At 46.8% G+C, this 144,179-nt stretch overlaps 2 protein-coding genes and 2 pseudogenes across 3 annotated transcripts; 2 read left to right on the top strand and 2 right to left on the bottom strand.

Annotated features, from left to right (window-relative positions):
- The first annotated feature begins 32,417 nt into the window (after positions 1 to 32,417).
- DDX1 (DEAD-box helicase 1) lies at positions 32,418 to 100,470 on the top strand. Of its 2 annotated transcripts, none has more exons than XM_063915379.1 (26): positions 32,418 to 32,510; positions 40,472 to 40,523; positions 40,721 to 40,784; positions 40,889 to 40,918; positions 41,068 to 41,164; positions 48,926 to 48,973; positions 49,167 to 49,250; positions 49,407 to 49,490; positions 50,192 to 50,268; positions 50,875 to 50,947; positions 51,030 to 51,106; positions 52,136 to 52,250; positions 52,515 to 52,653; positions 52,755 to 52,815; positions 53,953 to 54,051; positions 54,589 to 54,678; positions 61,869 to 62,057; positions 66,384 to 66,435; positions 66,529 to 66,675; positions 95,251 to 95,342; positions 96,603 to 96,675; positions 96,817 to 96,889; positions 97,627 to 97,669; positions 98,372 to 98,467; positions 98,895 to 99,015; positions 100,043 to 100,470. In XM_063915379.1, the coding sequence occupies exons 1-26, from the start codon at positions 32,495 to 32,497 to the stop codon at positions 100,171 to 100,173; spliced, it is 2,223 nt and encodes a 740-aa protein (XP_063771449.1). In that variant the 5' UTR covers positions 32,418 to 32,494; the 3' UTR covers positions 100,174 to 100,470. The 2 variants fall into 2 exon arrangements, with proteins under 2 accessions (XP_063771449.1, XP_063771448.1); XM_063915378.1 differs by lacking the exon at positions 32,418 to 32,510 and adding an exon at positions 32,758 to 32,887.
- Positions 100,471 to 105,774: 5,304 nt separating this feature from the next.
- Positions 105,775 to 109,261, top strand: LOC134910851 (uncharacterized). Its single transcript, XM_063919235.1, has 2 exons — positions 105,775 to 107,104; positions 107,268 to 109,261. Exons 1-2 carry the CDS (start codon positions 105,937 to 105,939, stop codon positions 109,259 to 109,261), a joined length of 3,162 nt encoding a protein of 1,053 aa, XP_063775305.1. The 5' UTR covers positions 105,775 to 105,936.
- A 2,143-nt stretch (positions 109,262 to 111,404) lies between these two features.
- Positions 111,405 to 115,492, bottom strand: LOC134910850 (egl nine homolog 1-like; annotated as a pseudogene).
- Positions 115,493 to 143,786: 28,294 nt separating this feature from the next.
- On the bottom strand, positions 143,787 to 143,856 carry LOC134913255 (U2 spliceosomal RNA; annotated as a pseudogene).
- Positions 143,857 to 144,179: the final 323 nt, after the last annotated feature.

Here is a 144,179-nt window from a genome sequence, read left to right as displayed (position 1 = left end):
ATTAGATCTGCGCGGGCCTTATAATCTCATCAGGATCCAAAGTGGCGACGAGTGGAAAACCGCCTTCAGTACTCGAGTTGGCCACTAGGAATATCTAGTGATGCCCTTCGGTTTGAGTAATGCCCCGGATGTGTCCCAGAACTTTGTCAACAAAGTGTTTAGAGATCTCCTGTATAAGTGTGTGGTAGTTTACCTCGATGACATCTTGATATTTTCCCGTGACTTGGTTTCCCACCGTCAGCAGGTGAAAGAGGTTCTTCGACATCTTTGACAGAATCATCTGTACGGTAAATTATCAAAGTGCACGTTCAAAGCTTCTTCAATATCTTTTCTAGGATATATTATTTCGGGAACTGACCTTCAAATGGATCCAGCTAAATTAGAAGCTATAGAGAACTGATCTCTCCCAACAACACTCAAGTCAGTTCAGCGTTTCATTGGCTTTGCCAATTATTACAGGAAGTTTATTAAAGGTTTCTCTACATTAATAGCCCCAATTACCTGCCTTACTCGGAAAGGAGGAAACCCTTCCCAATGGTCTGACGAAGCACTGTCTGCCTTTCATAAAATTAAACAGGCTTTTATTTCAGCTCCTGTGTTACAACAGCCAGATGTCAACAAGGCCTTCATTCTGGAAGTGGACGCCTCAACGGTTGGCGTGGGCGCAGTCTTGTCCCAAGTAGGCACTGATGGTAAGACTCACCCTCGTGGGTTTTTCTCTCGTAGATTCTTGCCCGTTGAAATGAACTACGCCATCGGAGACCAGGAGCTGTTAGCAATCAAATTGGCTCTTGAAGAATGGAGGTATTTGTTGAAGGGTGCAATATTTCCTATTACCATCTACACGGACCACAAAAACCTTCTTTACTTAAAGGCAGCGCAGTGTCTTATTCTTCTCTCGATTTGACTCATGGGGTTGCCTTCTGCTCCGAAGTTGGCACAGTTATTTCTTTGTGAAATCTTTAGATTACATGGGCTTCCAACAGAAATAATATCTGACCGAGGAGTACAGTTTGTGGCAAAGTTTTGGAGGACTCTGTGTTCTACGCTGCAAGTTAAACTTAAATTCTCCACGGCCTACCATCCTCAAACAAATGGTCAGACGGAGAGGGTGAATCAAGAGCTTGAGACCTACCTAAGACTTTATATTTCTTCCTCACAAGATGACTGGGTAGGTTTATTGCCTTGGGCGGAGTTTGCCCATAATTTCCGTTATCATACTTCTACAGACACTACTCCTTTTTTCGCAGTTTATGGTCAACATCCTAGAGTGCCAGATTTTCAAGATTTGCCCATTATGGATGTGCCTGCGGCTTCCTCAGTCCTTTAACAGTTTTCTCAGATTTGGAAAAAGATTAATTTATCTCTTAAGAAAGTATCTCATCGGTACAAAGTCTTTGCTGACCGGAAAAGATGAGCAGTTCCTAGCTTAAAACCAGGTGACAAAGTCTGTCTGTCTACCCGAAATCTCCGTCTTAGAGATCCTTCAATGAAATTTGCTCCACGGTTTATTGGGTTATTTCCAGTAGAGTGTGTTATCAATCCAGTGGCTTATAAATTGAAACTGCCTTCTTATTTGAAAGTTCCCAACTCATTCCATATTTCTTTCCTCAGACCATTAATTCTTAATCGTTTCCAGAGAGTTCTTCCGGCGGCTCCAAAGGTGCAGACTCATCGGGGTGTGGAATACGAGGTGGAAAAGATCCTGGACTCCCGGCATCGTTATACAAACAGATAAATAATCAGCGCTAAAAGGTCATAGATGAGATGAGTAGGTCAGTAATCAGAAACATTTAATTCATATTAAAAAACAATAAAACATCCATATGGAATCAATAAAATAAATGAAGAATTAACCCTTAAAAAAGGGAGGAATATGGAATGTTACTCCCGATCACTTTACTCTCAAAATGGAGGATATAATAGGACCTGTTCCTTTGATATAGTCCCCTTCTAGGTTTGTGCGGACCAGATAGATAGCCTGAACTAGGCAATAGTTACCACAAGTTTGTCCAAGGGTTTTTAAGCGGCTCAGCACTCCGCAAGATTGCAGTTCCTTGGTGAGGTGGAAGCAAGGCAATGTCCTCAGTTCAGATGGTATATCTCCAGCACAAGTCCAAGAAAAGCAGTAGTGGGGTCTTGGTTCAGGTCCTCAGGTCTCCAGATGGTGCAAATCCAAGAAGTGATCCAAGGGAGCAGCTTACACCAACGCGTTTCGTTGTGTTCACACAACTTTTTCAAGGTGCTTACTTGGCTGTAGACAAGGGTTTATATACCCAACTAATATGGCTGCTCATTAGCATAAGTGATTGACAGTAACCAACTCATCTCATAATATGACCAAGAAAATGACAGACATAAGTATCAGGGATGAAGCCCATATTTGTAATTATGATATATATATATATATATATATATATATATATATATATAAAATAACTACCAAATATCCAAAACAATCTATTTATTTATATGTATAATGGTCACATGACCATTTATAGAAGCTTAACCTGGGCTGTGATATCTAAAACCCGGAGTGGCATCTGATTCATTTGTCCTCATGGACGCTGGCAGGTCTCCTGGTTAGGAGGGGAAACCCAATCCACTTCTTATGCTAAACAAGAGGGGATCCCCTCCCCCTCGTCAATATTAGTAACATTGGAGGATCAGGTGACGCGATCGGATCTCATCCCGTCGCGTCATCAGTCCACGTCCGGCCACACGTAATCACGTGATCGGGCTAGTTGCGTCGCGTCATTACCGCGCGCCCGGGTGTCAGCGCCTGGAGAGAATTACCTTAGGGTAATTTTTCTTCCTTTTTTTTGCTCCCGGCATCGTTATGGTCGTTTGCAATATCTGATTGGTCCGGATATGGTCCTGAGGAGAGGAGTTGGATCAACGCCACAGATGTTCACGCTCCACGGTTGGTGCAAACTTTCCACAGACTTTTCCCTGCCAAACCTCGAGGGTGTTCGGTGTCCACCCATAAAGGAGGGGGTACTGTCAGGAATCGGCGTTCAGCAGCGTCTCACTTACCAGCGCGCTGGTGTGCAGGCCTGCGGAGGTCATGGCCCCAGTCACGGCTCCATGGATGCGCTGACCGCGAGCGTCATCTTCAGTGTCGCTAAGTACACCTTAGTCAAGTTCCGTTTGTGCCTTGCTCTGTGTCGGCGTCCGGCCTGCACGGGCGCCGCCATGACACCTGCACTCAGCTGTCCCAGGCATCCAATCCAGCGCTATGCTTACCCTCAGAGTTCAGCAACCAATCACCGCAGAGCAAGGGGTATAAGTTCCAGTCCGTGGCTCAGTCACATCGCCTCAGACAATGAGTCACATTGGTGTGTCAAGTTCTCCTGGTTCCTGTGTTCCTGTCTCCAGTGGTTCCCTGTGATTCTTCTCATCGTTTCATTCATCACTCTGCATTTCCTCCGTTTTGCTACAGACTCCAGCCTCAGCCTATCGCAGCTCATCAGCAGTAAGAGACTCTCCTCAGGTGTTTGTTTCATTGCTTAACCTGTGCACCTCGTTAAGAGTATACCAACTTGTGCACGCTTGTTGTATTGGGACTGCCTCCTGCCTGGGCCTTGTGTGGTTATAAGAACTTGAGCTATATAGAGACTGTGTGCTTTTTAAGTAATACCGGAGTTCTGTTTACAAATACATTTGCATCCAGTTACCAAGTTTTTTCACGCTTTGTTATCAGAGACTTTATTTTGCTTTAAACCTTCTGCATTCAGCCATCAAGTTATCTTCAATATATATTTGTGTTGCCAGAGACTTTTGATTATTACCTTGGATTCAGTTACCGTTTATTATTTCATTTCTGCCACTACCGATACTAAGTACCATCTGTTGCTATATCATTGCTCTGTGACCTCTGTGTTTAATAAATATCAGCGCATATGCGCAGGACTTTTATTCAGCCTCCACGTTTTATACATCGTACCAACACTGACCCACTAGTGCCCCCTCCGAGGACAGACAAAATCACAAACCTGACACTATTACTAAGACCCGTTCTTCCCATCACACCCCATCTCCTACATACCTAATATAGCACAGCAGTGATTTTAAGCTTACAAAAAGCATCTTATATAGATTTCCTAATGAAGCTGGAAAGCTTTCGAGAAAGCTCTGTCCCTGCAATACTACTCTGCAGCATTATCGGGGCATTTTTCATAAAAAAAATACCCTGAGTGCTGTATCTGTTGCGCCACCGGAGACGACGATATCGCCACTACCACCGCCAGGTCCCCCCCCCACCCCCATACTGCTCTATAAGTCCATTGATACATTAAAGTAATACTAAAATAATGTGGAAATGGTGTGAAAACACCCTTTTTCACATTATTTTAGTTAAAAAAAAAAGTTCATAAATCTGCTCTTTAGTATTATTGATAGTGAAAAATCTAATAAGGCCCTTGGGTCAGATAGACCTGGAAGCTTTACTAAAGCTCTTTCAAGGGGGTTTATTTACTAAAGTCCCGATTTTGTCCACGTTTTTTTTTTTTTTTTCAAAGTGTCAACACGGGAATTTACTAAGCACAAATCTCGGCAGTGTTCTCTCTGTTTGTAATGGTTTTCACGGCAGAGGGCAGAAATACGAATGAATAGACCGTCGGTCAAACGTGGCTGTTTGTTAGTACAACACAGTGATTTACTATTCGTTCGTATTTTGGTGTTTGTCCCTGAATGTTCAATTGTGGTCGTATTTTTTTGCAAATCGTAAAAAAAAGCAGCTAAAAAATAGACCTGCTTTTTCCTGGCGTGTTTGGAGAGTCATGCACGGATCAGTGAGATCAGTGCATGCTTATCTGTGGGAAAGGGTCTGTTTTCCTTTAAAATCCAAGAAAAAAAATGCGTGGGGTCCCCCCTCCTAAGCATAACCAGCCTCGGGCTCTTTGATCCGGTCCTGGTTGTCAAACTACAGGGGAGAAAATGACTGGGGTCCCCCCATATTTATACAAGCAGCACCGGGCTCTGCATCCGGTCCTGGTTCAAAAAATATGGGGTACAAAAGACGTAGGGGTCCCCCACAGCCGGGGGACACTTTTATATAGGTCCCTGTGGCCGTGGCATTACCCCCCCAACTAGTCACCCCTGGCCGGGGTACCCTGGAAGAGTGGGGTACCCTTAAATCAAGGGGTCCCCCCTTTCCAGCCACCCAAGGACCAGGGGTGATGCCCAAGGCTGCCCCCCCCCCATCCGAGCTGGTACTTGGAGAACCACAACATGTAAACATGGAACCCCTTTAGTTGCGTGGTTCGGGTTTTTCGTTTTTATTTTATTTTAAACAAGTCCCTGGATTACGATGAGAAAGAAGAGGACAGATCTACACCGGATTGTTTGTAAGTATAATTTTATTTTTACAGATAAACTGTGGATTCTACATGGACAAGTGGACGTGAATCGCAGCGTTGGTAAATATGTGAGTGTGTAAGTGTGTGTAATTAAAATGTCTACTGTTTTTTGGGGGTATTTTTTTGTAGTAGAACTACAGGTACCAGCGGGCCTGTTCTTTACCCGCATGCTGGTACTTGTGGTTCTCCAAGTACCAGCTTGCGGGAGAGGCTTGCTGGGACTTGTAGTTCTCCTACAGAAAAAACAATATTCTATTTTTCACACAAAGGCTATCAGCCTCCCATCCACCGCCCACGGATGAAGGGGAAAGGCCTCGGGCTTTACCCCTGGTCCTTGGGAGGCTGGATGGGGAGGACCCCTTGATTTAAGGGGTCCCCACTCCTCCAGGGTACCCCAGCTAGGGGTGACTAGTTGGGGGGTAATGCCACGGCCGCAGGGACCTATATAAAAGTGTTCCCCAGCTGCGGCATTATCTCTCTGGCTAGAGAAGCCCGGTGCTTGTTTAAAAAATACGGGGGACCCCTACGTTTTTTGTCCCCCGTATTTTTTGAACCAGGACCGGACGCAGTAATTTTTCCCCCTGTATTCTGACAACCAGGACCGGATCAAAGAGCCCGAGGCTGGTTATGCTTAGGAGGGGGGACCCCACGCAATTTTTTTATTGGATTTTTAACACTGTACACAATGAAGCCCTGCACGGATCTCACAGATCCGTCCGAGAGTCATTGTGTTATGTCCGGCAGCGTTTTACTAATCACTCCCGTAAAACACTGCCCGACAATATGAATCACATCGACATCGGAAGAAACGAAAATAGAAAACTCGGCAGCTTAGTAAATTACCGTAGATGGATTAAAAAAGTTGCAGTAAAATACGACCGATAAAATTAGAGATCAAACTCCCTAAAAATCGGCACAAACACGATTATTAATAAATATACCCCAAACAATCTATTAAATGAACAACTGTTAAACTAACAACAGTAAAAAAAAATTATTCTCTATTAACAAAAGAAATGCTAGAAGCTAGAACTGTAATAACAACTAAACCAGGTAAAGAAACCAATTTAAGCTCCAATTCTCAACCAATAGACTTGTAAAGTGGTCTGTGTGGAAATCACCACAGGACTCTGGAGAGCTGCAGAAGTGTGTCTTTACCACAGTAGCTGCAGGCATGCTGAATATTGTCACATCCTGTAAAACAAACACTTCTTCTATAAAGTGGATGGCAATGATGCAACACACATCTACAAGCCCCACTTATTAGGGGGAGATGTATCAAAGCTCAGACAGAGATACGGTAGAGAAATTGCCCAAAGCAACCCATCGGCTCCTAGCTATCATTTATCTAGCACAGGCTATAAAATGACAGAAGGTTATTGGTTGCTGTGGGCAACATTTGCACGCCAGAGTCAGTGGCACTGGGTCTCCGTGAGTGATTTTTTTGCACTAATTCTCAATTTTCATGTATATTTGTATATTTTATGTTAAACATTGATGTGCAACCAGTTTTTTAAGTCACTGGTGGTGAGGTGTATCAAACTTTGGAGAGAGATAAAGTGGAGAAGATGCCCAAAGCAACCAAACAGGTTCTAACTGTCATTTCAAAAACTGTGCTTGATAAATGACAAGCTGATTGGCTGTGATGGGCCAGTTCTTAACTTTATCTCTCTCCAAGGCTTGATACATCTCCCACTGGAAGTTCAAATATTTTTCTGACATACCATTAAACTAAATTTAAATGAAAATTAAAACAATAAATATCCATGGGTGCTCAAAGGGTCTGATTCATATTTGTACACAAATCTGATGGTTTGCGTGGACATATGATGTTTGGGGGGTCGGCGCAAATGCAAGACCCGTTCTGCAAATGTGCAGAATGGGTCTTGTGATGTCGCTCGCAGCGCCCTGTCAGACGCAGCATGACTGACATGCTGTAGCGTTTGGAGGCGGAGCAGGGGCAGCACTCGGAACTGTTTTTTTTTATCAGATGCAGACATTATTATTATTATTATTACATTTTATTTATAGGGCTCCACAAGTGTTTCGCAGCGCCGTACAAAGGACAGTACAGGGAGACAAAACTTAGCATAACAGTAAATAAATAACAAAAATGGAGTGCAGGTAACAAAGAGCAACACAGTTCTCAAAACATAATACAGCTTAGATGTAAGTAGCGAAGGAGTAATCATTGTACTACTTGGGGCTGGCGGCCATAGATAGAGATGAGCCTTTACCAGCAGGAGAGAAAGCAGGTAAAGATGGTCGCTGAGTGAAATGTGTCAAGAAGAGGGTTTAGACAAGAGGAAAGAGGGCCCTGCTCTGAAGAGCTAACAATCTAGTGGGGAGGGGCAACAGACAGATGACATGAGGTGCAAGCAAGCAGGTAGAAGCCTGATGGTGGTATGCGAGCAAAGCAGAGATGTCCAAGGCATGGGGCAGGGGGATGGAGGAGCAGCCTAAGGACTAGGTTATGCATTGGAGGGGTACGCTTTGATAAATAGGTGGGTTTTCAATGCCCGTTTGAAGCTTTGCAAGGTCGGGGAGAGTCTAATGGAGCGGGGGAGCGCATTCCACTGAAGGGGTGCAGCACGGGCAGAATCCTGAACTCGTGCATGGGAAGCAGTGACCAAGGCAGAGGAGAGGCGACGGTCATCAGCCGACCGTAGTGGGTGGGAGGGAGTATGAAGGGAGAGGAGGTTGGAGATGTAGGGAGCAGTGGAATTAGAGATGGCCTTGTATGTGAGGGTGAGGAGTTTGAAGAGGATTCTGTAGGGGAATGGGAGCCAGTGTAGATTTTGTTGAAGGGGAGTGGCAGAAGTGGAGCGGCGGGAGAGGAAGATGAGCCTAGCTGCAGAGTTGAGGACAGATTGGAGGGGAGCGATGTGGGAGCAAGTGAGGCCAGTGAGGAGCACATTGCAGTAGTCAAGTCGTGAGATGACCAGTGAGTGGATGATAAGTTTAGTTGCACTCTGGGAGAGAAATGGCCTGATGCGAGCAATGTTGCGTAGCTGGAACCGACAAGATTGCGCCAGAGCTTGGATGTAGGGTGCAAAGGAGAGGGAGGAGTCAAGAGTGACGCCCAGGCAGCGGAGTTGGGGAACGGGGGAGATGATAGTGTTGTCAACAGTGATAGAGATATTTGTAGGGGGTGTTGCTCTGGCTGGAGGAAAGATAATAAGTTCAGTTTTATCCATGTTGAGCTTCAGAGAGCGCTCAGACATCCAGGAGAAGATGGCAGAGAGGCAGCTGGAGACCTGAGAGAGGACAGATCAGGAGAGGAGAGGTAGAGTTGTGTGTCATCAGCATAGAGGTGGTATTGAAGGCCAAATGAGTTAATGAGCGCACCCAGGGAAGAGGTGTAGAGGGAGAACAGAAGGGGGCCTAGGACAGAACCCTGAGGGACACCAACAGGAAGGATGGAAGGGTGTGAGATGGTTCCGGAGGCAGACACAGAGAAGGAGCGGTTAGTGAGGTATGATGTAAACCAGTCAAGACATCCTGGTTCCTGGTGATTCTGAATCCTGTGTCCAGCCTGAGTAAGCTTCAGCTTATGGAGGCTAACCAGTGACAGTAACCGTCCTGAAACGCAGCACTCGGATCCTGGATAATGCTAATTCTCGCTAATGCTTCCTTGCGGCTGCACAATTTCATACAAACATGTATCAGGCCCAAAGTCGGGAAGTTAAGTGGTAAATCATTATACATATGTGTCCTCATACACCTAATATCAATACATCAAACAACGTGGGACGCCTTAAGCAAATAGATACACAAAACACGAATGTGCATCTCAATCCCAATATGATGGAACAAAATCACTTTGCGAGACTGCACTGATTAATTTGACACTTGCATAGGTGTTTCTATAATGGGTACAGAGTGTACGGTGCACGCGGGACCCTAGGTCCGGAGGGGGCCCACACCGCACACACAGCACCCATGAAGTATACTTCCCCCTCCAGAGTCCCACGGCGGCAGCCCTGTAGTGCGGGCACAAATCACTAGGAAAATGGCTGCAGAGGCCATTTTCAAGTGATTTGCGCATACGCACTGGAGATGTCCCCGGAAACAAGGCGCGTGCACCATGTTCCCAGAGACCTGCGCATGCGCAGTAGACTGTAGCATTATGCCAGTGTCTACCAGCTGCCAGGGAGGAGGGGGCCCACAATGTAGGCTGCACACAGGTCCCCTCCTCTCTTAAAATGCTCCTGGACACTTCTATATTTGTGTGTGTCTGCATACGAAACACAAAAGAATGTTGCATGAAAAAAGCCACGACCGTTGCATTGCAGCACTTTGTATACAGATTCAGACTCAGTCGCACACAGATATACAAGTGTCACGTATAAAATGAATCAGCACACTCTCATGAAGTGGCTCTAAATCATCCATGCGTAAAAAGAAACTGGGTGCTAATGGAGTCGCATGGACCAGGCGCGCCGAGAAAAGATACCACAATACAAAAATTATATACAAAAATGCGCTTAAACACTAAATTAAATGAATATAGAGTTAAAAACCAGTTTGTTTTCAGAAAACCTCAAAGTCTCTGACAAATGTCTCGTGGATTTTTCTCCGATCCAAAGGCACATAGAGGAAGGAAACAGAAAGAGATTTCCAATGTGTAGTAGTTCTTTAAGCCACAACCGGAGTTATACAGCGGGAATATAGGCTATAAAATCTCCCCTCCTCCGTGTCTTTGTATGATATTCTGGGACCACCCGGAAAGTGTATCAGTCAGAAATAACCAAATGCTCACTTTCTTGCTTACTTCAACAAACGTATGCCGACTCCTATAAAGGTATCTTTCAAACTTCTAAAGGGAGCTTCACTCTCAAGGACTCCTGGTTTATGTGATTATTCTCCGAGATACGGAACATGAGAAAGAAAGCACATAAAAAACAAATCCAATGTGTAGTAATTCTCATCAACCTTATGTTTGGGGTATGATAGATGAGGGAATGAAAATAAGTCCCTTTTGCTCTGTGTCTTTATATCACTTTAGGGGACCACCCGAAAACAGTGATAGGTCACAAGCACAAGATGCTCACTTTTAGGCTTACATATAGATGGATGAATGGACACACATAAAGGTATCTTTCAAACTCTAAACGAATGAAGTTGTTCAAATAACTCTTGATATAACACGCTTACACGTGAGCTTACTTGAGGGGTGCGATGTATGTTCACGTAGCGGTTTCTTTCAAAAATATATCTGTAGTAATTCTCCACCAATAGCCGTACTCATAATCAACAAACGGATTTTATTATTACAGGGGGGCTGCGGGGGTACAGGACGGAGGCTTGGCGGCAGCACGGAGGAGGAGCGCCGAGAAAAGATGTTTGGTGCGACTGCACAATAATGTATGAGAACACATCTGTAATTGGATTAAAAAAAATGTTGAACTATCAATGACATATGTAACAAGAGAGAATGCTCAGTAGTCAGTAGCGCCAAAGCCACAAGTCATCTCTCCGCAGAACGAATAGCCGCATTGTAAACTAATCAGCAATCACTACGTAATGTAAATGAGGCTGTAGTAATATGCCTAGAAATAAAATATTTATGAAGTGTATATTTAGCTACAGTACACAGCAGTGAGAATATAAAGAAAACAAAGTGTTCTCCTAAATTATAATCAATGGACAGAAACGAAAAACTGCGCTGGCAGAAGTAATGCGTTCTACCCTAAGCCAATTTGAGTTACACAATGATAAATGTTCTCTATATAATTTATTTTGTGTCAGGGAATGTATTTCCAGGCATGATACATTTCTTCCCTAATACCTTCTATTCATCACAGCAGTACTTTTTTCTATTGTTGCTTATTTAAGGGATTTGTCCGCTCTTCATAAATGGGCCCCTGGCACTTTATAATCATCAGTGCAATAAAATAATGTAGGATAATAAAACCATTTTTTCGTGCTCCCCTGCAGGCTGACGCTCCCTTGGTACGGCTTGATGCTATTAAAGCTTGTGTTTTATTTATTGGTCTTTTTGCCTGAAACCTTTGGGTATAGCATAAAACAGGAGAAAATCTCCTTATACAAATTATAGGTATATATAATGATTAGAGCCAGAACTGGTCACAATGTAACAAGTGCACTGGGGCCCCAAAAATGAAAGGAACCTTACATACATTGGTACAGTTTATTTTACGTTCATTAGTGTTTCTGTGTTAGCTGTTTTTATCCCTTAAAATATTGTTACAGATTAAAGTGGGTTTAATACATGCATCATACCTCCCAATATTGTCTTCTAGGTAATGCTGAAAACCAGAGTGTGCACATACAATACAGGACAAGGTGGCACCATGTTAAGGGTGTGCCTAGCACTTCCACAGTGCAAGGCTGCCTCAGGCTTCTCCCCATTTACCATGGTGATAGACCTCCTAACTTTCCAGGGCTTGGAAAAAACATAGCCCTCTTAAATACGTGAATTGAGGTGGGGTCCCCACACTGGAACCCTATTCTCTGTGCCAGGGGCGTAACTAGAACCTTGAAGGCCCCATAGCAAAATCTTAAAAGGGCCCCCTCCCCATACCCAAATGACCCCCCCTCCCCAGCATTGTCACTACAATGCCCCTTAGGGGAGCAGGAGAGAGAGAGTGAGAGGAGTGACAGAGAAACAACAAATGTGTTTGGGGGAGAGAGAGAGAAAGAGAGAGAGGAGCAAGAAAGAGAGGTAGAGAGAGGGGTAAGGGAGAGAGAGAGAGAGAGAGAGAGAGAGAGAGAGAGAGAGAGAGAGAGAGAGAGGGTTTAATGGAAATAGAGGGAATAACAGAAAGAGAGAAAGGAGAAAGTGAGGGTGTCAGAGAGAAAAAGGGGTGACAGGGGAAGAGAGAGAGTGTGTGTCAGAGGGAGAGAGAGTGTCAGGGAGGGAGGGAGAGCAAAAGAGAGAGTAAGAGTGTCAGGGAGAGACAGAAGGAGAGGGAGAACAAGAGAGAGAGAGACAGACACACACTATCAGGTAGGGGGAGACAGTGCCAGGGAGAGAGACAGTGTCAGGCAGAGAGAGAGGGAGTGAGAGACAGTGCCAGGGAGAGAGACAGTATCAGAGAGATAGAGAGAGAGAGAGAGAGAGTTCAGTAAGGAGAAAGAGACAGTACCAGGGAAAGAGAGAGTGTCAGGGAGGGACAGAGAGACTGTGTCAGGGAGAGAGAGAGAGGGGGTAGACAGACAGTGTCAGCGGGAGAGGGAGAGAGAGTGCCAGAGAGAGAGAGAGAAAGGGAGGGATGGACTAAAATTATTTCATCCTATTTGCGCTATCTTCGCAGTCCGGTGTCCCTGCTAACTTCGCCAGTATAAACCAAGATTTGCCTGGCCTCTGGAGCCGACATTGAGTCCACACCCTTGGAGTTGCAGAGTACAGACATCCTCCAACCCCCCGCTCCCCCCCCCCCCCCCCCCCCCCCGGGGTTGGTGAGCTGAAGTGCGCAATATGTGACCTGTTTGGGCAACGAAACAGCATTTTTCGCGATCACGCCCAGCACGTTGGTCGGGTTTAGCTGGTTTACCTTTAACCACTTGCCTGGCATGGTCGCATCAGGTGCGACCATGCCTGCAAGTGCTCTATCTGACCTGGTCGCACAGGATGCGACCAGTCAGATAGAGAGTGCTAGCAGCAGCGGGGAAGGGAAACTTCCCTCCGCTGCTGCTGTCAGAGACCTGCTCTCTCCCCTACTGATTGCCGTGCTGCCGGTCACTGCTGCAGACAATGGCAACCGATGGGGAGTGTAAATTAACCCTCTCAAGCCACCACCAGACCCCCCCCCCCCCCCCCCCCCTGAATACTTTGAGGCTGTCCCGGCTTTCAAAATGCCCGGTGCTGTTGTGGTGCATACGCATGTGCAGTTAAGATCTGATCGCCCGCTGTCCGCACAGCAGAGATCAGGTCTGAATCAGCTTCTGTGTATACCTTTACACCTGCTCAGGGACTAAGGTTGAAAAAAGACAATTGTCCATCGAGTTCAACCTATTTGTGGTCTCCTATGCAGTCTTATTATAGGACTAGATATTTTTATGTTAGGACTAGTTATATTAACTATAATGCGTGCCTATGCATCATAACCCTGGATATCTTTATCCAATAGGAATTTATCTAACCCATTCTTAAAGGTGTTGATTGAGTCCGCAGTTACTACTCTCTTAGGCAGGGAATTCCAAACACGTATTGTCCTTACTGTGAAAAAAACTTTTCGCCTTAATGTGCGGAAACTCCTCTCCTCTAACCTAAGCGACTGACCACGTGTCCTCTGTGCTGATCTTATAGAAAACAGGTCCCTCCCAAGCTTTGTGTATTGACCCCTTACATATTTGTAGATGTTGATCATGTCCCCTCTTAGTATCCTCTTTTCCAGTGTAAACATGCCTAGCCTTGCAAGCCTTTCCTCGTATTCCAGCGTCTCCATGCCCTTGATTAGTTTGGTCGCCCACCTCTGAACCTTTTCTAGCTCCAGGATATCCTTTTTGTAATATGGTGCCCAAAATTGCACACAGTATTCAAGATGAGGCCTCACTAGTGATTTATACACTGCTCAAAAAAATAAAGGGAACACTTAAACAACACATCCTAGATCTGAATGAATGAATAATTATTATTAAATACTTTGTTCTTTACATAGTTGAATGTGCTGACAACAAAATCACACAAAAATTATCAATGGAAATCAAATTTATTAACCCATGGAGGTCTGGATTTGGAGTCACACTCAAAATTAAAGTGGAAAAACACACTACAGGCTGATCCAACTTTGATGTAATGTCCTTAAAACAAGTCAAAATGAGGCTCAGTAGTGTGTGTGGCCTCCACGTGCCTGTATGACCTCACTACAACGCCTGGGCATGCTCCTGATGAGGTGGCATATGGTCTCCTGAGGTATCTCCTCCTAGACCTGGACTAAAGCATCCGCCAACTCCTGGACAGTCTGTGGTGCATCGTGGCGTTGGTGGATGGAGCGAGACATGATGTCCCAGATGTGGTCAATTGGATTCAGGTCTGGGGAACGGGCGGGCCAGTCCATAGCATCAATGCCTTCGTCTTGCAGGAACTGCTGACACACTCCAGCCACATGAGGTCTAGCATTGTCTTGCATTAGGAGGAACCCAGGGCCAACCGCACCAGCATATGGTCTCACAAGGGGTCTGAGGATCTCATCTCAGTACCTAATGGCAGTCAGGCTACCTCTGGCGAGCACATGGAGGGCTGTGCGGCCCCCCAAAGAAATGCCACCCCACACCATTACTGACCCACTGCCAAACCGGTCATGCTGGAGGATGTTGCAGGCAGCAGAACGTTCTCCTTGGCGTCTCCAGACTCTGTCACGTCTGTCACATGTGCTCAGTGAGAACCTGCTTTCATCTGTGAAGAGCACAGGGTGCCAGTGGCGAATTTGCCAATCTTGGTGTTCTCTGGCAAATGCCAAACGTCCTGCACGGTGTTGGGCTGTAAGCACAACCCCCACCTGTGGACATCGAGCCCTCATACCACCCTCATGGAGTCTGTTTCTGATCGTTTGAGTAGACACATGCACATTTGTGGCTTGCTGGAGGTCATTTTTCTGGCAGTGCTCCTCCTGTTCCTCCTTGCACAAAGGCGGAGGTAGCGGTCCTGCTGCTGGGTTGTTGCCCTCCTACGGCCTCCTCCATGTCTCCTGATGTACTGGCCTGTCTCCTGGTAGCGCCTCCATGCTCTGGACACTACACTGACAGACACAGCAAACCTTCTTGCCACAGCTCGCATTGATGTGCCATCCTGGATGAGCTGCACTAGCTGAGCCACTTGTGTGGGTTGTAGACTCCGTCTCATGCTACCACTAGAGTGAAAGCACCACCAGCTTTCAAAAGTGACCAAAACATCAGCCAGAAAGCATAGGAGCTGAGAAGTGGTCTGTGGTCACCACCTGCAGAACAACTCCTTTATTGGGGGTGTCTTGCTAATTGCCTATAATTTCCACCTGTTGTCTATTCCATTTGCACAACAGCATGTGAAATTGATTGTCAATCAGTGTTGCTTCCTAAGTGGACAGTTTGATTTCACAGAAGTATGATTGACTTGGAGTTACATTGTGTTGTTTAAGGGTTCCCTCTATTTTTTTGAGCAGTGTATAATGGGAGTATTATACTCTCGTCCCGTTCATCAATTCCCCCGTTTTATGCATGCTAATATCTTATTAGCCTTCTTTGCTGCACTCCTACTTTGGGTACTGCTGCTTAATTTGTTATCTATGTGAACCCCTAAGTTTTTTCCAGTACAGAATCCACTAATATTACCCCATTTAGTATGTAGGTGTTATTTTTGGTCTTGCCCCAACAGTGCATTACCTTACACTTGTCTGTGTTGAATCTCATTCTCCATTTTGCTGCCCATGTTTCCAGTTTAGTTAAGTCGTTCTGAAGAGATTCAGCATCCCCCTCAGTATTTATAACCTTACACAATTTGGTATCGTCTGCGAAAATTGACACCATGCTCTCTAGACCTACTGTTAGGTCGTTGATGAAAATGTTGAACAAAAGTGGTCCAAGTACAGACCCTTGTGGCACACCACTTGGTACTTTAGTCCAATTTGAAAATGATCCATTGACCACAACGCGCTGCTCCCTATTATCTAACCAATTACTGACCCAAGTGCATATTGTGCTCCCAACGTAGTCCAACAGAAGACTAGAGACTATTCCAACACACTTCAAATTTCAAGCAATAGAGATGTTTTTATTTTGTTCCAGAAAACATGAATAGCATAGAAATAGCAGCCAAATACTTTAAGATACAGTTTTAGGATATGGAACGAACAGAGTTCTACTACAGATGGCTCTACCAAGTAACTGAGCAGCCTGCGTAAAAAACATTAGACTTTAATCAGCTTCTGCTAGAAAGTCCAATAAATGGGGCGTTGGGTGTGATAATATGGGCTACATCTGTAATGCTGTTTATTATTTATTACTCGTTACACTCTCCGCATCCCATATTTTCAGAAATGAACATGAATATTTCAGCATCTAGGCCAATCCTACATCATGTTAAGAGAATGCTTATTCTCACAGTGGATAGCAATCTGGTATCGGGACATGTATTATGGAAGAAATATAATTATAGTGGAAAAGAAAACAACATGTAAAGCAACAGGCGTCTCATCGATCACACCCACAGTATAGCGGATAGCAGGGAAGGCCTCTGTTAATCATGATTCATGATAGTTCATAAAAGCAGCTCTCTGCTGGAGCATGTTTTCCACCGTGGCTTAGGGCATGGCTAATTACATGGATAATATCCCGTGCTTCTAAAGCATGCACTGTGATTTTTTTGTGTGTGTCTATCTTGCTTTACTGAATGTTATGCCGAATTAATTCCCATAAAGTTATCAGGCATCATGATTAATATCCTACAGGGTTGTATTTCCCCACTAGGATTGTCTTATAACTGCTCAGAAATGTAAGAAATGATTCCTGCTCCTAAAAAGTGTCGACATTGGGCCTGATCTAGATGTGGATGGAGGTACGGCACATAGTGCAAGGTACCAATGTTCGGTACTTTGCTTATGCGCTGGACCTATACTGGTCCTGTGTTGTTGGATGCACTACGTCTGCAGACTGTCAGTGAGTGACAGTCTGCTGCTGTTTGGAAGGAAGGGGCGGTGAGGTATGCTGTCTTTGGGGAATGCCGAGGCATGATCTCTGTCAGAAGATGGAGATTTCACGGCTTCTTGGGCCTAATTGAGACTTGAACGTTGATGTGCAAACAAGCCGCACATCTACGATCAACATCTCTGACATGCGAGGGGATGCCCAGCACAGGGCAAGTCTGCTCCTTATGCCGGGTCCTGCCCCCCCATAGACACTCCTGTGTTTTGGGAAACGGAGGCCATCTCTGCCCCCTCCCTGCCCCCAAATGGCTGAGTACTATCAATCTCTCGACATCTACAGCTGCAGTGTGCCCAATGATGCAAGACCCGTAATGCACATGTGCAGTACGGGTCCTGTGCGCACAACTACTGCAGCCCAGCATTTTCAATAGCAAAACACATTAGGGATATTAATTTCTTACACATCTTAGGGATAGGCACCTGTCCCTGCATGTGAATAAGGATGCCTGCAGGCGACCCTTCGTTTTGTATTGCCACGTTCAGTACCGAAAAAAAAAGTCATTATTGGGACAAATTTTGTTAAATGATAACTATGCCCTTAAGCCCTGAGGGGTAAAAAATGATAAAGCAGTGTTAAGTACAAGGTGATAGTGCACCAGCCAATCAGCTCCTAACTGTTAATTTACATATGGGAGCTGATTGGCTGGTGTGTTTATCACCTTGCATTTATCACTGGTTTATCACTTCCTTATGCCTTCTCCAGGTTAATACATCTGCCCCACAATCAGAGGTGGCCGCAGTGCAGATGGCGCATGCAAACGGACAATGTTTTCAGTCTGCTCATGCCACAGCCATAACTAGGGTGGTGTGGCCAGTGCCGCCCGCACAATGCGCAGATGCCCTGTGAGTGGAACCGGCTGTCTCCCCTCGCAATTGCGATCACTGACCAGCGCCCACTACAATGCACTGATATAATAGTGGCGGTGCGCCAGGTTCTTTCTCTGCCGGGCGCACCGCTACCAATGTATATTACAGCGGGCAGTGTTGCAGCCTTGCCTTGTGTGCTCTGCCCATCCCCCGTCTCCCACAGTGTCTGTGGGCGCAGGGAGTGATGCTATGACATTTCTCCCCAATCCAGTCCCACAGTGCCCTGCGCCGAGGAGCTGTTTCATGTCATGAGAAGAAAAGGCAGCAATGGCAGCACTGTGATGGAGAGAGAGAGTCTGACAGCCTAAAGTCTGGAGAGACAGCTGTGCAGCATTGTACCATAACATGCCCACTCTCCTGGTTCCTGCGGGAGACACACAATTATTTTGGGTAGTCCCCTGCAGCCCCAGAAGAATGGACATCCCTCCTGCATTCAGCCCACTTCCTACGTTCCTAGTGAAGTGTGCAGAATGCGGAGATAAATACAGGGAATCTGTGGCCCCTGCAGAGGTGGTGGGACCTAATGGCGCAATTCTATGCCAATCGTATCATTTTTGCCTTGCAAAAATTCAAAGTAGGTTCGTATGAGTGTATACCCCTGCCTTGCCCTCAGTCACATATTGGTGGTGAATGCTGCAGCAGCCTGTATATGTTATTAATGAAAAAAAGAGAGAGAGAGAGAGAGAGAGAGAGAGAGAGGGGCATACAAATGGGTTTGTGAGGGAGTTTGGGGTTTATTAATGAGCAGGTAAGGGTTTACTGTGTGTGCGTACTGTTTAAGGGGCACTACTACTGTGTGACAATGTGTAAGGGGCACTATTACTGTGTGACAATGTGTAAGGGGCACTACTACTGTGTGACAATGTGTAAGGGGCACTATTACTGTGTGACAATGTGTAAGGGGCACTACTACTGTGTGACAATGTGTAAGGGGCACTATTACTGTGTGACAATGTGTAAGGGGCACTACTACTGTGTGACAATGTGTAAGGGGCACTATTACTGTGTGACAATGTTTAAGGGGCACTACTACTGAGGGCATATTGTGTAAGGGGCACTACTACTTTGTGGCATAATGTGTATAAGGGGTACTACTGTGTGGCATAATGTGTATAAGGGGTACTACTGTGTGGCATAATGTGTATAAGGGGTACTACTGTGTGGTGTAATGTGTATAAGGGGTACTACTGTGTTGCGTGATGTGTATAAGGGGAACTACTGTGTGGTGTAATGTGTATAAGGGGTACTACTGTGTTGCGTGATGTGTATAAGGGGGCACTACTCTATGACGTTATGTGTATAAGGGGTACTACTGTCGTCGAAGTTGAAAAATATTGCAGTACACACATCACGTACAAACTACACACAGATGGCCTCCGTGCGCGTACTTGTTCTGCCGTGCGTGCGCATATTCACAATTTGCATATGGTCGCTCCCGCGGTCCTGCGTATTAGCGCGTGGTATGAATATTTACGGTAGTATTTGTAATCGCATGGAAAAGCCATAAAAACACATTACATATTTAATCCAAATAGTGCACAATGTACACATAGTCTCCCTGCACCACACCAGCAAATTACACTAGTTTAAATGGTATCAGAACAAAGGGATTCACCTTTACAGGATAGGAGGGGACAGAACTAGGTTATAAGGTGGTGTTTGGTATCCAGCTGTAGGGTATATTAAGGGCAATATTCCGGTGTTGGTTTGCAGAAGAACGCACGCTCCTGCGAATAGTTATGTACAGGAGCAGAATATAAATATTAACTGTATTTACTGTACACTTGGTATGCGGCGGGAACCCAGAGGAGACCATCTGCAAGTGCACCTGGAACAGACATCGCCCACCTATTCAAACCGACCTATGACCTCTCCTGTACTGTAAATGACCATCCCTGTGTCCAATGGACAAAGAGATTACAGTTTCCATTGTGTTAGGTTTTGGACTATTGTATAAAAAGCCAGCTGCATGCCCGGTCCCACACAGACTCTGAAGGTCATCTACCTTGATGACTGAGAACCGGGCCGTGAAGCGCAGGCAAAACCAAAATGTATGTACCATTGACTGTAGCCATTTTTCTATAGTATTGTATTGTTGTTTATTGTAACCCCCTTTCAGCAATTATATGTTGGTGTGTCGGAACCCAGCATCTTAAATACAATCTGGTGTTGTGTTCTTTTCCCTGCTAAGGTTATAAGTGTATTTCAGTCACACGTGTAGCTGCAGAGTGGTCACGGCGGGGTATATTTACTAAGCTCCCGATTTTGACCGAGATGCCGTTTTTTCTTCAAAGTGTCATGTCGGGAATTTACTAAGCAAAAATCTCGGCAGTGATGAGGGCATTCGTAATATTTTGGAAGTCCTAGGAAAAAATCACGAATCAATACACCATCGGTCAAATACGCCTGCAATTTGGTAGAAATCGGTAATTTACTAAAAAGTGCAAATCACAAACACTGCCGACAATAGCCAAACACTGCCGTGCAGAAATACAATTCGTGAAAAAGTGCTAAAAAAAACCAGACCTGCTTTTTTATCCCGTGTTTGGATAGGCATGCACGGATCCATGAGATCCGTGCATGTTTATCAGTGGGAAGGGGATGGGAAAGTGTTTTTTTTTTTTTTTTTTTTTTTAAATGCGTGGGGTCCCCCCTCCTAAGCAAAACCAGCCTCGGGCTCTTTGAGCCGGTCCTGGTTGAAAAAATATGGGGAAAAAAATTATAGAGGTTCCCCCATATTTAAACAACCAGCACCGGGCTCTGCGCCTGGTCCTGGTTCCAAAAATACGGGGGACAAAAAGCGTAGGGGTCCCCCGTATTTCTGAAACCAGCACCGGGCTCCACTAGCCAGATACATAATGCCACAGCCGGGGGACACTTTTATATAGGTCCTGGCGGCCCTGGCATTACATAACCAACTAGTCACCCCTGGCCGGGGTACCCTGGAGGAGTGGGGACCCCTTCAATCAAGGGGTCCCCCCCTCCAGCCACCCAAGGACCAGGGGTGAAGCCCGAGGCTGTCCCCCCCATCCAAAGGCTGCGGATGGGAGGCTGATAGCCGTTGTGTAAAAAAATGAATATTGTTTTTAGTAGCAGTACTACAAGTCCCAGCAAGCCTCCCCCGCAAGCTGGTACTTGGAGTTCCACAAGTACCAGCATGCGGAGGAAAACCGGGCCCGCTGGTACCTGTAGTACTACTACTAAAAAAATACCCCAATAAAAACATAAGACACACACCTTGAAAGTATAACTTTAATACATACATCCACACCTCCATATACACATACTTACCTTATGTTCGAGGGTCTATGCGCTCCATTGTAACCAATGGTGGGAACTTTGTGGTCAGCGGTGAGGTTACTTTCGGTCACCCGCTGACCACAAAGTTCCCACCATTGGTTACAATGGAGCGCATAGGCGCTACATTGTAACACTGCCGTGTGCCGCCTGTCATACAGTACAGGAGCACACAGCCGATCAGGAGGATGCCACAACGAGGCGTTCCCTGATTGGCTGATGGAACCCTCTTAGACATAAGTCAGAGGGGGTTTCTGGCATTCGGGGAAAGGGGTCCCATGTGAAAACATGGGGCCCCTTTCAGTGCGAGGTCGGGTGTCCGTTTTTTTATTTTGACAAGTACCTGGATTACAAATGGATTACAAGAAGAAGAGCCTTCTACACTGGATTTTGTGAGTATAATTTTTTCCACAGGTACACCATGGATTCTACATGGAGAAGAGGACCGACCCTCGTGTGAACATAAGGTAAGTATGTGTATATGGAGGTGTGGATGTATGTATTAAAGTTATACTTTCAAGGTGTGTGTCTTATGTTTTTATTGGGGTATTTTTTTAGTAGTAGTACTACAGGTACCAGCGGGCCTGGTTTTCCTCCGCATGCTGGTACTTGTGCTTCTCCAAGTACCAGCTTGCGGGGGAGGCTTGCTGGGACTTGTAGTACTGCTACTAAAAACAATATTCATTTTTTTACACAACGGCTATCAGCCTCCCATCCGCAGCCTTTGGATGGGGGGGGGGGGACAGCCTCGGGCTTCACCCCTGGTCCTTGGGTGGCTGGAGGGGGGGGACCCCTTGATTGAAGGGGTTCCCACTCCTCCAGGGTACCCCGGCCAGGGGTGACTAGTTGGTTATGTAATGCCAGGGCCGCCGGGACCTATATAAAAGTGTCCCCCGGCTGTGGCATTATGTATCTGGCTAGTGGAGCCCGGTGCTGGTTTCAGAAATACGGGGGACCCCTACGCTTTTTGTCCCCCGTATTTTTGGAACCAGGACCAGGCGCAGAGCCCGGTGCTGGTTGTTTAAATATGGGGGAACCTCTATCATTTTTCCCCCCATATTTTTGCAACCAGGATCGGCTCAAAGAGCCCGAGGCTGGTTTGGCTTAGGAGGGGGGACCCCACGCAATTTTTATTTTTATTTTAACACTGTTTTTTTTTTTAACAAGGTGCACAATGAAGCCCAGCACGGATCTCTCAGATCCGGCCGAGATTCATTGTATTAAAGTCGGCAGTGTTTTACAAGTCACTCACGTAAAACACTGCCTAAAAAAACGAATGACATCGACATCGGTAAAACCGAAAATGCAGAATACGGCAGCTTAGTAAATTAGTCGTACTAAATTCAAAAAGTTGCATATTTACACTTTCGATGTCATTCGTGATTGAACTTTGACCTCAAACGGGAAAATACGATTTTTAGTAAATATACCCCGGCGTGTCTTTGGGTGTACGCACTGCGTGTACTTTGTACGGCCAGCGTGGCGTTTGTACGCAAAGTACGTACACGGTACGGGGATTTGTACGCTAACGGTGTAAAAAGTACGTAGGCTAAGGCTTGATCACAAGCGGCCACAGCGGCTCCATTTTAAAGTGTATTTAATGTATTTTTAAAGTGTTGCTTTTAGTCCTGTATGTAAATCGACATTTACACTGTGTTGTGTAATGTGTATAAGGGGTACTACTGTGTGGCGTAATTTGTATAAGGGGTACTACTGTGTGGTGTAATATGTATAAGCGGTACTACTGTGTTGCGTAATGTGTATAAGGGGGCACTACTATGTTGCGTATATGTGTATAAGGCAGGGGATGCCAATTATTTCAGCTGGGGGGCCGCTTAACACTTCCAGTGAATAGTCGCGGGCCACACACAAAATATCTTGTAAATCTGGTCTGAACTGCGCATGCACCGCAGTCCCTACCCCCTTCCCCTGAACCTATATAGCAGTCCCTACCTACCCCCCTTCCCCCCTCCCCTGAACCTATATAGCAGTGCCTACCCCCTTCCCTGAACCTATATAGCAGTCCCTACCCCTCCCCCCCAAATCTATATAGCAGTCCCTACCCCCCTTACCCCCTCCCCAGAACCTATATAGCAGTCCCTACCCGCCTTCCCTGAACCTATAAAGCAGTCCCTACTCCTCTCTCCCCTTTTTTTCACAGTGGAAGATGATCCTCTGCCTGATCCCCGCTGCCCATGCTTCACGGAGTCGCTACTGCTGCCCGCTGCCCGAAGTCACTGCTGCTGTCCGCTCCCCGGAGTCATTGCTGTTGCTCGCCGCTCCTGCTGTGGCTTCGCCCCCAGTGCCACCCAGCGCATGACATCACAGAGGAAATCCCGGTCAGCAGACCCTGTGACGTGACCGGGATTTCCTCAGCGGCGCCGCGTCTGGCAGCAGTGTAGCGCAATGACAATCGGCTCAGCCAGTCGGGTCGCTTGTCATTGCACACTGATGGGAGACAGCGGGCCAGGCAGGATCAGTTCGCAGGCCACATCCGGCCCGCGGGCCGCATGATGCCCACCCCTGGTATAAGGGGTACTACTGTGTTGTGTAATGTGTATAAGGGGTACTATTGTGTTGTGTAATGTGTATAAGGGGTACTACTATGTGGTGTAATGTGTTTAAGGGGGCACTACTGTATGGCACAATGTGTATAAGGGGTACTACTGTGTTGTGTAAAGTGTATAAGGGGTACTACTGTGTGGTGTAATGTGAATAAGAGGTGGCTACTGTGTTGTGTAATGTGTATAAGGTGCACTACTGTGTGGTTTAATGTGTATAAGGGGTACTACAAAGTGGTGTAACATATATAAGTGGTAAGACTGTGGTGTAGCGTGTAAAAGGTGTACTACTTTGTGGCGTAACATATATAAAATGTACTACTGTGTGTGGCATAATGTGTATAAGGGACAATACTGTGTGATGCAATGTGAATAAGAGACACTACTCTGTGGCGTAACGTGTATAAGGTGTAATGTGAATGAGGGACACCAGGTGCATGCAACTCTGCATTAGCCCTTTAATGACCAAACCCTGGGCCTAATTCAGATCTGATCGCAGCAGCAAATTTGTTAGCTAATGGGCAAAACCATGTGCACTGCAGGGGGGGGCAGATATAACATGTGCAGAGATAGGGACGTGCGGTGAGCTAAATACCTCAGGAGGCACTGCCTAGCACCATATATGATCCAAAGCATACATCTGGGCATTATACACAGGTGCAGCAGTATAAACTCCTGGAAATTCAGTGCTTTTTGATCAGAGATGTGCGGAAAAGTTAGCCAGGTAAGGTACTGCCTCACCTGCCATAGACTTTTTATTCCAGAGTTTTGGCTATAAAAATGATTAGAATAATGCAAAGAAGATATTTCAAACTGATTATTTGTATTTCTCTAACGTCCTAGTGGATGCTGGGGACTCCGTAAGGACCATGGGGAATAGAAGGGCTCCGCAGGAGACTGGGCACTCTAAGAAAGATTTAGTACTACTGGTGTGCACTGGCTCCTCCCTCTATGCCCCTCCTCCAGACCCCAGTTAGAATCTGTGCCCGGCCAGAGCTGGGTGCTTTTAGTGGGCTCTCCTGAGCTTGCTAATAAGAAAGTATTTTAGTTAGGTTTTTTATTTTCAGAGAGCTTCTGCTGGCAACAGACTCTCTGCTACGAGGGAATGAGGGGAGAGAAGCAAACCTACTAACTGCGGCTAGGTTGCGCTTCTTAGGCTACTGGACACAATTAGCTCCAGAGGGTTCGAACACAGGATCTTAACCTTGGTCGTCCGTTCACGGAGCCGCGCCGCCGTCCCCCTCGCAGAGCCAGAAGACAGAAGCCGGCAGAAGCAAGAAGACATCGAAATCGGCGGCAGAAGACTCCTGTCTTCACATGAGGTAGCGCACAGCACTGCAGCTGTGCGCCATTGCTCCCGCATTGCACCCACACACTCCGGTCACTGTAGGGTGCAGGGCGCAGGGGGGGGGGCGCCCTGGGCAGCAATTAAGTACCTCCTGGCAAAAGCAGCATATATACAGTTGGACACTGTTATATGCATGAGCCCCCGCCATTAATTTTACACAAAATCGCGGGAGAAGCACGCCGCTGAGGGGGCGGGGCCTTCTTCCTCAGCACTCACCAGCGCCATTTTCTCTCCACAGATCCGCTGAGAGGAAGCTCCCCAGGCTCTCCCCTGCACGATAGAGAGGGTGAAAAAGAGAGGGGGGGGCACATAAATTTGGCGTAAAAACAATATATACAGCAGCTACTGGGTTAACACAAAGTTACTGTGTGATTCCTGATATAGCGCTGGGGTGTGTGCTGGCATACTCTCTCTCTGTCTCTCCAAAGGGCCTTGTGGGGGAACTGTCTTCAAATAGAGCATCCCCTGTGTGTGTGGTGTGTCAGTACGTGTGTGTCGACATGTCTGAGGTAAAAGGCTCCCCTAAGGAGGAGATAGAGCAAATATGTGTGTGAGAGGGTGTCTCCGTCGACAACGCAGACACCTGTTTGGATATGTGTAAGAGCTGAGGTGAATTTATTGCACAAAAGATTAGAGAACAGACAGGGAATCTACCCATGTCTGTCCCTATGTCACAGAGACCTTCAAAGTCTCACAATGCTCACTATCCAAAATAATAAACACTGATATCGACACGGAGTTTGACTCCAGTGTCGACTACGATAATGCAAAGTTACAGCCAAGATGGCTGAAAGGTATTCAATATATGATTATTGTAATAAAAGATGATTTGCATATCACTGATGACTCATTTGTCCCTGACACAAGGGTACACATGTTAAGGGGAAGAAAGCTGAGGTAAATTTCCCTCCTCTCATGAGGAAAAAGAGCGGGAATCTCCAGACAAGAGACTGCAGCTTCCCACAAATAATTCTCAGGCAGTATCCTTTCCCCACTAGGGCCAGGATGTGTTGGGAATCTTCCCCTAGGGTGTCCCGTTTGCACAGAAGGTAGCACTAGCTATTCTCAGGGATCCTGCAGATAGCGTGCACATTCTAGTATACTACTCAGACCGGCGATTGTGTCGGCATGGGTTTATAGAGCTGTGGCAGCGTGGACAGGTACCTTATCAGCAGAGATTGAGACCCTAGTATGCATATATATATATATATATATATATATATAGAGATATATATATTAAACATGCCCAAAGAGACATGAGTATACTGGGTCCTAGAGTCAAAGCTATGTCGATTTCTGCTTGACGTGTCCTGTAGAATATGCAATGGACAGATGATGCCGACTTAAGAGGCATGTGGAAGGCTGAGGATTGTGTGGAGAAGGGTTCTCGGACCTGGTCTCCACAGCTATAGCTGGTAATTCTGATATTTTGCCTTATATTCCTGCACAGCCTAGGAAAGCACGACATTATCAAATGCAGCCTTTCGAATAAAGAAACAAGAAAGTCCGAGGTGCGTCCTTTCTTGCCAGAGGCGGGGGCAGAGGAAAGAAGCTGCACAACACAGCTAGTTCCCAGGAACAGAAGTCCTCCCCGGCCTCTACAAAAATCCACCGCATGTCGCAGGGGCTCCACATGCGGAGCTAGGCCCGGTGGGGGCACGCCTTCGTAAGTTCAGCCACAAGTGGGTTCACTCCCTGTTAGATCCCTGGGCAATAGATATTGTGTCTCAGGGATACAAGCTGGACTTTGAGAAGATGACCCCTCACCGACGGCCCTGCCGGCTTCCCCCCACGAGAGGGAAACAGTGTTAACTGCAATTCATAAATTGTATCTTCAACAGGTGGTGGTCAAGGTTCCCCTCCTTCAACAAGGAGGGGGTTATTATTCGACCATGTTGTAGTCCCGAAACCAGACGGTTCGGTCGGACCCATATTGAATTTAAAATCCCTGAACATATACCTGAAAGGGTTTAAGTTCAAGATGGAATCGCTAAGAGCGCTTATTGCAAGCCTGAAAGGGGGAGATTTTATGGTGACTCGGGACATAAAGGATGCATTCCTTCATGTCCCCATTTATCCACCTCATCAGGCGTACCTCAGAATTGCGGTACGGGATGGTCATTATCAATTTCAAACGTTGCCGTTTGGTCTCTCCACGGCATTGAGAATATTCACCAAGGTAATGGCGGAAATGATGGTGCTCCTGCGGAAGCAAGGTGTCACTATTATCACGTACTTGGACGATCTCATAAAAGCGAGATCAAGAGAGCAGTTGCTGAACAGCGTATCGCTTTCTCCGGAAGTAAAACGGCAACACGGCTGGATTCTATATATTCCAAAGTCGCAGTTGGTTCTTACAGCTCATCTGCCTCTCCTAGGCATGATCCTAGACACAGACCAGAAAAAGGTTTATCTCCCGATAGAAAGAGCTCAGGAGCTCGTGACACTGGTCAGGAATCTATTAAAACAGGTGTCAGTGCATCACTGCACTCGAGTCCTGGGAAGGAGGGTGGCATCATACGAGGCCATTCCCTTCGGCAGGTTCCATACCTTCCAATGGGACTTACTGGACAAGTGGTCCGGATCACATCTTCGGATGCATCGGTTAATCACCCTATCCCCCAGAGCAAGGGTGTCTCTCCTGTGGTGACTGCAGAGTGCTCACCTTCTCGAAGGTCGCAGATTCGGCATTCAGGACTGGGTCCTGGTGACCACGGATGCAAGCCTCCGAGGGTGGGGTGCAGTCACACAGGGAAGAAATTTCTAAGGGCTGTGGTCAAGGCAGGAGACTTGCCTTCACATCAATATCCTGGAACTAAGGGCCATATACAATGCCCTAAGTCAAGCGGAGACCCTGCTTCGCGACCAACCGGGTCTGATCCAGTCAGACAATATCCCCGCAGTGGCTCATGTAAACCGCCAAGGCGGCACAAGGAGCAGGGTGGCGATGGTAGAAGCCACCAGAATTCTTCGCTGGGCAGAGAATCACGTAAGCACACTGTCGGCAGTGTTCATTCTGGGAGTGGACAACTGGGAAGCAGACTTCCTCAGCAGGCACGACCTCCACCCGGGAGAGTGGGGACTTCACCAAGAAGTCTTCACGCAGATTGCAAATCGACGGGAACTGCCACATGTGGACATGATGGCGTCCTGCCTCAACAAAAAGCTAAAAAGGTATTGCGCCAGGTCAAGGGACCCTCAGGCGATAGCTGTGGACGCACTAGTAACACCGTGGGTGTTCCAGTCGGTCTATGTGTTTCCTCCTCTTCCTCTCATACCAAAGGTGCTGAGAATTGTAAGAAAAAGAGGAGTGAGAACAATACTCATTGTTCCGGATTGGCCAGGAAGGACTTGGTACCCGGAACTGCAAGAAATGCTCACAGAGGACCCATTGCCTCTGCCTCTCAGACAGGACCTGTTGCAACAAGGGCCCTGTCTGTTCCAAGACTTACCGCGGCTGCGTTTGACGGCATGGCGGTTGAACGCCGGATCCGAGCGGAAAAAGGCATTCCGGATGAAGTTATTCCTACGCTGATAAAGGCTAGGAAGGACGTGACAGCAAAGCATTATCACCGTATATGGCGAAAATATGTTGCTTGGTGTGAGGCCAGGAAGGCCCTACAGAAGAATTCCAGATGGGTCGATTCCCGCACTTCCTACAGTCAGGAGTGACTATGGGCCTAAAATTAGGGTCCATAAAGGTCCAGATTTCGGCCCTATCCATTTTCTTTCAAAAAGAACTGGCTTCACTGCCTGAGGTTCAGACGTTTGTTAAGGGAGTGCTGCATATTCAGCCCCCTTTTGTGCCACCAGTGGCACCTTGGGATCTTAACGTGGTGTTGGGTTTCCTGAAATCCCACTGGTTTGAGCCACTTAAGACTGTGGAGCTAAAGTATCTCACGTGGAAAGTGGTCATGCTGTTGGCCTTAGCTTCGGCTAGGCGTGTGTCAGAATTGGCGGCTTTGTCATGTAAAAGCCCCTATCTGGTTTTCCAGATGGACAGGGCAGAATTGCGGACTCGTCCGCAATTTCTGCCAAAGGTGGTGTCATCTTTTCATTTGAACCAACCTATTGTGGTGCCTGCGGCTACTTGTGACTTGGAGGATTCCAAGTTGCTTGACGTAGTCCGGGCTTTGAAGATTTATGTAACCAGAACGGCTGGAGTCAGGAAGACAGATTCGCTGTTTATCCTGTATGCATCCAACAAACTGGGTGCTCCTGCTTCAAAGCAAACTATTGCTCGCTGGATCTGTAACACGATTCAGCAGGCTCATTCTGCGGCTGGATTGCCGCATCCAAAATCAGTGAAAGCCCATTCCACAAGGAAGGTGGGCTCTTCTTGGGCGGCTGCCCGAGGGGTCTCGGCATTACAGCTTTGCCGAGCTGCTACTTGGTCGGGTTCAAACACATTTGCAAAATTCTACAAGTTTGATACCCTGGCTGAGGAGGACCTTGTGTTTGCCCATTCGGTGCTGCAGAGTCATCCGCACTCTCCCGCCCGTTTGGGAGCTTTGGTATAATCCCCATGGTCCTTACGGAGTCCCCAGCATCCACTAGGACGTTAGAGAAAATAAGATTTTACTCACCGGTAAATCTATTTCTCGTAGTTCGTAGTGGATGCTGGGTGCCCGTCCCAAGTGCGGACTTTCTGCAATACGTGTATATAGTTATTGTTTAATAAAGGGTTATGTTATGTTGGCATCCATTGGTTGATGCTCTGTTGTTTGTTCATACTGTTAACTGTGTAAGTTTATCACAAGTTATACGGTGTGATTGGTGTGGCTGGTATGAGTCTTACCCTGGATTCCAAAATCCTTTCCTTGTAATGTCAGCTCTTCCGGGCACAGTTTCCTTAACTGAGGTCTGGAGGAGGGGCATAGAGGGAGGAGCCAGTGCACACCAGTAGTACTAAACCTTTCTTAGAGTGCCCAGTATCCTGCGGAGCCCTTCTATTCCCCATGGTCCTTACGGAGTCCTCAGCATCCACTACGGACTACGAGAAATAGATTTACCGGTGAGTAAAATCTTATTTTTTTATATACTTTATGCAGTAAAAACTCTGGCACAAACGTTAGTATGAGAGGAAAGGCTCTGCCTCACCCCACCGCACGTCACTGGCAGAGGGAGTTAGATTTCAGTGTGGTGTGTTCAAACTGAAATCTAAATTGCAGTGTAAAAATAAAGCAGCCAGTATTTACCCTGCACAGAAACAAAATAAACCACTCGAATCTAACTCTCTCTGCACGTTATATCTGCACCACCTGCAGTGCACATGGGGGGTCATTCCGAGTTGATCGCTCGCTAGCAGTTTTTAGCATCCGTGCAAAAGCATAGTCGCCGCCCACGGGGGACTGTATTTTCGCTTTGCAGGAGTGCGAGCTCCTGTGCAGCAGAGCGCCTGCAAACACATTTTGTGCAGAACAAGACTAACCCTGTAGTTACTTATCCTGTGTGATGATTGCTGCGACGAGTGACACGGTAATGACGTCAGATACCTGCCCAGCAAATGCCTGGCCATGCCTGCGTTTTTCCAAACACTCCCAGAAAACGGTCAGTTGACACCCAGAAACTCCCACTTCCTGTCAATCTCCTTGCGTTCGGCTGTGCGATTGGAATCGTTGCTAGAACCAGTGCAAAACCACAAAGGACTTCGTACCCGTATGACGCGTGTGCGCATCGCAGTGCATACACATGCACAGATTAGCCATTTTTTTCACTGATCGCTACGCAGCGAACAACGGCAGCTAGCGATCAACTCGGAATGACCCCCATGGTTTTGCCCAACTGCTAACAAATTTGCTGCTGCGATCAGATCTGAATTAGGCCCTCTCTTGTCTATAACCTGTTCGTACAACAGGATGTAACTATAAATCCTGCTGTATGCTGCTTTCATACCCCAGGCACAACATTTATGTCATGTTGAATTTCTGCCACATACTGTAAAGCCACTGGGCCACGTGTAAACGCCAGGAACATCAAATTATTGCATACCCTCCAACAATTTACACATAAAAATCGGTACAAATTCGAAAAGGGGGTGTGGCCACAGGTAAAGTGGCGTGGCCACGCCTCTTTTCCTATACTTTCAATGGAAAAAAAGGTACAGTTGGAGGGTATGTTATTGGTCACTAGACCGCTCCTGCATAGTGTTTAATATGATCAGCAGTGCACTGGGGGATCCAATATCCCGCACTGGGAGTAACGTCTCCCCTTATTAGTTGTAGAATAAATGTAGGAATCAATATTAAACGCTAGTAAAATGAAGGGAGGCAATCAATTTGCTGGCTGTCGGGATCCCGGCGGACAGGATACCGACGCCGGAATTCCGCCAGCTGGCAATGCCGCTAGCTGGAATACCGTCTCACAGGGCCTTTTCCCACTCGTGGGTGTCCACGACACCCATAGCGTGGGAATAGATCCTGTGGCGAGCGCAGCGAGCCTCCGTGTCTGCAGCGTGGCGAGTGCAGTGACCCCACCTGCCCGCAAGGGGCCTTGTAGCGCTCGCCCCTCTGCCGACATTCTGTCAGGCGGGATGCCGCTGTTGGGATACTGACAGCCGGCAACCCGTCCGCCAGGAATACATATGTACAGTATTCAAAAATGAAAGTATCCTAAATTAGGGCCCTCTGGTCCTGCAGTTCTAAGGCTCACAATGAAAAGAAATTGAAACAGGTCGAGGATGTAGGGATACTTTATTTTAATAGACCTGTATTTGTGGGGGACATTAACTGTGCAAAATAAGGGTTGAAAAGATGTTTAAGTGCATTTTGATTTTTATATCGTAAAAATGACTTCAGTAAACGCCAAAATAAATACTTATTGCTGGAGTAAGCGACCTGCAGATAAAATGTAATTTTTGGTCAGGTCATATGGTAAACACATGGAACACTGAAGAGGGCATCCTATATCAGAACTCTATCAATTTGTCTCCTAAAATATTTTTATGTTTAGTTTTATATGAATTCACTTTTCTTTTTTAATATACTGTACAATAGGATTTTTTAAGGTAATTAAAAACATGCTTCCAGTGTCTTCCCAAATCAGAACCACAGAGCAGTGCTACTGCTCACTACAGTACTGCTAGACTACTATGGTAATAATAAAATATAATTACTATGGCAGAATGTATATATTACTATTAACAGGCATGTACAGCCTTAAAACACTAGAGAAAAAACGGTACTGCCAAAGGATGCTGCTAAATGACTCCTATTCACAACGCTGATTCTATTGCACCGGCCATTTCTTTAAAGACCACAGCCGTTGATCACTGAGGTTTTTGGCTCCAGAAAAATGTCTGCACAACGGAGACAAAAAAAAAAAATCTCCGTTTTCTAAACTCGTTGGTGTGACGTTTCCGGAACAGTGAGCGTTTCCTGTTGTCCCGTGTGCTGTCTGCGCTGGCAACCGGTAGACATGGCGGCCTTCTCAGGTGGGGAATCTAAGCTGTAGACCACTGTATGATATCCTATAACTACATGCGCATATTGTAGTGCATTGGTCTAATGCTTGGCTTAGTGCTCAAGCGGTCATGTGTAATTTGTCACTGTGCACCAGCTGCTGTGGAACTACAAGTACCAGATTTCCAGGTTGTGTTAGATCCGGAGAGTTACCGTAAATGGGGTGCTGATGGATCCAGCTGTACCCTAGTGCCTATGCATTCTTATATAACACTGCGGTGTTCTGTCTCAGGGATGGACATCACCATTGTGCTGGTGCCAGAGCACCTAATGCAGAATGTAATCGTGCTCTCCAAATTCTGTCAGAGGGCTCAGCATACGTGGTGCTTGGGGTATAAGAATGTCTGTGGTATGTGTAAGTTACATTAAGCACCTACCTAAGCTTGCGTCTGATAATGAATTGCAGATGGACAACTAAGAAAAATGACTATTTCTCTATCGTCCTAGTGGATGCTGGGGTTCCTGAAAGGACCATGGGGGAATAGCGGCTCCGCAGGAGACAGGGCACAAAAAGTAAAGCTTTAGGATCAGGTGGTGTGCACTGGCTCCTCCCCCCATGACCCTCCTCCAAGCCTCAGTTAGATTTTTGTGCCCGGCCGAGAAGGGTGCAATCTAGGTGGCTCTCCTGAGCTGCTTAGAATAAAAGTTTAGTTAGGTTTTTTTATTTTCAGTGAGTCCTGCTGGCAACAGGCTCACTGCATCGTGGGACTAAGGGGAGAAGAAACGGACTCACCTGAGTGCAGAGTGGATCGGGTTTCTTAGGCTACTGGACACTAGCTCCAGAGGGACGATCACAGGTTCAGCCTGGATGGGTCACCGGAGCCGCGCCGCCGTCCCCCTTACAGAGCCAGAAGAGACGAAGAGGTCCGGTGAAATCGGCGGCAGAAGACATCCTGTCTTCAGACTAAGGTAGCGCACAGCACCGCAGCTGTGCGCCATTGCTCTCAGCACACTTCACACTCCGGTCACTGAGGGTGCAGGGCGCTGGGGGGGGAGCGCCCTGAGACGCAATATAACGGAATACCTTAGGTGGCAAAACAGAATACATCACATATAGCTCCTGGGCTATATGGATGTATTTTAATCCCCTGCCATTTTACACAGAAAAGCGGGAGATAAGGACGTCGTGAAGGGGCGGAGCCTATCTCCTCAGCACACAAGCGCCATTTTCCCTCACAGCTCCGCTGGAAGGACGGCTCCCTGACTCTCCCCTGCAGTCCTGCTTCAGAATCAGGGTAAAAAAGAGAAGGGGGGGCATTTTTGGCAGCAAATAACGATAATAACAGCAGCTATAAGGGAATAACACTTATATAAGGTTATCCCTGTATATATATATATAGCGCTGGGTGTGTGCTGGCAGACTCTCCCTCTGTCTCTCCAAAGGGCTAAGTGGGGTCCTGTCCTCTATCAGAGCATTCCCGGTGTGTGTGCTGTGTGTCGGTACGCGTGTGTCGACATGTATGAGGAGGAAAATTATGTGGAGGCGGAGCAGTTGCCTGTGTTGGTGATGTCACCCCCTAGGGAGTCGACACCTGACTGGATGATTGTATTTAAACAATTAAGTGATAATGTCAGCAATTTGCAGAAAACTGTTGACGACATGAGACAGCCGGCAAATCAATTAGTGCCTGTCCAGGCGTCTCGGACACCGTCAGGGGCGCTAAAACGCCCGTTACCTCAGTGGGTCGACACAGACCCTGACACAGATACTGAGTCTAGTGTCGACGGTGACGAGACAAACGTAATGTCCAGTAGGGCCACACGTTACATGATCACGGCAATGAAGGGTATTATGTGGGGAGAGAAAAAACTACCAATATTTTTTCCTGAGTCAGAGGAAATAAATGAGGTGTGTGAAAAAGCGTGGGTTTCCCCCGATAAAAAACAGCTAATTTCTAAAAAATTATTAGCATTATATCCTTTCCCGCCAGAGGTTAGGGCGCGTTGGGAAACACCCCCTAGGGTAGATAAGGCGCTCACACGTTTATCAAAACAAGTAGCGTTACCGTCTCCTGATACGGCTACCCTCAAAGAACCAGCTGATAGAAGGCTGGAAAATATCCTAAAAAGTATATACACACATACTGGTGTTATACTGCGACCAGCAATCGCCTCAGCCTGGATGTGCAGTGCTGGAGTCGCATGGTCGGATTCCCTGACCGAGAATATTGATACCCTGGATAGGGACAATATTTTGTTAACTATAGAACATTTAAAGGATGCACTACTATATATGCGTGATGCACAGAGGGATATTTGCACCCTGGCATCAAGAATAAGTGCTATGTCCATCTCTGCCAGAAGAGCGTTATGGACGCGACAGTGGTCAGGGGATGCGGATTCCAAACGGCACATGGAAGTATTGCCGTATAAAGGGGAGGAGTTATTTGGGGCTGGTCTATCGGACCTGGTGGCCACGGCAACGGCTGGAAAATCCACCTTTTTACCCCAGGTCACTCCACATCAGCAGAAAAAGACACCGTCTTTTCAAACTCAGTCCTTTCGTTCCCATAAGTACAAGCGAGCAAAAGGCCACTCTTTTCTGCCCCGGGGCAGAGGAAGAGGAAAAAGACTGCACCATGCAGCCGCTTCACAGGAGCAGAAGCCCTCCCCTGCTTCTGCCAAGTCTTCAGCATGACGCTGGGGCTTTACAAGCAGACTCAGATATGGTGGGGGCCCGTCTCAAGAATTTCAACGCGCAGTGGGCTCACTCGCAAGTGGATCCCTGGATTCTACAGGTAGTATCGCAGGGGTACAAACTGGAATTCGAGGCGTTTCCCCCTCGTCGTTTCCTGAAGTCTGCTTTACCAAAGTCTCCCTCCGACAGGGAGGCAGTTTTGGCAGCCATTCACAAGCTGTATTCCCAGCAGGTGATAATCAAGGTACCCCTCCTGCAACAAGGAAAGGGGTATTATTCCACGCTGTTTGTGGTACCGAAGCCGGACGGCTCGGTGAGACCAATTTTAAATCTGAAATCCTTGAACACTTACATAAAAAGGTTCAAATTCAAGATGGAGTCACTCAGAGCAGTGATAGCAAACCTGGAAGAAGGGGACTATATGATGTCTCTGGACATCAAGGATGCTTATCTCCACGTCCCGATATACCCTTCTCACCAAGGGTACCTCAGGTTTGTAGTACAAAACTGTCATTATCAGTTTCAGACGCTGCCGTTTGGATTGTCCACGGCACCTCGGGTCTTTACCAAGGTAATGGCCGAAATGATGATTCTTCTAAGAAGAAAAGACATTTTAATTATCCCTTACTTGGACGATCTCCTGATAAGGGCAAGATCCAGGGAACAGTTAGAAGTCGGAGTAGCACTATCTCAGGTAGTGTTACGTCAGCACGGGTGGATTCTAAATATTCCAAAATCGCAGCTGATTCCAACGACACGTCTACTGTTCCTAGGAATGATTCTGGACACAGTCCAGAAGAAGGTGTTTCTCCCGGAGGAGAAGGCCAGGGAGTTATCCGAGCTAGTCAGGAACCTCCTAAAACCAGGACAGGTCTCAGTGCATCAGTGCACGAGGGTCCTGGGAAAAATGGTGGCTTCTTACGAAGCGATTCCATTCGGAAGATTCCATGCAAGAACATTTCAGTGGGATCTACTGGACAAATGGTCCGGATCGCATCTGCAGATGCATCAGCGGATAACCCTGTCGCCAAGGACAAGGGTGTCTCTCCTGTGGTGGCTGCAGAGTGCTCATCTACTAGAGGGCCGCAGATTTGGCATTCAGGATTGGATCCTGGTAACCACGGATGCCAGCCTGAGAGGCTGGGGAGCAGTCACACAGGGAAGGAATTTCCAGGGCCTGTGGTCAAGCCTGGAAACGTCTCTTCATATAAACATTCTGGAACTAAGGGCCATTTACAATGCCCTAAGTCAAGCAAAACCTCTGCTTCAGGGTCAGGCGGTGTTGATCCAATCGGACAACATCACGTCAGTCGCCCACGTAAACAGACAGGGCGGCACGAGAAGCAGGAGGGCAATGGCAGAAGCTGCAAGGATTCTTCGCTGGGCGGAAAATCATGTGATAGCACTGTCAGCAGTATTCATTCCGGGAGTGGACAACTGGGAAGCAGACTTCCTCAGCAGACACGACCTTCACCCGGGAGAGTGGGGACTTCACCCAGAAGTCTTCCACCTGATTGTAAACCGTTGGGAAAAACCAAAGGTGGACATGATGGCGTCCCGCCTCAACAAAAAACTGGATAGATATTGCGCCAGGTCAAGGGACCCTCAGGCAATAGCAGTGGACGCTCTGGTAACGCCGTGGGTGTACCAGTCAGTGTATGTGTTCCCTCCTCTGCCTCTCATACCAAAAGTACCGAGAATCATAAGAAGGAGAGGAGTAAGAACTATACTCGTGGTTCCGGATTGGCCAAGACGGACTTGGTACCCGGAACTTCAAGAGATGCTCACGGACGAACCGTGGCCTCTACCTCTAAGAAAGGACCTGCTACTGCAGGAGCCTTGTCTGTTCCAAGACTTACCGCGGCTGCGTTTGACGGCATGGCGGTTGAACGCCGGATCCTGAGGGAAAAAGGCATTCCAGAAGAAGTCATCCCTACTCTGGTCAAAGCCAGGAAGGACGTAACCGCAAAACATTATCACCGCATTTGGCGTAAATATGTTGCGTGGTGTGAGGCCAAGAAGGCCCCTACAGAGGAATTTCAACTGGGTCGTTTCCTTCATTTCCTGCAAACAGGACTGTCTATGGGCCTAAAATTAGGGTCCATTAAGGTTCAAATTTCGGCCCTGTCGATTTTCTTCCAGAAAGAACTGGCTTCAGTACCTGAAGTTCAGACATTTGTAAAAGGGGTCCTGCACATACAGCCTCCTTTTGTGCCTCCAGTGGCACCTTGGGATCTCAATGTGGTGTTGAGTTTTCTAAAGTCACATTGGTTTGAACCACTTTCCACTGTGGACTTAAAATATCTCACATGGAAGGTGTCGATGCTGTTAGCCTTGGCTTCAGCCAGGCGTGTGTCAGAATTGGCGGCTTTATCATATAAAAGCCCTTACTTAATTTTTCATTCTGACAGGGCGGAATTGAGGACTCGTCCTCAATTTCTACCTAAGGTGGTTCCTGCATTTCACATGAACCAACCTATTGTGGTACCTGCGGCTACCAGGGACTTAGAGGACTCTAAGTTGCTTGACGTTGTCAGGGCCTTGAAAATATGTTTCCAGGACGGCTGGAGTCAGAAAATCTGACTCGCTGTTTATCCTGTATGCACCCAACAAGCTGGGTGCTCCTGCTTCTAAGCAGACGATTGCTCGTTGGATTTGTAGTACAATTCAGCTTGCACATTCTGTGGCAGGATTGCCACAGCCAAAATCAGTAAAAGCCCATTCCACAAGGAAAGTGGGCTCATCTTGGGCGGCTGCCCGAGGGGTCTCGGCTTTACAACTTTGCCGAGCAGCTACTTGGTCAGGGGCAAACACGTTTGCTAAATTCTACAAATTTGATACCCTGGCTGAGGAGGACCTGGAGTTCTCTCATTCGGTGCTGCAGAGTCATCCGCACTCTCCCGCCCGTTTGGGAGCTTTGGTATAATCCCCATGGTCCTTTCAGGAACCCCAGCATCCACTAGGACGATAGAGAAAATAAGAATTTACTTACCGATAATTCTATTTCTCGGAGTCCGTAGTGGATGCTGGGCGCCCATCCCAAGTGCGGATTATCTGCAATACTTGTACATAGTTACAAAAATCGGGTTATTATTGTTGTGAGCCATCTTTTCAGAGGCTCCGCTGTTATCATACTGTTAACTGGGTTCAGATCACAGGTTGTACAGTGTGATTGGTGTGGCTGGTATGAGTCTTACCCGGGATTCAAAATCCTTCCTTATTGTGTACGCTCGTCCGGGCACAGTATCCTAACTGAGGCTTGGAGGAGGGTCATGGGGGGAGGAGCCAGTGCACACCACCTGATCCTAAAGCTTTACTTTTTGTGCCCTGTCTCCTGCGGAGCCGCTATTCCCCCATGGTCCTTTCAGGAACCCCAGCATCCACTACGGACTCCGAGAAATAGAATTATCGGTAAGTAAATTCTTATTTTCCTTTCCAAAATCTCTCTGGAGAACAACGAAAAGAGCTGACTGTCACAGTCAAGTCAGTCTGCTACACAGGCTGTCAGCAAGTGGGGTATGTCAGAGGGGCATTCCAAAAGTTTTTTGCTCGCCATCATGTGTCTGTGGTTGCCATGGTAATATCAGTCGTAAACTATTAATAGCAGACTGAATGGACGAGACCATGGACATTGGCTAAAGATATATTGCTTACAGGGCAGGGTTAGATAAATGCTATTTGGTCACACTGTGGTATGTTACCTGCAGTGCGGAGATTGTGTGTCTTGGACACAGGCCGATGGTGATACACACTCATTATTTGGTCTTGTACGCAATATTTTGAGCGGCAATGGGGAAGACTGAGTTCCTGCGGCAGCTGCAAAGTACCTACTTTAATGGACGGAAAAGGCATTTACTAACCAGTGACATAATTTTCCTTCACACTCCATAGCTGTGTTCAGGAATCAGAATCAGCTTTATTGGCCAGGTGTACTCACGTACACTAGGAATTCTTTGTGGTACAATGCATCGCCAAGCAGCAACATGGAGGGAAAAACGTAGCATACATTACAAACATTACACATATGAGTTCATACTGCACATATGCAAGTGTACAGTAGACATATTATACATGTAAGACTAAACACAAAGGCTGCTTGGCAGAGCAGCACCGAGGCAGCCATCCGCGGCGCCAACTAGAACTCACACAATGCACATAATACAGAAGATTTAAGTATTACATCAAAAGATAAACCACACAGACAAAGACACAGAAAGAATGATTGGTGCATGATTGGTGTAGGCATTTTGGGTAATAACCTCCAGGGGTTGTGTATTCCACCATCACAAGGCACCAGGTGCGGCAGCCATCTTAGGCGCACTGCGTAGGATTACCCAGGGTGGAATAGTCCACCCCTAGAAGAGAACACAAAATGGGGAGATTGCAGAGTCCTTAAGTTCAGAGTAGGGTTCCAATAGAAACATCAGGTCCACGCATTTTTCATCCCATCCACAAGCGCACCAGATAAGGCAGCCATGTTGGGCGCACTACACGGTTACACAGTGGGAGATGAGCCATACAGGGGCCAAATGCATGTATGGGAGAACTGACACGTGTGTAGGCGTATGCTATACCCTGCATGGAAAGATCCAAATGAAGCACACCCCGCCCACAGGGGAACCATCCGAGGCAGCCATGTTGGGCGCACTGCATAGGTTACTGCTGGCAGGGTGTGCAACCAATGGAGGTACTCATTACGGGAATAGCACACAGTGGGGGGGAAGTACCGTGTAAGAAGAAAGAGAAGAGAAAGACACATTTGCAGGAAAACTGTACTAACATTATTTTGTGAAAAAGATAAATGTCCTGGTCTCATGAGAGCAGTGCGGATGGGTGTGAGAATGTGGGGTGCAGTGTGGGTGGGTGTAAGAATGTGGGCTGCACACTAATGTCCAATGGATCTGACCCAGCAAAGTCTGGTCCTGATGCGCACGTCCCTCAGTTCCCTGCTGAGCTTGAGGGGTAGTCCCGGGGGCAGTCATGATGTTCTTGGACACAGAAGTAGTAGGCATTGGTCCTGGTGTTCTCATGGCAGAGGTGAGGAGAGGCCACATAATGTTCCAGATTTCTTTCTCAATGTTCAATGTTTCAAAATGATGTTTCAAAATGATCAATGTTTGGCTACTGTAATTATGATCGACACAACTGAGAATTTCTGCCGGTTCTGCATGGCTTACAATAAAAGTGCTTTCTTCTAACACTTTGCTAAACTCCATTTGTTAAAGTTTTCTCTAAGTGTGTTATTATTTACACAACAAATGTTTCTTTCGTTCATGTCCTGCCTTTATGTTGCAGAAATGGGTGTAATGCCGGAGATTGCGCAGGCTGTGGAGGAGATGGATTGGCTGTAAGTGATACATATACACCTTCCCTACATTCTTGCGGTATAATCAAACTATAAACTTAAAACAATATAATAGTCTTCTTTACAGATGATTCTTCTCGGCACTTTAATACATTCTGTTCATAATGTTTCTTGCTGTTAAGGGTATATATTGGTCCAGTGATCATTAATCTATGTACTTGTTATGTCTTATTGCTCAGGCTTCCGACTGACATCCAGGCAGAATCTATACCAATGATCCTGGGTGGCGGGGACGTACTCATGGTAAGTGAGCTGCCGCCATTATTCTTCCAGTACTGTGCTTTGATTGGTGACTCTTAATCTACATAGGATCTGTAACTAGTTTCTATTTATAATTCTGTTTTCAGGCTGCAGAGACAGGAAGTGGGAAGACGGGGGTAAGTATGCTTTGTATGGAGAGACAGTGCTTAAGGTTGTCACTTAAACAGAATAATACATATCCGCGGAACCAGGTGGTTTATTGGACACCTGATTGTTGATTTTGTTGTAGTTATGTAAATCGCATTGTAATTGCTTCTGGCTTTAGGCTTTTAGCATTCCTGTCATCCAAATTGTGTATGAAACCTTGAAGGACCAACAGGAAGGCAAGAAGGGAAAAGCCGCTGTCAAGACCGGTAGCACAGGTATCTGTCCCGCTTACACTGCTCTTATCACTTGCCAATGTGTAGCCGTGTCACAGGTGATGTCACATGTTTTGTTTCTGAGATAGTGATATCACATTTTCTCTATCGTCCTAAGTGGATGCTGGGGTTCCTGAAAGGACCATGGGGAATAGCGGCTCCGCAGGAGACAGGGCACAAAAAAGTAAAGCTTTACTAGGTCAGGTGGTGTGCACTGGCTCCTCCCCCTATGACCCTCCTCCAGACTCCAGTTAGATTTTGTGCCCGAACGAGAAGGGTGCAATCTAGGTGGCTCTCCTAAAGAGCTGCTTAGAGAAAGTTTAGTTTAGGTTTTTTTTCTTTACAGTGAGTCCTGCTGGCAACAGGATCACTGCAACGTGGGACTTAGGGGGAAAGTAGTAAACTCACCTGCATGCAGAGTGGATTTGCTGCTTGGCTACTGGACACCATTAGCTCCAGAGGGATCGAACACAGGCCCAGCCGTGGAGTCCGGTCCCGGAGCCGCGCCGCCGACCCCCTTGCAGATGCTGAAGCGTGAAGAGGTCCGGAAACCGGCGGCTGAAGACTCCTCAGTCTTCATAAGGTAGCGCACAGCACTGCAGCTGTGCGCCATTTTCCTCTCAGCACACTTCACTGGGCAGTCACTGAGGGTGCAGAGCGCTGGGGGGGGGCGCTCTGAGAGGCAAATATAAACCTTATACAAGGCTAAAAATACCTCACATATAGCCCATAGGGGCTATATGGAGATATTTAACCCCTGCCTGACTGGAAAAATAGCGGGAGAAGAACCCGCCGAAAAAGGGGCGGGGCCTATCTCCTCAGCACACGGCGCCATTTTCTGTCACAGCTCCGCTGGTCAGAACGGCTCCCAGGTCTCTCCCCTGCACTGCACTACAGAAACAGGGTAAAACAGAGAGGGGGGGCACATTAATGGCTATATATATATATATTAAAGCAGCTATAAGGGAGCACTTAATATAAGGATATCCCTTGTATATATAGCGCTTTGTGGTGTGTGCTGGCAGACTCTCCCTCTGTCTCCCCAAAAGGGCTAGTGGGTCCTGTCTTCATTAGAGCATTCCCTGTGAGTTTGCGGTGTGTGTCGGTACGTGGTGTCGACATGTATGAGGACGATATTGGTGTGGAGGCGGAGCAATTGCCAAATATGCAGATGTCACCCCCCAGGGGGTCGACACCAGAATGGATGCCTTTATTTGTGGAATTACGTGATGGTTTATCTTCCCTTAAACAGTCAGTTGAGGACATGAGGCGGCCGGACAATCAATTAATGCCTGTCCAGGCGCCTCAAACACCGTCAGGGGCTGTAAAACGCCCTTTGCCTCAGTCGGTCGACACAGACCCAGACACGGGCACTGATTCCAGTGACGACGGTAGAAATTCAAACGTATTTTCCAGTAGGGCCACACGTTATATGATTTTGGCAATGAAGGAGACGTTACATTTAGCTGATACTACAGATACCGTAAAACAGGGTATTATGTATGGTGTGAAAAAACTACAAACAGTTTTTCCTGAATCAGAAGAATTAAATGACGTGTGTGATGAAGCGTGGGTTGCTCCTGATAAAAAGTTGATAATTTCAAAAAAAGTTATTGGCATTATACCCTTTCCCGCCAGAGGTTAGGGCGCGCTGGGAAACACCCCCTACGGTGGACAAGGCGCTCACACGCTTATCCAAACAAGTGGCGTTACCCTCTCCTGAGACGGCCGCACTTAAGGATCCATCAGATAGAAAGATGGAAGTTATTCAAAAGAATATATACACACATGCAGGTGTTATACTACGACCAGCTATAGCAACTGCCTGGATGTGCAGTGCTGGAGTAGTTTGGTCAGAATCCCTGATTGAAAATATTGATACCCTAGATAGGGACAATGTTTTACTGTCGTTAGAACAAATAAAGGATGCATTTATCTATATGCGTGATGCACAGAGGGATATTTGCACACTGGCATCTCGGGTGAGTGCTATGTCCATTTCAGCCAGAAGAGCCTTATGGACACGACAGTGGACAGGCGATGCGGATTCAAAACGTCACATGGAGGTTTTGCCGTATAAAGGGGAGGAGTTATTTGGAGTTGGTCTATCAGACTTGGTGGCCACGGCTACTGCCGGGAAATCCACTTTTTTACCTCAAGTCACTCCCCAACAGAGAAAGGCACCGACCTTTCAACCGCAGCCTTTTCGCTCCTACAAAAATAAGAGAGCAAAGGGCTTGTCGTACCTGCCACGAGGCAGAGGAAGAGGGAAGAGACACCAACAGGCAGCTCCTTCCCAGGAACAGAAGCCCTCCCCGGCTCCTGCAAAAACCTCAGCATGACGCTGGGGCCTCTCAAGCGGACTCGGGGACAGTGGGGGGCCGTCTCAAAAATTACAGCGCGCAGTGGGCTCACTCGCAGGTAGACCCCTGGATCCTGCAGATAATATCTCAGGGGTACAGGTTGGAATTAGAGACGGATCCTCCTCATCGTTTCCTGAAGTCTGCCTTACCAACCGTCTCTTCCGAAAGGGAGAGGGTGTTGGAAGCCATTCACAAGCTGTACGCTCAGCAGGTGATAGTCAAAGTACCCCTATTACAACAAGGAAAGGGGTATTATTCCACTCTATTTGTGGTACCGAAGCCGGATGGCTCGGTAAGGCCTATTCTAAATCTGAAGTCCTTGAACCTCTACATAAAAAAGTTCAAGTTCAAGATGGAGTCACTCAGAGCAGTGATAGCGAACCTGGAAGAAGGGGACTTTATGGTATCCTTGGACATCAAGGATGCGTATCTACACGTTCCGATTTACCCCGCACACCAGGGGTACCTCAGGTTCATTGTTCAAAACTGTCACTATCAGTTTCAGACGCTGCCGTTCGGATTGTCCACGGCGCCTCGGGTCTTTACCAAGGTAATGGCCGAGATGATGATTCTTCTTCGAAGAAAAGGCGTATTAGTTATCCCATACTTGGACGATCTCCTAATAAGGGCAAGGTCCAGAGAACAGCTGGAGACAGCTTTAGCACTATCTCAAGAGGTGCTAAGACAACACGGGTGGATTCTGAATATTCCAAAATCCCATTTAATCCCGACAACTCGTCTGCTGTTCCTAGGAATGATTCTGGACACGGTTCAGAAAAAGGTTTTCCTTCCAGAGGAAAAAGCCAAGGAGTTATCCGATCTGGTCAGGAACCTCCTAAAACCAGGAAAAGTGTCAGTACATCAATGCACAAGAGTCCTGGGAAAAATGGTGGCTTCTTACGAAGCAATTCCATTCGGCAGATTCCATGCAAGAATATTCCAAAGGGATCTGTTGGACAAATGGTCAGGGTCGCATCTGCAGATGCACCTGCGAATAACCCTGTCACCAAAGACAAGGGTGTCACTTCTGTGGTGGTTGCAGAAGGCTCACCTATTAGAAGGCCGCAGATTCGGCATTCAGGATTGGATCCTGGTGACCACGGACGCCAGCCTGAGAGGCTGGGGAGCAGTCACACAAGGAAGAAACTTCCAGGGAGTATGGACGAGTCTGGAAAAGTCTCTTCACATAAACATTCTGGAACTAAGAGCAATCTACAATGCTCTAAGCCAGGCGGAACTTCTCCTGCAAGGAAAGCCGGTGTTGATTCAGTCGGACAACATCACGGCGGTCGCCCATGTAAACAGGCAGGGCGGCACAAGAAGCAGGAGTGCAATGGCAGAAGCTGCCAAGATTCTTCGCTGGGCGGAGAATCACGTGATAGCACTGTCAGCAGTGTTCATCCCGGGCGTGGACAACTGGGAAGCAGACTTCCTCAGCAGACACGATCTTCATCCGGGAGAGTGGGGTCTACATCCAGAAGTCTTCAACATGTTAATAGACCGTTGGGAAAGACCAATTGTAGACATGATGGCGTCTCGCCTCAACAAGAAACTGGACAAATATTGCGCCAGGTCAAGAGATCCACAGGCAATAGCTGTGGACGCACTGGTAACTCCTTGGGTGTACCAGTCAGTGTATGTGTTTCCTCCTCTGCCGCTCATACCAAAGGTATTGAAGATCATACGGCAAAGAAGAGTAAGAACAATACTAGTGGTTCCGGATTGGCCGAGAAGGACTTGGTATCCGGAACTTCAAGAGATGCTCACGGACGAACCGTGGCCTCTACCTCTGAGAAGGGACCTGCTACAGCAGGGTCCCTGTCTTTTTCAAGACTTACCGCGGCTGCGTTTGACGGCATGGCGGTTGAACGCCAGATCCTAAAAGGGAAAGGCATTCCAGAAGAAGTCATTCCTACCTTGATTAAGGCACGGAAGGAAGTCACCGTGAAACATTATCACCGCATTTGGCGAAAATATGTAGCGTGGTGCGAGGATCGGAGGGTTCCGACGGAGGAATTCCAACTGGGTCGTTTCCTACATTTCCTGCAATCAGGATTATCTATGGGTCTCAAATTGGGATCCATTAAGGTTCAAATTTCGGCCCTGTCAATATTCTTCCAAAAAGAATTGGCCTCTGTCCCTGAGGTCCAGACTTTTGTCAAGGGAGTACTGCATATACAGCCTCCTGTGGTGCCTCCGGTGGCACCGTGGGATCTAAATGTAGTTTTAGATTTCCTCAAATCCCATTGGTTTGAACCATTGAAAAAGGTGGATTTGAAATATCTCACATTGAAAGTGACTATGTTACTAGCCCTGGCCTCTGCCAGGAGAGTATCTGAATTGGCGGCTTTATCTTATAAAAGTCCTTATCTAATCTTCCATTCGGATAGGGCAGAACTGCGGACTCGTCCGCATTTTCTCCCTAAAGTGGTATCAGCATTTCATCTGAACCAACCTATTGTGGTGCCTGCGGCCACTAGCGACTTGGAGGACTCCAAGTTGTTGGACGTTGTCAGAGCCTTAAAAATATACATTGCAAGGACGGCTGGAGTCAGAAAATCTGACTCGCTGTTTATATTGTATGCACCCAACAAGTTGGGCGCACCTGCTTCAAAGCAGTCGATTGCTCGTTGGATTTGTAACACAATTCAACTTGCACATTCTGTGGCAGGCCTGCCACAGCCTAAAACTGTAAAAGCCCACTCCACAAGGAAGGTGGGCTCATCTTGGGCGGCTGCCCGAGGGGTCTCGGCATTACAACTCTGCCGAGCAGCTACGTGGTCGGGGGAGAACACGTTTGTAAAATTTTACAAATTTGATACCCTGGCAAAGGAGGACCTGGAGTTCTCTCATTCGGTGCTGCAGAGTCATCCGCACTCTCCCGCCCGTTTGGGAGCTTTGGTATAATCCCCATGGTCCTTTCAGGAACCCCAGCATCCACTTAGGACGATAGAGAAAATAAGAATTTACTTACCGATAATTCTATTTCTCGGAGTCCGTAGTGGATGCTGGGCGCCCATCCCAAGTGCGGATTATCTGCAATACTTGTACATAGTTATTGTTAACTAATTCGGGTTATTGTTAAGGAGCCATCTTTAAGAGGCCCTTTCTGTTGTCATACTGTTAACTGGGTTTAGATCACAAGTTGTACGGTGTGATTGGTGTGGCTGGTATGAGTCTTACCCGGGATTCAAAATGCCTCCCTTATTGTGTATGCTCGTCCGGGCACAGTACCTAACTGGAGTCTGGAGGAGGGTCATAGGGGGAGGAGCCAGTGCACACCACCTGACCTAGTAAAGCTTTACTTTTTTGTGCCCTGTCTCCTGCGGAGCCGCTATTCCCCATGGTCCTTTCAGGAACCCCAGCATCCACTACGGACTCCGAGAAATAGAATTATCGGTAAGTAAATTCTTATTTTACAGCAACTGCAGCCAATCTGATCAGTTGCTGTTGTCCCACCAGAGCTGCGGTTCTCAACTTGGGGTATTCATGACATTCTGGGGTACTGTAATGGCTGGTATGGACATCCAGTGGCTAATTAGGCACATACGGAAGTATTGTCCTTGGGATCTCTTGCCCCATGCATTTACAGTAGGGCCTTGATAAGAAAATGAGTGTTTCCTCCATTAATTGCCCCCACTAGAGGCAGACGAGAGTTTTTTTATCCAGCCTGTCTAATAGTTTTGTTAAAAGTTTATAGCTCCCAAGTAACACTGCCTGATCCAGAGATGTGTGCAGATCATACAGCTGCTGCGTCATCGTGTACCGCCACAGGAGGTGTCTGGTGTAAATAGATGCCTTCTGCCGGCTTCTCTGATCCGCTGCTGCGTCCCACGATGCAGCATGGGATCATCTGTGTGAAGTTTCGGTCACCTGAGTAACCCCCAGGATGGTCGGGAAAATCACGCTGCTGATGCCAGGGAAGCTGCATCCAAGATCGCAGCCACTGTTCAGCACGCCCAGAAACTGGGGCCGACACGCCCCCATGTTCTGCATCACTGTCTGACTCCGCCCCCTAAATGCCAACAGCATGTCAGTCATTCTGCGGTGATTGGGGCACTGCGAGCGCCATAGTAGCTCCAGATCCTGTACATGCGCAGATCCAGAAACATCAGAGATGTGCACATCTTTGAATTAGGCCCGGAGTCCCCAAACTCTGGCGTAGATGTATGAAGCAGTGATAAGAGTGGAGAAGTGTGCCACAGCAACCAATTAGCTGCTACGTACAATGTTATAGACTGCACTTGATAAATGTTACTTCAAAGCCGATTGGTTGGCCTGGCACACTTCTCCACTCTTATCACTGCTTCGTACATCTACCCCTCTGTGTGATAAGTCAAGGGCTATGTGATTGTAATATATTGTTTGTATAGTGCTACCTTGAAGGAAAGACCTGATTTAGGTTCTGTTCGTATGTTGGCATTAATAATGCAGGTGATTGGGGTACTGTGTTTCCTGTGGTTGATCATTTGTCTCATTTTATGTTCATTGGGGCTAATTCAGACCTGACCGCTGCTGTGCGTTTTCGCACAGCATGCGATCAGGTCTGAACTGTGCAGGCGCCGCAGTGCGCCGGCGTATGCCAGAGATGCTATCAGCATCTCAGCCCAGCGATTGCCTCTGCCTGATTGACAGGCAGAGGCGGTCGCTGGGCGGGAGGGGGCCGGCTGCAATAGGCCGCCGTTTTGGGGGCGCAGTCCGGGCAATGCAGTCGTGCTCGGACCATGCAGGGGGCGGGCCGTGGTGGCTGTATGACGTCACACACAGTCGCTGTGACCTGGAGAGCGCTGGTAGGGAGCTACTCTTGAGGTACAAAAGCATCACGGCCATGCAATGCTTTTGTACCTGTGCGGGAAGGGGGGGGGGGGGGGGAGAAGGAGAAGGAGGGAGAGGGAGAGAGAGAGAGGGAGAGAGAGAGAGGGAGAGAGAGAGAGGGAGAGAGAGAGAGGGAGAGAGAGAGAGGGAGAGAGAGAGAGGGAGAGAGAGAGAGAGAGAGAGAGAGAGAGAGAGAGAGAGAGAGAAAAAAAAAAAAAAAAAAGAGAGAGAAAACCAGGGGACCAGACATGCGGGGCGGACTAGCCCTGTGCTGGGCGTCCCCGCGCGAGTCAGGGTGGATGATCGTAGCCATGCAAAATTTTGCACGGCTACGATCAGGTCTGATTTAGGCCCTTTATGACTACAGTGTGCACTGACATAAGTAATAAGTCCCCGTCCTGTGTAGCATCTCTCTGAGCCTCACTCCATACATGGGAGTCTGTGCTGACAGCTGTGACTGATGGACATTATAGGGGAAGGGTGTGCAGCAGAGAATCTAGTCTCACATTCCTTCCTTGTGTGACCTTCCTCCACCTAATAAGTGTATATCTATAACTGTATGTGTTTGTCATTTCTCCTGTTACAGTCCTAAATAAATGGCAGATGAATCCGTATGACAGGGGCTCAGCATTTGGTAAGTGACTGTCATAATTTAGTGTAGTATGACACATTTATTTGTACATTATGTGTAACTGCATCTGTATCAGCTTCACATACATACTGTACATACATAAAATGAGCACTAGACTTTGCCTCACATGATAGTAGGTAACACGTTATACAATGATAGATTATACATCCCTAATTTCCTGTCTCTCCTTTCTCAGCAATTGGATCAGATGGACTTTGTTGCCAAAGCAGAGAGATGAAGGAGTGGCACGGGTGCAGGTCAACTCGTGGCATCACTAAAGGTAAGCGCAGGCAAAGCCCACCGGGACGTACCTGGTGTAACTGCATGGCGTAGCGAAAACGTTTCATTATGTCCTGACAATTGTCAGTCGGAGGCATAAGCCTTTCGTGACCCATACATGTTGATGAGATACCTGATCTCTTCTGTGTGTTACCAGGAAAATACTACTACGAGGTGTCTTGCCACGATCAGGGATTGTGCAGAGTTGGTTGGTCTTCGCTACAAGCCTCATTAGATCTTGGTGAGTGTCTGTATTCTAGAAATCAAGCATGTTCTCAGCACTATGCCATTGGAGCACGTTGAGTATGGGATGCCTGCGGCCGGGATCCCAGCGATCAGCATGCCGACACCGGGATCCCAACCTCTAGAATGACAGGAGGGGTGCGAGCACAACAAAGCCCCTTGCGGGCTGTGTGGCTTACTGCGCTCGCCACAGGTTCTATTCCCACTCTATGGGTGTCGTGGACACCCACGAGTGAAAATATCCTGTTAGGCGGGATTGCGGCATTGTCGGTCGGGATTCCAACGTCCCATTGGAGCCTTATAGTGTGTGTTGCACATCCTAGTCTGTAATTTAGATTGTAAGCTCAGCAGTACATGTCCTTTTAATGTTGTTCTGTGTTTGAACCTTTAGTCCACAGTGGTGCACTTGTCTTTGTCATTGCACCTATAGTCATAGTCTGATAAATGAGTACATACATGCATCTATATATTCTCAGCACATCACACACGGTGTTATTGCTTTGTGTTCTTTAGCTTCCATCTTGAGGGTTACACGCTAATCAAAGACCCACAAATGGAATTTAAAATTGGATGTCTCTTCTTTTTCTGCTGAGCTTTTTCACCCAGCGGCGATACTGTCTTGTTTGTTACACACTTGTCCGTGATCATATGCAGTGATGCGTGTCCCCCAAAATGTTTATAGCTTGTTCTCTTTTCTAGGAACGGACAAGTTTGGCTTTGGGTTTGGTGGAACTGGAAAAAAGTCTCATAACAAGCAGTTTGATAACTATGGGGAGGTAATGTAATTTACTCTCATTATATTACATAACTAATACACACACTATACATTGAGTACTTGCAGAATGTCCATCCTTGTTATGTCTTTGGACTTTTGTTTTTATTTTGTGTGCAAACCGTTTCTGGAAGCGTACTGTGGCCTATTACAGCATTGATAGAGGCAGACTCTGGGGTCTATGTACTAAGCCTTGGATGGAGATAAAGTACCAGCCAATCACTGTCTAACTACCATGTCAGAGGCTGGGTTTGAAAAATGGCAGTTAGGAGATGATTGGCTGGTACTTTATCTTCATGCAAGGCTTAATAAATTGATCCCACAGTCTCCTGTACGCATCATGTCTGTTTTCTTAAAGTCATGATGACTAATCTCAAATCGAGTAACCTATAGGTCATTAAAACTCTCACATCATACAGGTAGTAGAACACTAGGCATAGTTCTGTAAAGCTCTATATTGTATTACTGGTTGTTGGACTTAGGACTGGAGTCACTACATGAGGGGTTTCTTTGTTCATTTACAGTACATACAGAGTTTTAGTGCATATTTGTGTATTGCAGTATGTTTGTCTCCGTTTTGCATTAGATTTATGTTCTTTGTTTGCTATAGGAGTTTACAATGCACGACACAATCGGGTGTTATCTGGACATCGACAATGGTCGGGTTTCATTCTCTAAAAATGGTGAGTGCCGACTTTTCTTATGATCCCCACTTGTCACAGACTGTTTATTTTGTTACTTATGTGTTTAATGTCACATTTTCAGGCAAGGACCTCGGACTTGCGTTTGATATCCCTCCACACATGAAAAACCAGGCGCTGTTTGCATCGTGTGTTCTGAAGGTAAAGTCCTTTTACAGCGACTGTGCTTTCACTTCCAGAACAGAGGGCAGTCCAATGGTTCTCAGAATATCTGTGTAATATTGTAGCTGTATATGGGGAAGTGGGTTTGTCTCTTACACGAACTTGAGGCACCAACTTTATGGGCTTCATACCTCGCTGGTGTCACTAGTTACTAGAGACTTGATAGCTTCACTATGGAGCCTACAATATATCTGGCACTACAGTTTACAACAGTGTTTCCTGAACTCGGGTCCTTAAAGCCCACTTACAGTCCAGGAACAAGGATATGTGTGCTTGATCGCAGGTTGTCAAATCAAAATAGGCAAAGTTCTAGATAAGTCACCTGTGCTCAAGGATGGTATATACTTGGAACCAGGACTGTGAGAACCGTGTTTGGGAAACACTGGATTATAAGACACTGTCATGGTAACTTTCTGTTTTTAAACAGCAGGGGCGGGATGTAATAAAGGGGCAGATGTATTAACCTGGAGAAGGCATTAGGAAGTGATAAAGCAGTGATCAGTACAAGGTGATACACGCACCAGCCAATCAGCTCCAATATGTAAATTGTCAGTTAGGAGCTGACTGGCTGGTGCATTTATTACCTTGCACATATCACTGGTTTATCACTTCCTTATGCCTTCTCCAGGTTATTACATCTGCCCCAAAGTTTGAGTTTGGCTGGCATGCAGGATGCCGGACGAACTTGAAAATTTTATTAAAGGGTCATGGTTTAACCTTGTACATGATTGGCCCTTTAAAAAAAACACCTGAGTTCGGCCGGCATCCTGCACGGCCACCGAACTCTGACTTTATTGTATACCGGCTATGGTATCTTTGATTAGAATCGACATTTGAACTTGAAGTGCGTCTCAATTAATATGAATAATAATTTATTTTATTGGCGTATGTTGAGTAACTTAATGGTTTCCTCAGTTTCTTTTGCCTACATCCATTAGTGGAACATTACTTACAGAATGAATTTACAGTTTAGGTGGAACGTGACTATGTTCATGTTTTTTCCTGTAGAATGCCGAGCTGAAGTTTAACTTTGGAGAGGAAGAATTTAAGTTCCCCCCTAAGGACGGATTTGTCGCTCTTTGCAAAGCATCTGACGGGCATGTGGTGAAATCACAAAATGCTGGTATGCACAGATCCACCTTGTGACCTTTTATACTGCAATATTATGTATAATGCCCAAGTACTACCTCAGTGTCTATTCATATGTTACATATAATTGTATTAAAGTTTATTCATTCTTATGCTGATCACACATGGACAGATCCACTGTAACCTTCCGTATTATGGCTGCTTGATGGCCAGACTGAATGGTTTAATGCGGTCTCTTCTCCGTTCAGTGGTCACTGTTCTTACAAACATGTTTGGTTGTTTTTATTTATCATTTAAGGAAGCGCCCAAGTGACACAAACCAAGAATCTACCAAACGCACCGAAAGCTCTTATTATTGAGCCATCCCGAGAGCTGGCGGAGCAGACTCTGAACAACGTGAAGCAGTTCAAGAAATATGTAGATAACCCAAAACTGAGGTAACCACGGAAGCCATGGTTTCGGTTTTTTTATTATTATTATTAAACTGAATTCAGAGCTCTTATTCCTTCTCAACTTACTATTTATTGTCGTTCTGTAGGGAGCTACTAATCATTGGAGGTGTAGCCGCAAAGGATCAGCTGGCTGTACTGGAGAGCGGCGTAAGTGTTTAAATTAACTTACATAGTTTGTCTTACTTGGCGGTTGTACATTTAATAGTGTAGAGAGGACAACACTATACAGAGAACCTGGTATGGTTTAGGAATACCTAGTAGAACATAGTGTAAGTGCACAAAAAAAAAATAAAGTTAGTTTCTTATGCACAGTAGAGAGCCTAATAAAATAGTGCACTATACACTAATTCTGGGGACTCCTGGTGAAGCCTGTTTAATGTAAAGTTCCATAGTACCAAAAGTTTGGTCAAATAATTATGACTAGACCGGGATGCGTTCGGCATCCTGATGATCATGTGACCGACGCTGGAATCCCTACACCACTCAGGAGACTGGCGCCGCAACACAGACAGCCCATATCCCGAAGATTAGTATTGGGACACAAGTTGGTGGGGGGGGGGGGTTAGGCACTAGAGGAGTGGTTACCCATAGCAGCCACCCCATGAGGTTTAGCCGTAGCTGCCATCCCAGGATGGTTAGGATGGGAGAAAGGTAGAGTACCGCTTTTGGTCACGTGACTTCTGGCATAACATACCCGACTGGCCCACAACTATTCTATTTTGCTGTTATTATTCCATTGCACTTTACAATTGATAACATACAGCCTGCACTTTACAATTGATAGCATACAGCCGTGGTTTTATGTGCAAACATTTTTTTTTTTAAATACACCTCTTTAATGTTCCTTAGACTTCATCATCCTACAAGTCTTGGGAAGCTGGTTATGAGATGGGGTTTAGTGTTTTCTCTTCGCAGTGTAATGTAATGTTATTATACCTGTAGAGTGTTTTCACGGACAAGTCTATGGGAGTACACCCACATCTCGCTGCTTCCAACATGAGTTTTAACTTATATTGAGCAGTTTAACTGACCGACTAGTATCTCCTTTTTTTTTCTTTTCTTTTTTTATATTAATGTAATAAACATTTTATTTGAAACCAAAATAACACTACAACTCTAACATGTTGACGTCCTGTTTAAATATATTTTCTATGTATGTATGTATGTACTGTATGTGTGTGTGTGTGTGTGTACAAATACATACACATATATACCAAGTAATTTGTTTACCTGATTTCCACTCAACATTGTAAAACTGCATACAACTCCTCCTGTTCCCTACAGGTAGATATAGTGGTGGGCACACCGGGCAGAGTTGATGATCTTATTTCAACGGGGAAATTAAATCTGTCGCAAGTGCGCTTCTTGGTGCTTGATGAAGCTGTAAGTTGGGATGATCACATCCACTGGTTACTATCAACCTGTTGTTTGAAGATGCGTTCAGTTTCTTATGGTCATTTGCTGTCGTACTGATTCACAGTACTCCCTTATTTTATTTGTATTGTGTTTTATTTTATTTTTAACTTTTTCATACAGCTGCTAGCAATGTGGTGTCATAACTGGCACGGATACCCGATAACCTGCTTATAGTTGGATCTTTTTTAACTGTGACATTAAGTCATATAAGACCCCAAAGAGGATCATTCTATATCATAGAACTTCTTACGTTAAACGTGCTTATGTAATGTGACGTTCCAGACAGGACACAACATAATACGGCTGGCACACAGTAGTACAGATCCACAGCAGCCAGTCGGAAGTTGGCTTTGAATAGTCAAGTAACCATTAGACACGCAAAAGCCCATATCTCGTTGGTCACTATGGGTTTGGGCACCTCTTCTTCACGCACAAGCCCTTGGATACTGCTAATAGTGAGGCAGTGGCAGGTTTGTCTCCTCACTTCCCATGTTGTGTTTGCAGGACGGCCTGCTTTCCCAGGGATATTCCGACTTCATTAATAGAATTCATCAGCAAATCCCGCAGATCACCTCAGATGGCAAAAGGCTGCAGGTAACAAATACATTAATCTTGTGTTTACTCTTTAAAATATCATTGAAAACTGACTTTTATTAACACCTTTTTCTTTATGGGGACACAGACCCGGGGGCAGATGTAATAAGCCTGGAGAAGTGATAAACCAGTGATAAGTGCAAGGTGATAATGCACCAGCCAATCAGCTCCAATATATAAATTGACAATTAGTAGCTGACTGGCTGGTGCGTTATCACCTTGCACTGATCACTTCTCCAGGCTTGATACATCTGTCCCAATGTTTTACGTTACCCCTATGAGGCATGGCAGTTTGTGTGTGGGGTGAGGGCAGCACTGACTCCCCTTCTTCCCAAGTGCTCTGACCTGGAAGTGGCTCTCCTATTGCTCTTTTATGGTTGCGCTTCCTCTCAGAACCTTTGGTATTCAACATTGTGAATGCTATACCAGATATAATTGTCAGGGCTCCCTCTGAATAGACTTTCTATTGCGGACCCCCATTATACAGTCCAGGAGCTTTCCATTATACAGTCCAGGAGCATTTGGACGCAGCAGGAGAAGTGCAGTTGGATCAGATTTTGCAAAAGTGCAGACTGTGCGTGTATTTTTTTCTATATAAAGGCAAAACCAAGCTGGTTATGCAGTAACATTTTAAAAAAATATTTCTTTAATTCCCATGGCAACGTTGCTAAACCACCCCCCACAAATATGTGCATTTTTGCAAAGTCTGCCTCTGCCACATTTCTACCAGCATGTCCTTTGTTTTGGACCAGCAAGGGGAGTCAGGGCCTTAAGCAGGGACTGTTTGTTTCTCTAACGTCCTAAGTGGATGCTGGGGACTCCGTAAGGACCATGGGGAATAGCGGCTCCGCAGGAGACTGGGCACATCTAAAGAAAGCTTTAGGACTATCTGGTGTGCACTGGCTCCTCCCCCTATGACCCTCCTCCAAGCCTCAGTTAGATCTCTGTGCCCGAACGAGAAGGGTGCACACTAGGGGCTCTCCTGAGCTTCTTAGTGAAAGTTTTAGTTTAGGTTTTTTATTTTCAGTGAGACCTGCTGGCAACAGGCTCACTGCATCGAGGGACTAAGGGGAGAAGAAGCGAACTCACCTGCGTGCAGAGTGGATTGGGCTTCTTAGGCTACTGGACATTAGCTCCAGAGGGACGATCACAGGCCCAGCTTGGATGGGTCCCAGAGCCGCGCCGCCGGCCCCCTTACAGAGCCAGAAGAGGTCCGGAAAATCGGCGGCAGAAGACGTCCTGTCTTCAACAAGGTAGCGCACAGCACTGCAGCTGTGCGCCATTGCTCTCAGCACACTTCACACTCCGGTCACTGAGGGTGCAGGGCGCTGGGGGGGGGTGCCCTGAGACGCAATAATAAACACCTTGGATGGCAAAAAATGCATCACATATAGCTCCTGAGCTATATGGATGCATTTAACCCCTGCCAAAATACATAAAAAAACGGGAGATAGGCTCCGCCCCCTTATCGGCGGCCTTATCTCCTCAGCACACTGGCGCCATTTTCTCTCACAGCTCCGTTGGAGGGAAGCTCCCTGGCTCTCCCCTACAGTCACTACACTACAGAAAGGGTTAAAAAAGAGAGGGGGGCACAAATTAGGCGCAGTATTAACTATACAGCAGCTATAAGGGGAAAAACACTTATATAAGGTTATCCCTGTATATATATAGCGCTCTGGTGTGTGCTGGCAAACTCTCCCTCTGTCTCCCCAAAGGGCTAGTGGGGTCCTGTCCTCTATCAGAGCATTCCCTGTGTGTGTGCTGTATGTCGGTACTTTTGTGTCGACATGTATGAGGAGAAAAATGATGTGGAGACGGAGCAGATTGCCTGTAATAGTGATGTCACCCCCTAGGGGGTCGACACCTGAGTGGATGAACTGTTGGAAGAAATTACGTGACAGTGTCAGCTCTGTATAAAAGACAGTGGTTGACATGAGACAGCCGGCTACTCAGCTTGTGCCTGTCCAGACGTCTCATAGGCCGTCAGGGGCTCTAAAGCGCCCGTTACCTCAGATGGCAGATATAGACGCCGACACGGATACTGACTCCAGTGTCGACGGTGAAGAGACAAATGTGACTTCCAGTAGGAATCACGTTACATGATTGAGGCAATGAAAAATGTTTTACACATTTCTGATAATACGAGTACCACCAAAAAGGGGTATTATGTTCGGTGAGGAAAAACTACCTGTAGTTTTCCTGAATCTGAGAAATTAAATGAGGTGTGTGATGATGCGTGGGTTTCCCCCGATAACAACTGATAATTTCTAAAATGTTATTGGCATTATATCCTTTCCCGCCAGAGGTTAGGGTGCGTTGGGAAACACCCCCTAGGGTGGATAAAGCGCTCACACGCTTGTAAGGGCTCTATCCTCTCCTGAGATGGCCGCCCTTAAGGATCCTGCTGATAGAAAGCAGGAGGGTATCCTAAAATGTATTTACACACATACTGGTGTTATACTGCGACCAGCAATCGCCTCAGCCTGGATGTGCAGTGCTGGGTTGGCGTGGTCGGATTCCCTGACTGAAAATATTGATACCCTAGATAGGGACAGTATATTTTTGCCTATAGAGCATTTGAAAGATGCATTTCTATATATGCGTGATGCACAGCGGAATATTTGCCGACTGGCATCAAGTCTAAGTGCGTTGTCCATTTCTACCAGTAGAGGGTTATGGACACGTCAGTGGTCAGGTGATGCGTATTCCAAACGGCATTTGGAAGTATTGCCTTATTAAGGGGAGGAGTTATTTGGGGTCGGTCTTTCAGACCTGGTGGCCACGGCAACAGCTGGGAAATCCACGTTTGTACCCCAGGTCGCCTCTCAACATGAGAAGACGCCGTATTATCAGGCGCAGTCTTTTCGTGGATAAGCGGGCAAAAGGTTCCTCATTTCTGCCCCGTGACAGAGGGAGAGGAAAAAGGCTGCAGAAATCAGCCAGTTCCCAGGAACAGAAACCCTCTCCCGCCTCTGCCAAGCCCTCAGTATACGCTGGGGCTTTACAAGCAGAATCAGGCACGGTGGGGGGCCCGTCTCAATGAATTTCAGCGCGCAGTGGGCTCACTCGCAAGTAGACCCCTGGATCCTTCAGGTGATATCTCAGGGGTACAAATTAGAATTCGAGACGTCTCCCCCTCGCCGTTTCCTAAAGTCAGCTTTACCGATGTCTCCTTCTGACAGGGAGACAGTTTTGGAAGCCATTCACAAGCTGTATTCCCAGCAGGTGATAATCAAGATACCCCTCCTGCAACAGGGAACGGGGTATTATTCCACACTGTTGTGGTACCGAAGCCGGACGGCTCGGTGAGACCGATTCTAAATCTAAAATCTTTGAACACTTACATACAGAGGTTCAAATTCAAGATTGAGTCACTCAGAGCAGTGATTGCGAACCTGGAAGAAGGGGACTACATGATGTCTCGGGACATCAAGGATGCTTACCTTCATGTCAAAATTTACCCTTCTCACCAAGGGTACCTCAGGTTTATGGTACAGAACTGTCACTATCAGTTCAGACGCTGCCGTATGGATGGTCCACGGCACCCCGGGTCTTTACCAAGGTAATGGCCGAAATGATGATATTCCTTCAAAGGAAGGGAATTTTAGTTATCCCTTACTTGGACAATTCCCTGATAAGGGTAAGATCCAGGGAACAGTTGGAGGTCGGTGTAGCACTATCTCAGGTAGTGTTGCTGCAGCACGGTTGGATTCTCAATATTCCAAAATCGCAGCTGGTTCCGACGACTTGTCTTCTGTTCCTAGGGATGATCCTGGACACAGTCCAGAAAAAGGTGTTTCTCCCGGAGGAGAAAGCCAGGGAGTTATCCGAGCTAGTCAGGAACCTCCTAAAACCGAGCCAAGTCTCAGTGCATCAATGCACAAGGGTTCTGGGTAAAATGGTGGCTTCCTACGAAGCAATCCCATTCGGCAGATTCCACGCAAGAACTTTCCAGTGGGACCTGCTGGACAAATGGTCCGGGTCGCATCTTCAGATGCATCAGCGGATAACCCTGTCACCAAGGACAAGGGTGTCCCTCCTGTGGTGGTTGCAGAGTGCTCATCTTCTAGAGGGCCGCAGATTCGGCATTCAGGACTGGGTCCTGGTAACCACGGATGCCAGCCTGCGAGGCTGGGGAGCAGTCACACAGGGAAGGAATATCCAGGACTTATGGTCAAGCCTGGAGACATCACTTCACATAAATATCCTGAAGCTAAGGGACATTTACAATGCTCTAAGCTTAGCAAGACCTCTGCTTCAAGGTCAGCCGGTGTTGATCCAGTCGGACAACATCACAGCAGTCACCCACGTAAACAGACAGGGTGGCACAAGAAGCAGGAGGGCAATGGCAGAAGCTGCAAGGATTCTTCGCTGGGCGGAAAATCATGTGATAGCACTGTCAGCAGTATTCATTCCGGGAGTGGACAACTGGGAAGCAGACTTCCTCAGCACGACCTCCACCCGGGAGAGTGGGGACTTCACCCAGAAGTCTTCCACATGATTATAAACCGTTGGGAAAAACTCGACAGGTATTGCGCCAGGTCCAGGGACCCTCAGGCAATAGCTGTAGACGCTCTGGTAACACCGTGGGTGTACCAGTCAGGGTATGTGTTCCCTCCTCTGCCTCTCATACCCAAGGTACTGAGATTGATAAGATGGAGAGGAGTAAGCACTATATTCGTGGCTCCGGATTGGCCAAGAAGGATTTGGTAACCGGAACTTCAAGAGATGCTCACGGAGGATCCGTGGCCTCTACCTCTAAGAAGGGACCTGCTCCAGCAAGGACCCTGTCTGTTCCAAGACTTACCGCGGCTGCGTTTGACGGCATGGCGGTTGAACGCCGGATCCTGAAGGAAAAAAGGCATTCCGGATGAAGTCATCCCTATCCTGATCAAAGCCAGGAAGGATGTAACCGCAAAAACATTATCACCGCAATTGGCGAAAATATGTTGCGTGGTGCGAGGCCAGTAAGGCCCGACGGTGGAAATTCAACTGGGTCGATTCCTACATTTCCTGCAAACAGGAGTGTCTATGGGCCTGAAATTGGGGTCCATTAAGGTTCAAATTTCGGCCCTGTCAATTTTCTTCCAAAAAGAACTAGCTTCAGTCCCTGAAGTTCAGACGTTTGTAAAAGGGGTACTGCATATACAGCCTCCTTTTGTGCCTCCAGTGGCACTTTGGGATCTCAATGTAGTTTTGGGTTCCAAAAGTCACATTGGTTTGAACCACTTAAATCTGTGGAGTTAAAATATCTCACATGGAAAGTGGTCATGCTGTTGGCCCTGGCCTGGGCCAGGCGCGTGTCAGAATTGGCGGCTTTATCCTGAAAAAGCCCTTATCTGATGTTCCATTCGGACAGGGCGGAATTGAGGACTCGTCCTCAGTTTCTCCCTAAGGTGGTTTCAGCGTTTCACCTGAACCAACCTATTTGTGGTGCCTGCGGCTACTAGGGACTTGGAGGACTCCAAGTTGCTAGACGTTGTCAGGGCCCTGAAAATATGTTTCCAGGAGGGCTGGAGTCAGGAAATCTGACTCGCTGTTTATCCTATATGCACCCAACAAGCTGGGTGCTCCTGCTTCTAAGCAGACTATTGCTCGTTGGATTTGTAGTACAATTCAGCTTGCACATTCTGTGGCAGGCCTGCCACAGCCAAAAATCTGTAAATGCCCACTCCACAAGGAAGGTGGGCTCATCTTGGGCGGCTGCCCGAGGGGTCTCGGCTTTACAACTTTGCCGAGCAGCTACTTGGTCAGGAGCAAATACGTTTGTAAAATTATACAAAATTGATATCCTGGCTGAGGAGGACCTGGAGTTCTCTCATTTGGTGCTGCAGAGTCATCCGCACTCTCCCGCCCGTTTGGGAGCTTTGGTATAATCCCCATGGTCCTTACGGAGTCCCCAGCATCCACTTAGGACGTTAGAGAAAATAAGAATTTACTTACCGATAATTCTATTTCTCATAGTCCGTAGTGGATGCTGGGCGCCCATCCCAAGTGCGGATTGTCTGCAATACTTGTACATAGTTATTGTTACAAAAATCGGGTTATTATTGTTGTGAGCCATCTTTCAGAGGCTCCTCTGTTATCATGCTGTTAACTGGGTTCAGATCACAGGTTATACGGTGTGATTGGTGTGGCTGGTATGAGTCTTACCCGGGATTCAAAATCCTTCCTTATTGTGTACGCTCGTCCGGGCACAGTATCCTAACTGAGGCTTGGAGGAGGGTCATAGGGGGAGGAGCCAGTGCACACCAGATAGTCCTAAAGCTTTCTTTAGATGTGCCCAGTCTCCTGCGGAGCCGCTATTCCCCATGGTCCTTACGGAGTCCCCAGCATCCACTACGGACTATGAGAAATAGAATTATCGGTAAGTAAATTCTTATTTTTATGCAGTTTTTCGTCAAAAATAGTTTGTGGATGGAGACTAAGCAAACAGTAATGCTAGTACTGGACTTGGGTGGTAGGGGTGGGTTTTTCAGGTTAGTAGCAAACCAAAAAGGCACACTCACGGGGCAGATGTAACATGTGCATAGAGATTTGGGTGGGTTATATTGGGTAAATACTGGCTGCTTCATTTGTACACTACAATTTAGATTTCAGTTTGAACACACCCCACCCAAATCTAACTCTCTGCACATGTAAACATGTAACATCTGCCCCACTTGCACTGCACACGGTTTTGCCCATTAGTATGCTTTTTTTTTATTTATTTTTTACTAACAAACCTTTATAAGGCCCTTGGTGCGTGAGTGGTAGTATAAAGCTGCAAAAGGACTTGTCCGTTTTCTCCCCCAGGTCTCCGCCTTCTGGTGGATGGTGCCTAACCCATCATCTACAGTTTTTACTTTAAGCTGTTGAATTGAGCAATCTGTATCCTGACATCCGGTTCCCCTAGTCTGTCCGTGTGCTGTATTCTTTTGTTGGGTGATCGTGCGATTTCTAGTCTAGGAGGTACATTCACTAAAGCTTCTAAAAATGAAAAGTGGTGGTGTCGCTTATTCTGTCTATCATTTTCTAGGATGCAATGGAGAATAGCTTGAATTTATTTGGCTGCTATATGCAACACCAACACTTTTTTCAGTTTTAGAAGTTTCAGTAAATCTACCCCCTGGTCTCGTGTATCTTTGGGTGGGCTGGTTGTGTGCTCCATCGTTTTACATTCCAGTTGCACATGTGTATTGTTCTGTCAGGTGATCGTGTGTTCCGCCACACTACATTCATTTGATGTGAAGAAGCTGTCGGAGAAGATCATGCACTTTCCCACATGGGTGGATCTGAAAGGAGAAGACTCTGTGCCAGAAAGTGTGCATCACGTTGTTGTCCCTGTCAACCCAAAGAAAGATAAGTCGTGGGAGCGAGTTGGCAAAAACCATATAAGGGTAAGAACATGTTTATTGTAGATGTGAGAAATCCGTGAGGTCACAAGGTCCCTGGTTACACTAGTCAGCAATTAACCTATAAATAATAATAAATCCCTACAAAGGTGGGTTCCCCCTGCTCATCACTCACCCCTCTGAAATTGTCATGTAATGGCCCCATACATCAGCAATTAATTGCTGCAATGTCCCAATCCCCGACGGCCGGGTTGTGAAATCTGGAATATTAAACATGTTTGATCCGATTCCCCAATTCCTGCTGTTTTTGGTCGGGATCAGGGAATTGGGCATTTTTAGCATGTGCAGTAGGATTCCCCCGATTCCTTGGCAGAGGGCTAGGCACGGGAGTTGGGCACTAAACTGTTAACTAGAACTAGGCTCAATATTGTGCTTCCCTGGGACAAACTCATGTGTTGATCAACTATCCCATAAGCACAGAACAACAGTATATAGTAAAAACTATGTAGCAAAATACACTACAGCAAGATTGACATGGCATCACAGCTACTGAACGAGCCACTGGGACTGACGTATTAGAGGTGGTATTATATAGTAGCACAGAAGAATTAATAATCTCCTTTCTGAACCCCAGTTCACGCATCCATTTACATCTTTGCAGACACAAAGGGAACATTCCATTTCCCAGTAGCATGCAAGGTTTTCTTGTCATTTTCTAAACATAAATCCTCATGTCTTTAGCCAGAAAATTCCATTGGCGCTACCTGGGTTCTAATACTTCATTCTGTTTCCAAAGTTTCATATCCCTAACCAAGGGCCTGACTTCTGAGGTGGGCGCAGTGCCGATGTTTGTGGAGCTCTGCAATGTTTTTTGTGCTGCACATGAGTCAGTCACACTGTGCACACACAGCGAATGATTAGCGACGGACGCAGTGAAGATTTATTCGGGACATGAGTGACCGATGGCATTGTGGGAGGAAAGGGGGTGTTGTGGCTCAAATGCAGGCATATCGCAGCCTTCTTGGGGCGTGTTTGAACCTGCAACTATATTGTTGTATGCATTCATAATGGCTCTGGCGGCTTAGTTGCAACAAACCTAAGCAACCATAGGTGCGCCCAGTGTGCTACAGAAGGTACGTCTTTGTACACAAGTGGCGGAAGGGCGCTTGTACAAAACCCCATGACTGCTTCATTAGCATATTTCCAAAATTCTGCCGCATGCGCAGTTTCAAATGCAGCTGTTGTCATGCTTGAGACTGTAGCTGGGACCGCAACATGTAACCAGCAGCTTATACAGCAAAACTATCTCCTGAATTACACCTTTGTATTGTATTCGGTTCAAATGTGCACAAACTGTATCGCTTAATACCCTCCCGACAGCCACTCATCACAGATGGGGGAGGGGGAGAAATATTGCGTTTTCTCTTGTAATAAGGATTTTCACAATAATTCCATGTTCACATTGCCGCCCCGGCAAAAATCCCGTGTTGTTAAAACCTTCACAGAATATCTCGGCTCAGGATCACCCCATTCACAGTGCACCAATGACCCGGGAAATTCTGGGGTCGGTACTGTTCACACTGAAACAGTGGTCTGCCCTGGCAAGAAGTGTGAGGAATGAAAAGAACAGCTTTGATTGGCTGGCAAAGATGATGGGCAGCCCCACTCTTTGTGCGGTTATGATCATGCACTTTTGAGTACTGTTTTCTAAGTGCTTTTAACTTGTTTACTACCTGCTGCTGGGATTTCTTAATGCCCCGGGAACTCAGGATTTTAGATAAATTATAATACACTGTGGCATCCTTTACAGTGCCAGTGATCTGCTTTTTGATCTCTTCCTCGCCTCTGATAGCTAGCAGCTCCTGTACGTCCTCATCCCTCCAGTGAGCAGCCATGTTTCCTCTTCTCTCTGCAGCAGTAAAAGGACGTCAGCAGATGTCACATGATCTAATTCCCCAATCAGCTCGTTTTTTCCAAACACGGGTAAAAAAACCCGGGTCGCACCGTTCACACTGGCGGCTATCCGTGTAATACACGGGAATAACCCTACAAAATACACGGATGCACGTCCCGGATCAATAGACCCGGGAAGATGCACATACCCCCGTTTACACTGTCTTGATGACCCGTGTCGGCAGTGCTCGCCCCGGCAGTATCCCGGGATTTTGTGGCAGTGTGAACGTGGTATAAATGGGTCAGATGTATTAAGCCTGGAGAAGTGATAAAGCAGTGATTAGTGCAAGGTGATAACGCACCAGCCAATCAGCTCCTAACTGTAAATTTACATATTTGAGCTGATTGGCTGGTGCGTTATCACCTTGCACATATCACTGGTTTATCACTTCTCCAAGCTTAATACATCTGCCACATTGTTTGCAATAGCTATCCCTCCATATGTACACAGGAAAGAGTTTCTTTTTATAAATTCAACATATAAAGGGGCGTAGGGTACTTCTATTCCAGATGGCATTGTTCATTTTTAAGCTTACTCTATCATTTATTTTTTTTTAGAGATAATTTTGCTTGTACAGTACCTATATAATGTGACGTGATAGAATTTTTTTAGTGTCCTATTCTAAATCCGCACATAAAAGGTAACCGAAAACAACCCTTTGCAGCCATGTCACTGAAACCTCGTTGTCTGGTGATTACTAAATAGTGATACAATCCACACTGAATGTTTACACAATGAGATCATTTGTGTGACACAATCAACACATGTATGCTTACCCCCACATGAGATAACATATATATGTCTGACAAGTAGTATTGGTGGGAACAGAATCATCCTGTATGGAAATTGTCTGTATTTTACTCCAGAATTTATGTGCCTAGAAAAATTGTGTACAGTGCATCCAGAAAGTATTCACAGCGCTTCACTTTTTCCACATTTTGTTATGTTACAGCCTTATTCCAAAATGCAATGAATTCATTTTTTTCCCTCCAAAATTCTACACACAATACCCCATAATGACAACGTGATAAAAGTATTTGAGATTTTTGCAAATTTATTAAAAATAAAAAAACTAAGGAATCACATGTTCATAAGTATTCACTGTACATGTGTTTTTTATTTTGTAATAAATTAGCAAAAATCCCCCAAAAACTTTTTTTTCACTTTGCCATTATGGGGTATTTGTGTGTAGAATTTTGACGGAAAGAATGCATTTATACCATTTTGGAATAAGGCTGTAACATAACAAAATGTGGAAAAAGTGAAGCGCTGTGAGTACTTTCCAGATGTACTGTAAATTTGCCTATATGCTGAGGTGTAGGTATCTTGGGGTGCGGCCATCCCTACTGTGTGCGTATGGTGTGGTCTTAGTCATCATCATCAGTGCGGACCTGCCTCTACGCTATACTATATGCAGTAGTACACTGCCATATTTCCTGCTCGTGTTGAACCCTGTACTGCCTGCAGTTGCATGAAACACCCTGACCGAAATCTGCCTCTGTGAGAACGCCCCCCAGCTCTGTCTGTGTATATGCGATTGAAAGGTATACAACTGTCCATTGCTGTCATTTATGTAGGCCCAGTGTCTGAGCGTGCTCAGTGCGATTATACACTAGATTCGCTCTGCAAACGGGCATTACTGCTTTAGAAATGTTCTGTAACACTTCTGCTACTGTGTATTATCCTGCTAATCTGTGTCTATGACAGGCAGTGGTGTGCAGCAAACATGGCCACCATCTTTAGGACAGAAGTTGAAATAAAAATAGAAAAGTGGAACAGTTGCCTCCACGCTCCTTTCCTCTCCCCTCGCTGATTAGCCTGCCCCAGAGATCATGTATTTAAAGTATGAGAGAGAGGAGGGTGTGCGATAAACAGGGGAGCAGAGAAACCTGGGCAGGGACAGAACGAAGGGGGAAAGAGAAATTGGTTGAAGACATCAGAGAGCAAGTGCCAGGGAAAGAGGGGGAGAGAGAGATAGACAGGGAAAAGGAGGAAGGGGTGACAGAAAGGGGAGCCGAGCAAGAAAAGAGGAAGAGAATATTAATAGGGGAAAAGAGAGTGAGGCAGTGAGAAATTGGAAATAAGGGGGAAAGAGAGACAGAGAAAAAGATGGGAGCGAAGGTGAGAGAAAAGAGACACCCGACGTTAGCAGAGCTGCACAGGACCTGGCGGCTCACTCATGCCAGGCATCTTGCACTGCATGGCATATTTAGGCGAGATGTGTAAGGACACATCTGTATGTTTTCAGATCACACAATGTTAAGTTTGCAACAGATGGGCCTAAATAGTGATAAGTGATAACATTTGTATTTCTTACCCTCCCGAAATTGGTTTGGTGTAGCATGCCATTAGATCCCTTCCCACTTCACATTCAACTTATTTTTCTCCAATCTCTAAAGTGATTGCTTTCTCCCTAGACTGATGGCGTACACGATAAAGATAACACTAGGCCTGGAGGAAGTTCTGCAGGTAATCCTAAAACTCCCATGTGGCGTAATCTAGTCTAGTAGTTTCTATATGTAGTAGTAATGCGTGTGCTTTATTATGGCTTTTATCTTTCAGAAACATTGTCAGAAGCCATTAAGATCCTGAAGGGGGATTACATACTCCGTGCAATCAAAGAGCACAATATGGATCAAGCCATTATCTTCTGCCGCACTAAGGTGGACTGTGACAACTTGGAGCAATACTTTATACAGAACGGAGGAGGTAATGACTGCGACCCCTGCATGAGGGCTGATTGCCGGGATTTCTCTATGCGTTGCTGAGGGACTTAGACGCTTCAGCAGTAACAAATTCTGATCTAAGAGTTTGGACACATTAATGGTGCTTACTCACATGCAGATATAGAGCTGTCTCTTGTGCGTTACCCTGGGGTCACCTGCCTATGAACAGAGCTCAGATAGTAATGGATCACTGAGGACCAGGCTATTAATACTAGCAGTTACACATCGCTGATGCCATGCAGACCAACAATACATATACTGCACTAAACCATAGCAACTAATCAGCTTTCATCTGTCTACAGCAAGTTGAACAATAAAAGCTGATAATTTGCACCTCAGTGCCTTGTTGGTGTATGAGCCATGCTGCCTGCCCTCTTGTGCCATTTATGCTGACCCTCCTCTTGTGCCATTTAGGCTTTATGTTGCAGCGTCAAAACTTTTTGGTGTCAAACCAACAATGTACAGTATATAATTGAAATACCTTGTTAATAAATACAGTAAGCAGGGCTACCTTTCTATTACCATGGTATTACTGCCACTCAGGCTGGGACTAGCTTGTCCATCATCCCTCCTATTGTTTGGTGTACGGTGGAGCTAGGGGGTCAGGTGGCTGTCCTTGGCTTTCACAATTGCTCATACGGCTCGATGTGGGTGCAAGTAGTGTGCGCCGAGTGCTGGTGATGTCATCAGTGGGACTAGCCGCCTGCTGTGAGGGGGGATCTCATTGCTCTTTTTATAGAGAAGCTCTGACTGTGTTACGTTGCAAGACATACTGTACTGGACTCAGTGTTATGTGCTCTTTGCTGTGTTCCTTCGTCTTTTTCTCTAACGTCCTAGTGGATGCTGGGACTCCGTCAGGACCATGGGGAATAGCGGGCTCCGCAGGAGACAGGGCACATCTAAAAAAGCTTTTAGGTCACATGGTGCGTACTGGCTCCTCCCCCTATGACCCTCCTCCAAGCCTCAGTTAGGTTTTTGTGCCCGTCCGAGAGGGTGCAATCTAGGTGGCTCTCCTAAAGAGCTGTTTAGAAAAGTTTTTTTTAGGTTTCAATCTCAGTGATTCCTGCTGGCAACAGGATCACTGCATCGAGGGACTTAGGGGAGAGATTTCCAACTCACCTGCGTGCAGGATGGATTGGAGTCTTAGGCTACTGGACACTTAGCTCCAGAGGGAGTCGGAACACAGGTCAGCCTGGGGTTCGTCCCGGAGCCGCGCCGCCGATCCCCCTTACAGACGCTGAAGAGACGGCAGAACGGAGGTCCGGAAAGCAGGCGGCAGAAGACTCCTCAGTCTTCTTGAAGGTAGCGCACAGCACGGCAGCTGTGCGCCATTGTTGTCACACGGCTCACTGACTCAGTCACGGAGGGTGCAGGGCGCTGCTGGGGGCGCCCTGGGCAGCAATATAATTACCTTTAGTGGCAAAATAAATACATCACATATAGCCATTAAGGCTATATGTATGTATTTTAACCCAGGCCAGTTTCTTAAAAACCGGGGAAAAGCCCGCCGAAAAAGGGGCGGAGCTTATTCTCCTCAGCACTCAGCGCCATTTTCCTGCTCAGCTCCGCTGGTGAGGAAGGCTCCCAGGTCTCTCCCCTGCACTGCACTACAGAAACAGGGTAACAAAGAGAAGGGGGGCATAAATTGGCGATATTTATATATTAAGAGCGCATATATAGTAAACAACACCTTCTAGGGTTGTTTATATACATTTATAGCGCTTTTGGTGTGTGCTGGCAAACTCTCCCTCTGTCTCCCCAAAGGGCTAGGGGGTCCTGTCTTCGATTAGAGCATTCCCTGTGTGGCTGCTGTGTGTCGGTACGTGTGTGTCGACATGTATGAGGACGATGTTGGTGTGGAGGCAGAGCAATTGCCGATGATGGTAATGTCACCCCCTAGGGAGTCGACACCGGAATGGATGGCTTTAGTTATGGAATTACGTGATAATGTCAGCACATTACAAAAGTCAGTTGACGAAATAAGACGCCCGGCAAACCAGTTAGTACCGGTTCAGGCGTCTCAGACACCGTCAGGGGCTGTAAAACGTCCTTTACCTCAGTCAGTCGACACGGGTACCGACACAGATGAATCTAGTGTCGACGGTGAAGAAACAAACGTATTTTCCAATAGGGCCACACGTTATATGATCACGGCAATGAAGGAGGCTTTGCAGATCTCTGATACTGCTGGTACCTCAAAAAGGGGTATTATGTGGGGGGTGAAAAAACTACCTGTATTTTTTCCAGAATCAGAGGAATTGAATGACGTGTGTGATGAAGCGTGGGTTAACCCCGATAGAAAACTGCTAATTTCCAAGAAGTTATTGGCATTATACCCTTTCCCACCAGAGGTTAGGGCGCGCTGGGAAACACCCCCTAGGGTGGATAAGGCGCTCACACGTTTATCAAAGCAAGTGGCGTTGCCGTCTCCTGATACGGCCGCCCTCAAGGATCCAGCAGATAGGAGGCTGGAAACTACACTGAAGAGTATATACACACATACTGGTGTTATACTGCGACCGGCAATAGCCTCAGCCTGGATGTGCAGTGCTGGGGTAGTGTGGTTGGATTCTCTGACTGAAAATATTGATACCCTGGATAGGGACAGTATTTTATTGACTCTAGAGCAATTAAAGGATGCTTTCCTTTATATGCGAGATGCTCAGAGGGATGTTTGTACTCTAGCATCAAGAGTAAGCGCGATGTCCATATCTGCCAGAAGAAGTTTATGGACGCGACAGTGGTCAGGTGATGCGGATTCCAAGAGGCATATGGAAGTATTGCCATATAAAGGAGAGGAATTGTTTGGGGTCGGTCTTTCGGACCTGGTGGCCACGGCAACTGCCGGCAAATCCACTTTTTTACCTCAGACCCCCTCCCAACAGAAAAAGACACCGTCTTTTCAGCCGCAGTCCTTTCGCTCCTATAAAAAGCGACCAAAAGGACAGTCTTATCTGCCGCGAGGCAGAGGAAAGGGTAAGAAAGGGCAGCAAGCAGCCCCTGCCCAGGAACAGAAGCCCGCCCCGGCTTCTACAAAGCCATCAGCATGACGCTGGGGCTTTACAAGCGGACTCAGGAACGGTGGGGGGTCGACTCAAGATTTTCAGCAATCAATGGGTTCACTCACAAGTGGACCCGTGGGTCCTGCAGATAGTATCTCAGGGTTACATGCTGGAGTTCGAAAGGTCTCCCCCTCGCCGGTTCCTAAAGTCTGCTTTACCAACGTCTCCCTCAGAAAGGACGTCGGTTTTGGAAGCCATTCACAAGCTGTATTCTCAGCAGGTGATAGTCAAGGTACCCCTCCTACAACAGGGAAAGGGGTATTATTCCACACTATTTGTGGTACCGAAACCGGACGGTTCGGTAAGGCCTATTCTAAATCTGAAATCCTTGAACCTGTACATAAAGAAATTCAAGTTCAAGATGGAGTCACTCAGAGCAGTGATAGCGAATCTGGAAGAAGGAGACTTCATGGTGTCCTTGGACATAAAAGATGCTTATCTACATGTCCCGATTTACCCCTCACACCAAGGGTATCTCAGGTTCGTGATACAAGACTGTCATTATCAGTTTCAAACGCTGCCGTTTGGGTTGTCCACGGCCCCTCGGGTCTTTACCAAGGTAATGACCGAAATGATGGTTCTTCTACGAAGAAAAGGCGTATTAATTATCCCTTACTTGGACGATCTCCTGATAAGGGCAAAGTCCAGAGAACAGCTGGAAGTCGGTGTAGCGCTAACACAAGTAGTGCTTCAGCAACACGGGTGGATTCTAAATCTTCCAAAATCTCAATTGACCCCGACAACACATCCGCTGTTCCTGGGCATGATTCTGGACACGGTTCAGAAAAAGGTATTTCTCCCGGAAGAGAAAGCAAGGGAGTTATCCGAACTTGTCAAGAACCTCCTAAAACCAGGAACTGTGTCAGTACATCAATGCACAAGAGTCCTGGGAAAGATGGTGGCTTCGTACGAAGCGATTCCATTCGGCAGATTCCATGCACGAACATTTCAGTGGGATCTGCTGGACGAATGGTCCGGATCGCATCTGCACATGCATCAGCGGATAACACTGTCACCGAGAACAAGGTTGTCTCTCCTGTGGTGGTTGCAGACTGCCCATCTGTTAGTGGGCCGCAGATTCGGCATACAGGACTGGGTCCTGGTGACTACGGATGCCAGCCTACGAGGTTGGGGAGCAGTCACAAAGGGAAGAAACTTCCAGGGCGTGTGGTCAAACCTGGAGACGTCTCTTCACATAAATATACTGGAGCTAAGAGCGATCTACAATGCTCTAAGCCTGGCAAAATCGCTGCTTCAGGGTCAGCCGGTGTTGATCCAGTCCGACAACATCACGGCAGTCGCCCACGTAAACCGACAAGGCGGCACGAGAAGCAGGAGTGCAATGGCAGAAGCTGCAAGGATTCTGCGCTGGGCGGAGAATCATGTCGTAGCACTGTCAGCAGTGTTCATCCCGGGAGTGGACAACTGGGAAGCAGATTTCCTCAGCAGACACGACCTTCACCCGGGAGAGTGGGGACTTCATCCAGAAGTTTTCCACATGATTGTGAACCGTTGGAAAAAACCAAAGGTGGACATGATGGCGTCTCGCCTCAACAAAAAATTGGACAGGTATTGCGCCAGGTCAAGAGACCCTCAGGCAATAGCTGTGGACGCTCTGGTAACACCGTGGGTGTACCAGTCAGTGTATGTGTTCCCTCCTCTGCCTCTCATACCAAAGGTACTGAGAATTATACGGAAAAGAGGAGTAAGAACAATACTGGTAGCTCCGGACTGGCCAAGAAGAACTTGGTATCCGGAACTTCAAGAGATGCTCACGGAGGATCCGTGGCCTCTACCTCTAAGAAGGGATCTGCTTCAGCAGGGACCTTGTATGTTCCAAGACTTACCGCGGCTGCGTTTGACGGCATGGCGGTTGAACGCCGGATTCTAAAAGAGAAGGGCATTCCTGAGGAAGTTATTCCTACTTTAATTAAAGCCAGGAAAGAAGTGACCGCACAACATTATCACCGCATTTGGAGAAAATATGTTGCGTGGTGTGAGGCCAAGAAGGCTCCAACGGAAGAATTTCAATTGGGTCGATTCTTACATTTCCTGCAAGCAGGATTGTCTATGGGCCTCAAATTGGGGTCCATTAAAGTTCAAATTTCGGCCTTATCAATTTTCTTCCAGAAGGAATTGGCGTCAGTGCCTGAAGTACAAACTTTTGTCAAAGGTGTACTACATATACAACCCCCAATAGTGCCTCCAGTGGCACCGTGGGATTTGAACGTGGTTCTAAATTTTCTCAAATCTCATTGGTTTGAGCCTTTAAAATCGGTAGATTTAAAATACCTTACATGGAAGGTAACCATGCTGTTGGCCCTGGCTTCAGCCAGGAGAGTTTCGGAGTTGGCAGCTTTGTCATACAAAAGCCCATATCTGATATTCCATTCGGACAGGGCAGAATTGAGGACACGTCCTCAATTTCTCCCTAAGGTGGTTTCGGCATTTCACTTGAACCAGCCTATTGTGGTGCCTGCGGCTACTAGCGACTTGGAGGACTCCAAGTTACTGGACGTTGTCAGAGCATTAAAAATATATATTTCAAGGACAGCTGGAGTCAGAAAATCTGACTCGTTGTTTACATTGTATGCACCCAACAAGTTGGGTGCTCCTGCGTCTAAACAGACGATTGCACGTTGGATATGTAGTACAATCCAACTTGCACATTCTGTGGCAGGCCTGCCACAGCCTAAATCTGTAAAGGCCCATTCCACAAGGAAAGTGGGCTCATCCTGGGCGGCTGCCCGAGGAGTCTCGGCATTACAACTTTGCCGAGCAGCTACGTGGTCAGGGGAGAACACGTTTGTAAAATTTTACAAATTTGATACTCTGGCTAAAGAGGACCTGGAGTTCTCTCATTCGGTGCTGCAGAGTCATCCGCACTCTCCCGCCCGTTTGGGAGCTTTGGTATAATCCCCATGGTCCTGACGGAGTCCCAGCATCCACTAGGACGTTAGAGAAAATAAGAATTTACTTACCGATAATTCTATTTCTCATAGTCCGTAGTGGATGCTGGGCGCCCATCCCAAGTGCGGATTGTCTGCAATGCTTGTACATAGTTATTGTTACAAAAATCGGGTTATTACTGTTGTTGTGAGCCATCTGTTCAGAGGCTACTTCGTTTGTGTTATCATACTGTTAACTGGGTTCAGATCACAAGTTGTACGGTGTGATTGGTGTGGCTGGTATGAGTCTTACCCGGGATTCAAGATCCTTCCTTATTGTGTACGCTCGTCCGGGCACAGTACCTAACTGAGGCTTGGAGGAGGGTCATAGGGGGAGGAGCCAGTACGCACCATGTGACCTAAAAGCTTTTTTAGATGTGCCCTGTCTCCTGCGGAGCCCGCTATTCCCCATGGTCCTGACGGAGTCCCAGCATCCACTACGGACTATGAGAAATAGAATTATCGGTAAGTAAATTCTTATTTTTTACCCCCTCTGTCCTACTGTTTGCTGGCCGTCCATGTATTACTCCCCCCTGCCCTGCATTGTACCCTCCACACATGTTTCTCTTTCATCCACTAGGGGACACTGGAGTTCCACTTAGACATTAGGGGTGTGAAGTCTGCAACCGGAGGTGTGGCACAATCTTAAAAATTTGCATTGTCTGCACAGCCGGCTCCTCCCCCTTCACGCCCCTCATGCCTCAGTTTTGAAAATTGTGCTAGAGGTGAAGCACATAGGAGCAGAGACCTCCTGACTAGAATTCAATCCTGAGGAAAAACTTTCTACAACAGGCTGCGTCAACCTAAGAAAAGGGGGACAAAGCTTATGTTTAGCTGAGAGACAAAGATCCCTACTGAAGGGATCTGCATCTCTCTTCAGGAGATCCTCTTCTAACTACTAACAGTGAGTACTGGTTGTAAAAGGGCCAGTAATAGCAGTAACCCCCCAGAAAGCTTATTTTCACACTGGATGGCTGTTTTAAATTAGAAGCACCAGTGGAATGCAGCTTATATAGATCCGCTGACAGAGAGTACCCACATCGCGCTGTTTACAGCGGGTCTCTTATTTGGGGTGCCCGGGTCCCGCGTGCAGATACACAAGGGGGAAAGCTGAGCCGCTTGATGCCCGCGCGGCGGGGAGAGCAGAGTCGCGCGGTTAGATGTTACAGCGCGCCCGGGTCCCGCTTGCGCTACGGGCATTCAGGCGGTAAAAAAAGAGACGAGCCGCTGAGGGAGAAGTCGGGTCACGCTGCTGAGAGACCTGGCTTTTACAGCGCGGCCGAGTCCCGCGTCGCACAGCGCGGGAGTAAACACTACGGCTCTGGTAGACAGGGAGCCGGAGAGATCACAGTGGTTTCAGCGCTAATTTTTTAGATAGAAGGGGGTCAACACATAGCTTTAAGGGCGCAGTCATTATATATATATATATATATATATATATATATATTACATTTTAAAATAGAGCACTGGCGCCATATCTGAGGGACAGGGAACAGCCCTGCCCCTCTTAGGCCTTATCTAAGGAGTTCAGTTAGGCTCCCCCTGCTGGGGAAAATTTTAAATAACATGATTTGAGGATCTCCTGAAAAATAATAACTCCATTATTACTTATATTTTCAAGGGACTTCTAATCAAAGATCCTGAGGAAAATTCTGGGAGTACGTGGACAACCCTATCATCGTAGCTGATTGACAGCTGGGCTTGTGAGGGCTGCTAACCAGCTGGTGCTTTAGATTTTGATAATAATTTTTTTATTTTTTGCATATCTTAAACAAAATTTTTTTTTATTACAGCCGGTTCAAAACACTTCACTCCCGTCATATATATTACAAGCTTTCTGTCCTGAATAAAGGGTGAAAGCATTGTTTAATTGTCAACTAAAGGGCTAATCATGTCTAAGGCAGCAACCAAGACATCAAAAGCCTATTACGTGTGTACGAAATGTAATAAGAAAAGCACGAGGATTGGCAGTTCGGGGGTGTAGACAAGGGCGCACAGCCAGGGAGCAGTGCTCCATCACGGTCATGGGAGGATGTTCTTACAGACAGAATATCCAAATAGATGGCGGAATCACGCAAACAACAATCAGAGTGGGCTGCGGGATTCTCAAAAACAATGGAGGAATTTCTCATCAGATTAACGCCACCCGCACAAGCAGACACAATTGTGCGCAAGGCAGTTAAAAGACCCTTTCCTGTTGTTCAGGTAACGGAGGAAGAGGAGGGTCTCCTTATGGATACGGAGGAAGGTGAGTTAATTGAACCTAACCTGGATGCTGATTCCACAGAAGAGGATTCAGCGATCTCAGGTATTGATTCTTTAATTGAGGCAGTTAAGAAGATACTGGATTTTAAAGGTGAAGAGGTTAAAGAGCCTGAGGAATTCGACTTATTCGAATCTCAGAAACCACGTTCAGCAGTGTTTCCCATTCCTAAGTCCCTCCAAAATCAAATGGAGGAGGCCTGGAAACAACCTGATAAACGCTTCCAATTCCCAAAAAGGTTTCAGGTGACGTATCCTTTACCTAAGGGGGTAATGGATAAATGGGAAAATCCACCGGTAGTGGATGCTTCCCTAGGTTACCTAATGTAACGACTTTAAAGGATGTTTCAGATCGTAAGGTTGACACAGCTTTAAAGTGGATTTTTGTAGCAGCAGGTGCAGCGCAGAGACCTACTCTCATCTGTGCTTGGGTGAACAAGGCCATGGGAGCATGGGCCAGCCGTATTATACAAGCTATTGAAGAGCAAAATAGCTTGGAAGAGATTACTTATCTGGCGGAACACATTCGAGAATCAGCTTCATACTTATGTCAGGCATCTAAGGATGCCAGTAGAATTGCATTGCGCATCTCCGCATCGGCCATATCAGCAAGGAGAATTTTATGGCTTAGAGAATGGCAAGGAGATTCTGACACTAAAAGGCAGTGGAAGCTATTCCCTTTAGGGGTGACACGCTTTTTGGTCCAGAATTGGACAAGTGGATTTCCCAAGCTACTGCTGGGAAGTCCACATTCCTGCCTACTCCTTATACAAGAACCACTCCACAGGTTAAGAGCGGTTATTCGGGACCAACGTTTAATTCTTTCAGATCTCAGTCCTTTCGAGGCTGAGGAAGAGGTTTTGGTGGACCGGCACGTGGGGGCAGAGGTAGAGGCCGCTCACAGGCAACGACCAGAAAGCAGGATAAACCTGCTGAAAAAACCGTGGCATGACTGTCTCCCAGCTCACCTAGGGTCTCCACTGGTGAGCGCACGACTGGAGAGGTTTCAGGACACATGGGACAACACCTCTCCAGAGAATTGGATAAACAATATAATCTCTCAAGGGTACAAGATGGAGTTTCAAGAGAAACCTCACAGTCAATTTTTTACAACAGGGTTACCTCGGTGCCCTATCAAAGCAAAAGCTTTACTTTCAGCAATTCAAAAATTGTTACAGTCAGAGGTCATTGTTCCAGTTCCTACCCCTCAGAGAGGAACGGGATTTTATTCCAGTCTTTTTGTCGTTCCAAAGCCAGACGGAACAGTCAGACCGATTCTAAATTTAAAAGTTTTAAACCAATTTCTAAGAATTTACAGATTCAAGATGGAATCAATACAGTCGGTCATTGCAGGTCTAGAACACAAGGAGTTCATGATATCCATGGACATAAAAGATGCGTACCTGCATATCCCAATTTGGTCCCCACACCAAGCTTACCTACGGTTTGCATTGGTGAAAGATCATTATCAATTCAGAGCTCTACCGTTCAGTCTCTCTTCAGCTCCACGGATCTTCACAAAGATCATGGCGGTAATGGTGGCAGAATTGAGATTAAGGGGAGTCACTATAATACCTTACCTAGACGATCTCCTCATCAAAGCCTCTTCTCAGGAGAAGCTGATAAAGGATGCTCACACATCTCACCAATTTCTGATTCAACACGGATGGATAGTGAACTTCAAGAAATCCAACCTCATTTCAACGCAAAGGATTCAGTTCCTAGGTCTTCATTCAGGACATATACGGAAGTTGGTGACTCAGGTACTAGGGACACCGACGGTGTCTCTCCATCTCTGTGTACAACTTTTAGGAAAGATGGTAGCGTCGTTCGAAGCTCTCCAGTACGGAACACTTCATTCCCGACCCTTTCAGATGAATCTCATTGCTCAAGGAGCAGGTTCGCATTGGCTACTTCATCGGATAATCAGACTTCAACCACAGGTACGTATCTCCCTCACATGGTGGTTGATGCACAAGAATCTCGCAGCAGGAAAGAGATTCGGCATTTGGGACTGGAGGATTCTGACAACGGACGCCAGTCTCAGAGGTTGGGGTGCCGTCCTGGAAGACCATCAATTCCAGGGAAGGTGGACGCCTCAAGAGAGCAGATTACCCATAAACGTTCTGGAACTAAGAACTGTTTACAACGCACTTCTATTGGCCGAAGACCTGGTCATAGGTCAGTATGTACGGATACAGTCGGACAATGTCACGACGACTGCTTACATAAACTGTCAAGGGGGAACGAAGAGCAAGATGGCGTTGAAAGAATCAACAAAGATCCTGTTGTGGGCGGAAAGGCGAAACATCATACTCTCGGCAATATTCATTCCAGGATTAGAAAACTGGGAGGCAGATTATCTCAGTCGACAAGACATGCATCCGGGAGAGTGGTGTCTTCATCCGCGGATTTTCAAGATGGTAGTGAGGAGATGGGGTCTCCCTCAAATCGACCTCATAGCATCGAGGCAGAACCACCAGCTGTCCAGATATGTATCCAGGACAAGGGATGCTGCAGCAGAAGGAGTAGATGCGTTGACACTTCCTTGGGATTACGAAAGGGTATACATCTTTCCACCCTTCCGTCTCATACCAAGGATACTGAAACGGTTAAAACGAGAACGATTGTGGGCGATTCTAATCGCACCAGATTGGCCACGCAGGAGTTGGTACTCGGACCTGCAGGGATTACTGTCAGAAGACCCGTGGAGGTTACCTCAAGGAGAGGACCTACTATCTCAAGGACCGTTTCTTCACCCAGATCTGAACAGATTGCGTTTGACGGCGTGGCTGTTGAAACTCGGATCTTGAGAAACAGAGGAATACCAAGATTGGCTATTCCTACTATGATTGCGGCTAGGAAGCCGGTTACAGTGGGACATTACTACAGAATTTGGAAGTAATATATAGACTGGTGTCAGGAACATGGATGGGACTCGAAATCCTTCCACTTATCCAGACTTTTACTGTTACTTCAAGCAGGCCTGACATTAGGCTTGCGATTGGGATCTCTGAAGGTTCAGGTGTCGGCTCTTTCCATTCTTTTTCAACAACGGTTGGCATCCTTGCCAGAGGTTCAAACTTTTTTGCAAGGGGTGTTAAGGATACAACCCCCTTTTCGTACCCCCACGGCACCTTGGGACCTGAATTTGGTGTTAGATTTTTTAAAATCACCTTTGTTTGAACCGTTACTACGGACAGAACTAAAATATCTTTCTTGGAAGGTAACGTTGTTGCTAGCCTTAGCGTCGGCTAGACGGGTCTCTGAGTTGGGAGCCTTGTCGTGTAAAAGTCCCTTTTTGATTTTTCATGAGGACCGGGCGGAGCTCCGTACAAGAGCAGATTTCCTTCCTAAGGTTGTTTCGGGATTTCATGTAAACCAACCAATTGTGGTCCCATCTTTCCATAGTATAGCAGATGGGGATATGTCATTGGATGTGGTACGAGCTTTAAGGGTGTACGTACAAGTTACATCGTCCTTTCGGAAGTCAGATCATTTGTTCGTACTTTATGATGGGCTAAAGAAGGGTTGGCCGGCTTCGAAGCAGTCCCTGTCTAGATGGATTAGATTTACCATTAGACAAGCGTATATTTCCAGTGGTAAACAGGTTCCATTGCGGACCAGTGCACATACCACTAGATCAGTGGGTGCCTCCTGGGCGGCTGCCAGAGGGGTTTCCACTACTCAACTTTGCAGAGCGGCGACGTGGTCCTCAGCCCACACGTTCGCAAAATTTTATAAGTTCGATACCTTTGCGTCTGAAGATTCTAACTTCGGACGTTTGGTTTTGCAGGCAACGGACTGCACTCCCTCCCTGGGGGATAACTTTGGGATGTCCCCTAATGTCTAAGTGGAACTCCAGTGTCCCCTATTGGATGAAAGAGAAAAGAGGATTTTGGTACTTACCGATAAATCCATTTCTCTGAATCCTCTAGGGGACACTGGACGCCCGCCTCGGTGCTGTCAATACTGCTGTGTTTATAGTTCTTGTTCATACAGTTCGTACAAACAGCGTTGTTTTTCGTTTAAAGATGTTCTTGGATGCTGTTTAGCATGTTGCACGGTTCGGTTCCTCTCCATAGGCTCTCATACGTGTCCTCGTCTCTCAGTCAAATTTTCAAAACTGAGGCATGAGGGGCGTGAAGGGGGAGGAGCCGGCTGTGCAGACAATGCAAATTTTTAAGATTGTGCCACACCTCCGGTTGCAGACTTCACACCCCTAATGTCTAAGTGGAACTCCAGTGTCCCCTAGAGGATTCAGAGAAATGGATTTATCGGTAAGTACCAAAATCCTCTTATTACTCCCCCCTGCCCTGCATTGTACCCTCCACACATGTATTACTCCCCCCTGCCCTGCATTGTACCCTCTACACATGTATTACTCCTCTCTGCCCTGCTGTGTACCCTCCACCCATGTATTACTTCCTTCTGCCCTGCTGCCTGCTCTCCACCCATGTATTACTCCCTTCTGCCCTGCTGCCTGCTCTCCACCCATGTATTACTCCCTTCTGCCCTGCTGCCTGCTCTCCACCCATGTATTACTCCCTTCTGCCCTGCTGCCTGCTCTCCACCCATGTATTACTCCCTTCTGACCTGCTGCCTGCTCTCCACCCATGTATTACTCCCTTCTGACCTGCTGCCTGCTCTCCACCCATGTATTACTCCCTTCTGACCTGCTGCCTGCTCTCCACCCATGTATTACTCCCTTCTGACCTGCTGCCTGCTCTCCACCCATGTATTACTCCCTTCTGACCTGCTGCCTGCTCTCCACCCATGTATTACTCCCTTCTGCCCTGCTGCCTGCTCTCCACCCATGTATTACTCCCTTCTGACCTGCTGCCTGCTCTCCACCCATGTATTACTCCCTTCTGACCTGCTGCCTGCTCTCCACCCATGTATTACTCCCTTCTGCCCTGCTGCCTGCTCTCCACCCATGTATTACTCCCTTCTGACCTGCTGCCTGCTCTCCACCCATGTATTACTCCTCTATGCCCTGCATTGTACTCTCCACCCATGTATTACTCCCCTCTGCCCTGCGTTGTGCCCTCCACCCATGTATTACTCCTCTATGCCCTGCATTGTACTCTCCACCCATGTATTACTCCCCCCTGCCCTGCGTTGTACCCTCCACCCATGTATTACTCCCCTCTGCCCTGCTGCCTGCTCTCCACCCATGTATTACTCCCCTCTGCCCTGCTGTGTGTACCCTCCACACATATATTACTCCCCTCTGCCCTGCTGTGTACCCTCCACACATGTATTACTCCCCTCTGCCCTGCTGTGTACCCTCCACACATGTATTACTCCCCTCTGCCCTGCTGTGTACCCTCCACACATGTATTACTCCCCTCTGCCCTGCTGTGTACCCTCCACACATATTACTCCCCTCTGCCCTGCTGTGTACCCTCTACCCATGTATTACTCCTCTCTGCCCTGCTGTGTACCCTCCACACATGTATTACTCCCCTCTGCCCTGCTGTGTACCCTCCACACATGTATTACTCCCCTCTGCCCTGCTGTGTACCCTCCACACATGTATTACTCCCCTCTGCCCTGCTGTGTACCCTCCACACATGTATTACTCCCCTCTGCCCTGCTGTGTACCCTCCACACATGTATTACTCCCCTCTGCCCTGCTGTGTACCCTCCACACATGTATTACTCCCCTCTGCCCTGCTGTGTACCCTCCACACATGTATTACTCCCCTCTGCCCTGCTGTGTATCCTCTACCCATGTATTACTCCTCTCTGCCCTGCTGTGTACCCTCCACACATGTATTTCTCTGACGTCCTAAGTGGATGCTGGGACTCCGTAAGGACCATGGGGAATAGCGGCTCCGCAGGAGACTGGGCACAACTAAAAGAAAGCTTTTGGTCTATCTGGTGTGCACTGGCTCCTCCCTCTATGACCCTCCTCCAGACCTCAGTTAGAATCTTGTGCCCGGCTGAGCTGGATGCACACTAGGGGCTCTCCTGAGCTCCTAGAAAAGAAAGTATATTTTAGGTTTTTTTATTTTCAGTGAGATCTGCTGGCAACAGACTCACTGCTACGAGGGACTAAGGGGAGAAGAAGCGAACCTACCTGCTTGCAGCTAGCTTGGGCTTCTTAGGCTACTGGACACCATTAGCTCCAGAGGGATCGAACACAGGGCCCGACCTCGATCGTCCGGTCCCGGAGCCGCGCCGCCGTCCCCCTTACAGAGCCAGAAGCAAGAAGATGGTCCTGAAAATCGGCGGCAGAAGACTTCGGTCTTCAACAAGGTAGCGCACAGCACTGCAGCTGTGCGCCATTGCTCCTCAAGCACACCTCACACTCCGGTCACTGATGGGTGCAGGGCGCTGGGGGGGGGCGCCCTGAGCAGCAATATTAACACCTTGGCTGGCAAAAAAATCACAATATATAGTCCTAGAAGCTATATATGTGAAAAATACCCCTGCCAGAGATCCATAAAAAAGCGGGAGAAGCCCGCCGAAAAAGGGGCGGGGCTATCTCCCTCAGCACACTGGCGCCATTTTTCCCTCACAGCTCCGCTGGAAGGATCGCTCCCAGGCTCTCCCCTGCAGTTTCAAGACTACAAAGGGTAAAAAAGAGAGGGGGGGCACTAAATTTAGGCGCAGTAGTATATATATAAGCAGCTATAAGGGAAAATCACTCAGTTATAATGTTCATCCCTGTGTTATATAGCGCTCTGGTGTGTGCTGGCATACTCTCTGTCTCCCCAAAGGGCTTTGTGGGGTCCTGTCCTCTGTCAGAGCATTCCCTGTGTGTGTGCGGTGTGTCGGTACGGCTGTGTCGACATGTTTGATGAGGAGGCTTATGTGGAGGCGGAGCAGATGCCGATAAATGTGATGTCACCCCCTGCGGGGCCGACACCTGAGTGGATGGACTTGTGGAAGGAATTACGTGAAAGTGTCAACTCCTTACATAAAAGGTTTGATGACATACCAAATATGGGACAGCCGGCTTCTCAGCCTGTGCCTGCCCAGGCGTCTCAAAAGCCATCAGGGGCTCTAAAACGCCCGCTACCTCAGATGGCAGACACAGATATCGACACGGATACTGACTCCAGTGTCGACGACGATGAGACTAATGTAACTTCCAATAGGGCCACACGTTACATGATTGAGGCAATGAAAAATGTGTTGCACATTTCTGATGTTACCCAAGGAACCACAAAAAAGGGTATTATGTTTGGAGAGAAAAAACTACCAGTAGTTTCTTTATCATCCACTAGGGGTCACTGGAGTACTCTTGGGATATGGACGGCTTCCACCGGAAGAAGGCACTGAATAAATTAATTTTTGAGACTACTCCTCCCCTCCATATCCTCGAGCACTTCAGTGTTTTTTCTGTGCTCGACACAGTTAGAAGGCATAGTGGAGCTCGTCCACGAAGTATTGGAATTTTTTTTTTTTTAGTTCCTAAGTTTTTCTTCTTTTCAAGGATTTCCACGTCCTTTCCCCCCTTCTAACAGGCGTGGGTCAGGGACAGTGGAAGCGGCTGAGAACAGCCGTGAGTGTCGGACCTCTCTGTAAAGAGCTCCCTCACTCCACCTGCAGGCTGCCTGCAAAAAGCTGGACGGAGCTTGGATGAGAAGCCCCGTCATAGACTTTGGTCACGGTCCAGGTATGTTAGGGGCGGTCAGCTCTTGCTGCCGCTCCACTGTTGGGGATTGTATTGGGTACTCACCGCTGCCCGGAGCGCGTGTGCATGGGCCGCTTCACGGCTCCATGCGGCGCGCTCTCACTCTCCGCTCCCAGCATCTTAAATACCAGACCGCTGCTCCCCGGCGCCGCAGCAGCGCTGCCTGGCTACACAGACACTCCGCAAAATGTGTGTGGCGGGCGGGAGCGCGTGTGCATAGGCCGCTCCAGGGCTCTATGCAGCACGCTCGCTGCTTCCGCTATCCGCCCGCAGCAGCCGAGGAGTTCCCGCTGCCTGGGCCTACAGGTACAGGCCGCTCACACGGCCCTATGCAGACTTCCACAGGCCCCGACCCGGTGCTGTACACGGAGGTCGTGGGAGTGGGGGGGGGAGACATTGGCAGTATTTGGCATGCTTAATATGTTAATGTTCTCCTGTCTGTTCCAGGTTTCCTTTATTACATCTCGGCTAAGAGTGGTACTAGGGAAATTTTGGGGTCAGTTTTCTTATTGCTGGCAGGCACTGCACTTGCCTGATATATACCAGGAACTTTGGTGTTATTACTGAGTCGTGCAGTCTGTCTGTGTGTAGTTTGTATTGTCTGTCTTTTATAATGAGTAAGACACCAGCAAAATCTAAGAAACATTTTTCATGTCATGTCTGTAAGAGTGTGTTGCCTGATGGATCCACCACATGTACAGCATGTGTTGTTAATACAGCCATAAATACGATTTCAGAAGTAAAACCACCATCTCTGGACCCTCCATGGGCTTTACTTGCAGATGTATTAGTTGGTTTACAATCAGAGCTGGCCGCCTCTCGTGAAGAAAGAGAGGCGGCAAGATCTGAGTTTAAAATGAGACCATTTGAGTTACCAGAGTCTCAATCTGGTCAGAGGCCCACCTTGAGTGGAAAAGATAAATTTCCTTTTCCTAATAATTCTCCAGTCTCTGGGATACTAGACCTCACTGAACAGGAGTATGAGGAGGGCGAAATAGGGCAACAGTCAGATAGTGACGATTTTGACAGCCCAGGTATTGACAATCTCATCAGAGCAGTACGTCAGTCGCTGGAGTTTACGGAAACTGAGGAGCCCCTGACGAATGATGAGGTAGTTTTTACTAAACGACAGAGATCTCCGATGTGTTTCCCTATTTCGGAATCTCTTAATAAAATGTTACTGGAATCACGGAAAAATCCGGATAAACGGTTTTCTATTCCTCGTAGATTTAAATCGAGTTACCCGTTTCCAGAGTCCATGACAGCTACTTGGGAGAACCCACCATTGGTGGATTCATCCGTATCCAAACTTACAAGGAAGTTAACCATACCAGTACCAACTGCTACTACGCTTAAAGACCCTGCAGATCGTAAAATAGAGGCTATGCTAAGGTCCATGTATACAGCAGCTGGAGTGCTGCTGAGACCTGGGTTGGTTGGCATTTGGGTTACTAAAGCTTTAATGGTATGGATAAAAGAGCTCAAGTCGGCTCTGCAAGATGACCATCTTATACTTCTCGCGGATCAAATCTGGGAAGCTGCTGAATATCTATGTACAGCTTCTACTGACGTCTGTCAGCTTACTTCTCGCCTGTCCTCATCGCTAGTCATAGTACGACGAGCACTTTGGCTGCGTTCTTGGCAGGCGGAGACGGAGGTTAAAAAAGGTATAGAGGCATTGCCTTATGATGGCGAGAAGCTTTTCGGTCCTGAATTGGACAAATGGATTTCTGAGGCTACTGGAGGAAAGTCTGTGTTTCTTCCATCGCCTACAACTATACCTAAACGGAAATATTCTGGTCCGGCGTTCAAATCCTTTAGAACTCAGCCCTTTCGTGGGCAGGGCACAGGAGCAGTCACGCCTGGTAGAAGAGGTCGGGGACGTAGTGCTCGACAATCCAATGCACGTCGTCAAGACACTAAAACCACTAACAAACCAGTGGCATGACGGGCTCCCAGCCCATCTCGGATCTCCAATTGTGGGAGCACGCCTTCAGAGCTTTCAGGGGGCGTGGCTGCAGACGTCCACAGATGGGTGGATCCGCAAGTTAGTATTAGAGGGTTACAAAATAGAGTTCGATTATCTTCCGACAGGAAGATTTTTCACGACAGGACTGCCTGTGTCGGACGACAAGAAAGCAGTTCTGCAGGTTGCCATTCAGTCTCTGCTGAATGCTGCAGTTGTAATTCCGGTCCCCGTGCAGGAACAGGGGCAGGGTTATTATTCCAGTCTGTTTCTGGTACCAAAACCAGATGGCTCAGTCAGGCCAATATTGAACCTAAAAGGTCTCAATCATTACGTCACTTACCACAGATTCAAGATGGAATCTCTCAGGTCAGTAATTGCAGGGTTAGAGCCGCAGGAATTCATGATTGCACTGGATCTCAAGGATGCGTACTTACACATTCCGATTTGGCCACCTCACCAGAGTTTCTTAAGGTTTGCGATAAGGCGAGACCATTACCAGTTTCAGGCTCTCCCGTTTGGCCTCTCATCAGCGCCTCGGGTATTCACCAAGGTAATGTCCGTGATGATAGCTCATCTCAGGTCCCTAGGGGTAATAATTGTTCCGTATTTGGACGATCTAGTCATAAAGGCTCCGTCTCAACAATTGCTTCTCCAGCATGCTTTGCTAACGTACAATGTACTAGTTCAGCACGGTTGGATAGTCAGTTTAAAGAAATCACATCTAATTCCGTGTCAGCGACTTCAATTCCTAGGGATGATTCTCGATACAGTAAAACAAAAGGTTTACCTGCCACAACAGAAAGTACAGGTCATTCGTCATCTGGTGCAATTAGTGCTCAAGCCACGCACAGTCTCAGTACATTTGTGCATTCGCCTTTTAGGCACAATGGTGGCGGCTTTCGAAGCACTTCAGTTCGGGAGGTTTCACTCACGTCCGTTTCAACTGGAGGTGTTAGCGCAATGGTCGGGATCACATCTGCAGTTGCACCACAGGGTGAGATTGTCGCCACAAGTCAGGGTGTCTCTTCTCTGGTGGTTAAAAATACACAATCTATCTGCAGGGAGACGATTCGGCGTCGTGAATTGGATAATTCTGACAACAGACGCAAGTCTCAGAGGTTGGGGAGCTGTAGTTCAGAGTCATCGGCTCCAGGGCCTCTGGGCAAATCACGAAAGATCGCTATCCATAAATGTTCTGGAACTCAGGGCGATTTACAATGCTCTAAGACAAGCAGTGTACATGTTTCGTTTTCAGACTGTTCAGGTGCAGTCAGACAATGCGACGGCAGTCGCATACATAAACAAACAAGGAGGAACGAGAAGCCGCATGGCAATGCGGGAAGTAGCTCGGATCCTCAGATGGGCCGAATATCACCAGGTGATATTGTCGGCAGTGTTCATTCCGGGAGTGGACAACTGGGAGGCAGATTTTCTCAGTCGTCGGGATTTTCATCCAGGAGAGTGGGCATTAAATCCAGAAGTATTTCAGATGTTGATCCAGAAGTGGGGGTACCCTCAGGTGGATCTGATGGCATCCCGCCACAATCATCAGGTGTCACGATATGTATCCAGAACAAGAGATCCAGGGGCAGTGGCGGTGGATGCTCTCACAGCCACGTGGCCGTACAGCCTTGTGTATCTGTTTCCACCGTTTCCGCTGCTCCCGCTGTTGCTAAAACGGATCAAGAGAGGGTCCGTCACAGTCATACTAATAGCGCCTCATTGGCCTCGGAGGGCTTGGTTCTCGGATCTCCTCGGGTTACTCGCAGACGATCCGTGGCCACTCCCACTACGTCCGGACCTGTTACAACAGGGTCCGTTCCTTTACCCCGATTTAGCGCGGCTGCGTTTGACGGGGTGGCTGTTGAAAAGGCCATCTTAAGAAGAGAGGGCATTCCTGAGTCTGTTATACCAACCATGGTACGAGCTAGGAAGCCGGTTACGGCAGCTCATTATTACAGAATCTGGCGTACTTATATAAGTTGGTGTGAAGCTCGGAAATTTCCGACATCATCTTTTAATTTATCCCGTCTTTTGTTATTTTTACAGATGGGGTTAGATGGAGGACTACGTCTTTCCACACTAAAGGTGCAGGTATCTGCGTTGTCAATTTTCTTTCAAAGGAAATTGGCCTCGTTGCCGTCAATACATACGTTTTTACAGGGTGTAAAGAGGATACAGCCTCCTTTCATTCCACCTACAGCACCATGGGACTTGAATCTGGTTTTAGATTTCTTACAGTCCGATTACTTTGAACCTTTACGACAAGTGGATATTAAATTTCTCACTTGGAAAACGATTTTTCTTTTAGCCTTAGCTTCGGCTAGGCGTGTTTCAGATCTGGGTGCCTTGTCGTGCAAGTCACCGTATTTAGTTTTTCATGATGACAGAGCGGAACTTCGGACGAATCCCGCTTTTCTACCAAAGGTAGTGTCGTCTTTTCACATCAATCAACCAATAGTAGTTCCTGTGTTAACAGGAGATTCTGGAACGTTGGATGTGGTTCGCGCATTGCGCATCTATGTATCCCGAACGTCTACTGTGCGTAAAACGGATACGTTGTTTGTTCTCTATGATGCGGCTAAGAGGGGTTGGCCAGCCTCTAAGCAAACCTTATCCAGATGGATCAAACTGACCATACGTCAGGCTTACCTTTATGCTAGGTTACAGCCACCTACTTCAGTAACAGCTCATTCCACACGTTCTGTGGGAACGTCATGGGCAGCGAGTCGTGGGGCTTCTACGACACAGCTTTGCCGTGCGGCTACTTGGTCTTCAGTGCACACGTTTGTGCGCTTTTACAAGTTTGATACTTTCGCGGCATCAGCATCTAGCTTTGGCCGTTTAGTGTTACAAGTGCCAAACAGCTCTCCCACCACGGAGGAAACTTTGGTACATCCCAAGAGTACTCCAGTGACCCCTAGTGGATGATAAAGAAAATAGGATTTTGGTACTTACCAGGTAAATCCTTTTCTTTGAATCCATAGGGGGCACTGGACGCCCACCCAGAGCAGTTTACCTGTTTTAGGAAGTTCAGTGGTTCTTATGGTAACACACTTTCACGACTGGTTTAAATTTAACAAGGATTAATCAGTTATGGTGTCAACTGTTTAGTTGTCTGTTACGTTTTGTGTCAACTTTATTGTTGTCCGTGAGATTATATGTAATTCTCCTTTGGTCAATCTCTCTATCGATCCTGTTCGGCTCAGTAAAAAACACTGAAGTGCTCGAGGATATGGAGGGGAGGAGTAGTCTCAAAAATTAATTTATTCAGTGCCTTCTTCCGGTGGAAGCCGTCCATATCCCAAGAGTACTCCAGTGCCCCCTATGGATTCAAAGAAAAGGATTTACCTGGTAAGTACCAAAATCCTATTTTTTCCCCCATCTGAGGAATTAAATGAAGTGTGTGAAGAAGCGTGGGCTTCCCCCGATAAGAAACTGGTAATTTCTAAAAGGTTACTAATGACGTACCCTTTCCCGCCAGAGGATAGGTCACGTTGGGAAACATCCCCTAGGGTGGATAAAGCGCTCACACGCTTGTCAAAGAAGGTGGCACTACCGTCTCCGGATACGGCCGCCCTAAAGGAGCCTGCTGATAGGAAGCAGGAGGCTATCCTGAAGTCTGTATATACACACACAGGTATTATACGGAGACCAGCTATTGCTTCAGCATGGATGTGCAGTGCTGCAGCTGCGTGGTCAGATTCCCTGTCGGAAAGTATTGATACCCTAGACAGGGACACTATATTGCTAACCGTAGAGCATATTAAAGACGCAGTCTTATACATGAGAGATGCACAGAGGGATATTTGCCGGCTGGCATCTAAAATAAGTACAATGTCCATTTCTGCCAGGAGAGGGTTATGGACTCGGCAGTGGACAGGTGATGCAGATTCTAAAAGGCACATGGAAGTTTTGCCTTATAAGGGTGAGGAGTTGTTCGGGGATGGTCTCTCGGACCTCGTTTCCACAGCAACAGCTGGGAAGTCAGCATTTTTACCCCATGTTCCCTCACAGCCAAAGAAAGCACCGTATTATCAGGTACAGTCCTTTCGGCCCCATAAGGGCAAGCGGGTTAAAGGCGCGTCGTTTCTGCCCAGAGGCAGAGGTAGAGGGAAAAAGCTGCAGCATACAGCCAGTTCCCAGGAGCAAAAGTCCTCCCCCGCTTCCTCCAAGTCCGCCGCATGACGCTGGGGCTCCACAGGCGGAGCCAGGTACGGTGGGGGCCCGTCTCAAAAACTTCAGCAATCAGTGGGCTCGCTCACGGGTAGATCCCTGGATCCTTCAAGTAGTATCTCGGGTACAAGCTGGAATTCGAGACGTCTCCCCCCCCGCCGTTTCCTCAAATCTGCCTTGCCTACAACTCCCTCAGGCAGGGAGGCAGTGTTAGAGGCAATACACAAGCTGTATTCCCAGCAGGTGATAGTCAAGGTGCCCCTCCTTCAACAAGGACGGGGTTACTATTCCACAATGTTTGTGGTACCGAAACCGGACGGTTCGGTGAGACCCATTTTAAATTTGAAATCCTTGAACACATATATAAAAAATTCAAGTTCAAGATGGAATCGCTCAGGGCGGTTATTGCAAGCCTGGATGAGGGGGATTACATGGTATCACTGGACATCAAGGATGCTTACCTGCATGTCCCCATTTACCATCCTCACCAGGAGTACCTCAGATTTGTGGTACAGGATTGTCATTACCAATTCCAGACGTTGCCGTTTGGTCTGTCCACGGCACCGAGGGTATTTACCAAGGTAATGGCCGAAATGATGATACTCCTTCGAAAAAAGGGAGTTTTAATTATCCCGTACTTGGACGATCTCCTGATAAAGGCGAGGTCCAGGGAGCAGTTGTTGGTCGGGGTAGCACTATCTCGGGTGGTGCTACAACAGCACGGTTGGATTCTAAATATTCCAAAGTCACAGCTGGTCCCTACGACACGTCTACTGTTCCTGGGGATGGTTCTGGACACAGAACAGAAAAAAGTGTTTCTCCCGGAGGAGAAGGCCAGGGAGCTGTCATCTCTAGTCAGAGGCCTCCTAAAACCAAAACAGGTGTCGGTGCATCACTGCACGCGAGTCCTGGGAAAGATGGTAGCTTCATACGAAGCAATTCCATTCGGCAGGTTCCATGCAAGAACTTTTCAGTGGGACCTGTTGGACAAGTGGTCCGGATCGCATCTTCAGATGCATCGGCTGATAACCCTGTCTCCAAGGACCAGGGTGTCTCTGCTGTGGTGGCTGCAAAGTGCTCATCTTCAAGAGGGCCGCAGATTCGGCATACAGGACTGGGTCCTGGTGACCACGGATGCCAGCCTTCGAGGCTGGGGGGCAGTCACACAGGGAAGAAACTTCCAAGGACTATGGTCAAGTCAGGAGCAGAGATGAGCGGATTCGGTTTTACTCGGTTTTACTCGGTTCTCAAAACCGAATCTTATTGGCTATCCAAAACACGTGACACCCGTGAGCCAATAAGATTCGGTTTTGAGAACCGAGTAAAACCGAGTAAAACCGAATCCGCTCATCTCTAGTCAGGAGACTTCCCTACACATAAATATTCTGGAATTGAGGGCCATTTACAATGCCCTAAGTCAGGCAAAACCCCTGCTTCAAAACCAGCCGGTACTGATCCAGTCAGACAACATCACGGCAGTCGCCCATGTAAACCGACAGGGCGGCACAAGAAGCAGGACGGCGATGGCAGAAGCCACAAGGATTCTCCGATGGGCGGAAAATCACCTGTTAGCACTGTCAGCAGTGTTCATTCCGGGAGTGGACAACTGGGAAGCAGACTTCCTCAGCAGGCACGACCTCCACCCCGGAGAGTGGGGACTTCATCCAAAAGTCTTCCAACTGATTGTAAACCGTTGGGAAAGGCCACAGGTGGACATGATGGCGTCCCGCCTAAACAAAAAGCTAGAAAGATATTGCGCCAGGTCAAGAGACCCTCAGGCGATAGCTGTGGACGCTCTAGTGACACCGTGGGTGTACCGGTCGGTTTATGTGTTCCCTCCTCTTCCTCTCATACCCAAGGTACTGAGGATAATAAGGAGAAGAGGAGTAAGAACTATACTCATTGTTCCGGATTGGCCAAGAAGAGCTTGGTACCCGGAACTTCAAGAAATGATCTCAGAGGACCCATGGCCTCTGCCGCTCAGACAGGACCTGCTGCAGCAGGGGCCCTGTCTGTTCCAAGACTTACCGCGGCTGCGTTTGACGGCATCGCGGTTGAACACCGGATCCTGAAGGAAAAGGGCATTCCGGAGGAAGTCATTCCTACGCTGATTAAAGCTAGGAAAGAAGTGACCGCAAACCATTATCACCGCATTTGGCGAAAATATGTTGCGTGGTGTGAGGCCAGGAAGGCCCCAACGGAGGAATTTCAGCTGGGCCGTTTCCTGCACTTCCTACAGTCAGGGGTGACTATGGGCCTAAAATTGGGTTCCATTAAGGTCCAGATTTCGGCTCTATCGATTTTCTTCCAGAGAGAACTGGCTTCACTACATGAAGTTCAGACTTTTGTTAAGGGAGTGCTGCATATTCAGCCCCCTTTTGTGCCTCCAGTGGCACCTTGGGATCTCAACGTGGTGTTGGATTTCCTAAAGTCACATTGGTTTGAGCCACTTAAAACCGTGGAATTAAAATATCTCACGTGAAAAGTGGTCATGCTGTTGGCCTTGGCTTCGGCCAGGCGTGTGTCAGAATTGGCGGCTTTGTCATGTAAAAGCCCTTATCTGATTTTCCATATGGATAGGGCAGAATTAAGGACTCGTCCCCAGTTTCTCCCTAAGGTGGTATCAGCCTTTCATTTGAACCAACCTATCGTGGTGCCTGCGGCTACTAAAGACTTGGAGGCTTCCAAGTTGTTGGACGTAGTCAGGGCCCTGAAAATTTATGTTTCCAGGACAGCTAGTGTCAGGAAAACTGACTCGTTGTTTGTCCTGTACGCACCCAACAAGCTGGGTGCTCCTGCTTCAAAGCAGACTATTGCTCGCTGGATCTGTAGTACGATTCAGCTTGCACATTCTGCGGCTGGACTGCTGCATCCTAAATCAGAGAAAGCCCATTCCACGAGGAAGGTGGGCTCTTCTTGGGCGGCTGCCCGAGGGGTCTCGGCCCTACAACTTTGCCGAGCAGCTACTTGGTCGGGGTCAAACACATTTGCTAAATTCTACAAGTTTGACACCCTGGCTGAGGAGGACCTAGAGTTTGCCCATTCGGTGCTGCAGAGTCATCCGCACTCTCCCGCCTGTTTGGGAGCTTTGGTATAATCCCCATGGTCCTTACGGAGTCCCAGCATCCACTTAGGACGTCAGAGAAAATAAGATTTTACTCACCGGTAAATCTATTTCTCGTAGTCCGTAGTGGATGCTGGGCGCCCATCCCAAGTGCGGAATTCTGCAATACTTGTATATAGTTATTGTTTAACTAAAGGGTTATTGTTGAGCCATCTGTTGAGAGGCTCAGTTATTGTTCATACTGTTAACTGGGTATAGTTATCACGAGTTATACAGTGTGATTGGTGTGGCTGGTATGAGTCTTACCCGGGATTCCAAATCCTTCCTTATTGTGTCAGCTCTTCCGGGCACAGTATCCTAACTGAGGTCTGGAGGAGGGTCATAGAGGGAGGAGCCAGTGCACACCAGATAGACCAAAAGCTTTCTTTTAGTTGTGCCCAGTCTCCTGCGGAGCCGCTATTCCCCATGGTCCTTACGGAGTCCCAGCATCCACTACGGACTACGAGAAATAGATTTACCGGTGAGTAAAATCTTATTTTCTCCTCTCTGCCCTGCTGTGTACCCTCCACCCATGTATTACTCCCCTCTGCCCTGCTGCCTGCTCTCCTCCCATGTGTGAACACTTTTGCCCTACTGATTGCTCCCTACTATGTACTAAATCTCTCTGCCTTGTGATTTGCTCTCCACCCATGTGTTAACCCTCTCTGCCCTGCTGTTTACTCTCCACCTTTGTTAGGGGTTCCCAACATCCGTCCTCAAAGCACACTATCAGTGAAGGTTTTAACGGTATCCATACTTGAGCACAGGTGACTTAATTAGTACCTCAGTTATTTTCATTTAAACATCTGTGTCCAAGCATGGATATCATTATACTGGACTGTCGGTGTGCCTTGAGGACCGAGATTGGGAAAGAGTGGGTTAGATGAATGAACTGCTGATATGGGAGAGAAGTGGTATCAGCGAACATTAACCCCCTCCTCTGCCCTGCTGTCTCCACCCATGTATATTTTACAGGACTGATATTTGTCACCATTTATGTCATCACAGTAAAATTCATAAGACTTAAGGCCCATACACATTAGACGATGTCGCTCTATGAGCGACATCGTCTAACGTTTCCCCCTCCCGGGCCGGCCTGTCGGCTGCCGCCTGTACGCACTGAGCGATATGACCGCTCATATCGCTCAGTGACGTCACGCCCCCGCCAGCCCTGCATAAAGGTCATGGACGACAGTCCACATCCTTCATGCATGCCCTACCGACAGCGACGATCGTTGCCGACCCGCGGGGCCGCGCATCGGTCGTCGCTGGCGGCATACACACTTGACGATAAAATGAGCGACGTCGCTCAAGGAGGGGGAAAATGAGCGACGTCGCTCATTTTATCATTAAGTGTGTATGGACCTTTACTGTGGAGAAATGTTTTACTACCCAACCTTTCTGTTGCTGCCAAAATAGTGGTGTTCCAAATGATTTACTCGTCTTGCTGTTCCATCATGTTATAATACTTTTATCATGATTTTATTGGGGGTTTGCTTATTTACATTACTTCTGATGTCTGCGGTAATAGTGCATAATTAACTATATCCAGTCTATCCGCAATGCTGTTGCCCGCCTCATCTTCCTCACCAAATGTACTATGTCTCCCTCCCCTCTCTTACAAGCCCTACACTTGCTCCCCTTCCAAATCCAACTCGGGCTTCTCACACACTCTTACATAGGGCCTAATTCAGATCTGATCGCAGCAGCAAAATTTGTTAGCTAATGGGCAAAACCATGTGCACTACAGGGGGGCAGATATAACATGTGCAGAAAGAGTTAGATGTGGGTGGGGTGTGTTAAAAGTGAAATCTAAATTGCAGTGTACAAATAAAGCAGCCAGTATTTACCCTGCACAGAAACAATATAACCCACCCAAATCTAACTCTCTTTGCACGTGTTTTATCTGGTATCCGTTCACATGGTCGACCATGTTATGGTCGACAGTCATTAGGTCAACCACTATTGGTCCACATGGACACATGGTCGACACATGAAAATGGTCGACACATGAAAAGGTCGACATGAGTTTTTTAACTTTTATTTCTTGTGGGGAACTTTTCCATACTTTACGATCCACATGGACTACGATTGGAACGGTAAAGTGTGCCGAGCGAAGCGGTAGCGGAGCGAAGGCACCATGCCCGAAGCATGGCGCACTAATTGGGGTTCCCAGTCACTTTACGCAGAAAACGACACCAAAAAAAGTTAAACTCATGTCGACCTTTTCATATGGCGACCTTTCATGTGTCGACCATGTGTCCAGGTCGACCATGTCAATGTCGACCAATAGTGGTCGACCTAATGACTGTCGACCATAACATGGTCGACCATTCATACCGGAACCGTTTTATCTGCCCCCCCCCTGCAGTGCACATGGTTTTTTGCCCATTAGCGAACAAATTTGCTGCTGCGATCAGGTCTGAATTAGGCCCATAGTCCTCACCCATTTCTCGCCCGTTTACAACTCTGACCGTAACTTCCTTTACACTCCAACCCACCCTCTTTGCTCCACAAATGCATGCTGTCTCCCCTGCCAACTGATTACTTCCTCCAAGATTTTGGCCATGGCTGGAATTCTCTCTTTCTCCCTATCAGACTCTCCACCTCTTTTCAAAACTTTCAACGGGCTCTCAAGACACTTCTTCATCAATTCCAGCCATCTCTCATTCTAACCCTCTGTTCCATGCTCACTGTCTACCCATTCTGTGTCACCCCTCTCTGTCCGCTCCTCCCCTTTAGAATGTAAGCTCTCACAAGCAGGGCCCTCTTTCTTCATGTGCTTTTCCCTCTCTTAAGGCCGTATTTAATTAGCCACAATATTTTCTCAAGGCTAATGTTGATCCAACTAGCCCGAAAGGCTAGTGCAAGACAAAATCCCCAAAAGCTGCCCCATTTTTGCGCGTAAACAGGGCTGTGACTGTGAAAACACACGCCTCAGTGAAACTGTGTTTTTTTAAGAATTTTTTTGTCCAGGCGTCCTAATAGGATTGACAAAAAAAATATTATCAAAAAATCACAAAACAAGTCAGTTTTCCGCTCCTGATCATTTTTCGCTGCTAATTGGATACCCCCGTGAGACTGTTTCCTACTCCATACTCACTATAACGGCACCAATCCCTCAGTATCTGCCACCCTGATGATTATTTCAGTGTTCTGTCCCCTGATGCAGAAATGTTTATATACCATGTATTTGTCCTACCTTGTCTTGTACTGTAAGACCTTGTTCTCCTATTTTGCTTATTTACTTTGTGCTGCGGAACCCTTGTGGCGCTATATATATATATATATATATATATATATATATATATATATATATATATATATATAAACAATGAGGATAATTATAATATTAATATCTGAAACGGACGTGGATGTGCTTATTTCTAGGACCTGATAGAAAAGGACATCAGTTCTCGTGTGTGTGTCTTCATAGTGACCGGAAACCCCATGAAAGGAAGCAGAACCTGGAAAGATTTAAGGTACAATAGTGGCTGCTGCCAGTGCAGAAGGTGTCTCCTCAGAGCGCTCAGTAGATGCGTTTCTTTGATTAGCCTGTAGATGTCACTGTTGCTCTGGTGCCACTTGTGGGACTTCTGTTAGTGATTAGAATCTGCAGGTATAGAGGGATGAGGCAGCTGCAGGCTACTGAATTTACATGTCAAAACCGCAAATTGACACTGTTCCTTCTGATAAATACAAAATGCTTTTACCATTTTATTAAAAGGATTGTGTGTCCATCAATAAATGTATGTTTCCCTGTATTTCTTCTATGCAGGTTGTTTTAGTTTTCAGTAGATTTTATTAGGAATACTGTATGTAATTGGGACATTCCAGCTCTGGCCAATACCACTGCTGGATCTGCTCTTCATGCTCTTCATCCTCTCTCTGCTGCACCATTGTACCTTTTCACAGTCACTGGTTTCCAACTTTACCGTGCTCTCGCGATATTGCTGCATTATTAAAATGGGTAGTTCTTGTATAATCTAGTACATTGTACTGTTATAACATGTACTGTAGCATTTTACAATAATCCAGGGAGACAGAATGCTGTCATATAGTAGATGGATGCATCTGATTGTTGTGCAATACGCTGGATTAGGCCGACTCCATAGGTTTTCATTATAATATATAAAGGGAATAGATTGCGCCTTCTATTTCACTCCTCCGGAGCAAACATTTTTTGCATGGCGCTGTCCCTTACATAGTTACATAGTTTCTGATGTTGAAAAAAGACAATTTGTCCAATCGAGTTCAACCTGTTTGTGTTCTCCTACACTATTATTTTCAGGGCTAATTTTAACTGTTGACAAAGTCGGCCATTGTATTGTGTTTTTCCCCTCATTTTATTATAACTATAGTGCCTGATCTATGCACCATAACCCTGTATATCCTAAATGCCCATTTAGCCCAAATCACATTGCAGAAGAGGCCTGCCTGCTCCCACCTGCACTGCTAAGGCCCAACTAGTGCAGTAAAGGAGGTCATCGTTTAAACCGGTTCTACACTGATCTGGACGATATCCAAATTAGATCTTGATTAGGGCTGTTAAAGCAATGTGTTGGAACAGACCCTATATTGGCTTATTTCTCAGGAAGCAGGACAGTCCATAAACTTAGCCGACGCCTCTTCCTTGGTGTAAACATCCCTTCTCCAGGGAGCGGCGCTTAGTTTGATTTCTCCTGTAAAGTCTCTCTGCTATTTTATATTGTTTGTAATGTTGATGTGTTTTCTGTTCTAAGAAAGCTGAAGTTCGGTTCCTGGTCTGTACGGATGTGGCTGCCAGAGGTATTGATATCCATGGAGTCCCTTATGGTGAGAATTTGTACCTTTTTAATTTGTTTTATGTTTAAATCTTGAGGTTGTGTTAATATTAATACATGTTGACTCTCTGTAGCACACAGTCCTAGTACATGCTCTTAGATGTGTGAAGCTACTTTCCTCTTTTCCATGCAGTTATCAATGTAACCCTTCCGGATGAGAAGCAGAACTACGTCCATCGCATCGGTAGAGTTGGCAGAGCGGACAGGTATTGTTTTCATCATGTGTCAGCTTGTTTCAGACATAACTGTTTGGTGGGTCTCCCTCCGGGATCCGGTCTGAAGATCGACACTGTCTAGGTCGACAATCACTAGGTCGACAGGGTTTCTAGGTCGATAAGTGCTAGGTCGACAGGTCAAAAGGTCGACATGAGTTTTTCACTTTTTTTTTTTCTTTTTCACTTTTTCATACTTAACGATCCATGTCGACTACGATTGGAACGGTAATCTGTGCCGAGCGAAGCGATAGCGGAGCGAGGCACCTTGCCCGAAAATGCGAGGGGACACGGTGCACTAATTGGGGTTCCCGGTCACTCTATGAAGAAAACGACACAAAAAAACACACAAAACCTCATGTCGACCTTTTGACCTGTCGACCTAGCACATGTCGACCTAGAAACCCTGTCGACCTTCCAACCCTGTCGACCTAGTGACCTATAGTGGTCAACCTAAACATTGTCGACCTAGACACTGTCGATTTGATGATCCACACTGCTCCCTCCAGTTAGGGAGGTTTAGCACCACCATTGTTTAATATGCTTTGCTTTAAAATAAAAAGTGGATCATGATTGGTTGATTTAAAGACGGCTCTAATTGGGAGTCTGTGTTAAAGATTTGTTTAATGCGATCATTCACTTTGACTTGTACTGTTGGCAACGGGAGAGGTTGTAAATAACTGATAGCTTCTCCAGCTGATGTGACGATTAGGCTGTGTTGTTTTTTTCAGGATGGGTTTGGCTATTTCTTTGGTGGCAAGTGAAAAAGAAAAGGTAAGAAACTTTAGTCACTGTGATCATACAATCCTATAACGCATAAACTGTAATCACTAGCCGCGCTGGGAAGAATGTGCCTGAGCAATAACTAATAAGTATCGCCACACAAAAATACAGCCATATAGTGTAATATAGTCCTTGGATCTTTCTCCTTTTTACACGTTTTTAGAAGTCTGTTGAGAGAATGACCTGTACATCTAATGGGTAAACAGGAGAAAGCGCCAAGGACTCTTACGCTATGTGATCATACGTTTGGTTTGGCGAAATGTATATCACACTCTTAAGGAACCAATATACACTACATATCTTAATAATCATATACACAATTAATTATAGAACTAGGCTGATGTTTTTCGGGTTGTTTTCTAATATGGCTATTAATAGTTAAATATAACCCTGAGCACAATTGATAAAGTTTGTACGTGAAATTCTAACATAAAAGTAGTCTTAATGTAGTTAAAAACATACTGGCTCAGCATAAACCATCTACAATCTTGAAAGGGTTAATAATAAAATAAAAATCTAGTAATCGGAACACCACCATGTTTGTATAGGCTTGGTATCAGAATTCTGAGAAAAGGTAAAAATACTGGAAGAGAGTTATGGATGAGTTGGGAGATGCTTTGTCTACAACAGTTATGTAAACAGAAGTTTTAACGGACTTAACCTTTTTAACGCAAGCATTTGTTTTTGTGATAGGTTTGGTATCATGTTTGTAGCAGTCGTGGTAAAGGCTGTTATAACACCCGGCTGAAGGAAGATGGGGGCTGCACAATATGGTACAATGAGATGCAGGTAACATTCTTTCTAAGCTTTTTTAAGTTCTGTTACAGTAATTGAAGTTTAAGGTGTAAGGAATTGTACTGTGTGTACTGATCAGATGTTAACATTTTTAAGGGCAACCCCACACTGCTGCAGATTTTCCGTACGCCCTACTGAGTACAGCCATCTTTATTGTGGCTTTCATGACACCACCCACTTGCTTTGTGATTGGCTGTGCAACTGTCAGCCAATCACTAAGAGAGGGGTGGTTCATTCAGTGGCACCACCCAGACTCTTGTGAGACCTCTTACAGAGGTATCCAGTGAAAGCTGAAGTTTGGGTGCCCCTTAAAATACAAAACAAAAATAATTCCCCATTTTAACTTGAGTGCTTATTATATGTATAGTAGTTGACAGCTAGTGCCACTGTACTGAGTGATGTAACTGTGGTTCCTCTGTAGCTGCTGTCTGAAATTGAGGAGCACCTGACTTGCACTATATCCCAAGTAGAACCTGATATTAAAGTGCCCCTGGACGAGTTTGATGGAAAAGTGGTGTATGGACAGAAGAGGGCTGGTGGCGGTAAGTTTTTCTCAATCATTTACCACTACAGGTTGAGTATCCCATATCCAAATATTCCGAAATACGGAATTTTTTTGAGTGAGGGTGAAATAGTGAAACCTTTGTTTTCTGATGGCTCAATGTACACAAACTTTATTTAATACACAAAGTTATTAAAAATATTGTATTAAATGACCTTCAGGGTGTGTGTATAAGGTGTATATGAAACATAAATGAATTGTGTGTATGTACACACACATTGTTTAATGCGTAAAGTTATTAAATATATTGGCTAAAATAACCTTCAGGCTGTGTGTATAAGGTGTATATGTAACATAAATTAATTATGTGCTTAGATTTAGGTCCCATCACCATGATATCTCAATATGGTATGCAATTATTCCAAAATATGGAAAAATCCGATATCCAAAATACTTCTGGTCCCAAGCATTTTGGATACGGGATACTCAACTCCACTTGTACTATATATTGTACAGTAAAACTGTCCAGCTAATGTGATAATGGATGCCCATTTTTCTGGCCTTTTTTTAAAGATCATTTCACCCAAAATATATTTTTTTAATGCTCTCCCCTAAGCTAAGAGAAATGTGAGTCTCTGCTACTGCCCTGCTGCTTGACCCTCACTGACCACTTGTAGGAAGGGGGAAGATCTGTGTTAGTGTCTAGGACAGAGCGTGACAGAAGTCCCTTCACCTCCTGCGCAGACCAGCACTGTTTGTATTGTAGAGGAGTTCTCCCCTCTCATCTACTCACCTGTGGGAGTCCTGTCTGGGCCTACCACTGTTATACTAGTTGGAGAAGGGATCTAATGTATTTCCGCGTTTGTGTTCTCTTGTTGGAGGGCTTACATTATAACCTCACTATAACCACGTGGAATGATAGCGTGGACATTTTTAAAATAATCTTGTGAGATGGAGCATTGCTGTACAATTGTTATACAATTAAAGAACTTCATGCAAATTAGAAATTTTAAGTTTTTCCCAGGTGCTGGAGTTCATTGTCACAATGAGGCCTCTTTCCGTTGCAGGTGGGCTGTATAAAGGACATGTAGATATTTTAGCACCAACTGTACAGGAACTGGCTTCTCTAGAGAAGGAGGCTCAGACGTCCTTCCTACATCTGGGGTATCTCCCTAACCAGCTGTTCAGAACCTTCTAATGTGTGAAAGCCGGCAGTACAGCCACTGGAGAGACCGCAGTGAGAGCCTGACTGAGTCTAGTATTCCCATGTGATGGAACGACAAGCTGACACCGAGGACACAGCGTTGCAGCTATAAAATTAGAATGATGCAACTATGGTTACTTTCAATGTTCCCTTATTTTATTTTGTTCTTTACCAGACACTGATCAGTGTATAAACATTAACGTACGTCATCTAGTTTTTGTTTTCCTCATGTTCATGTTTGATGTTTTGTGCATGCTGTGGCTATAATAAATGCATAGAAAAGAATACAAATTCATGGCGTTTTGTAACATTTATAATAAGCAGGTATAGTCTAAACTACGTGATTGATACAGTTACATGTGTTTGATCTGTATCTTTCCGATGTACTCTTATTTCTCCCCTTTGGGGCACATGGCTTACGTTGAAACGTTTCCCTGGTGACATACATAAGTGATGTAAGCATACATTTGAGCATCAAGACAGTCCTGTGCGGTCTGGTAATGGGAGAATCAGCTGCCTTGTACAGTATGGTGGTTTTCCCTTACGTCTGCTGCAAGGGGATGCAGTCAAGTTCCCGACAGACGGTATCCTGGCGGTCGAAATACAGATGCCGTGATCCCGAAAGAAACCACAAGCCCGGTGTCTAAATACCGATGCTGCTTGGGGTACCTGCGTCAAAGTGCCGACAGACGGAATACCAAATGTCCTGCTGCGGGGGGTGAGGTTAGGTTTAGGCATGATAAAGGGGGTTAGGGTGCAGGGACGGGAAGTTTAGGGTTAGTTACCAGGGAGGGAAGTTTAGGGTTAGGCACCAAGCGAGGAGGGTTAGGGTTAGGCAGTGGGGAAGGGAGGGTTAGGCACAATCCGGGAGGGTTATGGTTGGGCACCCGCAAGGGAGGGTTATGGTAGGGAGCAGCGGAGGGTTAGGGTACTTTAAAGGGGGTTGTTGGGATTCTGATGGTTGGGATACCGCGGTCAGGAAATCATACTGAACCCATACCAGGAACCTCTGTAGTGCTGCACTTATTATGAACTAGCCGAAGCAGGATTTTATTGCTTCATTATTATAATACAACTAATGGCAGAGCTGCTTGGTGTGTGTGTGTGTGTGTGTGTGTGTGTGTGTCTTCATTCTCTCTGTGCCACAATAGATACACAACATGGTGCATAAATTAAATGGTATTTTTAAGCAAAATGGCAATCTTTCCCGGAGAGGAGCTGCTGCTGACAGCTTTGGGAGCGGGTCTGGCTCACTGTGTCATTAGGCCCTGCCCCCATTGCAGCAAAATGTAGCAATTTGCAGGTCTGGGAGGGGAGTGGGGCTAAAATGTGCCATTGTAGCCCCGCCTCCTCCATAAGGACCCAAGATTCTCTGTATTATTTCCCCATCCTTCCCACTTCCCTAGGAAGTGGGTGGGATACGGGATATCCGCCTACTCTTACGGTGGTGTGAGGGACTACTGGGAAAATCACGAGTCTCCGGCAACCTTCGGGAGAGTAGGTCAGTACCCAAAAAAGGTATTTCGGACAAATTCAGTGACAGGTAAAGTGTTTTGAAATTCTGACCTATTTGGTAAGTGTACAATATTGTGTAAGTGGGAGCGTTGGCACATTGGTTTATTTTTTACGTGGTGCTCTAGGAAGTGGGTACTCTGGCTGGCATTAGTTATGCAACGTAGTTCTGAGGGGTTGAAAACAATGATGGAGGTGTAAGGAGAGAACTGATGGTATTAAGTGACTTGTAGAGGTGCCTACATGTGTTAGAAGAGAAAACAAATACAGAAGTGAACAAATAAAACATGGACGGTGGTTTGGAACCCCAGTGGATACCCAGGAGCATCCAGCAAACATCCGTTCACAGGTAAGAGACTGATCTGTCATCAGAGGGAAAGGAGGAAATGACAAATGTTAGAAGAAAAAAGTTTTAGGCTTTAGTTTGTGTTTTATAGAAATACACTTCAGGCTTTAGTTCTGGTATAGAGTTAATGGGGAGAATTCAGTTGCTGGCAAAGGTTGCTAATTGCCGTTGCTGCTGCGTTAAAACGTCGGCAACAGCAGCCCTTCTCGCCCTCTTCCCCTGCCTGATTCGCACAAAAGTGCTCACTGTTCTATAGGGTAGAGAACAGTTTTGTGCAAGATACCACTGCTGTTCCACCGCGCTTATTCAGCAAGACGAATACATTCACCCACAAGTGAATTCAGTCCAGTATGTTAAAGGTATTGGGGCATACACATGGAGCGATTTGCGCAAGCGATTTAGTGTAGGCGATTTGCTTAGAGCTTCCCGGAGACTAGATCGCCCATACACATGTAGCGATGTGCGCAAGCGGTCTGTGCTAAGTGATTTAGTGTAGGTGATTTTTGCTAGGCAAAAAAAAAAAGAGGCAGTGAGTGGTTCGGGTGACGTAGATCGCTATCAGTCATCGATCATTTCTGTACACACGGGCCATTTGAACGGACTTGCTAAGCAATCTGACTAGATTTATACTGCATGCTTGAATGATCTGAGCCGGCGATAGCGACGCGTGGGGCCGCATATATCGCTGTGGGGGCGTACATGGAGTGATTTGTGATTAATTTCTAAGTGATCTAGTCAGATCGCTTATAAAATAGGTAAACATTGTTCCATGTGTACCACCCCCCCCCCCCCCCCCCCCCATTAGTGTGGAGGCAAATATCAAACATTGTTCAATAGTAACTGGGGGACATTACAGTTCCATAAGTTCTTCTGGAGAAGCTAGTACGGCTTTATGTGGTGACAAATGTTAAACGCTGTTCTGGGAAGATTGCACATAAATTATAATGGCCACTATTCACCCAGTGGAGCTTAAAACACAGAACTACCCAAGACTAGAGATAGTGGTATGTGGTGGTAACATAAATGTAATCGTCCTTGTATAAAAGTAGTTAGAAAAACCAACTACTGTAAGGCCGCTGAAGAGACTGTTATCAGAATGTAACTTGCAGGGAACAATCTTTCCCAAAAATACCTAAGTATGGCTATCTTTAAAACATGGATTGTAATTGTGCCTTGAGGACTGTGGCTAGGAACCCGTCATGGAGTATGAGGGAAAGGAAGACTGAAGATCAGGGCCTGATAACAGAAACCGGTGCTTGGATGAAGAGAGACTTTTGGATGGTTGCTAAGCCAGATCTCTACAATTGGCTTAGCAACCATCCAAAAGTCTCTCTTCATCCAAGCACCGGTTTCTGTTATCAGGCCCTGATCTTCAGTCTTCCTTTCCCTCATACTCCATGACGGGTTCCTAGCCACAGTCCTCAAGGTACAATAACAATCCATGTTTTAAAGATAGCCATACTTAGGTATTTTTGATTCAACCATGGATATCACTAAAATCTGGACTGTTGGTGTTCTGTGTGGGACCAAGGTTGGGAATCACTGCTCCAATATCTAGTCAATTGTCAGGGGCTGCCCCGTAGTCATCCATCAAGTTCATGATGATGCAGAAGACTAGGGGCCCGATCCAAACCTGATCGCTGTTGTGCGAAATCACACAGCAGCCAATTATCGTACAACTGCGTATGCACAGCAATGCGCACATGTGAGCACAAACAGCGTCAGAATGGTGAGAAAATTTCGATCGCCAGGTGTACACAGGTTGATTGACAGGAAGCCGGCGTTTGGGGGTGGTAACTGCCCGTTTTCGGAGAGTGTCAGGAAAAACGCAGGCATTCCCAAGCGTTTTCAGGCAGGGTGTGTGACGTCAGCTCCGGACCCAAACAGCCTGTATCTATCGCACTGTAGGAGTAAGTCCTGAGCTACGCACAGACTGGAAAAATCATTCGATGGTGACTGATTTGCGAACGGATTTGCAGCTGTCCGCTGTCTGACGAAGTTTTCGCACGGCATACGCATGCATTTGCACACTTGCACGGGGCTGGTTTTTATTCTCTATGGGCTGCGGCTATCTGATCGCAGTCCTCTGCAAATTTGCAGAGGAGCGCTCAGGTCTGAATCGGGCCCTATGCACGGAAGGAGGTGAGGGAGTGCTTTTAGCTTTAAATCAAATTAATTAGCATTAAAGCATCCTGGTAATTGCCAAGAGTGTGGAAACAAAAGCTTTAGAAAAAGGCAGAATACTAGGAGAAGACTCTTGATTGATATCAAGTACTGTAATCATTTTATTTTAAAAACAAATGCCCTCGCATATGAAGTTATGGGGAATTGATGCAATGGATGAGAGTGTTGTACTCCCATTATACAAATCACTAGTGAGGCCACATCTCGATTACTGCGCTCAGCTATGCGCACCATACTACAAAAAGGATATGCTGGAACTAGAAAAGGTTCAGAGATGGGCGACTAAATTGATTAAGGGGGTGGAGATGCTAGAATACAGGAAAGGCTTGATAGGCTAGGCATGTTTACACTGGAAAAGAGGAGATTAAGAGGGGACATGATTAACATTTTTAAATATATAAGAGGTCAATACACAGAGCTAGCGGAGGATTTGTTCTCTGTAAGATCATCACAAAGGACACGTGGACACCCGCTTAGGTTAGAGGAGAGGAGGTTTCCCACAAAGAGACGGAAAGGTTTCTTCACAGTAAGGACAATACGTATTTTGATTTGCCTGCCTGAGAGAGTTGTAATGGCCGACTCGGTCACTACTTTTAAGAATGGGCTAAATACATTTCTAAGGGATAAGGCTATACAGGGATATTGTGGGTAAATCATGCACTATAGTAATCGAACAAAATATATATAAAAAAAACGAACAAGGAGTATTTGAAATAATGGCTAAACATTCACCAAAGCTAAAATTAGTTTCTCTGTCCTCCATCTGGGGGACGCTGCGCCGTTACTTGTGGGTTAGAGGTGTGTGGTAGTGGAGTTTGGCACAGAATCTAAAGCTGACTCCTCCCCCCTCTAACCCCTCCCATCTCCTTCCTGCTCAGCCATATTCAGTTTTTATTTTGTGCCTGTGGAGTACAGACACAGTTTTTATTTCTCCTAGATTTTTTTTTTTTGTTTGTTGTTTACAGGATGCCTAGTCCCTGTTTACGGGTGACAGGTATTGATGGAGTGGACTAATATTCCACTCGAGGATGCTGTCTAGAAAGGCCACCATACCTGGGTCACTGGGGCCTTTGTACATTAACGACGACAGAAGAAAGGTAACGGACAGCCACAATCTGTCACCGACAGTATTGGGCTGTCCCTATTTATTTCACTCATTTATTTCACGAGCCCCCCCCCCCCCCCCGCCGCCAGCGGGAGCGGCGCCGGAGATTTCTCCCCTACAACCGCAGTGAGAGACCTGGAGGGTTGTGGGGACAGATGGCAGACTGGTCCGGGAGAATCTTCTGACTCCCGGGGACCAGCTAGAAGCCGCCGCGGATGCTGTGAGTAGCGGCGCGCGGCGGCCCGAACTTCCGGTTTCAGCGCGGGGTGACGTCAGCAGTGCAGGGACGGCTTCCCGCCCTGCTCTGCCCGCGCGCCAATCTGCCTGACGCCATCTTCTTCTGCACGGAGACAGGGGGACGCTGTGCGCTTCACACACGGAGCCTGCCAGGGGGAGAATTTTAACATAATCGCAAGTATAGAGGGGGCTTATCAAAGGGGGGATTACAGGCCATATTGGAATCCACCTAGGGATTAACCTAATAAGGAGAGTCTCTGACTTGCACTCAGTTATCCTGGATTAGGTCCCACTCTATCCTTAATGTAGATTGTTAACACAGCTCATTAGTCAGAAGGTTTAGGGTGATTTTATTTTAGTGTATACCTTCAGAATGGAAAAAGTGACTAGTAAACCGGACAGACCTACAAAGGGAAAAACGGCCTCGGTAGTTTATTTTTCCTGCTCTCAGTGTGGCTCAAAGCTGGCTAAAGGTAGTTCTGACGCAGGTACCTTATGTGCTTCATGCTCTGGTGCATCAGTGACAGATCAGCAGGGAGGTTCCGCAGATCAGCCGACGCCCCCATGGGTTAAAAACATGGTGGACGCCATTTCAGATTTGCGTCAATCTAGGGAGACTGAATCTGCTCGGACTCAGGTGGAGCCTTTATGGGCCCAAAATATGGGAAAGTGCCTCACTGATTTAACTCAATCTTTGAATAAGTTTGTAAATGCTGCCAGCAGTTCGACTGCTACTAAACGATCGCAGCCGTTACCCGCTATAGCATTTCCAGGTGAGGAGGCGGACACCCTGGCATCTCCATTGGAGGAGGGGGAGGTAGATCCTGAATGGGATGAAGTTTCGGCTTGGGAAGATGAGGAACCTTCTACTAGTTCAGGTGTTAGATTGTTAATAGAAGCCATTCGTCAGACTCTTAATATTCAGGACACGGTGGTAGAGGAAACTCCTTCCCCCTTCTTCAAACGACAAAAGAGACAGGTTACGGCCTTCCCTTCTTATTCTCACTTTGCGGATATTTTAAAAGAACCCTGGCTTAAACCGGATTCTCGTTTTCAGGCGCCTAAAAAGTTAAGATTTCTATATCCTTTTACAGAGGAAGATACGAAATTTTGGGAGACGGCCCCTAAGGTAGATGCTCCTATTTCACATCTAGCAAAAGCTACGGTTATTCCGTCGGTACAGTCTGTGACCTTAAAAGACGCTACCGATAGAAAGATTGAAGCATTACTAAAATCTATGTTTTCTTTATCAGGTGTTTCTCTCCGTCCAGTACTGGCGAGTGCCTGGGTACTTAAGGCCGTGGATGAATGGCTTGCACAGGTGGTATCGGGAATGCAGTCGGATGATCCGTCGGAAGCCATTCACGTAGCGGAACAGATTTCGGAGGCACTCACTTATGTGGGTGAAGCCTTGTTGGATTCGGTTGCGCTACAGACCCGGGTTTCAGCCTTGACAGTATCTGCAAGACGCTCTTTGTGGCTTAGAGTTTGGAATGCTGATTCTGACTCAAAGCAAACATTGACGGCTGTGCCTTTTGAAGGTGAGTTCCTTTTTGGATCAGAGTTAAAGAAGATTATTTCAGATTCTACTGGAGGAAAGAGCCCTTTCCTTCCATCTGCACCTCACAAACCAAAACCTACAAGGTTTCGGTCCTTTCGTACGCAGGGCAGAGGTAACTTCCAATCCTTTCGTGCTTCCTCCAGATTCCCAAGAAGGGGCTCTTTCAGAGGAAGAGGATATCAGGCTATTCGCAGACCGGCCAGTAAGCCTGCCGACAAACCTGAGGCATGACGTCTCAGGTCCCCTGGAGGGATCAATGAAGGTTGGGGCCCGGTTACTTCAGTTCAGGGATGTGTGGCTCCTATCGAAACCGGATCGGTGGGTAATGGGGGTCATTTCCAGAGGATATATGTTGGATTTCGAAGAGACGGTCCCAACCCGACTATTCATAACACCTCTCCCAGACGATCCCTCCAGACGGCAAGCTCTTCTTCAGGCAATCACAAACCTCTTACAAAATGGAGTGATCATTCCGGTTCCCTCTCATCAAAGGGGGCGGGGGTTTTACTCAGGTCTTTTTCTTGTGGACAAGCCGGATGGTTCGTTTCGGCCCATTCTGAATCTGAAGGCTCTCAACCCGTATCTCTCAACCCAAAAATTCAAGATGGAATCCATTCGCTCAATTATCGCCGCCATGGAGCCAGGGGAATATTTGGCTTCAATAGACATAAAAGACGCCTACTTACATGTCCCGATTTGGATAGGACATCAGTCTCTGCTGAGATTTGCAATCGGGCCGGAGCATTTTCAGTTTCAAGCTCTTCCCTTTGGTCTTTCTACGGCTCCCCGAGTTTTTACAAAGGTCTTAGGCCATGTAGTCGCAGTTCTTCGTTGCCAAAGGGTCAACATCACTCCATATTTGGACGACCTGTTGGTCAAGGCACCGTCAGCGGAGATTCTCACTCAGAACCTGCAGTTAACAATGGAGACTCTACAATCGTTCGGGTGGATAATCAACTTTCCAAAGTCATCTCTACTCCCTTCTCAGAAGATGATTTTTCTGGGACTTTTATTCGACACCAACAGCCAGAAGGTGTTTCTTCCTGCGGACAAGATTCAGGATCTGCAGTCGAGAATCCGAACCCTGTTACACTTACCAGTAGTGTCGGTCCTCAGATGTATGCAGGTGTTGGGCAAAATGGTATCCTCCTTCGAGGCAGTTCCATATGCCAGATTTCATGCCCGTCCTCTTCAAACGCAGATTCTCAACTGTTGGACTCGGACGGAACCACGTCTCGAATTGCAGTTGATCCGCTTGTCGATAAAGACTCGTCAGTCTCTTCACTGGTGGCTTCACAGTCACAATTTGAAAAAGGGTGCACCGTTCACAATCTGGTCTTGGATGATGGTCACCACGGACGCAAGCCTCAGTGGTTGGGGGGCAGTTTTCCAGACTCATCACTTCCAGGGACGCTGGAGCAATCAAGAGTCAAAATTGCAAATCAACATTCTGGAACTAAGGGCGATTCGGTATGCACTCATTCGCATTCAAACCATGGTGCAGGGTCAACCAGTTCGGGTGCAGTCCGACAATGCCACCGCAGTGGCTTACATCAACAAACAGGGAGGAACTCGCAGTTTGTCCACAATGAGAGAGGTCGCTCAGATCCTCGCGTGGGCGGAACGCTGGGTTCCGGTGATCTCCGCGATCCACATTCCAGGAGTCGAAAACTGGGAAGCAGACTTTTTGAGTCGTCACACGATTCATCCGGGGGAATGGGAACTTCATCAGGAAGTGTTTCTCTCTCTAGTGGATCGATGGGGAATGCCAGACATAGACCTGATGGCGTCTCGCCTCAACGCGAAACTTCCTCACTACGGAGCAAGGACTCAGGATCCACAGGCAATCCTGATCGATGCTCTTACTGCCCCATGGCAATTTCAACTGGGATATGTGTTTCCGCCAATCCCACTGATTCCGCGTCTACTCCAACGCATTCGGCGAGAGGGTCTCGCAGTGATTCTAGTGACTCCAGATTGGCCGCGTCGACAATGGTACACTCTTCTGCGCAGTATGGTAGTCGGAGATCCCTTTCGTCTACCTCTGCGACCAGATCTGCTTCTTCAAGGGCCTTGTCGCCACCCAGATTTACATCGGATGGCTTTGACGGCTTGGCTCTTGAATCCAAGATTTTGAAGGCAAAAGGTCTTTCTCGATCGGTTGTCCAGACGATGATTCGAGCTAGGAAACCGGTGACCTCAGGCATTTACCATAGAATATGGCGTATTTACATTGCATGGTGCGAAAAACGGAGACTGACTCCGCATTTGTTTAGACTACCTCGCCTACTCTCTTTCCTTCAGGAGGGTCTCGACAAGGGCCTAAAGCTTTCTTCACTAAAGGGTCAGGTTTCAGCTTTATCGGTTCTTTTTCAGAAGAAACTAGCAAATATTCCAGAGGTTCAAACATTCCTGCAGGGAGTACTTCGGATTCAACCACCTTTTGTCCCTCCGGTTCCTCCCTGGGATTTAAACTTGGTCCTTACGGCTCTTCAGACCTCTCCATTTGAACCTTTAGAATCAGTTGAGCTCCGTTATCTGACACAGAAAGTTGTTTTTCTGTTGGCTATTGCCTCAGCTAGACGAGTATCTGAGTTGGCGGCCCTTTCTTGCAGACCCCCCTTGTTAGTGTTTCATGAGAACCGGGTGGTTCTACGGACTAAACCTTTCCTCCCAAAGGTTGTTTCAGCATTCCATTTAAATCAGGACATTGTACTTCCTGCCTTTACTCCGACATCTTCTTCTGGGGAGGACTCTCATTTGGCTCTTCTGGATGTGGTTCGAGCCTTGCGTATCTATTTGTCTCGCACAGAGTCATTCCGTCGCACGGATAACTTACTGGTTTTAATTGATGTTCCAAAACGAGGTTGGCCGGCCTCCAAAAATACTGTGGCCAGTTGGATAACTTCGGCCATAAGACAGGCTTACCTGTCTTCTCATGTTTCGGTTCCTGACTCAATTAGGGCTCATTCGACTAGAGCTGTTGGAGCCTCTTGGGCTGTTCGCGGTGGTGCATCTGTTGAGCAACTGTGCAGAGCAGCGACCTGGTCGTCAGTTCATACTTTCACAAAGTTTTATCGTTTTCATACTTTTGGTTTGGAGACTGCCTCTGTTGGGCGTCGTATATTGAAGACGGCTATGCCGTCACCGTCTCCCTCCTCTCATTAGCTTGCTTTGGGAAATCCCACAAGTAACGGCGCAGCGTCCCCCAGATGGAGGACAGAGAAATTGGGATTTTTGTTTACTTACCGTAAAATCTCTTTCTCTGAGTCCATCTGGGGGACGCTGCGATCCCTCCTATAGTTTGTCTGGTTTAATTGGTTAATTTTTTTATTCTGGTCTATCTCCTTTGGCTTGGCTAAACGTTAACTGAATATGGCTGAGCAGGAAGGAGATGGGAGGGGTTAGAGGGGGGAGGAGTCAGCTTTAGATTCTGTGCCAAACTCCACTACCACACACCTCTAACCCACAAGTAACGGCGCAGCGTCCCCCAGATGGACTCAGAGAAAGAGATTTTACGGTAAGTAAACAAAAATCCCAATTTTAAAAATATTACAGTGTAGGAGATCACTAACAGGTTGAAGTCGATGCACAGTTGTCTTTTTTTCAACCTCACAAACTGTTACCAGGTGATGAAGAGGAACGCGTCACATTATACCACATATTGGGGCAGATGTAATAAGCCTGGAGAAGTGATAACGCAGTGATAAGTGCAAGGTGATAACGCACCAGCCAATCAGCTTGATTATGTAAATCTACAGTTAGGAGCTGATTGGCTGGTGCGTTATCACCTTGCACTTATCACTGCTTTATCACTTCTCCAGGCTTAATACATCTGCCCCAATTATCCTTTATATGGCGCCACAAGGGTTCCACAGCGCCCAATTACAGAGTACATATACACATACTCAAAACAGGAAAACAGTGACTTACTGTTGAAGACAATATAGGACAAGTACAGGGTAACTAAGCATAACTACACCAGTAAATGACAGAGATAAATTCCAAGGTGGCCAAAAAACTTCGGGATTTGGGCAGTTGAGGATTATTAAAGTAAGAAAAGGATAAGCACATGAGGGAAGAGGGCCCTACTCGTGAGAGCTTACATTCTAAGGGGACATAATGTGTGTCCTGACGGTGCAGCGTCTTCACTTACCTGGCAGCGGCTCTAGCGGCGCAGCAGTGTCTTCTGGGTCCGTGTGCTGATTCCTCATATGAGAGTGGATTTCTCTAGGTATAGTTCAAGGTATGAAGTGTGTTGTTGTTTTTTTTTTTTGTAATTATCTGCCTGTACAAAGAGAACCAAATCAAATGATGTACCATGGAAGACACCATTACAATGTTTAATGCTATTTCTCTTATGTCCTAGAGGATGCTGGGGTCCACATTAGTACCATGGGGTATAGACTGGTCCACCAGGAGCCATTAGCACTTTAAGAGTTTGAGAGTGTGGGCTGGCTCCTCCCTCTATGCCCCTCCTACCAGACTCCGTTTAGAAAATGTGTCCGGAGGAGCCGGTCACAGCTAGGTGAGCTCTACAGAGCTTCTTTAGTAAAAGTTTATTTTAGAGTTTATTATTTTACAGGGAGGCTGCTGGCAACAGCCTCCCTGCATCGAGGGACTAAGGGGGGAGTAGTGTCCGTCCTGCGGGGTCTGAGCCACTATCTCCGCTGACAGGACACTGAGCTCCTGAGGGGACAGATCGTTCCCCGCCACAGGGGATCGCTCACCCCAGCAGCATGCCGCCACCCTCTTACAGAGCCAGAAGATTGGTGGCGAGTGAGTCACCGACCCCCCTAGCAAGTGGGGGGCCGGTGTGAAGATGGCGGCAACAGGGTATGGAGTGCAGTACTAACTGCGCTCCGGGGCTCAGCAGTACATAGTGCGGTGCTGTGAGGGGCGCCCTGATCCAGTACCTACACCCTACACTGGTTACACAGCCTGTCAGGGTCCCGGGATCTCTGCCAGCATAATTCCTCAGGCCAGTATATCCTATGAAGAGCGGGAAGACAGCGCCATATTGGGGGCGGAGCTTCTCAGAGCGGACCCAGCAGTGTTTAGCGCCATTTTCCTGCCTGCACAACGCTGTCAGTGAAGAGCAAGTCCCTCCAGAACAACTCCAGCTATCTCTCATGGTACCAGGGGGTTGTAGACCGAGGGGGGGGGGGGGGGGGGGGGGGGGGCTGTATACAGGCTGTGTGACCTATTAAGGTGCACAGTCAGCGCTGGTTGGGGGTCTCCCTTTACCTAAAAAGCACTGTGTGTGGGTTGGCTCCAATCTCTGTGTCTCTCTTGCCATTCTGGGGGTGAAACTCCATCTGCCCTCCCCTATGTATGTATGTATGTATGTATGTATGTGTGTGTGTGTCTGTGGTTTCCATTAAGCTATGTCCAGGGACTCTGTGTCATATGCTGCAGAGGATATGTCCTCTCAGGATGATTTCATTCCATGTAATCAGGATTGCACTGTTTTAGCACAGATACCAGCAAGGGAGCCTGAGTGGTTATCCTCTATCAAATATATGATTTATCAGATTTCTACTAAGGTTGCACAGAATGAGTCTGCATCTCAGGCTTTACAGAGCTCCATGGCAGTCTGGCCCAGTTCTGTTACCTCAGGGCCCCCCGCTGTATATTCCCAAAAACGTGCTCTTGCACAGGTTATGCAAGATGATACGGATACCGGTTCTGACACTTGAGGACGGTGATGGGGATGTGTTGAGGGGGGCAGCATCTCTTGCAAAAGGGGTGCAGTTGATGAGAGAGGCCATTAGGGATGTGTTGAATATTACTGATACAACACCTGTGCAGGTTGAGGAGACTTACTTTACTGAAAATAAGAAATCCTCGCTAACCACCTCTACATCAAAAGTATTAAATGCTATTTTTGAAAACGCATGGGAAAACCCTGAGAAAAAATTCCAGATCCCTAAAAGGGTCCTGGTGGCGTTTCCTTTCCCTGTGGAGGATAGAAAAAAATGGGAAAACTCGCCCATTGTTGTCGCGTCTGTATGCAGACTCTCAAAAAAGGTGGTTTTACCTGTTCTAGGATCTACCGCCTTGAAAGAGCCGGCTGATCGTAAAATTGATAATACGCTCAAATCCATGTACACGGCTTCAGGGGCTATACTGCGTCCCACTATTGCCAGTGCTTGGATTGCCAAAGCTGTAGTAAAGTGGTCAGGCACATTACTCGAAGATTTGGATACTATGGATAAATCTGATGTTGAATTGTTTTTGCGTAACATTCAGGATTCGGCAGGATTTCTGGTAGAATCCATGAAAGACCTGGGTTCCATGGCTGCAAGAATTTCTTCCATGTCTGTCTCAGCTCGTTAAGGACTGTGGCTGCGACAGTGGTCTGCCGACGCTGAATCCAGGAGAAGTGTGGAGACCCTACCCTACACAGGTCAGGCTCTCTTTGGGGAAGCGTTAGATGCGTGGATCTCCATGGCTACGGTGGGTAAGTCACCTTTTCTTCCCTCAGCTGCACCTGCTACGAAGAAACCCTTTTCTTCAACTGCATCACAGCCCTTTCGGGCTGCCAAGCCACGAAAGGCCAGACCGTCCAACACCTTCTTTAGGGGAGACCGGCCCAAATCCAAGAAACCGGCTGCGACCGGTTCCCAGTAACAAAAACCTGTTTCAGGTACGCCGAAGTCCTCTGCATGACGGTGGACTGCACACCCCAGAGGTGGGGCCGGTGGGAGCGACACTCAGGCTTTTCTGTCATGTCTGGGTGTTGCCCGGCCTGGACCCCTGGGTGCAAGATATCGTGTCCCAGGGGTACAGACTGGAATTTCAAGATCTCCCTCCTCACTGATTCTTCAAATCAGGCTTGCCAGCTTGTCCAGAAGTTGGTGGAGGCACCGGTCATTGTACCAGTCCCTCCTCATCTGCAAAACAAAGGTTACTATTCGAACCTTTTGGTGGTACTGAAACCGGATGGTTTGGTCAGACCCATTCTGGACCTAAAATCGCTAAACCCCTTTCTGAAGGAGTTCAAGTTCAAAATGGAATCTCTGAGGGCGGTGATATCAAGTCCGGAAGAGGGGGAGTTCCTGGTATCCCTGGATATCAAGGATGCGTACCTCTACATTCCGATTTGGCCGCCGCATCAGTCTTATCTCCGATTTGCACTGTTGGACTGTCACTATCAGTTCCAGACTGCCATTTGGCGCCTCCACAGCACCGAGGGTTTTCACCAAGGTGATGGCGGAAATGATGGTTCTCCTCCGCAGACAGGGGGTGAACATAATTCCATATTTGGACGATCTGCTGATAAAGGCACCGTCCAAGGAGAAGCTGTTACAGTCCATACTTCTCATAACCCACCTGCTCAGGGAACACGGTTGGATCCTGAATCTTCCAATATCAATTTTGGAACCAGCCAGTCGGTTGTCCTTTCTGGGAATGATCCTCGACACGGGAGTGCAGAGGGTGTTTCTTTCATAGGAAAAAGCATTGGTGATACAAACAATGGTCCGGGATGTCCTGAAGCCAGCCAGGGTGTCGGATCATCAGTGCATTCGCCTTCTGGGGAAGATGGTGGCCTCTTACGAGGCTCTACAGTATGGGAGGTTTCATGCTCGGTCCTTTCAAATGGATCTCCTGGACAAGTGGTCATACATATGCACCAGCAGATACGTCTGTCGCCAAAGGCCAGTATTTCACTCTTCTGGTGGTCCTGGGAGGAGTCGCTCTTCTGGCTGACCAGCTGGCCGTCTGTGAAGCGCTCCGTGCTGTGCAGGGCCCGCACCTCGCCGGCGATCTTCTACCCCACCTCCGGGCCCAGGAAGTCGTCCAGCACACAGATGCCATGCTTGTTCATGCAGGGTATGATGTACTCCTGAGCCAGCTTCTGCAGCAGCGGCTTGGTGTGCCCGTTGGGCCTCCCCGCCACCCCCCTCCTGGCGGCGCTGCTGCCCCCTGCCTCGCCCGACATCTGGATATAGTCTTTCTCCTTTATTGCCCTCAGGGTCGCTCCGCCGACCACCACCTCCCGCTGTTTGGTGTCGGGGCCTGCGGGCACCGTTGCCGCGTCTGACCTGCTCGAGGCAGCTCCTGCGGTCACAGCAGTCTCGGCGCCCGGCGGTTTGGAGAGTCCCCGTGTGAGTCTGTGTGTGCGGGAGCAGGCTGCGAGCTGTCACCGGTGCTGCTGCGGGCGGCGGGGCTGTTCCCGGCCACGGGTCCCTTGCACACCAACTTGTGCTTCTTCCAGTCCTGCCGCTGGTGCTCTTTACTGCAGTAGAAGGAGCTCCGGCAGCGGCCGCAGCGCAGCAGGTTCTCCATCTTGCTGCACAGCTCGCAGTACTGCTGGTCACTCTGGCTGCTGCCCTCCCCGGCCGGGGCCACCTCCTCCGGCCATGACGACCGCTCCTTCTCCCCCGCTGCTGGAGCCACAGGCCGCTGCGCGGGTAAGGAGAGAATAGCGCCCCGCTGCTGGCCGCTGTGCGGATACTGGGAGCAGCAATCCGGCTGCGTCACCCCAGCAGCGGCCGCACACGTGTGCTGCTGCATGTCACTCCGCCAGGCTCGGAGCGTAGCTCATGTCAAGGTATGGGCGCTGCACACAGGAGTAGACCGGGTTCCGCCTTAATGCTCTGCTGCTGGCTGTACGGGCTGGGGGCTTTCTGTGCTGGGGTCACTGCCCGGGGCCATTACCCGTAATGGGAGCCCCCTGCTGCTAGATCTGCCCCAGTACTACCAGCGAAGACCTTTTGATGACATCAAAGTCATGTGACCAGCTCCCGATCTTTGTACCATGTGATCGCCCCATTATGAAACGCTGTGAAAGAAGCAGACGAATTGAAGAGAGACGTGCCACCTCACCTGTAGTAGTAGTAGTAGTAGTAGTAGTAGTAGTAGTAGCAGCAGCAGCATGACGAGGCTGAAGTTAGCTTCTTATTCGGACAGCTTCTTATTCACTTCTTATTCAAGCTCTAGCTTATTCACTTCTTATTCGAACTCATGTGCATTGTTTTTGATATCTGTAAAGCGCCTTGAGTCCTGTTGGAGAAAGATGCTATATAAATAAAATTATTATTATTAACTACCTCACCTTCTTGAGGGCCGTAGGTTCGGGATTTAGGACTGGGTTCTTCTAACTACGGATGCAAGTCTCCGAGGCTGGGACGCAGTCACTCAAGTGGAGACCTTCCAAGGAAGGTAGTCTGGAAGCCGGCCTACCGATAAACATTCTAGAACTATGAGCCATCCACAACGGTCTTCTACAAGCGGCCCATCTTCTGAGAAATCGGGCCATTCAAGTGCAGTCGGACAATGTAACGACAGTGGCTTACATCAACCGACAGGGCGGAACGAAGAGCAGAGCTGCAATGTCAGAGGTAACAAGAATCATCCTCTGGGCAGAAAAACACGCGTTGGCGCTGTCAGCAATTATTATTATTATTATCCTTTATTTATATGGCGCCACAAGGGTTTCGCAGCGCCCAATTACAGATTACATATGCACATAATCAAAACAGGAAAACAGTGACTTACAGTTGAAGACAATATAGGACAAGTACAGGGTAACTAAGCATAACTACACCAGTAAATGACAGAGATAAGTTCCAGGTAGCCAAAAAACTGTGTGATTTGGGCAGTTGAGGATTATTAAAGTAAGAAAAGGATAAGCACATGAGGGAAGAGGGCCCTACTCGTGAGAGCTTACATTTTAAGGGGAGGGGTAGACAGACAGGGGTGACACAGATGGGGTACATAGAGAGCGTGGAACAGAGGGTTAGGATGAGATTTGGCTGGCTTTGGTAAAGAAATGGGTCTTAAGCGCCCGTTTGAAGTTTTGTAGAGAGGTGGAGAGTCTGAGGGGGAGAGGTAAAGAATTCCAGAGGAAGGGAGCAGCACGTGAAAAATCTTGGAGATAGGAGTGGGAGGAAGTAATCAGAAGACAGGAGAGTCGGCGTGCATTAGCAGAGCGAAGAGGACGGGTGGGAGAGTAAAGGGAGATAAGGTCAGAGATGTAAATGGGAGAGGAGTGGGTGAGTGCTTTGTAAGTGAGTGTGAGAAGTTTGAATTGGATTCTGAAAGGGAAGGGAAGCCAGTGAAGGAGAGGGGAGGTGGACGTAGTGTGTTTGGTGAGGAAGATAAGCCGGGCAGCAGCATTGAGGATAGATTGGAGTGGAGAGAGGTAATTGTCAGGGAGGAGAATACAGTACAATCTTCATTCCGGGAGTAGACAACTGGGAAGCGGACTTCCTCAGCAGAAACGATCTCCATCCAGGAGAGTGGGGACTCCATCCGGAGGTGTTCACGGAGGTGACAAATCTTTGGGGTATACCTCAAATAGACATGATGGCCTCTCATCTCAACAAGAGGCTTCGGCGGTATTGTTCCAGGTCGAGGGACCCGCAAGCTGTGACAGTGGACGCCCTAGTGACTCCGTGGGTGTTCCAGTCGGTGTACGTGTTTCCTCCACTTCCACTCATTCCAAGAGTGCTAAAGCTCATAAGGAGAACAATGGTTCAAGCGATCCCCATTGCTCCAGGCTGGCCAAGAAGGTCTTGGTACGCGGATCTTCTGGATCTACTGCCAGAAGAGCCGAGGCCTCTTCCTCTTCGGGAGGACATGCTGCAGCAGGGGCCTTTCGCCTATCTAGACTTACCACGGCTGCGTTTGACGGCATGGAGGTTGAACCACAGATACTAGCTCGGAAGGGCATTCCGAACAAGGTTACTCCTACCCTGATACAGGCTAGGAAAGGAGTCACGTCTGAACATTACCATTGCATCTGGAAAAAATATGTATCTTGGTGTGAGTCAAAGAAGTTTCCTACAGTGGAGTTTCAACTGGGACGTTTTCTCCTCTTCCTGCAAGCAAGGGTGGATATGGGCCTGAGGCTGGGATCCATAAAAGTCCAAATTTCGGCCCTATCCATTTTCTTCCAGAAACAGTTGGCTGCCCTCCCTGAGGTTCAGACTTTTTTGAAGGGAGTTCTGCACATCCAACCTCCCTTTGTACCGCCTACGGCGCCCTGGGATCTTAACGTGGTGTTGCAGTTCCTCCAGTCTGACTGGTTTGAGCCTCTACAGGAGGTTAAGGTCAAGTTTTCACGCGGAAGGCTGTCACTTTGTTGGCCTTAGCTTCTGCTAGACGTGTGTCGGATTGGGGGCTTTGTCCTGTAGAAGCCCATTCTTGATCTTCCATGAAGATAGGGCTGAGTTTCGGACACGTCAGCAGTTTCTTCCGAAGGTTGTGTCGGCATTTCATATCAACCAACCTATTGTAGTGCCAGTTGCTACTGACTCCTCGATTTCATCAAAGTCCTTGGATGTTGTAAGGGCTCTGAAGATCTGTGTGAAGAGGACTGCTCGTCACAGAAAATCGGACACTCTGTTTGTCCTGTATGATCCCAAGAAACTTGGGTGTCCTGCTTCTAAGCAGACAATCTCTCATTGGATCAGGTTCAATATCCAGCATGCGTATTCTACGGCAGGATTTCCGTGTCCTACTTCTGTTAAGGCCCACTCTAAGGTGGGTTCTTCCTTGGCAGCTGCCCAGGGTGTCTCGGCTTTACAGCTTTGCTGAGTGGCTACTTGGTCTGGGTCGAACACGTTTGCAAAGTTCTACAAGTTCGATACTTTGACCAAACTTCAGGTCCTCAGAGGCCAATCAGTTCTGCAGGAGCCTCCGCGCTCTCCCTTCCATTCTGGGAGCTTTGGTACATCCCCATGGTACTAATGTGGACCCCAGCATCCTCTAGGACGTAAGAGAAAATAGGATTTTGGTTACCTACCGGTAAATACTTTTCTCATAGTCCGTAGAGGATGCTGGGCGCCCGCCCAGCGCTTCGTTTTCCTGCTATAGTTATTTGGTTCAGTACAACTTCGTTTTAGTTGAGTACTGCATTGTTACTTGGTAAGTAATGTTTCAGCTAGTTAGCTTGATGTGCCTTGTATATGTGAGCTGGTGTGAATCTCGCCACTATCTGTGTAAAATCCTTCTCTCGAAGATGTCCGTCTCCTCGGGCACAGTTTGTAGACTTTGTCTGGTAGGAGGGGCATAGAGGGAGGAGCCAGCCCACACTCTCAAACTCTTAAAGTGCTAATGGCTCCTGGTGGACCAGTCTATACCCCATGGTACTAATGTAGACCCCAGCATCCTCTACGGACTACGAGAAAAGGATTTACCGGTAGGTAACCAAAATCCTATTTTTTTTTTTCTCTAGTAAAATTGTGAGAATGATTGATCTATTGAGATTCCTTTCTTCTCTTTCCCGACCTTGCTCACAATTTATAGTGTAAAAGTTGACAATATTTAAAAAAACAGTGCAATCGTTAATGTAACCGGACGCAACTCTGCGTCAATTTAGCATACGGCACCTCCGGTGCTATGAATACACAAACTCAAACCTGTGGGCGTATTGACGCAACTCTGATGAGAAGTGCGGCACTTTACCTTAAATAAACACGTTACAAGTGTACTGCGCTCCAACCTGCAAACATTTAATAAAGAGAAAACGGGAAAACAGCTACAAAATACAGTAAAATCTGATCAAACAATAAACACAAATATACAGAGAAATGCAAGTACAGTATAATACACCAATAAGGACTTACAGGTAACAGACCAAATACATACGCAAGCGCCCCTGGATCCAGAAAACCGCAGTGATTTGAGATAGGAGATCTAATGCTTACTGTGACTTGTCCTATATTTATACAGGATTTCCATCCCCCACCGTGCAGTGGGGGATGCACTGCTACGATTGGTCAGTAAAGTACTCAGTTTCAAATCTTGATAGTCCATTGGTCCCCTTCAAAGGTATTGTCTTCAGGAATGTGACTGTTACTTTTCTCAGAGTTTCACCAGACAACTAGTTTCTGTATACCTAATTACTTCTTCATTATTATGTTTACATATGTGATACTTGCTAATATCTTGCGAATGCCACATGCTACGGTCTTTTCGCTACTACCGGATATTAGCTAATGAACTGACGATCATTTTGATACCAGACATGGGGAGATAATATGTCCCTGTGTGTCTATAAGCGTTATTGCGCAATTGTCACTGTTACAAATGTGATACAATATATATATAAACGGTGTGTTGGGTAGATGGTGCCTATGTGTATATTATCTGTAAGTAAGAAATATTTGCTATGTATTATATTTATTAACAAATGCGTCTTCTACCGTAATGTGCATAGTAACTCGCCATTACGGTCATTCAGCCCTACCGTATTACCTATATAGCATGCGTATTTGACGCGTCCATTAGTAAATGCCATAGTGTATTCTAAATATCGAAATATGCAATTTGACTTTGACAATAGAGATTACTTCTGCATATTTACACTGGCTGCATCAAGATATGCTTAAGGTGTCCAGTATCTTGGTGCAACAACTGTATATACGTAGTGTATGTCCAATGAAGGACAGACATTTAAGGCTGTAATTTTATGTAGTGTCAGGCAATTCTGTATTTATAAATTAATAAGCTATTACAGTGGCTATAATAGAATCAGAATTCAAAGTGTCTTCAACTGTAAGACACTTTTCCTGTTTTGATTATTTGTTTATGTATTCTGTAATTGGATGCTGCGGATCCCTTGTGACGCCATATAAATAAAGGCTAATAATAATAATTCATAAATATGAGTTGGTAGCCGTGGTGACAAATGTTCAAGCATCATTAGACTGTTACATGCAGTGTTGGTATTACGCCACTTGCTTCTGTTCAGTTGGCAGCTACAGTACAGTATATCTGTAGTTATGTTTTTGCTCACTAGATGGAACCAGAGTCTGTAAAACTTGTGGTGCAGTATATAATGCTGTGGTTCTAACAAAGGATCTTCAAAGGACAAACTATAAAACAATGTATTACAAAATAAAATTAGCCTTTTGCACCTGCTGACCTTAAGCACTGTCTACCTTTTACCTGTTGGCCTTCTGGTCCTGTCGACCTTTTGCATGTTGGACCTACTGACTGTTTATCTTTCTACTGTAGATCTATTATTATTATTATATTTTATTTATATGGCGTCACAAGGGTTCCGCAGCGCCCAATTACAGAGTACATATGCACATACTCAAAACAGGAAAACAGTGACTTACAGTTGAAGACAATATAGGACAAGTACTGGGTAACTAATTAGTAAACATAACTACATCAGTAGACGACACTGAGATAAGTATCTAGGTGGCTGAAAACTGTAGGATTTGGGCAGGTGAGCATTATTAAAGGAAGAAAAGGATAAGCACATGAGGGAAGAGAGCCCTGCTCATTCAACTGGATACCGCTGCAGTTGCCTTTGCAATAGAGTTGTTGCATGCAGTGGATCTGAGATAACACGCTAATGACACTGCCGCAGATAATTGTACAGAGACACCCACTGATTGCTTCTCTGATCTGCCACTTGCGTATTAAGGCACACTACCAGTCTCACCATCGAACCTCAGCGCTACCCTACAGTTGCTCAGAACGTTCGTCGCATGTCAGCCGCCGGAGCCTCATGATGATGCAGTCACAGGCTCAGACACACCCCTGATATGGTCGCTGCACACCTGTGTTTTGTAGACACCTCCTGATACCTCCCACAGCGCTTATTTGTCACTCACTTTGCAAATCCCATTCTCACTGCGTCATGCCGCCACTAATCAATCGCAGCGAAGGCGTAGTACAAGGAAATTGCCTACCTGCGCATACACTGACACTCAGGGCCGGATCTAGGGGGGGGGGGGGGGGCAAGGGGGGTGACCGCCCCCCCCTAACACAGTCATAGCCATGCCCACTTTTGAGCAGTAGAGAACTCTCCGGGGAGAGCCTGAGGCAGAACGATGTGCTGCAGCTTATACCACAGCAGCACAGAGGAGCCAGGAGAGCAAGGGTTACAGAACATTTGCCTCTCACTTGCTGGTGTGTGGGATCTAGGGCTAATAAATACAATTACCCCATAGCACAGTCACATGTACATAGATCAATCACAAAGCTCTATCTCAGTCTCACTCAAAAAGTTCAGTCAGAATTAAGAGAGGAGGCGTTAGGATCGTACTGTAGAGGGAGGAGTCAAGATTAAACAGTAAACCGCATCCCCCCAAAGAAAAGTCTAGATCCGTCCCTGCTGACACTGCATCCAACTCTGTATCAGGCACATTGGCACCACCTGAGTGATGAGTGTGAGTGTGCTAGGGTGACTGAGTTGATCAGATTCTAGACTTTTTAAAGAATGTACTAGATAAATCATGTTTAGATGCTGATAAGTTGCTATGGCAACTTCCCTACCTATGTTCTTTAGAAGGCTTACTAAATCTCCCCCTTAATTATTACCATGAGCCAAGTACACAGCCCTATGCTTACCTACATTACATGAATCTGCTATTTCACAGTCCAGTTTAACATTTGCCTAGAACTACACATGGGCGCTGTGATCAGGTCAAAATTCGGAAAACCTGCGCATGCGTATGCACCGTAATGCGCAGACGCATCGTACGGGTACAAAGCGTATTGGTGCTGGATTTAACAAAGAATCCATTTGCACAGCCGATTGCAAGAAGATTGACAGGAAGAAGGCGTTTGTGGGTGTCAACTGACCGTTTTCAGGGAGTGGATGGAAAAAGCAGGCGTGTCCAAGCGTTTACAGGGCGGGTGTCTGACGTCAATTCCGGGACTGGATAGGCTGAAGTGATCACAGCAGCTGAGTAAGTTCAGACCTACTCAGAAACTGCACAAAACTTTTTTGTACTGCTCGGCTGCACAAGCGTTCGCACACTTGCAAATCGAAAATACACTCCCCTATAGACGGCAACTATCTGATCGCAGCGCTGCAAAAAATAGCTAGCGAGCAATCAACTCGGAATGACCCCCATTGTCCAGTTCCTATCTGATCCAACCTCAGACCTACCCGTTAGTTAGACATCGGTAGAGTGTGCGCGATCACACAACCTCTGGTTTCATCCAATCCTGGTTGTCTGATCTTGTCAAAAGATTCCTAAATAAGCTGAAAAATCAAGAGACCAGATCGCCAATCACCTGACCAGTTTAGACGTGTGTCTGCTCCGGAGACTGATCGTCCAAATCTGGGCACACAATATACAATTATTGGGCCAATCAGACGATACACTTACAAATGCCCCAATATGAATAGTGTGCATGCCTCAGCTGATAATGGGGCTAATTCAGTAAGGATAGCAAATTCTGCTAATCAGCAGAATTTGCTATCCTTTGGATAGAATGCTGGGGGCCGCCTATCGCTGGGCAAGGCCGCCCAGCATGCTGACCGGCGCCTCCCTTCTTGATGAATCAGAAATTGCAATCACCTCGCAATTTCTGCTTCATCGTAATAAATCTTGATGCCTCCTGCCGGCGCAGCTTAGCTGTGGCTGCAGGAGACCCGGCGCCATCTTACCCATCGCGGCGGCTGCATGACATCATGCAGCCACCGCGATCACACCCCTTTTTGCACCGCACCGCCCACCGATTGCGTCGCTCCGCCCCCCCCCCCCCCCAGCACTCCGCCTCCCTGGAAATAGAGCGTTACCGCCCCCCCACATCGGAACCGCCTCTGCCTGATTGACAAGCAGAGGCAAATGCATTTTCTGTTCTGCGGACCCCCCACAGAAAATGCGGGCGCATGCGCAGGATGGGCACTGCGCATGCCGCATATCTTTTCAGCAAAAATTCCGGTTGGATCGCACACTGCGATCCAACCTGAATTAGCCCCAATGCCTGCAATCGTTCCGGCAAATGGTCAGATCGGGAGGTTGCATTTTACGAGCTGATCAGATAATTGCTTCAAGGATTAGAGCATTTTTTGACCATTTGCTCCCAAACTCTGAAAACCAGACAAAAATATCAGTCTGATTTAATCAATTTATCTGAGCGACCATTTATGTTAATTTTCCAGTGTTCGTGAGCAAATGATCGATTGGGGGTACACACCTGAACAATGGGGAATCGGGCAAATGGTCAGACCAAATTTTCTTCGACCTTGACCATGCCTGATTGCCCGTACACACCGGGCCGACGTACTGAAGGACTGAATGATCATTGTTTTATCCTTCATTACAAAGAGCTGGGTCGCATGCAATAACTTCCAGTTGACCATGAAGCACAGTCAACCGGAAGATGTCGCATACGACCGGCAGGAGTGCGCAATTGTGCGTACATATTGACGATGTAATTTGTTGTTCCAATATGGCAAATCGGTCCAATATCGTTCTCGTGTATAACCACCCTTACTCCCATACATTTTCATTCCGATCAGTCAGATTGGACAGATAATTGTATAGTGTGTACCTAGCTTTGGGGGTAATTCAAAGTTGATCGTGGATGTGCTAAATTTAGCACATCTATGATAATTTTCTCTGACATGTGGGGGGATGCCCAGCATGGGGCTAGTCCGCCCCGCATGTCAGGCCCTAACCACCCTCCCTCCACACAAGTACAAAAGCACAGTGTTGCATCCCTGGTCGCAGCGGCAGCGCGTGACATCATGCAGCCGCTGCGGCCTGGCCCCCGCACGGTTCGGGCCCGCCTAGCGAACGCCTCTACCTGTCAATCAGACAGAGGCGATCGCTGGGCTGAGATGCCGATAGCATCTCTGGCATGCACATGCGCACTGCGGCACATGTGCAGTTCAGATCTGATCGCCCACTGTGCGAAAACGCACAGTAGCGATCAGGTCTGAATTTGCCCCTTTAGTCTTTCTGTAGCAATTTAGAATCCCAGTCTATGTTAATAACCCTACATAGTTTAGTGTCGTTAGCATACATATTCAGTTTAGATTCTAGGCCAGAGGTTATTCAACATGCAGCTCTCCAGCTTCTGTGCATGCCCTAATAGCAAAACCGTGGCAGGGCATGCTGGGATGTGTAGTTCCACAGCAGTTGGAAGGCTGTATGTCTAATACCCCTGTTCTAGACCACTGACAGGCAACCAGATGAGCTTCAGTGGCCGACTAGGTGTCCCCCTGACCTTCAAAGGAGACACACTATTCTCTTATCTCAGTAATAAATGAAACAATACATTTAATCAAAGAAAGAGACACCGTATAACATATCAGCAGCCATTATAAACAACTGTTTCAAGCGGTAAAGTCCCGTACACACAGGGAGAGATGTGTGCTGAGCAATCTAGCACAGACCGCTCAGCACACGTCTCCCAGCGGTGATATGAGCGACCTGCTAGATTGAGCCTGCATCCAGGCCAATCTAGCACCAGCGACAGCGACACACGGGACCGCGCTGTAGGGGATGCACACGGAGAGATCCGTGCTTAACTTCAAAGCAATCTAGTCTAATCTTGCCTATTGCCCATCACTGTTTTACACCATCAAGGTCATTAATAAAAGCTCATTAATAAAAATCATTAACAAAAATACACCAGCAATAGCCCATTTGTAATAGCTCCAGGTCTTCTGTCACCAGTAGTGCCGTGAAACAACCTGAACGTAATATCTGGCTAAATGCTAGGGCTGTCTGGAAGCTGGCTCCTCTATATGAATAAATGAGAAGAGATGTTTGGCCTAGTTTCGGAGCTCTGCTGATGTCGCCATGGATACATGGCTTTGTTTATCCTAGGGGGGTGTCAACAAGTAGCAATGAGGGCCAATCCCATTACAGCCTTGTGACCCAACCTCACAAATATACAGTATAATTGTAGTGATGTAATGTTATTTTTAGAAGCTGGTCTCACTTGCCGTTATAAGCATCACCACTTGGTGGCGATAGTGATCCATTCTTTCTAATCAAAACAATTTTTTTTCTTTTTTTTGGGCTGGCTGGAGAAATTCATTTTTAGTTTTTCAGACTTGTTTTTAATGTACACTTTTCACTTTTTAATTCTACGCCCAACAACAAGCAGTTCTAAATTGCTCTATGTCATGGTACTAAAGCAAAACAAATATATTTCCACTTGTGCATTTGGTAAGCAGTTAATTATGATAGATAGATAAATAAATAAATAAATAAATACATATCTGAATGTTTTCAGGAACAGACAGAGGCTGAAGTCTTATTATGAAATCTTATGTAAGTCATTATAGCAATTATTTTGCATTAGAATTGCTGTACAATCTTTTGTTTAATAAACCTAAAATCATACAAAGATACCACACATACAGTAAAATGGTTCTAAAGATGAATGAGAGAATTCAGTTAGCCTTGGCGATTTGCCTCAGGCTAGTTGATCCGCAGGGCCTATTCAATTCGCTCCAAAGGCAGCCCACAGGCTGCACTTAAAGGGGGATTTCTTTTTGGGTCTGAGCAGACCGGAAAAGAAACGCGATCGCGTTAACTCATAGGTCTGGGAACTTATCGTAGATTTTATGTGTTAATGCCAAAACAGGTTAATTTAATGGGTGAGAAAAAGGGGTTCTAATTGAATAGCCCCAGGTGTTAAAGCTCAATTAGCCCCATTAAATTAACAAGGCTAATTGAATCCCCCCAATAGATGCATAGCTATCAATACACAACTGATGTTAATAATTTATGAATTTTATTGTTTTTCTAAACAAATGACAAATTAAATCTGATCTGTTAACTGGGCATAAGCACTATGGATGGGTAGTGAGGATAAGTGGCAAACTATTTATCCTTGTGTTTAAACACATAGATATGATGTGGCGGCTCTGTGACAGTGCTGTGGAGCATGGGGGAATTTCAGTCTATCATTTGTTGCTGAAATACATTTATCTATGAAAAAGCAGAAAATCTTCCTTGATCTTGGCTGACAGATAACAAAAGTTTAGTATTGAGCCGGCATGCCCAAGCCTTGTTGCACTTGTCGTGGCGAGTTGTTCTGCCTTTCTTTTTTCGTCCCAACCAAATTTGAAAATTGATTCTAGTAGCTGATTAAGATTAAGGGGTCTATTCATGAAAGTAGTGAAAAGTGTGGAGAAGTGAGCCAGTGGAGAAGTTGCCCATGGCAACCAATCAGCATTGAAGTCACATTTTTAATTTGCATACTATACAATTGTTCGGAGCAGCTGATTGGTTGCCATGGGCAATTTCTCCACAGGCTCACTTCTCCACTCTTTTCACTGCTTCATGAATAGACCCCTATGTCTCTGACATGTACATTTTTACTATGCTGTTGTTGGTATGTACCTTATAATGTGCAAGGACAGCTGACCTGCTAAGAGCTGCTTTTAGGCATATGACTTACTAGTTTAGGACCCAGGAGCCCTTCTGCAAATGTGCAGTGTGACTCAGCGCCCACCGGGCCTACTGGGTCCATCTCATGGGGAAATGCAAAGAGAAGTCCATTGGCTCTTATTGGGTAATGCCACATAAAGATGCCGTTACCCACCAGGTCCAATCTCCGGAATGTATCGCATTCCAGAGCTTGGTGCATAGCAGAAATGCAGCCAAATTCTTAAAAAAATTAAGATTTGGGATTTTTGTTCACGTTTTCCTTGCAGTACATCCCGCCCTCTGTGTCTGGTTATGCCACATTGTCTAGATTTTCGAGATAACTTCCAGAACTGGGTGGTCCAGATGTCAACTGTATGGACCGGTGGTCTAGTGAAACATGTCATTGCAGCTCTACCCTCTTCATTGGAGAAATATCTAGGATCCTGAAGAGTTGTCTACTCTTTTGGGAGCCTTGCTGGACTCCTGGAGATTCTGTTGGTCTCTGGGAAATTCCAGGAGAGTAGAAAGGTATGGTCCCCTGCCACAATCATCTACCTAGCACAAATTACAAGTTTACACCAGTGAGTGTAATGGGGATCTGTGGAACCTTAACTTTAATCATTAATGCTCACAACTAATTTGTCTTACCCTGAATTATTGGATTAAAAAAAGGAGCAGAAATATTTGGATGTATGGACTGAATATGATATTAAGGTTCATCTTCCTGCTCCAGGGTCTCATGTCTGCTGTGTGGGAACTACTATCTATCAGTCTGTGGCTTCCCTTTGACCTTCATTGTCCTCACATCCCCACACTGACCCTGTCACAGTCACACAAGTGGACAGGTCACTGCCTCCCACAAGATCAGCACAATTATCTTAAGAAATCTGTGCTGCTTTGAGCATACCTATATCCTGATCTATTATTGCTTATTCCAGCCCCCCACTTCTAAACAGGACACGTAGATGTGCAGGAAGACTAATAACAAAACAATGATCGATCACTAGTCAGACAAACCTTAAAAGTCATTTTAATATAGAAGGGATGAAAGGATTGGTCTTAAGTGGCGCACAGGAAAAAAGAGGGTTAAATAAATAAAATATAACTTTTAATTGGTATTGTTAAAAAGCCTGTAACTGTGAAATATTGAAAACCAACATACAGTGACAAGACAAAGTGTGACATATATTGTTAAAAATACACACTATACTCAGAGTATCGTGCACTGCCAATAAGTGTAATTATGGGTACTGTGACCTCTCTTACTGCAATGTGCTGTGCTTATTTCTTTCTAAATAAAGACTTACTACACTCCTTATATCTCAATGATTAGTTTCTTGTTTTAGTTTCCTCCAAATCACTTTTTCAGACAAGTCCATAAATGTTAGTGTATCACTGATTATTTTCAGTTGATTAGTGTTGGATATTCAATCTTCAGTGGCTATAACACTGACCTGCACCCTTATCAACCACAATATTAATGCTGTATAATGCTCTTATATTATAGTAATTATCATGTCCTATAACACTTTGGTTTCTTGTAATGGTTATCATTTATTGTAGAAGGCTACCAAAGGGAATTCATTACAATACCCTTGCAGATTTGAGTACTGTTTTATTGAAATAAACACATTTCCTCAGCCGAGGATGTAAGGCTTGAATTTAATTTAATTATCTGAAAAATTGATTATACAAGTATCATATGTATTGCCACTATGTAACTACAACACTTATATGTCTGGATACTGATATAAGATTAATCTATTAGGGATAGCTGCAAAATAACTGGATGCTTGGTGACATAAGAGAGAGCAACCTCTGAGTATATGCTTGTAGCTGCTTTATAGTTATTCTCACTATCAGCCACACAGCTATATACAATTAAATGATAGATATGGTCAGTAAAAGCTTTCCCTTTAGTTAGAAGGAACCCTGGTTGTGAGTATTATGCTACTGTTTGAAACTTAAACAAGTAACAAGTATGTTGCCATTGTACACAATGCATGGATGGGTCAGCATTAGGAGGGATTGCTGACTCCAGAGTGCCATAGGAGAAGCTAGGGGTATCTCCAGGTAAGCTGGCTCTCAGATGTTGTAGGAGCCATTACCATGTGGCCTTACACTGGGAATTTAACCCAGACATATTTGTAATTATTCATGGGGTGGGTGTGGGGTGTGGTGGCCCCTGTGTCGGTATGGCTGGGCTGCTTCAGGTCGGCACACCCTAACACTTTATTAACACTTATGATTTTCCCTATCACTTTGTATATATTTTTGTATTATTTTAATCACACCACTTACATAGCACTTCTGTGCTTCTTATTAACCCTTATTAATTCTCACCTGTGTGCTGACCTGGGGTAGCCGACCTGTGCCGACGTTATGGGGTCCTGCACCCCGGACCCATACCTAGTCTTAGGGACCCCCAGTGACGGAGAAGCCTTGTCGATCGGCCTGGGGGATTAACCCTATATCTGCAGATATACGCAACTAAGATCTCCGTATTATCTGACTATTATGTAGTAATATTTTTCACTCGGTGTGCATTAGGGAACACATTTTTTTTTCCTACACAGAATTACCCCTCCCTTTTAGCACCTGAGTGACATCAGAATCTGATTGAGCAGCTTACCATTTTGTGCATTGTATTTAGAGAGGCATGGATGGGTCAGCATTAGGAGGGATTGCTGACTCCAGAGTGCCATAGGAGAAGCTAGGGGTATCTCCAGGTAAGCTGGCTCTCAGATGTTGTAGGAGCCATTACCATGTGGCCTTACACTGGGAATTTAACCCAGACATATTTGTAATTATTCATGGGGTGGGTGTGGGGTGCGGTGGCCCCTGTGTCGGTATGGCTGGGCTGCTTCAGGTCAGCACACCCTAACACTTTATTAACACTTGTGATTTTCCCTATCACTTTGTATATATTTTTGTATTATTTTAATCACACCACTTACATAGCACTTCTGTGCTTCTTATTAACCCTTATTAATTCTCACCTGTGTGCTGACCTGGGGTAGCCGACCTGTGCCGACGTTATGGGGTCCTGCACCCCGGACCCATACCTAGTCTTAGGGACCCCCAGTGACGGAGAAGCCTTGTCGATCGGCCTGGGGGATTAACCCTATATCTGCAGATATACGCAACTAAGATCTCCGTATTATCTGACTATTATGTAGTAATATTTTTCACTCGGTGTGCATTAGGGAACACATTTTTTTTTCCTACACAGAATTACCCCTCCCTTTTAGCACCTGAGTGACATCAGAATCTGATTGAGCAGCTTACCATTTTGTGCATTGTATTTAGAGAGGCATGGATGGGTCAGCATTAGGAGGGATTGCTGACTCCAGAGTGCCATAGGAGAAGCTAGGGGTATCTCCAGGTAAGCTGGCTCTCAGATGTTGTAGGAGCCATTACCATGTGGCCTTACACTGGGAATTTAACCCAGACATATTTGTAATTATTCATGGGGTGGGTGTGGGGTGCGGTGGCCCCTGTGTCGGTATGGCTGGGCTGCTTCAGGTCAGCACACCCTAACACTTTATTAACACTTGTGATTTTCCCTATCACTTTGTATATATTTTTGTATTATTTTAATCACACCACTTACATAGCACTTCTGTGCTTCTTATTAACCCTTATTAATTCTCACCTGTGTGCTGACCTGGGGTAGCCGACCTGTCCCGACGTTATGGGATCCTGCACCCCGGACCCATACCTAGTATTGGGAACCCCCAGTGACGGAGAAGCCTTGTCGATCGGCCTGGGGGCTTAACCCTATATCTGCAGATATACGCAACTATGATCTCCGTATTATCTGACTATTATGTAGTAATATTTTTCACTCGGTGTGCATTAGGGAACACATTTTTTTTTCCTACACAGAATTACCCCTCCCTTTTAGCACCTGAGTGACATCACAATCTGATTGAGCAGCTTACCATTTTGTGCGATATAAGGAGTGTAGTAAGTCTTTATTTAGAAAGAAATAAGCACAACACATTGCAGTAAGAGAGGTCACAGTACCCATAATTACACTTATTGGCAGTGCACGATACTCTGAGTATAGTGTGTATTTTTAACAATATATGTCACACTTTGTTTTGTCACTGTATGTTGGTTTTTAATATTTCACAGTTACAGGCTTTTTAACAATACCAATTAAAAGTTATATTTTATGCATTTAACCCCCTTTTTTCCTGTGCGCCACTTAAGACCAATCCTTTCCCCCCTTCTATATTAAAGTCTCTTACCATTGGCAACAATTCTAACTGTGGCAGCACCCCCACAATTAATTCAAATTGATGAAATAGTAAACAATGTGGGGTCAAAGACTATAATTAATCCATATTACTAGTGCAGTAGTCTCCCCGTCCCTTTTCCCTAGATAGTGAAACCTTAAAAGTCATCCTGTTCATGAAGTGACAAAGTATGATTCAATAGTACCATAGAAATGTAATAAATATGGTATATTATTAATAATTTGCTCTTAAATACATATTAATTTCATCCTATTTCCTCTCTCACTTTCCTCCTCTCCAGAAAGGTTAATTTCCATCTGTGTATTTGATATTTGTTATGCAAGGTTGTGATGAAGACATGGAACTATATTGTGGACGGTGAAACAGAAAGATGATCAGCAGAGCACTGGATGGACCTAGTACAACTGTAACACTGTCATCTTGTTACACCACGCGTTTCATGTTCCCAAAGGAAACTTCACAAGTGTAATGTCCATTTGATAATAAGATGGTTTACACTTTATTGCAGTTATCATTATATGGTGGAAAATGATCATGTTAATATTGTTTTGCGTGATCCGGAAATGACAGCTGATATACATCAATTCAACTTGATAAGATAATAGTTTATGCCAGAGGTTCAAATGCGTTCCTCAATGCACCCCAACGGTCAAGGTTTTAGGTATATCCATGGTTTAGCACAGATGGTTAAATCAAATTGACTGAGGTATTAATTAAGTCACCTGTGGCCATGCATGGATATACTTAACACCTGGACCGTTGGGGTGCCTTGAGGACCGCTTTTGAGAACCTCTGGTTTATGCTCTTTCAGCTGCCTCTGTTGACTACAGGAGAACATGGAAGCCAACCACCTCCATGATAAATATTTTACTTTGTTGCAACTACGTTCTAGCTCTCTGCAAAAGAGTTTGTTACAGCAAATCTATTAGATGTTGTTGGGTGTGATGTTCTGGTTTATTGGTTTATATTTGTGCTTCATCACTAATTAATAACATATACAAAATTAACAAAAGACACACAAATATGTACAGCAAAGTATGTAGAATATTCTAAAACAGTTTTCTGTCCCCAACAGAATGCCGACTGGCATTTGTAGACACTGGCAAGATAATGCTAGATTTAAAGTGTCAATTAGTTTTAAGGCAAAAGCAGGTTAGTTTTGCCTTAAAAATAATTGCCCCTTTAAATCTAGTGACTGCCTTGCAGCAATTGTGCAAATCAGGGTCTATTACAGTACTTTTAGATGACCATGTGATTTTTCGGGTGTAGTATGTTATGCCGGCGGTCGGGCTCCCTGCGGCCAGCATACCGGCGCCGGAATCCCGACCGCCGGCATACCGACAGCTGGGCGAGCGCAAATGAGCCCCTTGTGGGCTCACTACGTGTGCCACACTCAGGGCCGGTTCAAGGGCGCAGAGCGCCCCGGGCAGGAAAGGGGCGTGGCCTAATACAGGGGGCGTGGTGAGTCACGCCCCCTGTACATTGAAAGCGCCGCTTGAATGCTGAGCGATGCGCGATGACGTCATCGCGCACCGCACAGCAAAAGGTCCTCTCCACGAAGAGAAACTAGACGCTATGCGTCTAGTTCCCTTCGTGGAGAGGACCTTTGCTGTGCGGTGCGCGATGACGTCATCGCGCACCGCTCAGCAGTTACTCTCCACGAAGGGAAACTAGACGCATAGCGTCTAGTTCCCTTCACAGGAGGCGCCGAGGACGGGGACGGCAGCGGGCAGCGGAGGCGGACGGGGGACACAGCGGGCAGCAGTGGCGGATCTTGCCACGGTGCGGCGCCCTCCGGATGGCGCCAGCGCCCTCCGGAAGGCGGCGCCCCGGGCAAAAGTCCTGCTTGCCCGTGGCAAGAACCGCCACTGGCCACACTATCTATTCTCCCTCCAGGGGGGTTGTGGACCCCCAAGAGGGAGAAAAGCTGCCGGTATGCCGGCGGTCGGGATTCCGGCGCCGGTATGCTGGTCGTCGGGAGCCCGGCTGCCAGCAAACTGAAGACCACCCGATGTTTCATTTCATCTAAGCACTGAAAGTACGAGTCAGGGGGCTGAAGTCCAACATTATATACAGTAGCATGACAGTAGCATGAAGAAGGTCATGTGTGTAAACTTGTATTGAATAGCAAGATCCTTAGAACTTATTAACACATGAAATAATAGGCTCACAGGCAGAATGGGAAATATTCTGTAGCAGTTTCTGAAATGTTTTGTAAAATTCCACAGCCTAGCAGTTAGCTTTCCGACGAAGGTGATCCTGGCGGTCAATATACCGATGCCGGGATGGCGAGTTAGGACAGAAACCCGGCGTCACTATACCAACACCAAACAGGATGCCAGCATCAAAATACTGACAACCGGCAACCCGATCGACTATACCAACACCAAACAGGATGCCAGCATCAAAATACTGACAACCGGCAACCCGATCGTCCTCACAGCAGCGGGATGTCCTGCTGTGGGGTGTTGGGTGAGGTTTGGTTTAGGCTGCTGAAGGGTTAGGCACCGGGGAGTGAGGGTAGGGTTAGGCACCAAACAGGGAGGGCTAGGTTTAGGCTGCGGGGTAGGGAGGGTTGGCGTTAGGCACCCACAAGGAAGGGCTAGCATTAGGGTAGGGAAAAGGTGAGGGTTAGGGGGCTTACTTTGGGGCTGTCAGGATTTGAATGGACGGGATGCCGTTGTTGGTATACTGAACGCTGGCATCCTGTCCATTGGCAAATCATACTGATCCCGTCTGAAGATGTGCCTATACGTATGTAAGAGGTTAGTTCAGAAAGGAGCCATCATTCTGTACATAGGCAAACTGTGCTGTGTGAGTAGATCATAGAGCAGTGTAACGTAGCAGACCTCCCTCATCTCTGGTTGAAGAACAGAAACAAGCTTTACCGTTGTGTAACGGAAGGTGATCAAGCGACGCAGAAGGTGCAATCGATGGTGTTCCTTACTGAGCACAGACATTCCCATTCCATAAAAACTGTGAAGCTGGGTACACACTAGGTGATTAATCGGGTATTGTGTACCCGCGATCACATGCTCACCTGGGTCGTTCTCTAGGTCGTCCTGCCGGATGTACTGCATACCCAATGAGACGACCCAGGGAACGACTGCATGCATTTGTGGTGAGCAACAATACATTGCACCGTCATCCACTGCATTGTGCATTGTGTACTGACGGGGCAACGTATTGTGCCGTCGCTGGGTACGTACATCGTTTAGTGTGCACCCAGCTTTGCTCCAGCTCAGAGCCGATGCAGATGTCTTGTCATAGACTTCAATGGGCATATTTATTATGGACCACATGTTATCCCTGATTACACTGTAACTTGTTATTGCCACATATTGCAGCAGTAAGAAATTACATATTAAGGCTATGGCCCTGATTCTGAGTCGGGTGCAGTGTCACTGCCGCATGCAGTTGGCCGGTGCTTTAAGTCTGCGCATGCATCCTAATTGTCCGCACTCAGAGACGCAGTACAGAATGCACAGTCTGGGAAATGTAGGGGGCTTCCCTGGGAGGTAAGAGAGGGGAGGCTAAACCGACGTGGGCATGTCACAGAAAGCCTCTCACACCAATGACGCTGAACCACTTACACAGGAGACCATACTCAGATGTAGAAATGCACTAAAGACGCTGCAAGTGGCCGTGTCTCCATATTTGGCCCTGTGTTTCTAAATTTTACGTGCAGGGTCACAGGCTTCATTAGGAACCCGTGCCTGCAACATCTAAGAAGTGATCGCTTAGTCGTGTCATCAACCCCCCGCCCCATTCACTGAGCTAACAAAGCGAGCGAGGTTCAGGGGGCTCAAAAGGTCAACATTGTTACACGGTTTTCACTTCTAACCACATATTATGTTTAAAATGTCTTTTCTCTAATGAGTATGATTTAAAAAAAAAGATGATGATTAGCAAGGAAAAGCTAGATCGTTGTGCTAATTGCTATACTCTGGCGTGCCTGACTTAATACATGTTTACTGCCAGTCAAGGTTCTGTTATTGTTATGTTATGTGAATGTTCTAACCGTGCAGGAACATCTTGTTATAGAACACGCTATTGTGTGGATCGTAGACATATACTATGCACTCGGCATTCCAGATGATCTCACATGTAAACAAATTACAACAGCTACATCTTTGCTGTACAACATTAGTAGCGTAGCATAGACAGGAAAAGGTCTTTTGACCCAAAGGAAGAGAGAAAGGCAGGCATGGTGTCATAGGAGCGGAAGTACAGGAAACAAGAAGTCCCCATACAGAGTAGTGTATATATATATATATATATATATATATTTATTTATTTCTCTTATGTCCTAGAGGATGCTGGGGACTCCGTAAGGACCATGGGGTATAGACAGGCCCCGCAGGAGATAGGGCACCCAAAAAGAACTTTGACTATGGGTGTGCACTGGCTCCTCCCTCTATGCCCCTCCTCCAGACCTCAGTTAGATCTTGTGCCCAGAGGAGAAAGGGTACAATGCAGAGAGCTCTGCAGAGTTTTCTGTTTTAAAGAATTTTGTTAGGTTTTTTTATTTTCAGGGAGTCCTGTTGGTAACAGGCTCCCTGCATCGTGGGACTGAGGAGAGAGAAACAGAGCTGGCTTGTCAAGTTGGGCACTGTTTCTAAAGCTACTGGACACCATTAGCTTCAGAGGGAGTCGGAACACAGGTCTCACCTGGGGTTCGTCCCGGAGCCGCACCGCCATCCTCCTCACAGATGCCGAAGAAAGAAGCCAGGTGAGTATGAGAAGGCAAGAAGACATCAGGCGGCAGAAGACATCAGATCTTCATGAGGTAAGCGTGCAGCGGTAAGCTGCGCGCCATTGCTCCCAGTACTCACACACAAGCAGGCACTGAAGGGTGCAGGGCGCAGGGGGGGGGGCGCACTGGGCAGCAATATTCCTCATTTTGTGGCAATATAAGCAGGATTAGGCTGTGGAACAGTAAATCCACAAATCCCCCGCCATTTTTTATATAAGTTTACTGGGACCGTAGCCCGCCGTCGGGTGGGCGGGGCTTGATCCTCAGCACTAACCAGCGCCATTTTCTCCACAGAAACTGCACGAGGAAAAGCTGGCTCCTTGATCTCTCCCCTGCTGAACCTTCACAGGCTGGAAAAAAGAGGAGGGGGGCACTTTGGAACGCAGTGAGTGGGAATTAAGGCTATATATATATAAAAAGCGCTATCTGGTATATATATTCCAGTGTTTTTAAGCGTTGGTGTGTGCAGGCATACTCTCTCTCTGTCTCTCCTAAGGGCCTGGTTGGGGTTTTGTCCCCTTATAGGTTAATCCCTGTGTGTGGGGGGTGTCGGTACGTGTGTGTAGACATGTCTGAGGCGGAAGGCTTCTCCAAGGAGGCGGTGGAGCAAACGAGTGGTGTGTCCCCGTCGGCTGTGCCGACTCCGGATTGGATGGACATGTGGCATATGTTGAATGCAAGTGTGGCATCTTTACATAAAAGGCTTGAAAAAGGCTGAATTAGGGGGGACATCAGGGGGTCAATCCTCGGATTGGACCGACTCACAGGGCCCGTCGAGGTCTCAAAAGCATCCCTTAACACAAGACACTACTACCGACACGGATTCTGATTCCAGTGTCGACAATGACGAAGTAAAATTGCACCCTAGGGTGACTAAAACCATTCAGTGTATGATTGTGGCAATAAGGGATGTGTTGCATATTGAGGATGAACCCTCGGTCCCCGACACAAGGGTACACATGTTTAAGGAAAAGAAACAGATTATTAATTTTCCCACATCTCATGAATTAAATGAGTTCTTTGGAAAAGCTTGGGAGACTCCCGAAAAGAGACCGCAGATCCCCAAAAGAATTTATATGGCATACCCCTTCCCTAAGCAGGACAGGGAGATTTGGGAATCATCCCCCACTGTGGACAAGGCCCTAACGCGCTTGTCCAAGAAAGTGGTGCTACCGTCTCCTGACACAGCGGCCCTAAAGGACCCTGCAGATCGCAGGCAAGAAACTACCTTAAAGTGTATTTATTCTCATACGGGGGCTGTGCTAAGACCGACAATTGCGTAGGCATGGGTGTGTAGCGCAATTGCAGCTTGGACAGATGAGCTAACAGATCAATTTGATAATATGGATAAGGATACTATATTCTTTACTCTAGCCCATACAAAAGACGCAGTCTTATTTATGAGGGATGCTCAAAGGGACATTGGATTGCTGGCTTCTAGGGCCAATGCCATGTCTATCTCAGCGAGAAGATCCTTATGGACTCGCCAATGGACGGGTGATGCGGATTCCAAAAAACATATAGAAGTACTACCCTATAAGGGTGATGTATTGTTTGGGGATGGGCTGACGGACCTGGTTTCCACAGCTACAGCAGGTAAATCAAATTTTTTACCATATATTCCCCAACAGCAAAAGAAAGTAACACCCTATCAGATGCAGTCCTTTCGGTCGCACAAGTCCAAAAGAGGTCGGGGATCCTCTTTCCTCATCAGAGGTAAGGGCAGAGGCAAAAGAGCACCTGCTTCGGCAGGTGCCCAGGAACAAAAGTCCTCCCCGGCTGCTCCAAAACCCACAGCATGACGCTGGGGCTCCCCTGAGGGAGTCCACACCGGTGGGGGCACGTCTTCGACTTTTCAGTCAGGCCTGGGTCAGATCAAACCTGAATCCCTGGGTGTTGGAAATAGTTTCCCAGGGGTACAAACTGGAATTCGATGAGGTGCCCCCGCGCCGATTTTTCAAATCGGCCCTACCAGCTTCCACATCGGAAAGGGATGTAGTGTTAGCTGCAATTCAAACGCTGTGTATACAGCAAGTGATAATCAAGGTTCCCCTGCACCAGCAGGGAAGAGGTTACTACTCAACCCTATTTGTGGTCCCGAAACCGGACGGTTCGGTCAGACCTATTTTGTATCTGAAATCCCTAAACCTGTACATAAAAAGATTCAAATTCAAAATGGAATCAGTCAGAGCGATAATAGCCAACATGGAGGAAGGGGAGTTTATGGTGTCTCTGGACATAAAGGATGCGTACCTTCATGTCCCCATATATGCCCCTCATCAGGAATACCTGAGATTCGCTGTACAGGATTGTCATTACCAATTTCAGACGTTGCCGTTTGGACTTTCCACGGCCCCGAGAATTTTCACCAAGATAATGGCGGAAATGATGGTGGTCCTGCGCAAGCATGGAGTCACAATTATCCCATACTTGGACGATCTCCTGATAAAAGCGAGATCAAGGGAGAAATTGCTGAGCAGTGTGGCACTCTCTCTGAGAGTGCTCCAGCAACATGGTTGGATTCTAAATCTACCGAAGTCACAGTTGATTCCGACAACTCAACTACCGTTCCTAGGTATGATACTGGATACGGAACAAATGAAGGTCTTCCTCCCAATAGAGAAAGCCCAGGACATCCAGAACATGGTCAGAGACCTGCTAAAACCGAAAAGGGTGTCAGTTCACCAATGCACTCGAGTTCTGGGAAAAATGGTGGCGGCCTACGAGGCCATTCCCTTCGGAAGGTTCCATGCAAGGACTTTTCAATGGGACCTTCTGGACAAGTGGTCCGGGTCCCATCTGCACTTACATAGGAAAATAACTCTGTCCCCAGGGCCAGAATGTCTCTCCTGTGGTGGTTGCAAAGTGCTCACCTGCTGGAGGGTCGCCGGTTCGGGATTCAGGACTGGATCCTGGTTACCACGGACGTGAGCCTCCGAGGATGGGGAGCGGTCACACAGGGAAAAAACTTTGGTCAGACCAGGAGTCCTGTCTACACATCAATGTGTTGGAACTCATGGCCATTTACAACGGCCTTCGACAAGCGGAGAGTCTTCTTCGAAACCTACCGGTTCTGATTCAATCAGGCAATGTCACAGCAGTGGCTCATGTGAACCGCCAAGGCGGGACAAGAAGCAGAGTCGCGATGGTGGAAACCACTAGGATTCTTCGCTGGGCGGAAAATCATGTAAGCGCTCTGTCGGCTGTCTTCATTCCGGGAGTGGACAACTGGGAAGCAGACTTCATCAGCAGACACGATCTCCATCCAGGAGAGTGGGGACTTCATCAAGAAGTCTTTGCAGACATAACACGTCTTTGGGGAACCCCTCAAATAGACATGATGGCGTCACGCCTCAACATAAAGCTTCGGAGGTATTGTGCCAGGTCTCGGGACCCTCAGGCAGTGGCGGTAGACGCCCTGATAACACCGTGGGTGTTCAAATCGGTCTACGTGTTTCCTCCTCTTCCTCTCATCACAAAAGTGTTAAGGATCATAAGGCAAAGAAGAGTACAGACGATACTCGTTGTCCCAGACTGGCCTCGAAGGGCCTGGTACTCAGATCTACTAGAGATGCTCACAGGAGATCCCTGGCCTCTTCCTCAGGGGGAAGACCTGTTGCAACAGGGGCCCTGTGTATTTCAGGACTTACCGTGGTTACGTTTGACGGCATGGCGGTTGAACGCCGGATCCTAGCGAAAAAGGGGATTCCGGAATAGGTCATCCCTACTTTAATAAAGGCTAGGAAGGAGGTGACGGTTAAGCATTATCACCGTATCTGGCGAAAGTATGTGTCTTGGTGTGAGACCGAGAATGCACCTACAGAAGATTTTCATCTGGGTCGTTTTCTCCACTTCCTACAGACAGGAGTGGATATGGGCCTGCAATTAGGCTCTGTTAAGGTTCAGATTTCGGCCCTCTCGATTTTCTTTCAGAAGGAATTGGCTTCTCTTCCAGAAGTCCAGACGTTTGTAAAGGGAGTGCTACGCATCCAGCCTCCTTTAGTGCCTCCAGTGGCACCGTGGGACCTCAACGTGGTGTTGCAGTTTCTAAAATCACACTGGTTTGAACCGCTTAACAAGGTTGAGTTGAAATTTCTTACTTGGAAGGTGGTCATGTTGTTGGCCTTGGCATCGGCAAGGCGAGTATCAGAATTGGCGGCTTTGTCACACAAAAGCCCTTACTTGATTTTTCATGTGGATCAAGCTGAATTGAGGACACGTCCGCAATTTTTGCCTAAGGTGGTTTCTTCATTCCATGTGAATCAACCTATTGTGGTGCCTGTGGCTACAAGTGACCTGGAGGATTCCATATCCCTGGACGTAGTCAGGGCCTTAAAAATGTATGTAGCCAGGACGGCTAGAATTAGGAAAACAGAGGCCCTGTTTGTCCTGTATGCGGCCAATAAGATTGGCGCACCTGCTTCGAAGCAGACTATTGCTCGCTGGATCTGTAATACGATTCAGCAGGCTCACTCTACGGCTGGATTGCCGGTACCAAATTCGGTTAAGGCCAATTCCACTAGGAAGGTGGACTCTTCTTGGGCGGCTGCCCGAGGCGTATCGGCATTACAACTTTGCCGAGCGGCGACTTGGTCGGGGTCAAACACTTTTGCTAAATTCTGCAAGTTTGATACCCTGGCTGATGAGGACCTAGCGTTTGCTCAGTCGGTGCTGCAGAGTCATACGCACTCTCCCGCCCGATTGGATGCTTTGGTATAAACCCCATGGTCCTTACGGAGTCCCCAGCATCCTCTAGGACGTAAGAGAAAATAAGATTTTAAACCTACTGGTAAATCTATTTCTCCTAGTCTGTAGAGGATGCTGGGCGCCCGTCCCAGTGCGGAAACTCTGCAAGACTTGTATATAGTTGTTGCTTACATAAGGGTTATGTTACAGTTGAAATCGGTTTTGGACCGTTACTGTTGTTGTTCATATGGTTAACTGGTTATGTATGATCCAGGTTACATGGTATGATTGGTGTGGGCTGGTATGAATCTTGCCCTTGGATTGCTAAATCCTGCCTTGTATTGTCCATCTCCTCTGGGCACAGTTCTCTAACTGAGGTCTGGAGGAGGGGCATAGAGGGAGGAGCCAGTGCACACCCATAGTCAAAGTTCTTTTTAGGTGCCCTATTTCCTGCGGAGCCCGTCTATACCCCATGGTCCTTACGGAGTCCCCAGCATCCTCTACGGACTAGGAGAAATAGATTTACCGGTAGGTTTAAAATCTTATTATATATACACACACATATATATGTATATATATATATATATATATATATATATAGTACTTCATAAATGTAAAGTCAGACCTCATGAATATAAGCCAGTATCTCTGTCATGTCATTGTCTACCAGCAGTTTTATAGGCTGCAAAGTAATTCAGTCCACAAAACGGAAAGGGGGTGCACCCACAGGATCTGATTCCGAACGAGTATTACAATAGTTGGTGGAGCTGAAATTAACTTGAGAACAATCTGTGCTTGCTCAGAGCAATGTGAATGTATACTGTATGTACACTTGCAAATTGCCCAGCTTTTGTCACTGGAGACTGTCCGGATGGGCAGATTGGGTTCAGTCTTGCAGAAGCCGAGTACAGTAAGAGTATGTTCTTGCCACTGCGAACACACGTAGACCTGGAAAGACGTGGACATATACGTTTGGAAAATATATTTTGCTGGTGGTCAGGGGTAGGTGTAAATAGCGGAGGATAAGATTTGCTGCTTGTAGACACTGACTGATGCTTGGTTTGTTGCCCAGGCTGTTTTATGTTTATGCATCTGCAAAATGAGAAATTGTTCCTACTGTATTAGACAGGTTTCAGCCGTTACAATGATGCCGAATAGGATATAGGTTTGTTGCATATTAGGGAAGCATTTATAACATTGAGGCAGATGTATTAAGCCTGAAAAAGGGATAAAGAAGTGATAAGTGCAAGGTAATAATGGACCAGCCAATCATTAAGGATTTGAAAAATGACAGGAGCTGATTGGCTGGTGCGTTATCACATTGCACTTACTGCTTTATCACTTCTTTATCCCTTCTCCAGGCTTAATACATCTGCCCCATTGGCACCAATGTGGGACAGTGACATGTCTCTGTTGTAAAGGGAACACATGCAGATGAGAGGATAATGTGGCTGGATCTTGGCATAAGGAAAAAAATACACTCATTTTGTACCTCACCATAACCCGCCTCCACTGTATGTAGGTGGACATAACAAGGAAATCTATGGAGAGGTTCTTCTCCTCATCCCGCTTCCACCCAAAACCAGGTACACAAAGGTGGCCTGAGCCTTTTTCTTTTGAGATTCTTACTGGGACTTTCATTTCTGCAGCGTATATCAAGGCAGGAGGCATTTGTGGGATCTTCTTATCCTTTAGGAATATGTTCTTCAATAGCATAAACAAATTAGTTAACTCCAACAGGCGCTGATGCAGATTACATGTGATAAACGGAGACACCAGTGGTGAAGACAAAAAATGTGACACGCACCTACATATGTTTCAATTAATCATTTTGTATTTTCTTTTACTTGAAGCCCAAGGTGTGTGACTTCATCACCAGCGCAAAAACCGTGCTGGGGGCATGGAACTTTGGACTCTCCAAAAGCAGAAGGGTCCCGTTACTCCCCATTCCCTCAGAGCCAAAATGCCTGCTGAGGAAAAAAGGGTCTTCAGGTCCCCCCTCGCCGAAGCTCAGTGGGAACCCTTGAATCCCTGACCCCCAGAGCCAAAAGGCCCCTTAGGAGGCAAGGGTCTTCAGGCTTCCCTCCGCCTTACGGCTTGGGGTTGCCCCTTTCTCTCCAAGGGTTAGCCGAAGCTTCTCTCTGGGGAATGTAATCTTCAGCTCTCCCCAAAAGGAGAGAGCCTCAGCAACTAGGGGAAAAGGCGGCCAAAAAGAATCACACCAAATCCCCCACAAAAACATGACACAACAAACAAAAAACATAAAAAGTGCAAGCAAAAGTGAATAAGAAAAATACATAAATAGGCCCCAGCCAAAAAGCTGTGGGTGGGGGTTAGGGGGATAAAAATTATCCTTGTCCTAGCCAGAAGGTCAGGGCAAAATAAAACAAAATGCATACTGAAGTAGTGAAGTTCTTAATGCTTGTGCCTTACTAGTGCTAGGTGATATCCTGAATCGGGTGGTCTTCTGTATGCCGGCGGTCGGGCTCCCGGCGCTTAGTATACCGGCGCCGGGAGCCCGACAGCCGGCATACCGACACTTATTTTCCCTCGTGGGGGTCCACGACCCCCATAGAGGGAGAATAAAATAGTGTGGCGCGCGTAGCTCGCAACCGTGCCCGTAGCGTGGCGAGCGCAGCGAGCCCGCAAGGGGTTCATTTGCGCTCGCCACGCTGTAGGTAAGCCGGCGGTCGGGCTTCCGGCGCCGGGATGCTGGTCGCCGGGAGCCCGACCGCCGGCCAGCCGTAGTGAACCCCCTGAATCTACCACCCGTGCATTTTCAGGCACCAATGGACACATGGCACCTCGGGCTTCAGACTGCCCCTTCTGGCCAGACCGAGCTTTTCTCCATTCTCCACCATGGGTTTGCCAGACCCCGGCATAAGAACAGATACTACACTTGATCTTAGCCAAGAGGCAGAGAAGCTTTTCAATTGACAAATGCCTTACTCTTAGTCACTCCCCATAATACGTGAAGTACACACCTCAGCGTCACATTTGGTCCTATGTTATCAATGAGAGTAGCATCAATGGGGTTCACAAATCATCCAAACACTCCTTCTCCCTGTGTAGCTCAGGATCATACACCCAAAACAGAAAGACAGGAGAGACAGTTGTGCAATATCAAATGACAAAAGTAAAAACAAAAAAAAGAATTCATAGTTTTTAACATATTAACATAGTTTTTGAGGTTGAAAAAAGACGAATTGTCCAATGAGTTCAACCTGTTTGTCTTAAAAATATTACAGTAGA

The sequence above is a fragment of the Pseudophryne corroboree genome, chromosome 4 (assembly GCF_028390025.1).
Source record: "Pseudophryne corroboree isolate aPseCor3 chromosome 4, aPseCor3.hap2, whole genome shotgun sequence".
NCBI classification, from domain to species: Eukaryota; Metazoa; Chordata; class Amphibia; order Anura; family Myobatrachidae; genus Pseudophryne; species Pseudophryne corroboree.
This window is presented reverse-complemented; position numbering and strand designations above follow the sequence as displayed.

Bases quoted from the DNA above. Each gene is read 5' to 3' on its own strand.
- DDX1 (XM_063915378.1), top strand. From the start codon at position 32,773: ATGGACATCACCATTGTGCTGGTGCCAGAGCACCTAATGCAGAATGTA. The intron at 52,251-52,514 runs GTATGCACAGAT...TTATCATTTAAG, and splicing joins GGTGAAATCACAAAATGCTG to GAAGCGCCCAAGTGACACAA. The intron at 95,343-96,602 runs GTACAATAGTGG...TTCTGTTCTAAG, and splicing joins AGAACCTGGAAAGATTTAAG to AAAGCTGAAGTTCGGTTCCT.
- LOC134910851 (XM_063919235.1), top strand. From the start codon at position 105,937: ATGGAAAAAGTGACTAGTAAACCGGACAGACCTACAAAGGGAAAAACG. The intron at 107,105-107,267 runs GTGAGTTCCTTT...TGCTTCCTCCAG, and splicing joins GACGGCTGTGCCTTTTGAAG to ATTCCCAAGAAGGGGCTCTT.